This window comes from Glandiceps talaboti, chromosome 1, assembly GCF_964340395.1.
Source record: "Glandiceps talaboti chromosome 1, keGlaTala1.1, whole genome shotgun sequence".
NCBI classification, from domain to species: domain Eukaryota; kingdom Metazoa; phylum Hemichordata; class Enteropneusta; family Spengelidae; genus Glandiceps; species Glandiceps talaboti.
The window spans coordinates 20,999,916-21,124,192 of record NC_135549.1 but is presented as its reverse complement, the minus strand read 5'-3'; the positions used below and the strand labels follow the sequence as shown (position 1 = coordinate 21,124,192).

Genomic DNA, 124,277 nt, shown 5'->3' with positions numbered 1-124,277 from the left:
GTTTTAAGTTACAAGGCGATAAAGATATATGCAATGTGTGTTCCCGCATCTCAAACTCCATGTTCAGGGCATTCGATTTGGTCGGTTCAATCAGTATACTAAGTTTTGCAATACTCAGTGGTTTATGCATGTAGGTAGTTTGTATTATGAATTGAACCGCGATTGTATGGCGCCACCGTTCTTCAAATGTCCATAAGACCTTTAATAGTTGGGTTGTTGAGTTACCTGTAATTTCCAATTTTGTCGAACTTTTGCCCTATTGATCTAAGCTGTCTAATTCTTCCCGTCAATATTTGAAAGTTAGACTTAAATCGTGGCAACAAGCAACTACTTGTACATAGTGTAATGTTAGATATATCCATTAAGTAAACCAATGTTTGAACAAAATAAACAGCTTGGTTGATTCAGTGAAATTGTCAGTGCGTAATCATTACCCTTGTGTGCGAGTGTCGAGGATGGAATTTATTTCGAACAAACCGCATGTAATCGTTGCCATGACTACAAGTGACGATGTAACTACTGTGCCCATCGTGGCAATGAGTAGGTCCTTAGAACGGAAACCAAAAATATCGATTTGAAAAGACCAGTCTTCAAATCTGAACGACTTCTTTGTTTAAGTTATATTTAAAACACCAACAAACTGTGTTTTTCAGGTGAGTATCAACTGGTTGCGAGTTTTACTCACTTGACAGAGAGGGCGCTGTTCTTAAATAGTACCAGCGGCATAAAACAAAGTACACAGTCCAATAAAGTTGTAATTAACTGACGTTCAGGGACTAACCCTTCTATGAGCTGAAACCTAAGACCTACTGAAAGTAAAGGAAATCTAAAATGTTATGGCATAGGTATAAGATCGTTTTCTTCCGCGCAGCTTAAAGTGTCCATATGGAATGAGAAATAAGTATTTATTTTGGATTTTTATTTATAAAACAATTTTATCATGGCGTCCTACTTGAAAAAATCAATGTGAAACAACACATGCTAAGTCCTTGTTTGTAACTCAATAAATTGCAAACTACTGATAAATGTGTAAAATGATTGTTATTGTACGTACAATAACAACCTTTTTACCCCCCCCCCCCCCCCCGCATTTTGCAATGTATTGAGATAGTACAAAGACTCGGACTTGGTCTATTTTAATTTACATTCATTTTTTTCAAGTAGTAAGCCATAATACAAAATAAATATCCAATCCTCATCCACATGATCACTTTCTGTGTGTGTGTGTGTGTGTGTGTGTGTGTGTGTGTGTGTGTGTGTGTGTGCGTGGGGGTGTAGGTGTATGTGTCTTTGAGTATGTGATGTCTGTGTTCGATTTGGTTTGTATCGCTTAACTGTTGTACATAGTACGTATATTGCATCGAGATGCTATACAGAAGAGAGAAAAGAAATAAAGACAAGCGGGGGGAGGGGGGTCAGAAGATTTGAATTCGATGTTATTGCTTCATAAAAACAACCATACAATTTCCCAAACCCATCCTATACGGCTATAATGTCAACCTTTATATTATCCATACCTACAGGTTGGACCACTAAATTCTTGATAATATAACAATTGTATCTGTTTAGTCTGTTTCTTCTCGTAAACATATAACGAAATAAGCTGGGTCGAAGTGCTATTAAGGACCAGTCAGTTCGTTTTTGACAGGTTGATGGAGGGGGAGGTTGAGGGGAGGGGGGGAGGTAAAGCCGTTAGTGTCTGGGTTGAACAATGTTATTCTCAAGCCAATAATGATCCCAAAGTGATCGCAATCACATAAATGTTTGTAATATATAACTCATATCATTCAGTCGACACGACTCAAAGAAGTATTTAATGGTCAGATAATTATGTAATTAGACTTTTCTAAGCTAGGTCATCATTAAATTAATGTAATTAAATATTGTTAATGATCAGAAATTGCTGTGTTCCCTCTCTCTGCTGTAATCTGGACATCACCTACAATAAGACACATCGTGTTGTTCAGCCCCATCAGGCTTCTTAACCAGTGCTGGCTGATAGCGAGGGGCCAATGTCTGTATCTTACAGACTCGATACCACCATGACTGTTTTTTTTTATGTAAAATCTTGGAAGAGAAACTTAAAGTTACTGTAATAAGACAAAGGGGCCCTTACATATTGTTAATATGTAAGTATTTCTATCACAAATAATATGAGAAAATACTCCATAATAAATTGAAGACAAATCTGGCTACAAGTCATTACAAAACAATTTCGATTTAAACCAGTTTAAAGTGAATGATCACTCGTCGACGTATGCCAGTATTGCTCCTCGGAGGGGTGGAGATGCGTCGGAGTTCTCAGAGTGTGTTTTCCCGAGCTGCTACTGCACCAGTCGTTCTAGATCTTGTCCAAAGTTCATAGACCGTTAGTGGACTTCATCCTCGCCCGGGGATAAAGAAACAGGGTGATAATTAGACGAGAAAATATTTATAATTAGTTTTCAGAACAACAGCAACCATTAACTACTATCATTGTCTGTCTGTCTGTCGGTTTGGTTGTTTGGAAATTCGTCTGGAAACTTCCCCTTTTAACACTTTCCCGAATAAATTTGCTCACTTTGTTTTCTATTTATCCCTGTCAATCACAATGTAATAGTGTAATGAATAGTGTACACGTGTTTTCTTTAAATCACCGAAAGTAACACCTCGCGACAACAACTTCATGGTGGCATAGAGGGCGCCCCAGGGTAAAGCTCATGTCAAAGTTACCAAACTTTTCTTTCAGCCAACCCTATTTCCTACTGTCTGCAAAAATACATACTAAAAAGAAAGTAAAATAACCAGAAAGACTTGACGGCTTGAATATACCAATGATGTATACAAAACATAGCTGTCAAACACAGTGAATGATGAGATGGTAAAACGCCGAACCCACTGAGACATAATGACATGGGGGCATCACTGACACTGCGTGCCGGGGGCAACGATTTCTGAACCACTCGATCGTCATCCGACCGTGCACTAACAACATTTCTCTCGGCAAGGGTATATATTCAAAATATTGGTATTGTGACGGAGTTAATGAACAGATTGTGCGTAACTATGGCAACAATATACATACATGTAATCAATCAATGTATTGACGTCTAAAAAAAAAGATGTAGGAAAGACCTGCACCAGGACTGCTGCATACCAATACTTTCTGTACTGTACAATGTTTCAAATACACGTCTCTACACTTAGCAGTGTACAGAAAACAAATTCCACTGCCTTATCATGCTAGATCGCCACTTACATGTTGTTGTTTTTATAGTTAGATCAATCAAAAACCCTCCATCCCTCCACCAACACTGTTGATGGAGAGGGTCTATGGATCAACAGACAACATTAAAACAGATACACGCTATCCCTGGAGCAGATAAGGGACCGGTCAGTTTCTCCAGCCGGGGGGGGGGGCGACGGTGGATTCTTAAATCGGGCCAGCAAAAACTCACTGACCCCCCCCCCCGTCTGTAAAACAAAAAACAGGCTGACCCCCCCATCACTTAATTCTAAAACATGATGACCCCCGCCCCTCATATATAATATTCACGACAGGTATTTTTTGATCGTGACTCAGTGTGGACTGCTTGACTGTCTTGCATCTACTTTATAAGATCCCGGGTTAGCACTATCATAATTACAATAATTGACTACACAGGGTAAATATATTCCAAAAGGAGTTTAATAGCATCTTGACAGTGAAAGGTAGGAGGAAAGCTTGAGAAGGGAATATGTAATCTCTTACGGGGGTCCTAGCGACCATTCTATTATGAATGGTCATATGTGCTTTTAGTCTGTAAGGTACGCCGTGACGGTGCGCCCTCAAACATCGGCCAACCCCTAAGAGGTGTGAGAGGAGGCCGGTGAGGGCGAAACGTCACGACGTATCTTACAGTCTAATGTGCTTTCTGACTGAAAGTCTTTCCACACACATCACATTTCCATGGCTTTTCACCTGTGTGGATTCGTTTATGCTTAGTCACATTAGATTTCACACTGAAGGCTATTCCACACACTTCACATTTATATGGTTTTTCACCAGTGTGGATTCGTCTATGGATAGTCATATTAGATTTTATACTGAAAGTCTTTCCACACACGTCACATTTGTATATTTTTTCACCTGTGTGGGTTCTTGTATGTTTTGTCAAACTGATCATAGTTTGTTGCTGACTGAAAGCTTTTCCACACACATCACATTTGTATGGCACTTCACCTGTATGGATTTTTCTGTGTAAGGCCATATTTCCTTGCAGGCTGAAAGTCTTTCCACACACTTCACATTTGTATGGCTTTTCCCCAGTGTGGATTCTTGTATGAGTAGTCATATATTCTTTTGCATGGAAAGCCTTTCCACGCACATCACATTTGTATGGCTTCTCACCTGTGTGGATTCTTGTGTGTAATTTCATACATTTTTTCCAAATGAAAGTCTTTCCACACACATCACATTTGTATGGTTTTTAAATGACTAGTGACGTGAAACTTGACATTTATATTTTACATAATACAAACGCTTTTATATTTATTGTTGTCACAAAAGTACAAACAGCTATCCTCACTAGTGATACCAATGTAATGACAATATATATTGACACATCGTAAAAGAGCAAAGGAGCTAGACACGCCCAGAAGAGTACACAATTCGGTTTGAAATACGAGTATATTAGACTAGCATTCACAGTGAGGCAGCGTATACTGGTATACGTAGTTAGTTAGTGCTTTAATGACTAACTCTGAATTAAATAGCGTAACTTTTTAGCGTACCCTTTTTGAACTTTAGTTTCTACAGTCACAGCCAGCAGCTGCTACAGTAAACGGCGATTTTGCTATAGTCGACGTCCGATCGCAACAACGCTCTCCATGCCTATCCCACAGAGCTACTGTTTTCTACCACAGACTACATCGAACACTTCGTCGGACTGCATCGAAGAAAGTGTGGGTAGGGGCCTATTGTAAGGTACGTTACTTCCACACTCAAGACCCCTAAAAATTAGTGGTCTGAGTTCCACATTACTAACAGATTAATTATGATAGTTAGATTGTCATGACTACAGTAGACGACCAGATTAACAAAATGTGAGTATTCGTGCCCGGTTAAATTGTGATTGTGATCATGTGAGACGGCGACATCTGTTTTTCGTTTGATAATTTATTCAATTCATATTGAACTGGGTATTGCATTTGCCGCACGTAAGTGCAGAAATATTGATTATATTTATACGATGTTGATCAATGTGTGCTAATATACCTAGTACGTAGTTATGATTTTGGATGTCACAGATCGAACCTAGTCCTGCTTGCAGACGGTGTACGCGTTTCGCTCAGCACCAAGGACGACGTACCCCCATCAAAATTTACTGAATTCATATAGATTTTGGATATTACTTTTGTCGCACGTACGTAAGTGCAGAAAGATTGATTATATTTATACGATGTTGATCAATGTGTGAATATACCTAGTACAAAATGTACGTAGTTATGATTTTAGATTGGAATGTTGTAACGGTCCGGTCCTGCTTGCTGACGGTGCACGCGTTTCGCGCAGCACGACTTACCTACCACCAACTGCAAGAAGGACGACATTACATGTAAAAGAACCATGTTCATACAGTAACTACTAGTATGCACAAGTTATGTTGATGCTGACGTAACACAAACATTTGTATGGCTTCGATGCCTTTATCAAAACTTTAGATCAGCCACTATTGTGAATGGATGAACTGAGACGATGTATGTTGAACTTGTGTAACTGGAACCTTATTTATTTCGATTTATGAAAACCCCGCGTTCAGTCGAACGGCCTCACCCCCCTCTGCCCCAAAGCCAACGTCAGAAGCCAACGTCACTCGCCGGTCAAAACACAAGTCACACAAACCAAATCATGGATGAATTTACAAAGTGTTCTTTGTTTTATTTCCATGACGCTCAAAAACTGCATGACCTATTGTCGGAGACATCAAAGCTCACTTCAGAAATGTTCTCATAAATATCAGTACATTTTTGTAATATCTAATGTAAACATATGTTGTTCATATCTATCGACACACAATCGTATATCCTTTATACCAATATTTGTTGTAATCCAAGTTCTTGTAATCTCTAGCCTTTAGCATTGACACAAAGCCATCACAGGAGTGACTTCTCTTACTATCCACCATTCCCCATCCTCTACCTAAACACTATTCTCCCCTACGAATTAATTGACGACGTCATAAAGATGAAGATAACGCTAGTAGTGTATAATCGGAATACGGTCGTCACGGACAATTTTGGTATAGAAGGTCCTCATAGTGATAAGTCTGTGTTCTTATAATCTTAGACCACAAAAAGATTTCTTTTACTGTCTGAGCTATCCTAGACATTAACGTAACTCTTGAAATGTGTGTAACTCTTGAAATGTGTGTAACTGAAAGATTTAGTAGTCTCAGGTGTAGTCTTGTTCGAGCTTTCTTTCGATACTATAAGCGAACGAAGTTCGCAGTGAGGGCTTGCCCGAACAGTCTAGCAAATGTCATTTTCAGACCGGACATGCCATTGAGATTACATTGAGCGGTGGGTTGGGCCATGTATGAATATATATACTTTAATATATTCAATCTCTGCATGCAGGTGTTGACAAACACATTTACGTCATTACTATGTCTTATCAGTTTATGGTAATTGTGTTTGAAGAGTGTGTAGACATTTTTAGTTATCGCATTGGTGGTTATTTTTACAGGCCCCTCCGTAAGATGAATATGCATGAACAATTAGCTATTGTCCTCTGTTTGTGCTTGTTGCTAATACGGTTCTCTGATTGGCAGTTATTTATATCCTGATAACATTTGCTAGACCTCGGATGTTCCATCCTCGATAGCAATGTTTGGTCGTGTGTCGTATTGTATCGGAAGAACATCCGAGGTCTAGCAGATAGACTATACATACTCATGATGCTATAGCCTTGATAGAATGTCTTGTCTATCTCTCTGTCGGTCTGCCTATCTGTTAGCGACTTAAAGTCACAAACCACTGGCAAGACTATTTTGATATTCTGTAGGGCTGTTGATTTCAGTCTCTAGTTAGGGTAATGTTCAAGAAAAAATGTATATATCTGCCTAGCAACAATAAAATATAACTTTCCCCTACGGAAAGTAAAAACTTTCAACCAGATTTAAACTGAATGCCTTCCATAAGGAATGCAATTTCATGATTTATGCAAGAAATTTAGCTCTATATCTGTGATTTGATTTTCAGGTCCCAATGAAAGTTAGTTGTCAAAAATGTTGTTCAAATGCCCGCCTCGTATTCTCAGCACAGGAAAGCTTGCCATCCTTGACTTCACTCGGCTTTCCGAAGTTTCGTGATCCCATACGTATGCGGGATATGCACACCCGTTTCCACGGCAAATGATATATGAAATACAAACCCACATAACATATAATTATGCATCAGAAAGTTTACATACTTCATGGTAAGCATTGTAACAGTTTAACAACTTTAATACAATGAAGTGATACAGTATTATTGCCCTACTTCGTCACTGGATAAAGTGTATACATTCCTGTTTCGACTGACAGATGTACCATCTACTCCAAATCTTATAAGTTTCTGCTTCCAACTTTCATCAACTTTGTCACATATAGTTTTTGTCGCACTAACACCTCCATCGGCATGTGTGTGTTGAACTTCCTTCCGTCCCACTAAATTCACCGCGTGTTTACAAGTTGGTTTGTCTACTCGTTGCATGTAGACTATTTCACACTCCTGCATAGCTCTATCAGTGTCACCGTCAATCAAAATAGAAATATATTTAGCTTCGTTTTTTAAATCGTTAGCTAAGTCATTCCCGATTTGTCCAGTAATCGTTCCGATCATATTTGCGAGTTTTGGATTAATAACTACGGGAAAATTGTCAAGATTTTGTTGAGTGGCGCGCCCTCACTGTACACTAATTATATAGAAGTCAATGTATAGGTCACCAGTATTGATATAGAAATATCAATTTTTATGTAGGCAGTGAACAACAGTGTTGAATTGAAGGCCAACAACTTTCTTCGTAGGCTTGGTCTATTTTCGGTATAAATGAAATCGGAAAAGAACACGGTAAAAAAGGAGACGGTTCGAGATCAATATAATACTTCCTAAACTTCTAATAAAAAATCTAAAAAGATATGATTTCTCTTTATTCATCTGCACATGAGTGTGAGAAATTTCAAAATGATATGTCCATATTTGATGAAATTGAAACTATGATAAATATTTCACTTGGTTGTGAACTCCACACCCATTGTAAACCTATTGAAGGAAAAAATGCTATTTTGTTATCACCGTAGGCAAAAAAAAAGAATTGTTTTCTGGTGAATTTGCATCACTTAAATACCCTGCCCCGATCTCCCTTTTCTCATGTTTGTCCAGCCAATGCAGACTGCTGATTCAAGGGAAAACACAAAATAACTCTCCCTACATTAATTGCTACTTCAGGGAAGACAACTGCAGAACTAATCATGAACAATTACCAAAATAATTCGCGTCGTCACACCACTTTAGGCATTTCCTGACCAGGAACAACAACTTTCTTTTGTGTGGCCACCTCGCCTAATTACAGAAAATATGCCAATAACTTATTAAAACTAAAAGCTATATCGGTAATATTTTCAGGACAGATGTGCTTTGGTACCGCAAATGTATGTACCAAGTTATAATGAATTTGAAGCGTGCATTCTTGAGATATGGCCTAATTTAATAATTACCGAAAACCATTAACTACGTAAATTGCTCATTAATATTCACGGGATGTGTACCCAAATCTACCAGTTCTTGCCATTACCCTATGGAACACGTGTGCCAAATTTTGTTTGAATTGAGCCAACCATTTTGGAGAAAACGATGACACAGGCAGACAGACAGAATTTTCACCCAATATAAAGTATCTCCTTCCTTATGGAAGGAAAAAATGGTCCAGTTGAAGCTAGGGCCATTGAAAATAAAGTTATGATCTTGTGACCTTACATTCAGAAAATGTATGCTTTACCATAATCTACACCAATAGACATTGATTAATATATTATACAATTTGTTTATTCTTTCAGTGATACTCTGTAATCTTGGTGAAAAGAGGACTTATGTACATTGGTGATCAACTGGTATAAAAGATGTACTTCAGCTAAAAACAAGGTGAAGCAACAGTAGAAGCAGTACTGGTATACAGCTTGATATACAAAATACTTACTATACAAGCGAGGACTTTATCAAGATAACAAGAACACAAGTGTATCACATCAAACAATGTTATTGGCACAGGCAATATAAATGTAGCTATCAAAAATCCCAAAGAGGTGACCAAGTCATAGAAGTATGTGTTAAGACTTTCAGTAAGAAAGAACATATGGCCACAGATAAACAAATCCACATATGTAGTAAGACTTTCAATGGACAGGAAGTATGCCAAAACATAGAAGAAATCACACAAGCCATACAATTGGGAAGTGCGTGGAAAGACGTTCACAAATGAACGGACAGATGACCAGTCATAAAAGAATCCCAACAGGTAAAATTATGTACAAATGTGACGTATGTGGAAAGACTTTCAGTTTGAAAGACACTTTTACCAAGCATCAAAGAATCCACACAGGTGAAAAGCCATACAAATGTGATGTGTGTGGAAAGACTTTCAGTCAGAAAGGAAGCATGACCAGGCATAAAAGAATCCACACAGGTGAAAAGCCATACAAATGTGATGTGTGTGGAAAGACTTTCAGCATTAAAGGAAGTATGAGGATACACAGGAGACTCCACACAGGTGAAAAGCCATACAAATGTGACATATGTGGAAAGGGTTTCCGTGTACAAGCACATATGACCATACATAGAAGACTCCACACAGGTGAAAAACCGTACCAATGTGAAGTGTGTGGAAAGAGATTCAGTGTAAAAGTAAATATGACCATACATAGAAGACTCCACACTGGTGAAAAACTGTACAAATGTGACGTGTGTGGAAAGAGATTTAGCCAACAATGGAATGTAACCAACCATAGAAGAACCCACACAGGTGAAAAGCCATGGAAATGTGATGTGTGTGGAAAGACTTTTAGTTTGAAAGACACTTTGAACAAGCATCAAAGAATCCACACAGGTGAAAAGCCATACCAATGTGACATATGTGGAAAAACCTTTGCTACAAAAGGAAGTATGAGAACACATAACAGAATCCACACAGGTGAAAAACCTTACCAATGTGGCGTGTGTGGAAAGGCTTTCCGTATTAAAGGAAATATGGCCAGCCACAGAAGAATCCACACAGGTGAAAAGCCATACCAATGTGACGTGTGTGGAAAGACTTTCAGTCAGAAAGGAAATCTGACCGTACATAAAAGAATCCACACAGGTGAAAGGCCATACAAATGTGATGTGTGTGGAAAGAAATTTAGTCACCAAGGGGTTTTAACCATACACACAAGGATCCATACAGGTCACAAGCCATACAAATGTGAAGTATGTGGAAAGAGTTTCAATTCGACAGAATGTATGAAATTACATAGAAGAATCCACACAGGTGAAAAATCATACAAATGTGGTGTCTGTGGAAAGGCTTTCCGTATGAAAGGAAGTATGAGGATACATAGAAGAATCCACACAGGTGAAAAACCATATAAATGTGATGTCTGTGGAAAGGCTTTCCGTGAAAAAGTATTTATGACTACTCATACAAGAATCCACACCGGGGAAAAGCCATACAAATGTGAAGTGTGTGGAAAGACTTTCAGCCGGCAAGGAAAAATGGCCTTACACAGGAGAATCCATACAGGTGAAAAGCCATACAAATGTGACGTGTGTGGTAAGACTTTCCGTTCGGTAAGTTGTATGACTGTACATAGAAGAATCCACACAGGTGAAAAACCATACAAATGTGAAGTGTGTGGTAAGACTTTCAATCAGACAGTAAGTATAACCAACCATCAAAGAACCCACACAGGTGAAAAGCCATACAAATGTGATGTGTGTGGAAAGTCTTTCAGTGTGAAAGGAAATATGACTAACCATAAACGAATCCACACTGGTGAAAAACCATACAAATGTGAAGTGTGCGGTAAGGCTTTCAGTGAGAATGGAAGTTTGACAAAACATACAAGAACCCACACAGGTGAAAAGCCATATGAATGTGATATGTGTGGAAAGACTTTCAATGATAAAGGAAGTATGACCAAACATAGACGAATCCACACAGGTGAAAAGCCATATAAATGTGAAGTGTGTGGAAAAGCATTTAGAACACAAGAAAATCTGACCATACATAGAAGAATCCACACAGGCGAAAAAATATACAAATGTGACGTGTGTGGGAAGACTTTCAGTACAAAATCTAATATGACTATACATAGACGAATCCACACTGGTGAAAAGCCATATAAATGTGAAGTGTGTGGAATAGCCTTCAGTAATAAATCTAATGTGACTGAGCATAAACGAATCCACACAGGGGAAAAGCCATACAAATGTGATGTGTGTGGGAAGAGATTTAGCCAACAAGGGGGTGTAACCAGACATACGAGAATCCACACAGGTGAAAAGCCATGGAAATGTGATGTGTGTGGAAAGACTTTCAGTCAGAAAGCACATATGACCATTCATAATAGAATCCACACTGATGAATAGCTATACAAATGTGAAGTGTGTGGAATAGCTTTCAGTATGAAATCTAATGTGGCTATACATAAATGAATCCACACAGGGGAAAAGCCATACACATGTGAGATGTGTGGGAAGAGATTTAGCCAAAACGGGAGTGTAATCATACATATAAGAATCCACATAGGTGATAAACACATACATATGTGAAGTGTGGGGTATGAAGCAAATTCTAATTATGAAAGGAAGCATGATTAATACCACCAACTTGCATACTATTTTACAGTCATTAACATTGTGTGTTGCAGATTTAACAATGTTTGATTTAATCAAATAATAGTATCACTGTGTTATCATAGGAATGTTGTAGTTTTATCAAATTAGAAATGAAAATTTAAGATTGTATAAATAAGCATATGATGTTTCATATCACAGACATTTTGCAGTGAGTAGTGTTTGTTTGGCTGTGAAGTATTGTTTATATTAGGCCTAAGAAAAAAATGTGTGGTTCTGATTATGCTCAATTTTAGAATAGGTGGGGTAGGTAGATTTTTTATATTTAAATTATATATATATATTTTTAGCACAACTGAACTGAGGTTCAGTAGTGCTATAGGGATCGCCCGGCGTCCGTCTGTCTCTGTGTGTGTGTGGATGTGTGTGTGTGTGTGTAAACAACTTAAAGTCAAAAACCGCTGAACCGATTGCCATGATATTTGGTGGGTCCATTACCTTGGGTGTCTAGTTGGGAAATTGTTCAAATCAAAATGATCGCATGACAGGTGTGTGATTTGGGTCAAAAAATGTGATTTTTGGTCAAAAACCTTAAACTCAGAAACTACTTGGCGGATTGGTGCGAAATTTGGTGGGAACATTCTTAAGGGGGTGTAAAGTAAGATTTGTTCATGACATGTTGATTCCATCAGTAATATGCAAATTAGGGCTAAAAATGTGTCTTTTTGATTAAAAATCTGTAATTCCAAAACTACTGAGCAGATTGGGCTGAAATTTAATGGGAATGCATCTAGGGAAGTATGGACGAAGAAATATTAAGCATACAATGATTCCATGAGTGATATGCAAATTAGGTGTACAAATGTTCATTTTTGGTCAAAAACTTATATCTCAAAAAGTACTTGGTCAGTGAGTCTGAAACTTGGTGAGATGTTTCTGAAAGTGTTATTCTGCAGATTTTCTTCAAAACATTTTGACAAAATTAACCCTAGCAACCATGACCACGCCCTTAGCAACAACCAAATGGCAGTATATTTTGGTCAAATAACAACGTCATCTGGTAGGCAAGTGAGCAAACATTCAAAAAATGTAATGCAAATACCCTAGCAACCATGACCACGCCCATAACAACAGCCAAACGGTCGTGTATTTCACAAAGGTAACAACAGGGTTTAATAGACTTGACTAAACGTTCAAAAAATGTATGCAAATGTGCCTAGCAACAAGAGCACGCCCATAGCAACAGCCAAATGATCACATATATTGCGAAGATAACAATGGCGATTACTAGACAATTGAATAAACATTCAAAAAAATGTATGTAAATATGCCTAGCAACAAGACCACGCCCATAGTAACAGCCAAATGATCACGTATATTGCAAAGATAATATCAGGAATTCATACACAAGTGAACAAAAGCATACACAAATATATGCAAATATATCTAACAACATGATCACGCCCATAGCAACAGCCAAATGATAGCATATATCGTAAAGATAGCAACATGGTTGGATAGGCAACTGGATAGTCATTCAGCAAATGAAAACTATTGTTAGCATGAACTAACATATGGATAAACATTTTTAAAAATTGTACAGTTGTGCTACAATGCCATTGGTGGTATTTTTTTCATATGTGTCTAGTTCGGGTAATTATATGTTTTCCGTTGTTTTCCAAATGCTTCTGTGTTATTATAACTTTTTGGTTTCTTCTCATTAGATGTACAGACATTACAGATAGGAAGAATAGTTTTAGATTTATATTGTCTTTATAAGTTGATGTCAGTTTCCGCATCCACTATTTCTTTCAAGACTTCAGAATAACCGTGATTTTATTTTTTTTCTCGAATACGTCAAAAAAATGTTTAGGGTCGGTTGTGAAAACTAGGTGAGGTCGGGTAACCGGAACCAAACAATTTTTTGGGGCCATATAGGTAATATTAAAAAAAAATACACACAAGTATTACTTTTGGTGGTCACATAACTTTTTACAGAATTGTGTTGATGTGCAAAATCAATATATTACTGTATAACTGAAAAAAAGTTTAATACATAGAGATTCCATTCAAGTGTCTAACTCCATATGATTAATACACAGAGATTCCATTCAAGTGTCTAACCCCATATGATCACATATATGACAAGCTTTTTTTCGAGACAGTGACTGTTTACCTTGACCTTGACCTTGGACTATCAAAGTTAAGGCAGACATGTGCAGTTGTAGCATTTCATATTTAAAACTAATACAGAACAAAACAAATGTATACATGCATTACGTCTGGTGCTCACATCACGTTTTACTAAATGGTGACATTATTTGTAGTGAACAATATCGATTTACTGTGTAACTCAAAAACCTCAATACACAGAGACTGCATTCAAATGTCTACCAGATATTATCCGGTGTTAGCTATCTTTTAAGATTTTGACCTTGACTTTGGCCTTCAGGATTGAATTATCAAAATCAAGCCATTTGTTGCATGTCATTATCATAGAAACTTTGTAGCATTTGTTTGTTGTTGCCAATTTCTTTTCATTCATTCCAACATTGACAGTCACACATAGAAGTAAGGTATTTGAGGACCTGTTTTGTTATACATATAAAAATATCCATTAATTTCCAATCATATTTATCTTATTAGTATCATTTCGTTAAAGGTGCAGGGTTTTTTTTGTGTGCATTTTGCATTTCTTTCCTTATTTTAATAAAATTTGCTTTCAATACAACTATGTTCCAAGTGGTTTTGTGCGAAGTGATAACCTGCATGAGTGATTGCTAAATAGTGGCTGAATAAACATTGGAAGACCACTATAGTAACTGAGATAAGGGCGGCCCTTTTTATTTTTCTGTTTCTCATCTCACGACCTACCCTAATTTGCAGCTCCTACATCAGAAAAAAACAACTTTTTTTTTAAATTTCCGACCGACCCCTGAGTTCAACACAGCAAGATTGTAATATAAGGTTCGAACGAACATCAAACTTTCCTCATGGCGTCTTAGACCAGCTCAGTGTTCTGCCGAGGCCGTGACATTGCCCCCCTAAAATTACAAGACGCAATAATTTTCCCACCTTGCGTCGCTTTGGCACATTCATTTTACGGCAGACATCAAAGTTATCTAAGTCCAGAGTCAGGTCCTGACGTCAATCCCACAAGAAGTATGCTGACTCCATAAGGGAAAGTTTTGTTGAAGTTTTGTCATATAAGCTACAGTGACAACGCACAGTTCTATTGTTATGAATTAAAAACAAAACATTTAATTAAAAAGTCAGTTTCATTAAATTACTCAGTTGTTCATCCACGGATTTGTTCTCTGAATAATTAAAACTGGGTGATTTAATTAAATATGCAAATGATTTTACAAGTAAATAATAAACGAGATAAACGAGATCTGTAGATAAGAATATATTGCGTGTTGCTGTATATCAACGCAGTAAAATAGAATGGTGTGAATATTTTTTTGTAGATGTACCTATTACAAAACATCGTCTTTGTCATTTTGAATATATTTTCCTATCCTATACCGTATATAGGTCTGGACATACGCACTCCGATAACTCCAGTACATCTGCGTTTCTATATATATATATATATATATATATATATATATATATATATAGTTTTGGTAGTACTGGAACTCTTTCTTGGGTGTAACTCGGAGTTTCACGCATATTGCGATCATCAGACACTCATCAGAGTGTCTGATGATCGCAATATGCGTGAAACTCCGAGTTACACCCAAGAAAGAGTTCCAGTACTACCAAAACTATTACGCTCTGCCACTGCGGTATAGAGCACTGTCTTATAGCAGATTGATACTCACCGAGTTATATATATATATATATATATATATATATGTATATATATATATATGTATATATATATATATATATATATATATATATATATATATATATAATGTGTGCGTGTGTGTTACTAGTTAACACATCAAGTCATAGCTCTTTGGCACCGCACCGTCCCGTCACGCCCGTCTCTCTTTACACACACACACACACACCGCATACACTGACGCTCACTCTCCCTCCCCCTTCGTTTGTTTGTCTGTCTGTCTATCTGTCTGTCTGTCTCTGTCTCTTTTATGGGCCGAATATTACACGTGTGTCTACATCTGCCCTACTACACATGGACAAGTACTATCTCTCAGATTGTTACTTTCCCGAGTAAAATGTCACGAATGTTGCTGCTACAAATTTTTCAATAAACTCTATACTAGCTAGGGCAAATATACCGTCATTATATTAAGTCTGTTGACAAGGAAAACAACAATCTAAGAAATACTACATGTCCCTTTACCATATTACAGGGTTTGCCAAATAGAAATAACAAGTACACGTGAAATTTAATCTTTAAATAAAGAGATTTTACTTTGCATTATGCATCGACTTCATTTTTCCAAGAGACTCTGAAAAGAAAACTCAATAAATGAAATAAGTAAAGTCAGATGTTGTGAATTCACCAATATTTATTCTATGATAGTTGCTGTGTTTGATAGCTCTATTTAATACCCGGCTGCATTGACATCTATCACCGTTGAACAACATCCTTCGAAATGAATGCCACCCTCTACAGTTCACCTTTGTATTGACATCTGCGAAAAAAACGACTCGACGCAGCTTTGCCAACCGATGTTGCATTCTGCATTCTAGAAACTAAGTGCCATGCATAGAAATGACGTGGTTGTTTCCATTTCAGCAAAAGTTAGTATCAAGGACATTAAAATGACTACCATCTTTAATCTCCATGCTCCATGAAAATGACACTTCGACAAAGGAAAACAACAAAACTGATAAATTCACCAAAAATGCCATCTTATTTTATACATGAAATTTTTTTTTAAGTTAAAATATACAGAACATGACTAGAAAGTAAGTTTTTTTTTAAATGAAGGCAAGAGTGAAACTGGTGAAAGCACTACTAGTAAAATGAATGAATAAATAAACAAGGTATATTTAATATGGATAACCCTTATATTTTCTGGTGTTAATATTTTGCTGTCAATGCCAATGTTTAGACTAGTTTTGTCACAGAATGACCTGGCGTTTTTGTGACATGTTTTCATACATGCTGGTAGGAGGCACTAAATCTGTAATGATATCAAGTTCATTCGGGTTCATGAGCATGTGTTTGTGCCCAGTTACATGAATAACCTTCTACCTCCAGCAGGGCTTGAATTTAACATCTATATTGGTAGTCAGATGTAGACATTGGCAAGTGAAATGCTACATTTTTTATTAATTTCTATTGGTCAAAAAGACCACCGTCATGTAAAGTTGGTAGTCTAGATAAGATGTTTGGTAGTCTATGTACATATGACTACTGCTAATTTGGTGGTCTAGATACAAGGTTTAGTAGTCTATGTGTCATGGACTACTACTAATTTGGTGGTCTAGATACAATGTTTAGTAATCTATGCACCCTCGACTACTGCTAATTTCAAGCCCTGCTCAAGGATCACTAGGAGTAGACATTTTAGGTTAGTATATGTGTTTATGTATATATGCATACATTTACATACACTTTTAGAATTAGAGCACCTTTTGAGGTTCTTTGAAAACTAACCAAAATTGTTGAACATGTTCAACAAATTGTTCAACAAATGTGATATAAAACTATACACCATCCGTCATGTAAATGCAAAGCCACCCACCCCTACTTGAGGCGGAAGCAAGGAAAACCTGCTGCAAGATACTAAACGTATGAACTCTGCAGAGGGCTAATGTTTTGTATTAAACAGTGAGCTCACTATATCAACGCAAACTGATAGGCAGCACACATTGCACACAATTCTGACAAAAATGAAAACCTTTAATAGTCTGGCAGTATCATTGTCTAGTGCTGGACTTTTTATGATTGTCAGTAGTTTATAACAACCAATAAGTTATAAGATGATAGTTATAGGATGTATGGAGAGTTTTGTTTTGTCAAAATATGAAATGGGGAACAGGATTTGTGTTATGAACACAGGTGCTTTTGTAGTAAAACTTTAAAACTAATAAGACAGTATGTGCCTCAGTGATCAACTCCTTTGAAAATCAAAATTCTTGAAATCTCTCTAATCTTTTCCATATGAAAGTTTATTCTACTCCGACTTCTGAAAAAAGTAAAGAAATTTCAGGGTTCACAGTCTCGTTCTCAAGAAAATCAATAATCTTTTATTTTCTGACTTTCACATTATTCAGCAGCCATATTGGATTCTAAATGGTTCAATTTTTTATAAAATTTTGACCACTTTTTCATTAATCTATACTGTGATCCCCGATTTTTTTTTTTTTAGCTGAAAATTGGTTTGAGTTTTCTTGAGCATTAAACAGTGAATGTTTAAGAATGTTAATTTTTGAGGCGCAAACTATGTTAATTCAATTTGATTTTGGTCTAAATTATCACTTTTGTAACTGTTGCAATGTTCACAATTCTTTCCTGAAATATAATTTTTTGGTTTTTTGGATTTGGAATATCTATGACAGTTCTCTCTCACATGCACATTATAACAATTTGTTGGGTTATGGTGAAGGCAAAATATACTTCTTTTCCAGTACTGTACAAATGATACGAAAAGAAAGAAACAAAACCACTGTACATGGACAACACAATTTTTTGTATGTTTCTCATGACCAGGTCAACCACAATTTTTTTCATTTTAGAAAGAAATTAAATTTTTGTTTTTATAAATTTAATTTTGTCAAAAATATTTTCTTTTGACTAGCCAAAACATTTCTCAAAAATAGTGATAATAAGGGTATCATCACCACATTTTATGACAACAAAATCAAGACATGAGAAAAGTCAACTTTTTGTCTTTTCTCAAACGACAAACTGATCCTTTTTTGTATTATGATCACACAATGAGAAACAACTAAAAAAAGTGCCACCCAACAGAAATGACACTGCAAAAACAAATCCTCCTTTTCAGTGTACAACATAACATTCACCGAGTATTTCACTATCTTTAAATTATTTCAAATACTGTACATTAAATTACATTACATTAATAATTGCCAAAATCTTTTTAAAAAAATCATTTAAGTAAAAATTAAGATTTGCTATTAGTAATAGCCATGCCTAAACAACAATATTCAAATAATACTTTTCCAGAACAATAATCCAAAATCCATCGATACTTCCAAGTTAACTGTTTACCCTGAAAAACGAAAGCATAAGGCAAAAAAAAAAAAATTGTTTCTGGTCAGTGTGCACGCATCACTTAAATACCCCCACATCGGTCTTTTTTTTTTCATGTTTGTCCAGCCCATGCACTCTGCAGATCTGAGGAGAAACACAAATATAACCTTCCCTATTTCAGTGAAGACAACTGCAGCAGAACCACTCAGGAACAAGCAAATGACATCTGCCCCACATACACACTTGCTCTAAAGTACTACATAAAAAGAACAGTAACTGTCATAAATAGTAGATTTAGTGACAGGTTTGATGAGAGAGAAAAAAAAATTGTGTCACTTTAGACAAAATGTCCTGACCAGAAACAATTTTTTTTGCCTAACTATATTACATAAGAGAGTGATAACGTTATTTGAACGCTTAAATGAAAATGCTTCTATAAAAACATGATTTTTTTTTTTAGTCTTCTACAATCAAGCTTTGGTAAACGCACTGTAAATTTAAATATGCCTGTTCCTTTAGAATTTGCTTGCCCATAAAATCCTGAAATCTGTTCAAAGAAAACAAAATCGATATCTACATGCTGATTCATGCAGCCAAGACCAAGGTAATCAGAAGGACTACATTTTTGTATTTAAGCGTACTCAATTCTTAAAAAAAAAGGACTTATTTCATTTGAAATAGGAATGTGGGGTATTCTTAATCATGTTATCTTTGAATCTAAATTTCTTTCTATTTCAAAAAGTTTCTCAAACCTTTTGCATTTTTTTTTTATAAATGTAAATTATTCCCAGAGGTATATTCTTCCTCAAGGCCTGAATAATTGCCCTACATGGGAAGGTCAAAGGTCATGTCTGGTCAAAAGTTAATGATCAGGTCAAAGTTCATCATACTTAAACACCACCGATTCTGCCTAGCTAACAACAACATGGAAGCCATACTTCTGTTGCACATCACAAATTTTGCACTACACATTATTTTTTGGAAGCATTCATTATTTCAGAAGTATTCATAGTCAAGGTATCTCACTCTATATCTAGAACATGTTAATCTAAACAGAAATATGAAAGTTTTTTGTCACTTTCTCCTTGAATTCCGGACTTAATAATTCAAGATTTCACATAGGTTTTGATGGAGTGTGTGTGTGTGTGAGAGTGACATTTGAAATAGAAAAAATGTAATATGTATTTTACATAGAATATAAATAACAATTTCATGGCTGTTTATACATCAACTAAAAACTAAAAGGAAACCATTTTCTCTAAACCCCGGAAGAAACTACTTTCCCTATTCCTGACACATTAAATAAAATTCAATAAATATAGCAAGTTACATTATAAAGTAAATGCTGATGAGCATAAATTACACTGGGTTATGATCTCTGGCATGAAAATAGACAACAAAGAAATATCTTCAAGTTATGAACTTTTTCTACAGGTACAAATATGACCGACTGTGAGGAATATTTTTTACACCCCTTTTAATAATTCTACAGAATATGAATGTACAGACAAGGGGATTAATATATTTAGATTGTATATATATCTGAACTTTTTAAACATTGTGAAAATCTTGATTGCTCTCAATTTCATAAATACACTTTGTTATTTCATTTTTAACTTCATAGTTATATTTTGTTTTTGATTTCAACACTTTGGTGCAATTGGTCGAGGAAATCAAATTGCTACTTTTGCCGTTGGTTATGGTTCGAAGTATAGTGGATTGTCAGTGGAGACTGCTATGTTGTAGCTTCTTCTGAGCCAGCCTGTTACCGTTCATCATTTGATTGCCACCACTGACGTACAAACCAAATTTATTGTTATTTTTGGCCTGTGCAAGTCCACTTTTCAGTGCTCTTTGTGGGAATGGATTGAAAGTTTTAGGTTTGCTAACACTGTTAGACTGCTGTTGTTGGTTCTGTTGCAGTACAGGCTCTGTTTTACTGTTGGACCTTTGTCTTTTCTTTTTACCGTTGAGGGAGTATGCTGCGATTTGTTCTTCTACTGACTGTACAGGCAGAATTGTTGTCTCATCAGGGTTGTGTGTTTCTGTCGGTGAAAACGTCGCCGCATTTTGCGATTTGTGTGCACTCAGTGTGGTTGCCTGAGTTGCCATTTCTAACAATGTCATCGGTTTGTCCCTTTTTTGCTCCTGTTGTGTTTGTTGCTGTGGCAACTGTCGTATATACTTGTGTCCATTTTCTACCTCATATTGTTGTTGTTGTTGTTGACTATCCTGATGGTTGCGATGGCGATGTTGTTTATTTTGAGAATGTCGAGACTGTTGTGTTTTCTGTATGGGAACTGTTTCTTCTTCATCTCTGTCTGTTCTTTCATTCTCTATACTTTCCTGTATTGAATTCTGTTTCTGTTCTTGTCTTTGAAGTGACTGTTGTGTTTGTATTTTGTTGGACGATTCTTCCGGTCTAGGTTTAGGATTGTCATTTGTCAGCTTGGCAGCTATTGCGGTCATGTCAAATTTAAAACGAGATCTATTTTGTTTCTTGTGTGTACTGTGTTGTGGCAGTGACTGTCCTTCGCTGTCATTTGTTTTGTGTCCTTCAGGTAATTCCCTGTCACATTCCATGTCGCTATTTGATGAATTACAATCCTCAATATCGACTAAAAGTCCTAAAGTGGGTTCAATATGTTCATTTCTAGTTTCCATGGTGATGCCTTCCGTTGAATCGCTAACCTCTGTTGTAACGTTCCGTTGATGGTCATCATCAGAATCTCTGTTTTCATCCGACTTAACTTCGTTTTCAGATTCAGATTTTGTAGGAATCTGAGATGAACTTTGTGACACTGAATCTGTATCTTGACTTGTTGGCAAATTGTTATTTCCCTCCAAATCACTGCCACCATCACTTTCACCCCCATTTTCTGCAATCATACCATTTGTATCATTTAACACACCATCTTCATCATCACCACTATTACTATTTCTTGTTTCCCTGGCAACAGATGCTTCATTTTGTGGAGAAGAATTACCTCCTCGTGATGATCCCAGTGATGTCAATACTGTTGTCTTGGCAACGTGAGCATTGACATGTGCTCTAATTCTAAGATGATTGAGGGCTGTTGCTTGATTCTGATTGGTTGAAATTATCCGTGGTCCTGTAGACACTCGTTTATTCTTAGTACCAAGACCTGGTGAGAGATATCAGTGAACATAATGAGATAAGATTTCAACAACAATGCAGACATTTCACATTTTATAAAACTATTCTCACTCTTACAGATTACAAGTACAAGCATACTATGAAGGGTAGGTTTTACATCAATGTTTTTAAACATTATGATTTCCATTAATCTAAATGTACCGATTGCAAATTGGATTGAAAGGGGGGGGGAGAGAAAGAGACAGACGTAGAGACAGACAGAAAAAGATTGAGAGTCGAGAGACAGACAGAAAGAGACAGACAGAAAGAGACAGAGTGGAGCCAGATAGACAGAGAGAGTCAAGCGAGACACAGAGACATTCATACATACATACATACATACATACATACATACATACATACATACATAGACATACAGACATACAGACACAGAAAGACTGATTGTTGAGAGACAGACGGAGAGACAAAGACAGAGACTGAGACAGATAGAGAGAGACTGAAAGTTCAAAGAGGGAGAATATTCACCTTGATTGAAGAATATACGAAAGTATAACATAATTGCAAAATCCAGTCTGTAGGAAGAGCTATTGTAGTCAAGTACACGTACATTGTATCTGGTATATTTTGATATACATGTAAAACTATCTGTCAACACTTAAATAAAATAAACAGCATACGCTAACACTGTCTAACAATCTACATGGCTAGCTAGATATTGACAATATTCAAGATTACCTTTCTTGCCAACAAACAGATGGTTCATAACTGGAGGCTTCTCAATGTGTGGCGTTATATTCTTTCTGACAAGTTTCTTAGGACCATCTGTGAATAAAACATTGACACCTATCAATCATTATCTGATACATTCAAACTTTACAGCCTACAATTCTCCTTGCTGGGTATTCAAACTACAAAAGCCATAGTTATTGTAAAATTTGGTTATTTTACAATGACTGAAATTTTCATTTTGTGTACTTCCTGGAGTATGAAATCATTGAGTGAGAAAATTAAGAAATCATGTGATCATATGCAAATGTGTACAGGTATAGATATATTTAAAAGGACTTATAGGTAGTACATAAAAATACGATCTTTTTCAATTTAATTCTTATTAAACCTTTAACAGCGATGATCAAGATTTAACATATTTCTACACAGGGTAACGACTTTCAAAAGACAGACAATACCATTTTTTTAAAAAAAATTTACTTGAATTTCAACTTTTATATCAATTTGTATAAAGTAAGGGTTATACTAATGAAACTGACCTAAAATCTGCTGTGATAGGCAAAAACAGACAAACAAATCATACTGCATGCACATTCTTTTCTAGCAGTAAATATGAGATCCAGCTCAAATAAAAAAATGGACGCATACCGGATGTACTGGGAGAATCTGGCCCAGCAGCAGCAGCAGCAGCACCACCACCACCACCACTAGCAGCACCAGCACCAGCAGCAGACTTGACAGAGGAGCCATATACTACATGGGCTTGTTGCTGTCGTTGTTGTATTTTCCAGTACTGTCTCTTCAATGCATAGACATCCATTGACATTCTCTCCAACATGGCAGACGACACTTTCTGACTCCAATTCAGGTCTGAACTTGCAGAGAATGCACCGGGACTGACATTGGCCATGTCGTTACTGTCAGAACTTTCACCTGTAAAATAACAAAGAGACAGCAAATGAGATTGGGGTTGTCTGCAAACATGACACTCTACCGAGTTACAGTATCCAGAATGAAATGTGTCCATACTAATTTATATCATACTTTCCAACACATACCCACACAATATCATAGAAGTATTAAACCCCTGATGATGCTGACAAGACATCAGTGAAACTTTGAGATTGCTTCCAAAAATTTTTTTTTTTCAAATCCATGTATCAAGCAACTGGGGAAAATCAGGTAAAATTTACACTGGTTTCCATACCTTGTATCGTAAGTTTGGTTGGAACCCTGGTACAAAACTCAATATTTACCAAAAGTACTGTCCTACACAAACAGTTTACTAGTAAAGTTATATGCTAAGTTACCATACTTCTAGTAAGGACTTGGTCATGTGTTTTTTTTACTCAGTGAGTAGAAATGCTCATATGCAAGAAATTGTTATTTTAGGCATCAGGGAAAAAATATCAATTTATCCCTGATGTAGTTGATTGTAATAACAAACAAAAACAAATTGCTAAACCATATCTTACCGTTCTCAATTCTTTTCTGTGGAGATGGTGGCATACCAGCAAAGACACCAAAACAATTGATTGCTTGCAAGTCATCTTCATCGATGTCAATCTCTTCATCACTTGTAGTTGACATACTGGTGCTTCGTCTTATCTTATCTGGACTCTTCCCAGATTTTTCCATGGCTCCGATGGGTGTAAATGGTGTAATACTGTACATGTACTTTTCCCGGATTTCATCCAGGTGAGGGAAGGGAAAAGGAGCCATGTTGTAAATAGTCTGGAACAGAGAAAGCAAAGCAAAATCAATGGAATATATATTATATAGACATGAAAGGCTAAACGTTAATGACTTGCCTTGCTTCTCACCTGCTGAGGAATAGAAAGGTACGCACCATGATGTCACAGGGAACCTTCCAGTTGACACGTTAGCTCAGCTGGCTAGAGCACTCTGACTCGTATTCAGGGGACGTGGGTTCAACTCCTGCACATGTCACTTTTCTTTCCTCAGTTTCATTTCATTTATACATGTATATATACATACACACAAATATCATACAAAGAGTTTGAACAATGTTCATGAAAATGAACACAACAAAGTTTCTTTTATAGACAAAATAATAAAATGCACATATTTAGCACTATCTTTTGAAGTGTTTTAGCAAAGATTTAGTACAGCTATAGTACATGATTGGTGCATTAGTATCACGTGACATTACCTGTATAAGTTCGTCACCATCAACAAGTACATTACGTAACATCTCATTGGTCAGGAACCCCATAGTTGTGTAGAAATCATCAGCTGATCTAGATTGCTCAATACGACTGCAAAGTGAAAAGACAGCAAAATATCATGATTTGTACATTATAAGTGTCACTGTTGTCAGATAAGCCATTTTTTGTCTCGTGGCAGATCTCACGAGATCCCGCGTGAGCCATTGCACCCATAGCAACCACTTGCGGGTGGTCAAGCTGAAAGAATTGCATGCTTAGCAACACTATTGTTCTCAACATCATCACACATGGCCATGGTGAAAGCTTGACCACGATCACATGTTTGACAACCATTGTTGCTAGGCATATTTGCATATCTTGTGAGATCTGCAACGAGACATAAAATCCCTTTTTCTTGAGTATTAGTTGATCATCTGACAGTAATATCACCAAAGTGACAATAGATTGACCTCCTTGACAGAGAATAAAATAAAATGTAATTACAAACTATTCAAGAAAGTCAACACTAGTCCATCATACAGTATTTTAAAGGCCAATGATTCAATCCCACATTCTTGCATTAGTGTAATCTTATCAGTGGAGTCATAAGGATTACATACGTAGAATAACTCTTTTGTGAAGGATAAACTTTATCTTTGTTAGAGAAGTCTTTCATGCCTATTTTGTAATAGAACAGAGCCTTTAACTGGTATCGTTGAAATATAGTTAACCTGTTCCAATGTTCATTTTTAGTACTGTTTTTGCTACATATGTGCTTGACATCTATAGGCATGATTACCAGTTATGTTTTTCTAATGTTTTTTTTTTATTCATTTCAAAATCTTACAAGCTGGGTTCCAAAGCTCTATTTCTGTCCCATCGCTGATCAAGATAATAAGAGATAATAAAAATATTTAGTTCATACTACGCTATTTAAATCAAATTCACCAACAAATTCATAAATCTCATTTGAAGTTGTTGGTATACTTTCATAGTGATTCTGGTTTGCTCTCTATCTCACTGGATCAAACCAAATCAGGAATCAGATTTAGTAAATAATCAGTCATTCTTTAAAGTGGCACAAGCTGAGTTTATAAACTTTTGTTTTTACTCCCACATGGTTTACAAAAAATACTTGCATAAACAATTACACTGAAAATCATATAAAATATTAAATGTTGTTGCGTACCTCCCTGCAGCATTAAAATACATTTTGTAGTGCTGTTGGCATAATTGATGGCATGATAGGGATTTTCTCATTCTTTCACTCAATGTATTATTATAAGTCATGGCATTGAGCTGTTTAAAATACATTTGTATCATTATGCCTGAATGTCCAGTTTGAATTCAGTCAATTGCAAGTGATGGGTAAGTATATTTCTCAGTATGTAAAATACTACAAGTACTTTGTAATATGCAACAAAATACCCCCCCCCCCCCCCTCCCCCATGTAAATTCAGCTTATGCCCCTTTAACGTAACACAGCAAACTGACAAAGTGAAAGAGTCATAATTGTAGAGCAGTACATGTACGGTAAGATACCATACCATGAATGCCATACTAATGAGTCAGCAGGTGGTGTCAGCATTGGTTGAGGTATCGTGAAAGTAATGAGTATTGATGTAGAAAGGTACACGTATGACTGTGGCTATGACTTTATCTAATTAGTACAAGTACTGTACCAGCTAACTCTCAAGTATGGTTGCCATGGTATCTGACCTGCACTGAAAGACAATCTGACAGCATTTTGAGACCAAATCACTTCGTCAAATAGAATGTTAGTATTGGTTGTTTGCAACACAATGACAGTAAAATCAATCTCAATCTGATTTAATTCCAATGTAGTGGACACATCGCAATTTCTTTTTGGCTGTTATGTTTACTGTTGTTTGTTCTTTTGTGAGCACTTGTTACATACATCTCACACAATACCACAGGTTTTCCTGAGCCACATGTGCTGAGTAAATTCACTCAACCAATGAAAACGCGTAACGCACCAAAATATATATGTATGGGTACAGTACTTCAGAATGCTATGTTCAAAAAGCATGAGCACAGAGCACAGACAACCATGCTATCGTTATTGTTTGGTGGTTCTCTTTGTTTTCAATTTCAAACGTTGAGTGTCATATTGTAAGGTGGATTCTGGTTGGCTATTTGTAAGTACGAGATTGGATTCGAAAAAACCTATGGTATTGTGTGAGATGCATGTAACGAGCATTCACAAATGAAATAATGACAGTAAATGCAACAGCTGAAAAGAAATCGCAATGTGTACATTACATTGGATATTAATCAGATTGCATCAATCTCTGCTAAAAACAATGATAGCACACATAAACACAAACAGCACGCCAAACTATATGAGGCCTTGTACAAGGAACACTTCAAACCTTGGTACAACTTTAGGTTCATCTGTTGCCTCACTATCATTTTCTACACTCTGTGTTTTATCGTTGGACTCATTTTCCTGACATTGACTTTTATTGTCAACAATTCCAGGTATTCTGAGATCCAGTCAGGGAGCAGTCAGGGGAAAATAAACAACAAAATCAATAGCATGCATGTGTTGTCACATGTAAACATGATTCCAATGTTGGCAATGCCAGAGTCAAAACATGAGGCCTGGGGCTTAGAAAGATTATGGGCCGTGTCTTGACCAAATGACTGTACAGTCATATTCACATAATGTGTCATGAACTTATGAGTTGGGATTAGGGGTGGGAATGGGGAAAGGGTGCCACTTCATAATGTTTTGTTGTAGTATACATGTATACGAGCATGTATATAATATGTATTTTCAATCCAGATGTATTTTGGGGACAAAAGTTTACATATCCTAATTAATTATTTGTGATGACAAATTTGTTCCGAGGAGATCTAAAATCAAATCAATCATTAATGTAATATATGTATCCACAATGCAGGCAAAAATCATAGACTGTCATCATATCTTGCGTATCTGCAGTATTAATACCCAGCAACTACTTTTACTACATCATTGAAAATCCTTTCATATTCTGATAAAGTTATGCATTTATAAAACGCATGGACATCCAGAAAATGACAAAAAAAATAATAATATCAGTTTTGTTGTCACTAATTCACTTGCAGCTACATGTGTATGCACTTATGAAAGGTTTCTTGTGAAAAAGAGTAGAATTAGATGGAGCTAAAATATCAATGACACAGCTCAGCAAAGTTAAGGAGTGTGGTAGACACAGACAGATTCTGATACTGTATATTTCGGAGAATCATTTGCCAATTTGCTGGTCAGTACCCAGCCTGATGTTATTAGGCAGAGATGGTACAGACATCAACCCTGGCATTTGATTTTGCATACCAATGAGGTGTTAAGGCCAACCAAGTGTTAACAACAGGCTAACCCAATGTTAGCACTGAGATATTCCAGTGTTGTTATTGCCACTGTGACTGAGCTTGCCTGGTGTTAACACTGAACTAGCCTGGTGTTGGTACTGAGTTAGTTTGGTGCTGGCACTGCGCTAGCCTGGAGTCATTACTGAGCTAGCCTGGTGTCAGCACTGAGCTAACCTGGTGTTAACACTGAGCTTGCCTGGTGTTGGCACTAAGCTAGCACAGAAAAAGCCACTGAGCTAGCATGGTACAAATGTATTGGCACTCAGCTAACCTGGTGTTGGCACTGAGCTAGCCTGGTGTTAAAACTGAGCTATCCTAGTGTTGGCACTGAGCTAGCGTGGGGCTGGCAGTGAGCTAGCTTGGTGTTGACACTGAGCTAGCCTGGGGTTGGCACTTAGCTAGCCTGGTTTTAACACTGATCTAGTCTGGTGTTGGCACTGAGCTAACCTCATCAAAAAGCAATCCTTGAAATGTATTGCACAATAAATCTAATAAACATGTCTAAGAATACTTACTTCCCTAGCTTGGCCCAGATAGCCAGAGCTGTCCGTAGTAACACCTCACTGCCTTCAAGAAATACTGAGTCCCAAACTCGTAGAACAGTTTGTTTTGGAAGACAAGTGGCAAAGAGAGTTAGGAACCATTGCATAGTGAAGACATTGGTCAATGGCGGCTCATAATGACCTGATAGGGGAAACAACATATAAGACGATCTGTGACAACAATAGGAGGTTTATTGAGTGACAAAAACACAACATGTATGAGTGGATGCTAAGTTTCCTATTGAACTGATAAGAGTAAATATCCACCTTAGAAATTACAACTATCGGTGCATGTATCAGGTTGACTAAAATGTAAGTTTCTCCATGGTGAACACATTCAAAAGTTGACACCTGTGTAAACTGTAAAAACAACTCATTTGCATTTACGCATATCCTGAATCTATAAATATATTTCTTAGCATTACTGGCAACACTTACAATAACATCATCTGACACGCGATGTACATGTATAGTATGTGAAGGACATGTCAGACTGAATGATTTAAACAGCGCCACCTAGTGTTAGCTTGATGGAAATTAGTGACTTACCATTTGCATCATCGTTGGCTGCTTTCTGTAAATTGGCCAGGTGTCTGGAAAGATCTGGTAATTTGATATGCAGCAGTTGACGGAACACAGCCATATCAACGGATAATGCTCGTAAATTGTTGGCAAAATAGCTATCAGGAAGCACATGATCTATGAGGTAAATCATCACCTGCGGAAAAAAATATTTCATGACTTGTAAATCTCAGATAGTGTGTATAAAGTCACACATATTTCATGTTTGGTATGTATCATGTGATTTATGTATCTAAGCTAGTCTCATAACCAGTACACACAGAGTGGGGAAAACTCATCAATATACACTGTTCCTTTCCTTCTTCATTCTTGAATGGCAGGAGAATGTAGTAAAAATACCAAGGTAGTGAAACACTATATAATTTATAAAGCTGTCCTTTCTCTATTAGATGACGCCCGGAGATAACGTTTTGCCGAGGGTAAAAATTCTCAGACATTTTACTAACTCGAAGGCTTCCCATCGGTACTGTGATGAACAGGACAAGAAATTGTGCAAGACTTCCCATCTTTGGTACAAGTACTTTGACATGGCACATTGTAATGCAACTCTCTATAGCAGCCACTGTTTTGTTCAGATAACATTCCCAGACATTTCACTGCTGGAGCTTCCAACTTAAAAGCTAAATGAAATTTACAAGAAACTATAATTAGATCTTGTAAGATTTCCCCCTTTGTATTAGAAATTTGATAGTATTTATCTCCAGACATTAGCAATAAATTAGAGCTACATCTCCAGACATTTTTATACTCACGGGGCTTCCTGGACTCAATGTGGATGTTATGCGACCCCCCCCCCCCTCCCTCCCTCCCCCTCTCTGTCTGTCTGTCTGTCTGTCTGTCTGTCTGTCTGTCTGTCTGTCTGTCTCTCTCTCTCTCTCTCTCTCTCTCTCTCTCTCTCTCTCTCTCTCTCTCTCTCTCACACACAATTCTGTACAGTATTTGATGATGTATATTTCCCTATACCAGTGTTTTTTTAATAGGTAAAATTTACCTATACCCTCAAGACATTTTACCGAGACTTCTCACTTGAAGTAGTATATATGCTAATCTAGTGCTATCCTTCATTGAAAGAATTCTCTTTTGAGACGATTTGATACCACAAAATCCAGATTATGTCATAATAATAATCCTGTTAATTCAGCTACTCATTAAATTAATCACCCACAGAGTCTTTAGAATTGGAATTCTGCTTCTCATCCTTGCATTTCAACCACAACAAAATCAATGTATTTATTTTTCTGAGCTTTATCTTTATAAATCAAGAAACTTAAAAATGATTGGCAAAGAAGAAAATTAATTAGAATGTTTGACTCACTCACACTTTGCAATTCAACTGGCAAAAATTGCAAATTAATTTCCATAAATCAAGTAATTTAACCACAAACAAAATTGTACTTTGTAATTATTAAAATCTGGCAGAATTGATGGGATTATTACAGTACATACATGAAACTACATGGTAGGTAAATTTTAGATTCAAGTAATTTTCCCCTCTACTCCCATCCAACGACTGTAAACTCTTTGATACATATCTCCCTACATTTTGTACACCTGCGTTTTATAAAAGGTAAAATCTACCCAGATTCCTAGACATCTTGCCAAGACTTCAGGAAACTTAACATTTTGAAAAGTCTGCAAATTCTAAATGATCTGGACTTTTGAACCTTATAACCCTTCTTTGTAGAGATCTTCCCATGGCAATACAGTGTGGGTGTAGGATTATTTACCTGGTGTAATTTTTACTGTCTCCATGGAGATTAAGAATTTACAAATATGTACATAGTGAGAATGATGTCAATTTCTACTTGATTGCCATGGTTACCGGTGTAATTCTGGAGAGATTAAAGTCTAATAATTATTCTAACTTGAGTTAATATGCTACTGACATACACTTATCTACACTGGCCATTTTGCTGTGAGACTCTCAAAATAATTTGAAGTCCACAAGTAATAAAGTAATTCACTATATTTCACTAATCAATCAATCAATCAATCGATCGATCCATCGATCCATCGATCGATCGGTCGGTCGATCGATCCATCCATCCATCCATCCATCCATCCATCCATCCATCCATCCATCCATCCATCCATCCATCCATCCATCCATCCATCCATCCATCCATCCATCCATCCATCCATCAATCAATCAATCAATCAATCAATCAATCAATCAATCAATCAATCAATCAATCAATCAATATTAAAGTGGTGATATGGATGAGGATTGGGTATTTATTTTGAATTTTTCATTTATATTATAAAACAATTTTTTCATGGTGTCCTACTTGGAAAGTCAATGTGAAACAACATACACCAAGTCCTTTGTCACTCCAATTCAGACCCATTGTGACCCAAAATTAATACCCCATTTAAGACCATACAGGTTTATAGAGTATAAAAAACAGGCATTTCATAGAGTGCTACACTGGATGTCTTTCAACTACACAACAATTTGAAAATATCAGTCTGACCTAAAAAAACTGAAAATTGTTATTTGAAATAATTGGTGAGAGTTTGTGGTTGAAAGAAGGGAGAGACATGTAAATATTTCTGTAGTTCAAAAATTAAGAAACTGTTTTTGAATTTTTCTTCTGCACTTTTTAATATTTCAATATGGTGGTTTCACATACAGTTGTGTACACTGGTATAGAGTCTGATATATATTCTTGACCTGTGTGTTTGTTGTGATGCCCTACGACTCAACATACAAGATGGAAGGCACTTTTTTGAAAGCTTAAATTTGTCTTGTTACATTAGAATCAAAAACTGTAGTCAAGCGCTAAATTAGTACACGTGAATTGAATTGTGATAGATGTGTGATTAAGATCAGTAACAGAATACATAGTGAATGAAAGGATAGCAATATACAATACATTGTACTATTCTTGTATTGTATCATCAGCAAAACATAGCTGTGCATCAAAATGTATGCAAGAAATGATGACAGAATAAGGTGTGTGTGTGTGTGTGTGTGTGTGTGTGTGTGTGTGTGTGAGTGTGTATGTGTACGCATGTATGTATGTATGTATGTATGTATGTATGTATGTGTGTATGTGTGTATGTATGTGTGTGTGAGTGAGTGTGTATGTGTGTATATGTGTGTGCATGTATGTATGTATGTATGTATGTATGTATGTATGTATGTGTGTGTGTATGTATGTATGTGTATGTATGTATGTATGTATGTATGTGTGTGTATGTGTATGTGTATGTGTGTGTATGTGTGTGTGTGTGGGGACTGATGGTTATGTGTTATCTGACTTTTCCCCTTCAAAAAGAGACAAAATTAATGTGCATTTTCCTCTTCTTCCCTTCAGAGTTGGTATATTTTTATTGAATATTTTTTGAACATTTCAAATTGATGATAATTTTTTTTTTTTAAATTTATGTCAGCATGATAAGTTTAACCAGCAATGCCATGATACCTATACATGTACATTGTAAAACATGTCTGTCCAAATTAACTTGTCAAAATCTGGGGGACACTTTATGGTGACTATTACATTACCATAAAGTCTGGTATTAATACATTGTGTGAACCATGCCAATGTATTTGTAATCATATTGTGAGTGCATTGTATTAGTTCCATTTTGTAAATTTGTGTTATTTTTGTATTTGGTTATTTAATCTTTTCCTGTATATCACAAAGCAACATAAATGTGAAAGAATGCTATAACATGTTGAAACAGTGCACTCTTAATAATAATGCTGAGAAATCCATGTGTTTAAAAAAACTGCTGGTTATAAATTAGATTCCTAAAGAGAGACGAGGGTTGGGGGGGGGGGGGGGAGAGTTTATGTGTAGGTCTTCTTTTCCTTATCACTTTGGAGGAAAACAGCTTCCTGGGATGCTGCCACACACTTTAATTTCAGTCATACAATGATTTGATTCACATGAGAATTAACGCAATGTTCCGTACACAGACACAACTATAAAGTGACCATATGGATAACAAAGGGGTATCTATTTTGGATTTTTCATTCATAAAACATTACCATGTTTACCTATTTGACACCTAAATCTGAAACAGCATTGATAAAATCAATGTTTGTAATTCAATATATTGCAAAATGCTAAAAATGTGTGGGAAAATGTTGTTATTGTACATGTATGTACAATAATAACAAACATTTTACACACTTTGTAATTTTTCAAAATTTATTGATTCAGAATTAGAAACAAAAGCTTGGTATACATGATTGTTGTTTCACGTTATTTTTTAAAAGTAGAAAAATACACTAAAAGTTGTTTTATCAATTAAAAATCCAAAATAAATACCAAAGTCTCTTCCATTTATATGGCCACTTTAAAGCTACACAACAATGTAGCTGCAACTGGTACATTTTTTTTACAACTGTTTCGTTAGATATAATGACGTTATACTTATAATATTGTACACCCTGAACTGAATCATCTGACGATAAACATATACCTGTACACGTAATACGGTAAAACAAATCCAATCACATTGATTTTTAGGTCCACACCCTAAAATCAGCACCCGAAATGTGACTCCAATTTAAACCTGTTATTACAGACAAAATTGACCTAATTAACATGTACAATATCAAATTAATAAAAATTGTACATTTTAACATTTTTCAGTGAATATATTGTTGATCATAAAAATAGTATTCCAGTTACAGCTAGTGCACCTTTAATATGCACCTCTTTATATAAAATTTCAAAGGTTACATGACAGTATTAATATTATACATAATATTTCTATATGCATTTTCTCTGATGACTGAAGCTGACTTGTTTACCTTTTAGTTTGCTATTTCCATATCTGAAATGTCAAATGTCAAAATATGCACTTAAACCATTAGAGTTAAATACTATAACTCAAACACACAGTTGCACTGGGACCGTTTCGGTATCAATGTTAACAGTCTCTCTGGTCATAAGTAATTCATGATCTGCAAATTTTACGTGCATGTGATATTTATCCTTTTTATCTTGTGGCAAAATAATGAACCATATCAGCCAACGCAGTGACCGAGTTGATTCCAATGATATCCAGTTCCATCTTTAATCGGATTCATACAGACCACTCAGCACATATACATGTACTTTATCGACATAGCCATTTTTAATGAAATTTTTTGGATGAAAAATATGGTGAAATGCCTATTTATATGTACAACTTGAGCACAACTGGACCACATCATACTGTGGAGCTGTATAAATGTACTTAATATACATAGTACTTCATATTATTAAACGGATAATACAGTGAAATGCCTTTTACCGAAACAGTGCGGCACCTTTGTACCAGGTTTGAATGGAAGCAATTTATTGCAATTGTATGTCTGAAGAACTTTGCATTTCTTGAACTTTGGCAAACAGAAACTTAAGTATTTTTGAATGTGATTCCTGAAATAGTCACCTTTGTGCATGGTTTGAATGATATTAATTTCTATTATATGCTAGGAATGCACAGACAAAGAAACAGACAGATGGACAATCAGACAGACAGACAGACAGACAGACAGACAGACAGACAGACAGACAGACACAGACAGACAGACAGACAAGGCAGGCAAACAAGCAGCGGAATGGCTGGACATAAGCTTCCCTACAGTCTTTGCTATGGGATACCCACTGAAAGCTATTAATGATTCAGATTTCATATAGACTTTAGTTTTGCTATTAAGATCAATATCAAGCATATCTCAGCAATAACTCATGGTTACTTCTTAAAAGTATACATAGTATTAAGTGCTGATAAACATACACATAGAATAGATAACAGTATTTAGTCATCTCATCAGACCTGTTCCACATATTGAAATCCATCAACAGTACATAAAATTGGTTTCAGTGGAAGTAAAGTTAAGCATGACAATATCTCCTGAAATGTATGATCTTTGTGCTAAGTTTGAATAAATGGTAAACTTCAATATGCCTCCTAAAATAACCTTTGTAACAGGTTTGAACTAATGGTAACCTTATAAGCATGCCTCCTAAAATAACATTTGTGCCAAGTTTGAAATAAGCAAAACTAAACTATGTCTCCTACATAACCTTTGTGCCAGGTCTGAACTACCAGTAAACTTTAATATGCCAGTGCATTCTGAAATATGTCACCTTTATGCTAGATTTGAAATTCATGTAAAGCTAAATCCTGACTATGTTTCCTGAAATACATGATGTATATAAAATGACATAGAAATGACAAAGATAATCTTGCTATCTTCCCAAGAGCTGTATATAACAATTTCACTTCTTAAATTTCATATTATTCTTTATCAATGTGAACAAATTGACTCATAGAGATGACGGATTGATGATAGTGATCATTTTCTTTTACAACATCTCTGCATGAGCATGTACAGTAATACAGGGTCGGTACATTAGTTATACATATAGCCATACTAAATTTTGCATGAACTCTACAGGGGAATTGCTTTGCATTTTTCACTAACATACCTCGACATCTAATATGGTGTAGGTGCATATAGGTGCTGACATGGGAAACACAGCTTCCTGGACGTCTGCGTTTTGGCAGACATTAGATTCTGAATGGCACCAATGGTTTAATATTTATTCAAAGCACAGTCTGAAAGTATGCTGAGATAGATTAATAACAAATCACAATGCATCAAACTGAAGTGAACATCCCCTGAAGAAAGAAGAAACGTTGATTCGTTCGACCTTTGACTTTACGTTATGTACTTACATGCCACCCCTATCCATCTTTGTGAAGTAATGCACAACATGACCGTAATGCACAACATGAACACACACATAGCAGAGTCTGAGCTTTATTTATTGAATGACAGCACCTGGGGCGCAAGGGCACATTACAGTAAAATGCAGAGTTGCGTTTTGGTGGCGATGGACTGGGGAATCAATATGGATATACCGTATGAGCGATTCAGCTTCATCTAGTGAACAGCAATAACAGGAATGAGGTATGCAATGGGGGATAGAAGTGGGCGTACTACAATAGTTAGTTGAGGGAGATGTGCTGCAGTAAAACTCCTAATTTCATATTTGGTAATACCACAACTCTGGTTAGAAGAATTGTTTTCGACAGAATAACTGGGGGTGGGGGTGTGGGGGAGACACTTAATATCAACACAATATACAATGCTGTGTTGTGTTTATTGAACTTCAGTAACTGAGACTCAGTGAGATAAGTAAATCCAGGTGCAAATTTACACTTTTGGCATCGTCATGATGTACATGTATCTATACTTATCATCCAACACAAACAATAAAATTACACTCTCTCTACAGAACATATACATGTACAGAATAGAAGATTTTGATAAGGTTTACTCTGTAGATGAACAGGATGAATTTAGTACATCTACATGTACTTACATGTATGATAGATGGGGAGGGGGATTTACTCACATAGTAAGGGTATATACATGTATGTACGTGGTAATATTAATCCCCTTTTTCAACTGAAGTGGACTTTTAACGTTCCTTGATTTTTTTACGCATTGGATAGTGGTTTGACACCTTCTTTGAAAGACACCATATTTTGGGAGATGTAGTTTCAAAGTTGCCAATTTTAAAATTTTATGTGCCAAATTTTTCAAAAATATGCTTTCCAGGTTGCCAATTTTTAAATTTTTCCGATGCATTGATCCAGCATAACTGTTACCTATAAGACACCCTTAATAAAAACAACACCATCCATTAGAAATGGAAGAATTTTAGATCCAGCATCAAAGCAAAAAAAAAAACTGGACGTCCATCCATTAAGCATCATACGTGACAGGAATACTAAAGTGAATCATCTCACATAATATTTCAAGTTTTCATTAGCGTTGGTTTTTACAGAATGTCAAAGATTCTCCGACTGAACCTTACTCTCATCAATCCTAAGTCAGGATAAAAATGATACATCGTATATATGTCTGAGATATCAAATATTACAAAATAACGAATTTGAAAATAGTAACTTTAAACCTGGGGCTTTCAGATTCTCTAGACATCTCTTGAGGTTCATATATATGCAAATGGATTCTTCCTTATCTGTTCTGTGAGACTGTATAGTTTTTGCGATAGGTTCTAAATATAGATTACTTGCTTTCAGGCAATGACTGGTTGGCTGGACAAAATACAAAAACCCTAAAATAGCTGATAACTGTAATATGTGCGAATTTTCACAGATCTTTAAACCGCCCCTTTCTGATTGATGGAATTTTCAGGAAAATGTAGTCTGTTGATCTGTATTTCAAATCTTTTTTGGAATATGTGAAAATCATACCAATGTACATTTTTGAATACATGTAGTTCTCTAAAATCATGATCGACTGTTTCTGTTTTGAAGAGACTGTTTTCTTTTTTTAGCATGTGTTAACAGTTTTGTTCTACTTACATGTACAGCACCAGACTTACTAGACATGTACATACATTATTTACTATTTTGTTGTGGAAAGTTTGATTTCATACTGGGCAGGTTCAACTGCTTTGGTAAAAGGTATACATGTACGAAGTAACCATTCAGCCACTTGCGTTAGATCCAAGAGCTGCCTAATAGAATATCAATTTAGATCAAATCTGGGTTCTTGAAATGCTGATGACACAGACAACGCAACAGACTAATAGACGGACAACAGAGATAGACAGAGACCAAGAGACAGAAAGAAAGAGACAGACAGACAGAAACATGCAGAGAGAGACAGAGGCACAAGCACAGATAGAGATACAGACAGACAGGCAGACAGACTGATGGATGAAAAGAAACCAATAATGCCTATAGCTTCCCTTGTGGGCTAAAATATAATGTTAAGTTATTGTTCATTGGTAAATTATGCTCCATTTTTTGAAGTAGATTGATTAATTAAATTGATAATTATAATATGGAACCACTTGTACGAGGAAAGTATGTTGATATTAACTATTAAACAAGCAATTCCACAAAATGACCACTTGAATACTATAGCAACAGAATTCACAGAGAAGAGACTGTTTCCATCATACATGTACATTTGTATGTATTCTGAAAGTTCAGAAAAACTGAGCTCTCATAGAGGTACTGACCATACATACCCTAAGCAGATTTAAGACTGTACAGTAACTGAAAACATGAATTGGATGAAAGCAGTGTGTGTGTGATGTTGAATGATTAACAAGGTTCAGCAGATAGCAGTCTTAGATATGACAATCTGTGTGGGTGGTTTTTATACACTCACCTGTACATTTTTTGTACTTCTGTTGGAGAAAGTAATAAAAATATAACATCTTATTTCTGAGACAAATTCATCCAGCAAATAACTTGAAATTTGAGAGACATTTTTAGTTCATAGCTAAGCTCCTGTTTATTATGAAAGGTATTATGACGCAACTATCCACTGGCCCTATAATCCTTTGGCATTTCGAAATATATTGTCGTGATCATAGTCTTATTACACACACAGTATTAAGTTTAATAATTCTCTTACAGTAGCTATGTGTTTAGTGTGTGTGTGTGTGTGTGTGTGTGTGTGTGTGTGTGTGTGTGTGTGTGTGTATGTGTGTGAGTTTGTGTATGTGTGTGTGTATGTGTGTGTGTATGTGTGTGTGTGTGTGTATGTGTGTGTATGTACATGTATGTATGTATGTATGTATGTATGTATGTATGTATGTATGTATGTACCAGTATGTAAACTATGTAATAACTATGTATTTTTAATTTCACAATGTCATTTATGTTCCAGGTGACCCTATGCATGGAAACAGTGTAACCAAATCTCATTTTATGTGTGTAATAATTTTAAGTACATGTAGCTACACAGCATGTGAATCAATAATGCTGATGGAATTCAGTAAGCCCTGTTGACATTCAATCTGATGATTTGAAGTATTCTGTATTTACTTAATATAATGTTATAGTCAGCATAAATACACACATTATGGTGGTTACTAAGGAAAAAAATCTTTGCAAATATTTGTAATTTATTGAAATACTTATGATTATTGAAATATAAATGTGTGCTATTTCTTTGGGGAAAGATGTGGGAATCCCTGCTTTCTGTTTTTGATCAATACATAAATGTGTTTCTGCTTGTCAACTCCTGCTAATCTATTCTTTGAAAGGACTGTGGCACATCATGTAGACATACCCCACAGTAAATCTTCTATTGTGCAAAATATGTCACAAATATGACCAAACAATTTATAGCTTTAACCATCCGTGGTATTATACTTGGAGTGAATATTACCACAACATTCTGCCTGGCTCAGATTTTGTTTTAAATAAAATATCCCTGGTTTGAATGTTGGTCTTGATGATGGAACGTTACAAGATATAGTTCCATGAAATTATATATTAATTGTACTTTTCTGATATTCATGAATTTTGAAATAGCAGAATTGGGCAGCAATTTGGTTTAGGTGTAAAATAATCTTTAAAATGTACATTAATTTATCATGGTAATGTCAAAATCATGGTTTGCAATTGACTGTATGTATATCAATCAGTTGCCATAGCAATGGAGTGTCTGTTTCCATATATACGAAATTGGTATTTCTTATGATGAAATATTTGCAAATCCCAAATTATTTCAGATGTTGAACTTACAACAACACTTCTGAAGGCATCAGCATCAACTTTTGGGTTTAAAACATGAAACTTTTTAGAATTTCTAAATAAAGACGGGTTGGATGAAATGTGTAGTAGGTTAAGGCAAAAACACTTTTTAAAGTTTTTATTAATATTTTTTGATAGAAAATATTATTTCTCTAGTAGTAGCAACTCAATTTCAAAACACGATCAAAAGGAAGCCATGATCATTGATGTATTTGACTATCTGAGTAGCATGCATTGTTTTCACAAGGGTTTGATATTGCTACTTGAAGAAATGTCATATCGGAAATGAATCAATCTCCGGTTTTGCCACATTACCTGAACATGTCGGTCAGTAAAGCTATGTACTGAGATTTTGAAATAGAATAGAGATTAGTACTTGAACAGTTTTTAAGTGTTTTACACACACACACTACTGTATGCAATATCATTTGATGATGTCACTGTTGTCATGACAACAGATTACACAGATGGCCAAGATAACCCCCGAGTTCTCTGCTAAATTACTCTAATCTGAATAGCTACAAATTGCTTGATGTCGGAAACAAGTCCATTTCACAGAGTAGATGACAAGGAGAAAAACATCTTTTTTGACATACATGTGTGTGTTTGCACATCGTAATTTTTTTTTTTTTTTTTTTTTTTTTTTTTTTACAAAATCCATGTGTCATTTTCCAATGTTGTATTTATGGTGTCATCATCAACTTAATGTTCAGTATTCCATTTTTGCTGAAAAGAGCATTGTGAAGAAAATGATATGATAAAACCCCATAATGCGCGAATAGAAGTGTGGTATTTGCACAAAGACTTGCTGTGTTCTCTGTGGCAGAACTGTCATGAGCATAGCAAGTAAAAGTGCAACAGAAAACACTGCAAGCATGAGTGCAAATACCCGAGTACCCACACTGGCAATCACATGGCATGGGCTTCTGTTATTATTACATACCCTGAAACAAAAAGTTTCCATAAAAATGTCTGTATGTGATCACATCCTCATTTGCATCCATTTGCATGCATGTATGCAATAATGATTTTGGTATTGCACGGCAGTGCAAATACCACTAGTACATGTATGCATGTGTACCGGTTTAAGTAATCTGTGGTACATGTACATATGGATTACTTCTCATTATCAATTTATTTTTCTTAAATTTGGTATGATTTGCAAAAGAGAGGCAAAGATAATCACTACCCAACCACAATTTATCAGTAAATTGGTGAAAATTACACAAAATTAGGAAACTTAAACACTAAATTGTGTAATCACAACGTGTACATGTAGCTTTGAAGAAAATAATCAGGATTTTCTAGAAACTTCTTCAAGTCAGCATTTCAATAAAAAAAACAAAAAAAAAGTATAATTGAAGTTATGCACTCAATTGTGGTTGTCAATATGTATGACCACATTTCACACTGGAGTAGTCAGTTTTTATTTCACAGATCTTCCTGATTCACCGATAAATATAAATTTCAGTGAAAACAGAATGTGACGAGAATACGTAATCTGTAAATTCTAATCTCGTGAGATAGAACTACATTACTTGGCTTGTGAAAATGTTATTTTTTGGTGGGGAAATTAGAGTAATGTGGATGTCAGCTGTTGAAATTTTTTGTGTATAATTTGCAAGGAGGTAGAGAGTGATTGGTTGGTTTTTTTTTTACATGATGGCGTGACATAACATTTTAAGAGAATGTAATATTATATGAAATTTTATCAGGAAAGTATGTATCACCAACTAATTGTGCACTAGTGATGATTAATAGGACCATTTTTCAGTGAAATCTGATATTATAAGATTTTCTTCAAAAATTTACAATTTGGAAAAAAATAATTGCATTTTTGTGAAGTGGGGGGGGGGGAGGGGGTTTCAAAGAGACTTGGCTATAGTAATTGTAGAAAATGCACACGTACACAATATAAAATCAATTATTTTTTTTAACTTTGAGCAATTTATGCTCATCAGTACACACATGATGCATGTTAAAACTTACAGGTAAATTAGATTTTGTATTTGCAAGATGATTTGTGTTAAAATCAAAACTGTGTTTACCAGTCTGATTAACCTTTAGCTGAAACCATTTTGAGACTATTGTTTCAATAGGTGTTTAGCACCTAACATTATTTATCTCCCAGAATGCCTTGTCCAAGGGTACAACAGATCTACCGATACCTGAAGCCATTTTTTTTGAAAATTTTATAACTCTATTTTTAGAGAGGTCGTACATACAGTGCAGGGTTGGTGACAATGATTTTTCAGGGTCCCTAATCATAAAGAAATGCAGCTATAGATTAAGGCAACCTCATTTTTGTTCTCTTTTAACATGTACTTTACAAGAGAAGTTTAGTCACCAAGCTAAGAATCAGAAATCAGAAATTTACTTTTCAGATGAAAGATTTAGGCTTGAAATATTGGCTGTTCAAAAAAAAAAATATTTTTTCTAGTTCATTTCTAATCTACATGTACTACATTTACCGGTATATGCACCAATATTCAGTTATAATACAAAAGAAATCAGATGGGCCTAAAATTAACACAAAACTGACTAAAATACTATTTGCATCCGATGTAGGTCACCAAGAGATTAAACATTGCAAATAATCACACAGTTCCGGAAGGTATTAAATACACAAAATCACAAAACACAAACTATATTACACTAGATTAAGCATATAATATTTGGTGTGACAGCAGGCTGGGAACTCTCAACATTCTTTATATGGAAAAATTCACTCACCTCAACTAAGTCGATTATCTTTTGACGTGTAAACACAAAAAATTGCAAACCTGGCCGATTTCAATACTGTTGCTATGGAAACCTTTGTCGCCACTTCATTCATATCAGAACAGTATGGTATACAGCAACTGATAATCGTCAGGACTCAAGGAAAGGATTTCGATTTGACGGTAGTTTTCAATCAATGCATACTAAACTCTGACACATCTGTCTGTCAGAACTAGGACTTCCTTTCTGACGGATGAAGTGACAAATAGCTCTGTAGGGAATCAATCCATGATCTCTTGGATACATAGGTATTTTCCTTCCAAGAGTGTATTGGAATTTGTATCAACTAAAAATGAAAACGTGGCCAAAAAAAAGGAGAATAGAATCCAACAATTTACCAGATGTGAACAGTCAGTTACGTTTTCTGTAGTTTAACATGTTATACCCGAGAGATGATTCAATCATTTTATGACACAAATAATTAACTTAATTGAAAGCTTCTGATTCTGATAACTCTACTTTAAATATTTCCTCTACACAGCCAAATTTTTCGTTGCTTAGGAAGTTAAAAATGTTATTCCCCAAAGATGATTAAATCATTTTCCGGTTTACAATAACACTAATAATCAAATTTTCGAATTTCAAATTTTACTCTAATCTCTGCACTCAGCAAATTTTATATTTTCATCGTCCTGCCATTACTCTTTAGTTATGTCACTATTCTTTTGTCACTGACTGGATACATATATACATGAACATGTAATTTGAATATAGCACTTTGCACTGGTTACTGTTCACGATATGGCTCTGTTTGATACAACCATGTGGGTTAAAGAAACTGTACATGCTGCATTGAACATACATTTAGCATATTGAATGAATATAGTTTCTTCCTACATTTTGTCTAAACAAAATGAACTGATGTGCAAACATCAAATATAGACGTCAAAACACTGGCACCCGCATGTCTGTCTCTTGTTGCAGGACATTTGAAATGGTTTATTTCATTCAAACTAAATGTAGCAAGAATTTGCAATCTTTTTATTTCAAAGTGTAGAATACAAAATGTAAGCAGTTTTTTTTATGGGTTTCTGTGTGGTTGTATGAAACAGAACCAGTGAACAGCATTGCAAGTAGTTACCATCTACTTACAATCGGTTTAAACATCCAGTTCTGCCACATATTTTAAATTTGCGTCTTCAAAATTTGTAATGACTTACAAGAACAAACTCCAGACAATGCTGCTTTTTAGTAGCTTGATGTACTCTACCACTCTACCCAAAAGAAAACCTGTGCGAGGTCGAAACATTGGTAATAAAGTTTAACACAGACAAAAGGACTTGTCTTGTCACAAATGCAATCTGTATAAAAAGTAGATTTCTATAATTTTTTATTTCCTCTGGATTTGGTTGAAGTTATAGTTCTGAGAGTGCTTGTCTCTGCTAAAAACACGTACATGTACGTTCTGAGGAGAATCAAAGCATTCCAACCTTTCGTATCAATTGATACAAAGTAATCAAGGCTGAGAAATTTAGAAAAAAAAGTAATTGTTAAATCCCCTGAGTGCAATAAGTGTTGAAAGTATATCGAGACTTCAAACCTACCCTTGTTTGTGCTATCCATGTTTGATCTCAATCATCCAATTCAACTACTTTTAAATTTGTGTTCCTTCAGGCAACACAGAGTGAGTACAGCAAAAACACACAAAAGGACACGTGAAATGAAAGCAAATGTAACGATCGATTTGGTTTAATATTCAGTCAACAGAAAGAACATTTGGACACTACTACAAGTCCATTCTAATGTTCCATCTCAGCATTCTCAGCTATATAGTATTACTGCAGTAAATACCCCCCTCCACCCTCCCATTTCACATCTCTTCCTCCCATAATTACATGATATTAACGAACATTTTGACACTACCAGTCCATTCTAATGTTCCATCTCAACTTTTTCATCCATATACATGTATAAAATATTAAACAGTAAACCCCCCACCCCCATTCCTCATCTCCCCACACCTCCAACCATATTTATGATATTAAATGTAACTTGTCATATTTTTTAATGAAGTTTTATTCTATTTTTTATCTTTATTCTCAGACAGTACTATTTCTGGCATGATCGCTTCGTGTTGCCATGATACACATAATACTGTCTACTTATGTATAAAGTTGTACACTTTCAAACAGAAAATATTAGATTGATTTCCTGGACATTTTCTGTTATGACAACGTACACTGAAATCAATATTACCATAATTGTTATTAATACTGTTGAGTCCTCAAAATATGAGTAAAAACATTCCAAATCACCATTATTTACCCTAATTTTCCATGAAGTTCAATATAATTTTATATTCCGCAAGACTTCTCCTCATGCATTCATACATTTGTACATGTAGCCACGAAATAGTCAAGATAACATATATTAAGGATTTTGTTGCCTTGGGTTTTGTTACGACCATAGTGACAAGGGCCCTTATGTATTTCATATTCTTCTTTGGTGAATACATAAAACTACTTAAGAAAATACTATACAAATTTAACTACATTTTTACCACTAGTAGATTTTGCAATTTTACATCATTCTCTAGCCAATCAGAATTCGCTTTCCATGGCATCATTCCCTAGCCAATCAGAATAACCCTTTCAAAAGGTACCATATCTTTTGTTATTTCATTTACAGTACGTACAGATGAAATCATAATCTATATTAGCTAGCTTGGGGTTGTCCTGTGATCTGTTCTTCTTAAACTACATTTTTGTCCACGCAAAATATCTATTTAATAACATGGTGCCGAGTATTATTGTTTGCAAGTACCGTAATTCCTCGGGTAAGCGCCCTGGGCTGTTTCAAGCCCCCAAAACCCCAAAGTTGGGGTTGGGCGGATTCCTGCGTACCCTATTTTCGCTGTGACCAAAACAATGCCTCATACATACATGTACTATGAGTGTTGCAAATGTGCAGTCTAAATACACTGATCAAAAGTTCTGACAATTCTGACTCGCCCGTCCGGAACTAGGAGAATAGATGTCTTGAAACAGAATACACATGTGCCTTGTCCCTTGAAACAGCAAAACCAAGAGCGGTCCCTTTGATGTAATCTCTGCATTTATTAACATTGATAAAACGAACAACTACACAATATAAAAAAAACAGCCACACAAAATGACTACATGTACGCAATATGTGGTAATAAAATGACATTGTTACAAAACATTGTAACAGCAGTTCATTTGATGGTTTTTCATTTGAAGAAAAAAAAGAGTAAAATCTATCTGTAATCATTTATTAACATTGATAAAACGAACAACTACACAATTTAAAAAAAAACAGCTACACAAAATGACTACATGTACGCAATATACGGTAATAAAATGACATTGTAACAAAACATTGTAACAGCGGTTCATTTGATGATTTTTCATTTGAAGAAAAAAAAAGAGTAAAATCTATCTGTAATCTTGAATATTGATATTGGGTAATTTGGGATGTTTATGTAACACACCATTTAGTTTCAAAATTAAAAATATTGTTCTTAATCTGGTTTCTCTTGTTTTTTTATGTTTTAGGGTTTGTGTTTGCAAGCATATGTATATGTGTGTGTATGTGTGTGTGTATGTATGTATGTATGTATGTATGTATGTATGTGTGTGTGTATGTATGTATGTATGTATGTATGTGTGTGGGTGTGTGTGGGAGTAGTGTGTATCTTGTCTGTTTCAGTGAACTCATCTTGTTTATACTAAATGTATCTATTGAGGAAGCAGGAAGTGTGGATGAAATGACTGCTAAACCCACAATTAAAGCCTGAGGCAATCTCTAACTAACATAGTAATATACCACATTTTAATAGCTTATGTCAATCCGGTATATTAGATGTTTGGATGAAACTAATACATTGAAAGGTGGTAGAGTTCATACTTGTAATTCCCATATACATGTAGTATCGTTAACAACAACTACATATACATCCTTTTTTCTAATCAATTCTGACATATTAAATAATGTATATATTATTAAAAATGTAGCTTAATGAAATTGACCAGAGCCTATCTGATCTAAGACAAAGATGATCTCACGAAAGAAAAGTCTAGATAAAAATAATATAATCTCATCTAAGTTAGCATTTTTGAAGTAACACCAAAGATGTTTGAGAGAAAGTTACAAGTAATATCTGTAGTAGAACAAAGACAGCAGCAATATCTGTTGTCATCATCTTCCTTGTATACACTACACAGTGTGATGACTATGTTCACCTCTCTGACACACCACCTCATTTAATAAACACAGCAAGTACTGAAACCCACCTAATTTACATTTTGACTGTGCGGCATAGACAACATCATGATTTAGGTACATGTATATAGCATGGTAATTCACTCACTGATTCTACAGATAATCACTAATTAGGGGGCGATACTATGTACATGTAGTTATCTTCATGACAGCACACGGCTGAGCACTTTCTGTTATTTTGGAATTCAACCAAGTGAAGTACTTTGATAGAGCCTTTGGGCAATCTAAACATTTTCAAAATACAGACAGTTTCAGTCCATGATTTGAATTACAATCCCTTTCTGATCTGAGTATTTACACACAATTTAAATAGTCTACCATAATTCTTCCTATATTCTGTGTATGTGTGCAAGCATACATATGTGCATGTATGTATGTATGTATGTATGTATGTATGTATGTATGTATGTATGTATGTATGTATGTATGTATGTATGTATGTGTGCATGTATGTATGTATGTATGTATGTATGTATGTATGTATGTATGTGTGTGTGTGTGTGTGTGTGTGTGCGTGCGTGCGTGCGTGCGTACGTATGTATGCATGCATGCATGTATGTATGTATGTATGTATGTATGTATGCATGTATGTGTATGTATGTACATGTATGTATGTACATGTATGTATGTATGTATGTATGTATGTATGTATGTATGTATGTATCATTATGTATGTATGTATGCATGGATGCATATACGTATGTACATACGTATATTATATGATCACTGTATGTACATAACTCTCCACATTGTACAAGCGTGTCACTACTTTTACTAAAACAAGCTGTCACTACAAATTTTGTCACGTATCTTGATAAGGTTACTAACTTTCCATTTCAGTATTGACCTTTCTTCTCCATTAATGACAGAAGGGACAATGTAACTTGATTTTTATTACCACTATTCATGAGAGATCAGCAATTCTGTCCTTCTATCCTGATCCAATGGATTAGGTGAATGTCATCTAAATGAGTGATATTCCACTTTAGTCTAGTAAATAGTTCATGTCTTTGCACACCAAATAACTTAGTCTAATTGTACTGGCAAAGCTGCAATAATGTAAAATCAAATCATATCATCTTTGCTGGGTTTTTTTAACAAAAGGAATGTTTCTTTGATTTAAAAGGTGGGAAAATTGTCTGTTACACATTTTTATCATAGTACTTTATTACCTTACATATGTACATCATTGTATGGAAAGCATGGTATAGTACATGTATATACTGTAATACTAGATATTTTCTCTACTAGGAAATGTTACGATTTTACAGTCTTCTGCTAGTTCTCAAAATTTAATTTTTTTTACTAATTACCACACTGGCACATTGTTTTCATGTATACAAGAAAGTATTTTAGTCACTTTTTATTTTTGCGTTTTTGTGTCCTTGTGAAATTAGCAAAAATAATCTTTTATAAAACGAAAATGTTCAAGTTTACAACATTTCAACGTACAATACATGTAATGTGTACATGTATGTAGCTCCTGAAGAGATCTGTTTTGATCAATACTGGTATTTTTTTGTGTATCAAAAAAGGAATTTCAATAACAAGGGAAAGTTTACTGTCTGAATTTACAAATTAACACTGAAGAAAAAAACCCCAACCAAACCCACCCCCCTCTCTCTCTCTCTCTCTCTCTATAGTGTTGTGGGTTATATATAAGAAAATGAAATTCATCTTCAATCACTTTAGGACAAGACTTAAAAAATAAAAAATAAAACAAAAAATAAAATAAAAAATAAAATAAAAAATCACACTTAGACTTACTCAAGTTATCATATTCCTCTAACCTTTTTTCAAGTAAAACCAATATGCAGTATATATATATTGTATGTGTGTTTTTATATGTACTTGCATGTTTTGGTGTATTGACACTGGTGGAATCATTGCTAAACTCATGAAATATAAGTTTCTAATTGACCAGAAAATGAAACGATTTTAAGGGAACATATGGAAATATAAAGCCTACATGTACATGTGTAGGTATTAAAATTCAATTCTCAATACCTGCAATAGCTTTTTACCTCATGCTAGAGGGTCAAAATAGAACAAGATGGTTGACTTATTTTTTCAAGCATGCCAATAGTTATGCATGTGAAGCATGTAGAGCGGAAGGTATGGTGTCAACCAAGAAATCGATGGTTTGTTATTTTTATTATGCACCTACATGTGTACAGTAGGCAGTAATATTTTATTTCACTTTAGGTACTGAGAATTGTGTTAATATCATGCAAAAAAAACCTGATAAAAATGGCCCCCAGGGAAAGAATAAGTAGTAGTTGATAAAATTCTATAAATGACAATGGGGTCACAGAACCTCCTGATGTGTAAGTGCAAGTGCGGCATATTCAGAGTACATTGTATTTGCCATGTTCTCATATAGGCCATAGTCTGGTACTTTCATGAACATTAGTGAATGGCAGTGCAGCAGAAAATACCGCAAGTGTGCAACTCCCCTCTACACACATATATATATAATGTCCACACTGGCACTCGCAGGTAATAAAAAAAGGTTCTATGATTATCGAATAATTATATATCTATCCAAAAACAGCAACATTTCTTAACAAAATATGATCATTTGAATAACAGGTACACAGTAATGTATTCAGCATTGCACTGCAGTGCAAATAACCAATAGTATATGAACATGTATTTGTGTATGTGTGTGTGTGTGTGTGTGTGTGTGTGTGTCAAAGTAAGTAATGACTGGTACATGTATATACATGTATGCAATGATTCAGCTCACAGAGAATATGACCACAATTATTGAAGCGCCATGTTCATAGGAATGCCATCTTAACATAACAACAACCACTGACAATATTTACACAATATTCATAACCTACATCCAGATATGACATTATTAAATGCGTCCTTCCCAGACGATAGCTTTAATGTCCCTTGAAACATGAAAACAATCCATGCATAACCATGTCGGATAGCAACATGTCAAATTAGTGAAACAGTAACTAGTTAAATGAATTACGATCAGTGTTTGTCAAAGTCATCCAAGCATGTATGCCAATTTAATATTCCCAAACACACAGCTTGGAATTCAGTAATATCAATCAAATCATGATTTTATTTCATTATCATCTCAGATACCCCCCCCCCCCCCACCATACCTGTGATCTGTGATTTGTTACATTATATATTTTTGTTTTATTTCCCTTTCCTGGGTACAAGCTGCATAGTATTTCAAGTGTCTAGTTTAGCATCAGGTAATGATATACTGTGACATGTCATATGACACATTCAATTATCATCACTCACAATCATTTTTGCCATGGAATTTGCCAGAGGGAGGTGAAAATATACCACATTGCAAGAAAGCTAGGAACAAGCTAGTATTTATCATTTTTGATATACATATTAAGTAAAGTATTCCCAAAATGTTTTTTAGAACTTTAAAACAATTTTGTTTTGGAAGTTAGGGAGAGGAGGAGGGAGGGATGGAGGCGCGCCACTCTAACTCCCGTAGTCTCTTTTCTGGGCTGCATGAGCATGATAGGTATGTTAGATGATGACACTACGGGCAAAGTACATGTATACACCCACAGATGTTTTGCAATCTGCATGTACATATTATATACTTCAAAGAGCTTTTCTGTGTTTATTCCCTTTAGCTTCACTGCCTCTCTATCAACTCCTGATATATAATATGTGTTCTTGTACAAACTGTTGGACTATCTAATACACTTCTTTTTCATTTCTATAATGCATAATGTAGACACAAAATTGCAATAACTGTCTCAACAGACAACTGAGTACTAAACTTTTGTGGCAACTTTCAGAATTCCACTTATAAATCAGTGGCCAATGGCTACACATTGTACTAGATGTGTAGGATGAATAAACCTATCACTAAATCTGCCTGCAAACAGAAACATCAATTTATCTGTATTTGCTTCTAAACTTTGGTATTTTGATAGTTATGTTGGTTCTTGGCATTTTGATTAAAAAGCAGATGTTGGAGAAGTTTACATTTATTTTCTATTGTTGACTTTTAAGTCTACTGATTACTTTATTTATTAATAGTTGCATACTTTCACATTTTGCTGTTCACTCTATAGGTCTGCTCTTTGCAGTTTTTCATTTAACTGTCAGATTGCGTAAAGCCATCCACAAGTCTTTCGCAGTGGTGACTGAAGTGCCCCTCTGTCACTGCTGTAGGGGTCTACATCATGTATTATCACTTCACTGTATTGGACTGAACTAGAGAAAACTGTAAAAGTAACACGATCATTCAAAAGTAAATCAGTCACTAATAACAAAGACATGTCTCTCACAAAGAGACAGCGAATAAAACAGATTCATAGCTTTACTCTATACATATTTTACCAGGGTGACTCAATACCTTCAAATGTGCAGGTGTATGTATTGAAAATCTTTGTTTCATATGTTTATTGCCCTGAAGATATAAATTCAAAATTACTTTTCTAGATTCTAATACAAAACGTAGAGTGCACCTGGGAATATTTTAAACCCCTTTTGTATGATAAATATGACTTTTAACCCCTCGGTACATTCTTCAACAAATTTGTTGCAGACATTTTTTTTTCACAAAGATTATAATTCAAAACTTCAATCAAGATATATGAAATGATTACAGAAAACTGATAAATGACTTTATATCTGACATGTACAGGGATAATCTAAAACATTGCGTGGCATCTCTTCAAAATAAGATTTAATAACAGTTCTATTATGCCTTAAAAAATATATTGTTGTCATGTTACACTAATTTGAGTTTTATTGAGTGTCTGTAGGATTGTTTCATTTTATTGTGTATACTAACATATGTACATACACCCACACAAACTTTACTCTATTCCCAGAAATACTGTTCCAGATCCGGACGTATAAGTATATTATTCCATGCATGTTCATCAAGGTGCAAAGTGAGGCTCTGATGCATCAGCATAGTCTGGGATGTAAAGGTTATCAAAATAAGTGTAATTACAGGGAATGCATTAGGTTGATAACGCAGTTCAATCACCTCCGAAAAAATTAACTACCTTCATTGATGCACGGCAGTATCATTGATAACTGCAAAGTATTACTACACGAAATTACTTCGTGAGGTTTCTGTCATGCTTTTGTGGATGAAGGTTTCTGCCTGCAGGCTCAGTCTCTCTTAACTGACCATGTTTGCTATCCAGTCAATGTACATACATACGAATGTGGATGAGTGAATCAACCATGCAATGAACGTACATTTGTACTGCAAAGACAAACTAGGCAGTACTAGAACTAAGAGATACCAATACCAATAGAACCCCTACAACAAACCTGATTCATAACAATGACCACAGTTGGTACAATTTTCTGTATCATCATGATTTGAAAGCAATAACATATTCATCTTCTCCAATACTACATGGATGTTGATTTATAACATGATATTTAGTAACTATTTCTGATCAGTTAAATCAATTAATATCATGGCAATAGTGTGGCTACAGTATGTTGGGTAGGTTTTGGAGATAGGTTTAAAAGTTGTTTGTAATATTGTAGTCGACATATTGAATGGGTCAATCAGATTATAATTTGTGAGTTTCTAATATGTCAATTGGCAAGTTGGCTCAGACTCATAGACCCTCCCACCAACTATGGTTGTTTTAAGTTCACAGATGTACAAACTCATTCAATATGGTAATTGACAGGTTGGCTGAAGTTTACAGAATGGCATACATATTGATCTAATATGGTAATTGACTTGTTGGCTAGCATTTCCAGATGGAGAACAATCTTCTGATATGATAACTGAGTGGTTTGATAATGTTAATACAGATGTAAAGTATGTTTTAATATGATAATTCTCAGTACAAGTACCTTCAATAGCATTTTTATCTCACACTGGAGGGTCAAAATAGAACAAGAAAGTTGACTTATTCTCACACGTGCCTATAGAAATGCATGTGAAGTGTGTAGAGTGGAGGTTATTGTGACCACCAAGAAATCGATTATTCCTTATTTTCATGATGTGCCTAGGCAGTAATACATGTATTCTATTTCAGGAACCAGGAATTGACTGGTTGGATGATATTTACATGCATGTGATTGTATCAATATTGACATGGTTGGCTACTAGGTTTCCAAATTACCTTTAATGCATCATCTTCTTTCCTTTCCATTACTTCTAGTATAAGAGCAGCTAAGACATTGAAACCCTGGCAGTAACCCACAGATTTATTCCATCTAGCATATGCCAGTAGGACTCTCTTTAGTACTACCCTGTCTTCCTCAGCTTCTTGTCCACAGAATCCACTGCAGCCAGTTCGGTGAAGATCCTGAGAACAGAATACAAGCATAGTCATCAATATGTTAACTGTTCAAGACTTGAACCTACATGTAATTTGTACCTTGTTCTACTAATGTTGTTTGAATGGGTACATGTACCTGATAGGATGCGATGATCATTGGATGGATTTAATGATGTACAAATGTATGCTTACTAGCTGCAAGGATAGTACGCTCGTCTGGGAGAGAAGAGATTAAACATTTTACCATTAATAGTTTTAAACAATCTGAAAAGATTATTTACACAGTCAAATTTGGCAAAGTGAGATATAAAAACACAATTACACATTTTGCTTCTGAATCACTGTGAAGCTTAAATTGTTTCAATTTCATGATGATTCTTTTGTTCCCTTTAATTCTTCTCTCTCTATTCAGTTTGAAACTAAGAGTCTCTAGAAACGCTAGCTTAGGTGTAAAACTAGGCAGAAACTATTATTGTAATAACAATTTTTGTATTCAAATACTACAGCTATAAAAAAATGTTCAATACTACATTTGTATCCCACTGTGTAACCCAATACAATATTGTTAATTTTTATATAGTACTTTCCAATGCTGTGTTCAAAGCACTTTACAATTGTTACCTGGGCAGGGACCTATAGTAGCACAATGGTTGTTTATTTTTCCTCAACTTCATTTGGAAGTATACAATACATTGTTGCCTTTGTGAGCACACAGGACTAAAGCATTCACATTGCAAACGTTGTCCTACTAGGTCCCCGTGTATACAGCTGGGTTGACTGGGGCACAACTGTTGTTTAAATCCTGCCTGGGGTTTTAGCCATTCAGAAACAAGTGGCAGTAGTAGTGGCAAGGCTTGAACCTAAAAAAACTGCATATTCCAAGCCGCATATTCCAAGCCAGCCATACTTAACCACTCAACTACATGTATCAAGACTGAGCAACCATGTATGAACTAAACATTCACAATTACCTTGACAATCTGTACTCCTAATTTATCATCATCTGGGTTACTTCTTTCATTAAATGCCAACTTCACTGTCTTATCCCAGTCAACTTGAATACTTCGGATATGGTTGTCAGCCAGACATAACCAGATTTGACGCCGGAAGAAGTCTGGGATTCCACGGGGAAGACGTACCACAGCTTTCAAAGCATCATACCACTGAATAGGAAAAACACAAATCCATGTCAAATAACATGAATATCTTTAAGTAACACTACATTGTACAAATGTATTTATAGATACATGTGCATGGCTGTAAAATTACAGGGAGTTTTGAAATAGTCAATTACATTGTACTTATTTTGTAAGATTTGAGTGAAACTTTACATGGTGGGAATTGGTGGGGGGGGGGGGGGTTGAAAATAGGAGCAGTTTTTATCTGGATGTTGCATAACATACATGTAAAATACATGACTGTATAACATCAAAGCATGTTTCAGTTTGGTGAAACAAATTTTAAACCATCTATTCATACAGATAAATGTACCTCTAAGACATGAACACTCTACATTTGTATATTGTCTTCTTTCACTTTATATTAACACAAGCATGAAGAATTCACTAAAAAATGTCTTTAGGAAGTTTTATGAATACTTAACATCTATCTTTGAGTAATTTAAGACCATACATGTCACATTGATGTAATAGTACTGAATCAGCAATCTAGTATAATGGCACAGTAAGCAGCCGGGTAAGCAGCATGAATAAACTCCAGCATCCATTTAAAAACTTATTCAATCACATAAATAAATTGTTTTCTACAAATGCAATTTTGCACAGTAAGCAGCCGGATAAGCAGCATGATCAAACTCCAGCACTCATTCAAAAACTTATTCAATCACATAAATAAATTGTTTTCAACAAATGCAATTTTGCACAGTATTTTTAAAGGGCAGTATTAAAAGTTTTAGACTTCACACGGCTGGGTTCACTTTAGGTGGTGATTTGTATTCAGTTCATGCATACACTGTATATTTCAAGCCTATCAGCTGGACAGCACTGATCTCGGTGTATGATTACCATTCTATATTATATGAAGTTCACTGCTCCAGTTGAACTCACTCTGATAAATGTTTGATTAAGAAAATCCAATTAACAACAGCACCTGACTCACAACAGAAGGGACAATGTTGGACACAGATATCATGTAGATGTATGCATACATTTGAATCTTCTGCATATTCAATTATTAATATTTTAATGAGGAATGTGCCATTGGAAATAAAATTTTCAAAATTTTGTTGTTACTATTTAAGAAAACTCAATCACTTTCTCTATCCCCAAAGGTCATTGTACAAATTTTTGAACTGGAGATGAAAGTGACGTCAAAATTAAGCCATTTTAGAATCCAATATGGCTGCTAATTACGATGTTAACTTTATGGGAAAATAAAAGATTCTCGATTGGTTTGAAAACAAGACAGTGTACCACAAATTTCTTGAATTATTTCAAAAGGAACAGAAGTATGCTTCCATATGGCAAAGTTTGGAGGGATTTGAAGAAAATTTGAAGATTCTCAGTGAAATTTGTCCTTGAAATACATTCTATTTTAACGATCTAACTTTCATTGATTTTGACAAGGTTTTGAAATCGCATGCATGTTAAGGTTTAAGTGTACATATTAAATATTTTACGTGTACAGTATAAATTTAAATATAGAGTTTTCACAACAAGCATAAATTCAAACTGAAATCAGTTTGTTCAATATGAAGCTGAAATCTTCATGGAAATAAGAACACCATGGTTTTGTGTTAAAATGCTCTTAAAATGAGTTGTTAAAGGAATGAGAAACACATCTGTTATTTTGCTTGGCTTTCCGAGATAGGAAATCGTAAATTGCCGAGTGGATATCAGTAGTGAATGCATTCAAAAACCAACATCACGAACTGTCTACCCTTTTACTGAAATTACTAAGTGCCCATTCAAGTATTCAGAAACCACTTAAATTAAGTGGTAGCACAGATGATCCTAGCTAAATTCACCTAAAGGTGGTCTTATAACTTATAAGACATGCTATAGTCTGGACAGCAAAGAACAGAGATTCCCTATCAATACCTAGATTGAACACTTACATGTAGCAATTCTGCAATGTACATGTATGTACCATCTGGGCAGGAGGAATCAAAAAGTTTCCCCCGAGTTACTTAATTTACAATTTACATACATGTGTACATAGCAATTCTACTATCTGGGCAGGAGGAATAGCAACTCTAACATCTGGGAAGGCAGAATCACAGTTTCTATAGTGATGCCTTATTTTCACACACAGCAATTTTACTATCTGGGTAGAAGGAATTAAAGTTTCCCTCTAGTTACCCCATCTATATACACATCAACTCTACCACATGGGAAGGAAAATCACAATTTGGAAAGTAATACCTCAAATGACAAGATTACATTTGATGTTATTAAAAAAATTACTCCAACCTTTATGAATTGAGTAACAAAATATGCTACAATTCAGTGAAAGATGTACCAGTAATCACTGTAGATGCTTCCAACAAATCAGTACATATGACTATACTTGAGACATAAAATATCTTTCAGTCTGAATAAGCAAGGATGCATCTCATATTTCTTGGTCTTAAATTACATTTCGATATTATTCTCTCTACAAGCCAATTATAATGATATACCCGACTTCCTTTATTGTCTACAAATGCACCTGCACTTAATGAATGTACATCATTATTTCTATCAATAAGAGGAGGTAAATGGACTTTCATCGAAGATCATTATTTTTTATCTCCGAGGTAACACCTGAGTGGTAAACTATAATGCTGTGCAGTAAATGTACTTTTGAGCTGATCCTGAAACATGGATTTGATTCTCATTATCATCTTGTTATATTGCATATTATTTCACATGTAACTAAAATCCATCTATAATTACTTTGTAAATTGAAGACTACCAAACAACCTTGACAATTTAATCTCACAATTAATGGTAGATATCTTGGCCAGAAATTTAAAGTTCGATTGTAAATTGATATATGTGTATGATTATCAAAATAACTTTGGCATTCATTTTTTACAACTTAGTATTTATTGATAGGGCAAAACCTTACAGCAGATTTAAAACTTTCTTTAATGTACATGTACATGTATATAGATAAAATGCAGTGTCAGTATAAACCGGAGTTGTAATCATCAATTTTTGGTTTACAACCTGAATAGTTATAACTAGAAGAATGCTTTTTCATAATTTCTGTTCTTCTTAAAGTTATCCTCATGTTACAGCATGTATAATCACCGACAAGTGGATGTACATATAGTGATCTAGCCCTGAGACTTCAATGTGGCTAACTTTCTTGACAACTGACCACCACTATACCGAGTCAGATAGCCTAGTCTAGGTTTAATAAAAAAAACCATGAACATCTCACAACAAGTTTACAATTTGGTGAGAAACAAGTAATTCAGTTTGCACTTTATTCACGACACTTTATTATCATCATCATTATTATTATCATTACTTCATTCATCTTAAAAATGAAATTTTGTTTGCATTGACATTGACACAAATAAATAAATCAGTAGACAATAAGACCTTGCACACTTGGCAGTGATCACGTTATTGATTAGTTGTATTGAACATGCAAAACTATACTGAAACCTGTATGGGGTACTCTGAGGTGATGGCTGCTTGGAAGACATAAACTGTACACGTCCATACACACTGTGACACATCAAGCCAATATATAAAATACAGTGCCATCAACAGTTTGATCTATTTCTTTAAGGTGTGCAAATGATTGAAATATGGCAAAAAGTTACAGAATATCTGGTAAGGCTGAAATAAGTACACAGTAAATATGTACAATTATAGTACCTTGGGGAAAAGTTCATTTTAAAATCGGAGTAGAATAAACTGTTTTCATGATATTGTGTTGTTTTTTTAATTCACACACACACACACACACACACACACACACACACACACACACACAGAAATTGCCTTCAAGATGAGAAACAGAAGATACCACATACCTGTTGATAGCCATTCTTGCCTGGTAGAGGTTCCACACTGAAACGCATCCTTGTATCTATTCCTACAATAAAAAAACACATCTGTATTAAAGGAAAGGTCCAACCAATCGTTAGTATAACTTTTAATAGTGAATTACTGACATTGTTCAACTTTTCCTATGGAAAAATAAGAACAAACTTTGTATACATTTTTGTCCATGTACATTTTTTTTTTGTATTTTCATGAAAGTGTCATCTCATGTCCATCTATGGTAATGATGCTCAGCGTGAGGCCTATGAACGTAACAAGAGACAAGACAGGGAGAGATTTTGGTATTAATCAATGATGTCATTTCCGACAAGGTTTTCCCACAGTGCCTTGCAGAAATCCCAAAAATGGCAGAAAACATGGAAGTGCAGTAAGGCTTGTTTACAAGATTTATACAATTAAGTTGAATAAGTTACCAAGGTGAAATTTTATCACCAAAAATCAAATGTCAGTTGATAGCAGTGATCAATATATGTGCAGAAATATGTTTGACTTGATTTTCCCTTTCATGTTTGTTGTACTTATGTTTGGATGAAACTGTATTCCACATAACCCCCCCCCCCTCCCCCAATCAACCATTGGGTCTACCTATCCTAAATAATGTATGCTAAATTTTAAAAAGGAAACTTAAAAGCAAAAATTTAAACTTAAACATATTTACTACCACTCTAATGTGAACATTATACACAACATTTAAAGTCTTAACGTTTGGGTAGAAAAAGTGTCCCTAAAATGTAATTTTTGGTCAAAATGTATTATATTTTGAGCATACGATAAAATGACATTTAATGTAGAATTCTACAGATAAAGTTCCAAACATTGTAACAATAGAATTATGTCTGAATACAGATCAGTGTAAACGAAAAATTAATAAGTCACTCAGTGTCACTGTAATTTAACACTTATTTCAATAAATCTACTGATTTTATTGAAACCCAGTCAGTTTGTCCATCCAGTAAACTAAACTGTGAATTATTAATAACCAACATAGTAAATTATTTAAATTTAAGCAGTGTCAATATTAATACATCTACACTAATTAAAATCAGTCACAATCAAATATAAACATGAAATTGACCAGGGTTTCTGGTGAAGATCAAATCTGTTAAAGGTTCAAAGCAGTAGTATTGACATATGTTTGTGAAAAACTGTTGTTTGCCATGGTTGTAGAAAAATTTGCTAACGAAAAAGAAAATGGTTCCATGTAATCCTTATGGATCCACTAATATAGGAGATCACTAATTAAGGCAATGATCTGGGAATGAAACATAGCCCTTTAAAGACAAATATTCCACATGGGAAAGAAAACCAAACAGAATTAGGCCAAAAAAAAGAGAAGTGTTTCTGGTCAGGACATTTTGTCTAAAGTGTTGCATCGACACAATCTTTTTTTTTATTTTATTTTTTTTATTATCAACAAACCTGTCACTAAATCTACTATTTATGACAGTTACTGTTCTTTTTATTTAGTACTTTAGAGCAAGTGTGTATGTGGGACAGATGTTATTTGCTTGTTCATGATCATGTACATGTACAATGTAGTTTTCTTTACTGAAGTAAGGAAGGTTATTTTTCTGTTTCCTCCCCTCATCTGCAAACTGCATAGGCTGTACAAACACGAAAAAAAAAAGACTGATGCAAGGGTATTTAAGTGATGTGCACGCTGACCACAAACAATTCTCTCTTTTTTTTGGCCTTATAGTTGGCTGGGGAAAACTGAGGTGAAACCAACTAAACATGAATGTCTTCTTTTGAATGCTATCCATCCATAATCTGATACAAATGTACTAGTATGCTGGCATTTCATCATAAAAATCACCAATCCCTGCACTGTCAATATTATTATGATTTCAACCCTCTAGTAAATGTCAAAAGATTAGAACAGGGTTCAAGATGGAACAACACCTTCCATCACAGCATGTTTTCAGCAGACAAAATGTCTTATATATTAACAGAACACATTCAAATACATGTATGTACACGTAAAGCGTAGGCACTAGACAGTGACCATAGCTTAAAATAATTACATGTCACAGACAAAGATTTCAAATTAAAAAACAAATACTTCTCGTCTACGGAAGTTGGTAGAGATCATGATATACAATGTAGACGAGTGAAAAATCTAAAAAGAAAATGTCTAAAACTAGACTCCTACCGATATGTTGCTATGGAAACTAACTATTCAAATCGAGCCTCTCCACACAATAAATTTGAATCTCCTTCTGATAAAAAGGTTTTGGGGGAACAAATTCTGTCTAATGTACTTTTCATTACATGTGCATACATCAGATTTAATACTGTCTTGAGGGTCCATGACGTCAACACCATGTAAAAACGCTTCATATAGATTCTTGTGCATGCTCTATTGATATGAATATTGAGTTTGTATTACTACCTCCAACAATCCATAAGTTTACATAATGGAAGTGTAACTCATGTACAAATACTTAGATTCTTTAATGGTGGAAAACTCGTTGAAATCGATACGATTCTAGAATAATTGAGAGTTGATAGTGAGTGCTTTAATCTGAACCCGATAACTACCTGACTGACGTCCATTCAAAATATGTGAAAGTAACGACACTGTTCAACATTCCTTCCTCACTACAAGTGACACATTTTTTTCAGTATATTTATATTGGATGTTACTACCAAACAAAAAAATGTAACATATAGTTTTCAAGGTACACAATTATGTTTTAATATTGTCTTTTAAACCACATCATTATTTACAACTTTTTTAAAATTTGGTTTCAAAATTTTCTATTGAAGAATATAAATTATGCTAATTATTATTCTGACAGCATACACATGTTTGGATATTACAAGAATCAGTTCTTTGATAGAATGGTAAGACCAATATTTGGATAGAAATATTGAATTCACAACCTAGTTGTTGTACATGTACATCATTCTGAACAACCTGTGTCTACATCATCAGTTCATAAGTTGTACATAACTTAAACCTGTGTCTACATCATCAGTTCATGGGTTGTACATAACTTAAACCTGTGCCTACATCATCAGTTCATGGGTTGTACATGTACATCACTCAAACCTGTGTCTACATCACCAGTTCAGGGGTTATACATGTACATCACTCAAACATGTGTCTACATCATCAGTTCATTGGTTGTACATCACTCAAACCTGTATCTACATCATCAGTTCATGGGTTGTACATGTACATCACTCAAACCTGTGTCTACATCATCAGTTCATGGGTTGTACATGTACGTCACTCAAACCTGTGTCTACATCATCAGTTCATGGGTTGTACATCACTCAAACCTGTGTCTACATCATCAGTTCATGGGTTGTACATAACTCAAACCTGTGTCTACATCATCAGTTCATGGGTTGTACATAACTTAAACCTGTGCCTACATCATCAGTTCATGGGTTGTACATGTACATCACTCAAACCTGTGTCTACATCACCAGTTCAGGGGTTATACATGTACATCACTCAAACATGTGTCTACATCATCAGTTCATTGGTTGTACATCACTCAAACCTGTATCTACATCATCAGTTCATGGGTTGTACATGTACATCACTCAAACCTGTGTCTACATCATCAGTTCATGGGTTGTACATGTACGTCACTCAAACCTGTGTCTACATCATCAGTTCATGGGTTGTACATCACTCAAACCTGTGTCTACATCATCAGTTCATGGGTTGTACATAACTCAAACCTGTGTCTACATCATCAGTTCTTGCATTCTACATCATTCAAACCTGTGCCTACATATCATCATCAGTTCTTGACTTCTAAATCACTGCAACCCTTGTCTACATCATCATCTCTAATGGGTTTGATATCAAAACTGCTATCTATACATGTATCATCAGTCGCCATTCAGTTCTACGAAAAAGATCACTCAAATATGTGTCTACATCATCAGTTCTTGAGTTCTACATCACTGAAATATGTATCTACATCATCAATTCTTGAGTTCTACATCATCAGTTCAAAATATTTGTCATCAGTTCTTGACTATTACGTCCAACCAACCAAAATCTACACTATCAGAAAATTGAAACTACACTGTATATAAACATTACTATCACACATGGTACATACATGTTATCATATCATTAACTACATTTGTCTTTCATCAGTCTCAAAATATTTGGGACATACTAGATTTGTCAAGAATTGACAACTAGGACATAGTTACTGTCGCCGACACACGTTTTACCGACAGCCAGGGTTTCCTTCATTGATCTGTCAAATACTTGTGAATAAAATCAACTATAGAATATGGATTTTAATGTGCTGTCAGCTCTCAGAAACACAAACATGGTGTATCTGACATTATCAAACTTCCTCGAGACGTGACCTTCCAGGCAAATCAAGGAATCTGTTTTCATCATTGACAAACGGACTTCGCTAAAAATACACATTTACCAACTCCCACAGGTACACTATATATAGGGTTTATATTAAAATATTCACATAAAAGTTTGGACTCGTGGCAATAAAACTCTCATTGCTATGCTAGCGAGGAAGTCATACATGCATAATGCTGTGAAATATCACAGGCAGAGGTTGATTTAACACAAGTTTATGTATTGACAGCGGTCCTTTGTGAAATCATGGTGGGTAGAAGGGGAATCAACTTACAAATTGGCACAACTGATTTGAATGAAGTTGGTGCATATTCACGACTGATTTGAAAGAAGTTGGTGCAAATATACAGGAAAACTATCTCCTACCACACACACCAACATAAATACATTACGCAGTGATTTTTTTTTCTTCACATTTTCTCCAAAAGAGTTAATAATTAATTACACTGAGCGTTTCATTGGCATCTATGAACAATTCATTTGCAGTTATTTTTTTTCTTCATATATTACAATTGAATATTTCACTCACTTACAGAACTGGTCTCAAATAATAAACTTGGATATATTAAAATAACATACACTCAGGTAAACATTGATTTCACATGTAAGACAAAATTTCTCCTATGCAATTGAATTTCATGGCCTCTGAAGTTAAAATTCTGAACAAAACAATACAAAGTGGATTAACACTAACAGAACGGAAAACGTGAGGACACTAACCTCCCCTGCAATAAAGATTCAGAAAATAAAACATTCAATAAGCTGCTTGTAGCTGTACCAGCAAATTCATACACAGGAAAATGTTGATGGTTCGAAATCACAAAATAGATGAAAAAAAAGGATTATTTTGAGCACAAACCGGGAACCGAGATACATCCACAATGGTTATCAGTCAGACAGTTTCTATTGTTCAGACTGCCTGCCTTTGTATTGACACTTCCATGTTATACTCATTTACATAACAATAGCCTTTCACCCATGCATAACAATAACAGTTATGCATGTGATTCTATTGTCTTCACAAAAAAACGAAAAAAAAATCACATTGAAATATTAGCATCCATGAATGGATTCAAGAATTTCACCATTCAAAGTGACGTGTATGAAGCGACATTCTTTTATTTCTTTGTGTGAAATGAAACAGACAGAGTGAATAATACCTGACAAAAACTGACTTTAGTCTTATGTTTGTGCTACTGACGACATACTAGAAATGGCAGGAAACATGTTTACTCCCCATGGACAAAAATCAATTATCAATACTTTACTGAGTTATACTACTTCTAGTGAGGAATGTTGAGCATCGTGCATGGCAGCTGTTACAGCAAACTTTCTCTTGGTAATTATGTTGATAAAAAAATCACAGATAACCGAAATTATGTTTAATACATTTATAAGGTGATGGTGTTGCCAATAGCAACATAAGTGCACTGAATGTGTTCATTAACTAGGTCCATTGTCAAAATCAGATTTCAAAACGTTTAATATATTTTTTTCCAAAAAAATAATATCTGTTTTATGAATGAGATCTGAGTGCAAGGTCCAACAGTATAAGTGGATCAACATTTTGAACAAAAATTGAATTATTAATTTGCCAGGATTTTTAGCTGTTATGACTTTAAAGGGGTACATCTACTCAGCAGTTGATAGACTTCAATGTACATGGACATGTAGAATGACCAGCCACACACTACATGTACAGTGAGAAAACACAGTAAAACTTAGCTCTGGTAATATATGCTACAGGGTTTCCACACGTCGTCTCCCCTCCGCTATGGTTCTTCCTATCTTTAACAATGAGACTGTGAACAGATTTCATTCGCATGGCTGTTGGGAATAAGAACCACCCATACCCTTGGCAATGTTATACATAAACTCTATGAAGGTGGGTTAATTACTATGGAAATAGCTACTCTGAGGGGGTTGTCGGTGGCCGAGTGGTAAGCATATTGCCTCTTACCACCGTGACTACAGTCAGGGTTTCAACCCTCATCTGAGTTTGATTAAATTTGCCACCCTATATTAAAGTAGGAAGAATGTCATTCAGTTTCATTCTATTGGAAAACACAGGTTTTCCCTGGAGTGGACACTCCGATTTCATCCTGCACTAACACTGAACCCATGAGGGATAGTCGTCACTGTGGACTTATATAAGCACTTATACATATATGCTAAAAGAACTATCCAGTATAAATAAAAGATTATTATTCATAGTACTAGTAGTAGTACCGAACAGTAGTATGCTCATAGTTTAATCGTACATCTATTATTTTAAAGACACTGTATTCAAAATATAACTTTAGGGACTGCATTATCTTCAACTTGTTTCACCCTTACAATGAAAATGAGGTTGAAAGCCAACATTATGTTTTGTACATTGTTTGCATCCACTTTGCAATGACTTTAATACCTAGTAATAGTATGTAAGATATAGCATTTGTGTCTTGCTATCAGCTATCGCTCAAGTGGTTTAGAAGTCTGATAGGGCTGAACAACACTTTTAACACAGTCTAGGATTTGTCTTAAAGTGGAAAACGCTTCAGGTTTGTAAACAATATTTATTCAAGTGAAAATACTTACAAAAAAACCTTGATTACACTATTCCGGCATAATGTTTATGTGAATGCATGCCTTCTATGACATTATAATTGTCCTAAACTATTCTTGTGTATGTATAATGTTAATGTCAAAGCATGTCTTCTATCACATCACATTACAGGTCGCTCAAAGCATTATTAGAACAGTTGACTACATATTTGAAATTTCCGCAATATTTTTTCATATGCATGAATATTATGTGATTGGATCCTTTATGAGTTATATCTTTATATCAGGTTGAGTTCAGTCAATTTGCAAGTGGTGACCAAGTATGCCTGAGTAAGTAGAATGCAGCAGGTACCTTTTAAATACGTAGGAAAGACTGTGCCCCAAAACACATAATTCAGGTTGTACCCCTTTAATAAACTGAAGACAATACAATGAATACAAGATAACGCAACAGAATGATCACACAAAGACGACGGCACGTTGTATCAGTCAGATCTTTCCTATCAAATATGAATATGAATACGTGGTAGTGATATCAACGGCTATTCTCAAAAGTAAGTTCTTGTAGACAAAACCCCCAGACAAAAAACACCATTATGTTCCCAAATTGACATTCTACTATGACCTACCTCGATGTCCCAGGAGATCAGTTCTGTAGCTACCAACACGTTTGTTGTGTTGTTTTAAAAAGAAAACACGTTGACTTTCTAACCTTCCTTTTTTGAAAACAACAGCATAATGAAAACATTTTGTCCTTCCTCTTTTCTTTAATCCTTTCACAAGTTTAACAAAAACAATTATACTCGAGTTTAACTGAAGATATATTTAGATTTTACAAAAATAAAAACAAATATTAAATAATATTACGCTTTGGAAGGTACACAAATCAATGTCATATTGAAATAGTTAATTTACTTAGGAATTTACCAGATTTAAAGTGGCTATATGGATGAGGAGTGGGTATTTATTTTGGAGTTATTTATTTATTATTATATTTGCATATATTTTACAGAAAAACTACACAGTACACCAATTATAGTTGTCTTTTGTTTTCAGTTTTCAAAGTAACATTCTTCAGTATTACTGTATATCCATAGAAACAAACCCACTGGAGCCTTTATTTTAAAAAAATTATTGGAAATACTAGTTTATGGCTTTTTGTCCATCCATCCATCCATCCATCCATCCATCTGTCTGTCTGTCTGTCTAGCTATCTACCTCTATCTATCTATCTATCTATCTATCTATTTATCTATCTATCTATCTATCTATCTATCTATCTATCTATCTATCCATCCATCCATCCATCCATCCATCCATCCATCTATCTATCTATCTACCTACATGAATCTCTCTCCCTATCTATCTATCTATCTATCTATCTATCTATCTATCTATCTATCTATCTATCTATCTTCATGATATAGCTATTTCTTTATTTTTATTTAGTTAGTTATTCTTTTTACAACATTTTCATTTATATTCAATGTTTTCATGACTTATTTCTGGATGGCCACAAGTCAAACCGTTGATATTAATTGAATTTACACACACCAACACTTCAGTGTAATTTGTCTTTCTCAAAATCATGAGCTACTATTTATCAGATAAAAAGGATGTTATTCATAAGTCAGTTATGTATAAAGACACAGTCCTTTGAAAGGTTTTGCATTCACATACAGAATGTCATTAAAAGGAATGCGTTGGCGGAATGAGGTGCGAAGATAGGTGATTCTCCTCTTTCAAGATTTGGTGCGAATATGTCATTGCCTGATGAAAATTTAAAGTCAAAACTCGATGTAGTACGATTCTCATGAACACCCAACTGTGTAAATATATAACTAGGATCGTGGGCGAATATAGAGACTCGTGAAGAGTTCGCAAAATTAAACCTTCACCGTGAATTAAAAAAATATCGAGCGAATGAAGGTCAACACGGAAAGGCCAACATCGTGACGTCATGCGAGTGACGTCTTCAAATTCATGTCTATTTATTTCACATGTTTCGGTTCAACTAATCAATGAATGCACGAACCTCCGGGCACGGGAAATCACGGTTTGGTTGTCATGATCGAAATGTCGTGATAAATAAAATTGTGTACTCCAACTTTTTGTCACAAATCAATAACAAAAAAAAATGCATACGCGACGCCGGGCGAAATGACAATGAATTCACTAGTCAAGTTCTAACAAAGACGAAATGAATTACCTTTCTATTATGAACAAAAGAAATCAAAGTATACACAAGCGTACCTATATCTCAATTAATCTGGTGTAAAATATTCATTTATAATATTAACAAAACGGGACTAACAATGAAATTTAAAATCGTGAAAGAAATGTACCGAGAGCTGTTATCTCACCTATCACACAGCACTATAAGTCAGTGTTTTCCGCTCAATGTGAAGAAATTTCCATCCAAATGTTACGCAAATACTGAATCTGTTCAGCTGTCAGACTCAAGGATACCAATGTCAGATACAGCTGATATTGGTGAAGTTTAGCCCGCAAGTCAGTATCGAAGCCTTCAATTACAGACGCACTTCCGTATTTTCCCGAAGTAGAGCCAGCGGCGAACAAAGAGAGAGAAACTCGTGATAGCTAGCTTGACCGTTGGGAAAAAAGAAGGGGACAGAGCAGAAGGTGGCGAGAGAGAGATACAACAGGCTAGCAGAGACGATTTAGTTAGCTAGCATAAATGAAACTTCCATCGGCTTCGTGTCCGTCACTGAGTACCGAAGTAGTGGCAGACGACTAAACACGGTCATGGGATACAACGCAGTCAGCATTTACTATGTTCATTCAATGCACGTCATCGTCACAACGCAACGGAACGGATTTCAGATGCTGCGCATTGGCAAGGATTGCCATGGCAACACTTACTGAGTGCTGAGTGACGTCGATACGTTACACAAATCAACGTTAATAAGTCCATGGGAAACTACATGTCTGAAGTACTCCCAGACCATGATGGACGTTTCGTGCGTCACGACGTTTCCTGGTTTCTATTCTATGATTCTTTTGCCTCTAATATATGCACACAGCATAAAAGATTCGTATCTGACTGACTGAAGAGGCCCCAATGCTACTAGTTCTACAGAAGAAAAAGTGTACTGTAAGCCAGAAATATTACGAGTTAAAACGCCGGCAACGTTACAAGAAAGAATGGATATTGGAAACTCTTCGGAAAAGAAGAAATGGAAAATGATTGCGGTGAGCGGTGCCCATGCCGAGAAGAAAAAAAATCTTTCAAAATTTTGATATTCGGCACGGATATAGCACGGAGACGTCGATTCCATGTTGAATGAACATCTCACCTGGCGAAGTCTTGCTGTTTTGCGCGGCTGTATGATTATGGCTTACGTGCGATGTTTATCAGTAAGTTTGCTGAAAAGTTGCTATCTCGTTGAACACGCCCGCCCGTATACTTTGAAGTTTGGATGTGCCGCCACATAGATAGACGAACGCAGTTCGAAATGACATCGAAGCGCGGATCGTTCGTGACTTGACATGATGTAGTCAGTACCGTGTGGGAAATACATGCGACGACGAGAATACGTTGGCGTAAACTAGGTTAGGCCTAAATGGTTTGCTACAGGTAAGTCATTATAAAATTGACTTTATTTCGTTTCTTTTATTTTATTGCAGTGTTTTCAATCACGTATAATTCCTGAAATCGCTGGATCCTTGCATTGCCCGGCAACGAAATAATTCGTCAATAAACTCAGAATCGACATCCGTCACATGTGTGTCATTTTTGACATCGTCTGCGATATGCGTGCGACTTTGATCTGTACTTCGCATTGTTCTTACTAGTAGTAGTAGAGTATTTGACCGGGGGGGGGGGGGGACTCAATCTGTGACATTTTTGAAGTTACAGATGTTAACATTAAATAGGAAATTTATGTTTATTCATAAAAGTAGGCCAAATCGACAGCAGCGAACTCCACGAAATCGAAAATATGACGACCAGGCGCGCGTACGTGTGTTTTGCCGAGTTTCGTCAAACAAAGGATGTTTTAGTGATATTAAATGTGTCCATGGTCAAACACGGAATTTGTCTTGTTCAGATCCTTATAGACGATGACAGGACTATATTTATACTGACTTATAGTATAGACTGTGTTGCTTCCCTTCCAAATAAATTGGGTTAGTATCCTGGGGTTTGCATTTTGCCTAACAAACGAACTTCATTCATACCATACCACCTACTGTACACACGCTTTACATACGCTAGTCTAGTTCCTATACGGGTATCGTTACGATTTACACCTCAGCTCCGTGGTTTAGTTAGAAATTACGTTGGCACCCAGACTAATAATACGCTAACTTATGCGAACAATATGACGAACACTAACGACTCTACCGTAAACCACCAATTTACGATCGGCGATATTTCACCCATTTCCTAATTAGCAATATGTGATTCATGGTAGATTCTGTTACAGAGTGTGATTGACAATGCCTACAGCTTTCACGGATTGTTGTTTTCTTGCATTTGCCGTGAATCGTGACAGGCCGATTTAATTCTTTGCGAACCGTATCAAAACCTGTCACTGCCTCTAATCACTAGTGTAATATACGAGTGCTGACGTAAGTACTCTAGATCTCACTGATGTGATGCCGTTTAATTTTGTTTGGATCTGTTGTGGTTTGTCAATTTTATTAAAACCGGCTAATATTATCAAATAGCAGCACGATCTCTCGCAATCTGATTAAAATCTGATGTGGTGAAAGCGGCTAGATACCTCGATTTCCATCGTTTTGTGTCGTTTGTTTTGTTCCGGGTGATTGCCGTGGGAATGCAACGGTCACCCGGAACAAAACAAACTACACAAAACGATGGAAATAGAGGTAAATAAAGACACCTAGCCGCTTTAAGTTTAACTACATCAGATTTTAATCAGATTGTGAGAGATCGTGACAATGAAAGGATATACTCGTATATACACGTTTTTCAAGCAAATCATTTGTTAATTCGACTCTTGGTGGCGCTGTATAGTTGATGCGTACACGGATCACTGAGTTGACCTGCGAGGGGATTTTTTTTAAAAAAAGCAATGTAACATTCTTTGAACTCTCAATCGCTATTACGTCCACAGCTCTGATTACAGCAGTACGTAATCCGAATACTGCTGTATTGTGTTCAATCAAGCATCACTTGGAAATATTCAAAATTGTCAAATTTTTACAAGATGTAGAAAGTTTGTATATTGTAGCATAATTGACTTGACAATTAATTAAAATGTCATGTTGTGATTTTTACGGTAGAGAGGTAAAGCATAAATTTTGCAAATGTCAGATTCTAAATTGCTTACATATCCTAGCTGCACAATGCGCCCACTTAGACGAATTACCATGTTTTATGGCACTATTTTCGATAGTTCAAGGATGGATTTGAAAAGGTTGGAAGAGTTGATTGCATCACAATTGTCCGGCTCTTATAAGCTTAAACATCATAAAGTTGCATCTATTATATGTATCAAGTCCATTAAAACACATATGAAAAACCCCCCTCTCCAGCCATATCTCTCTCTCTCTCTCTCTCTCTCTCTCTCTCTCTCTCTCTCTCTCTCTCTCTCTCTCTCTCTCTCTCTCTCTCTCTCTCTCTCTCTCTCTCTCTCTCTCTCTCTCTCTCTCTCTCTCTCTCTCTCTCTCTCTCTCTCTCTCTCTCTCTCTCTCTCTCTCTCTCTCTCTCTCTCTCTCTCTCTCCTTCCTCCTTAACCTCCTATCTCCCAATTTATCTCCCCTTCATGTCCCTCCTTAACTTTCTCCTTATAAACACTTATAAACACACACACACACACACACACACACATACCTACCTACCTTGTCAGTAACCAACTTTATATCGAATACAGGTATGTCTATATGTTCATTTTATGTTCCTCTATCTATTCATTTTATGTTCCTTACGTTTCTCAGTTATCAATGGATCATAAAATTGTCTTGAATTGTCTGAACAATAATACTGACATAATTTCATTTTCACTAAACACAAACAACACTGCTAGTTCTTCATCTCAATTAAACAATTCACACATAATAATATAACTGTACAATCTATATCCTAAAAAAAGTCTCTTGATGTATGAACTGCCTGGCGTAGTTGGATGCTGGGGCTTCTGCTTTCTTTCTTGTGTGACTCCTGTCAATAGAGGGTGCCATACAACCACATGTTGATCAGTGTGGGATAGTTGTGTGGTCGCTGTATGCACAAAGTGGGGGTGATGACAGATATTGATTTTTCAACATTCAACATTACAGGAATAAAGGTGGGCAGGTGTTTACACAATTACTTGTAAAAACAAAACCATTTGTTGGATTTCTAAAGATCTTTACAGGACAGTCTTTATAAATCTGCTGACCGAAATTAGGGGTGAAAGTGCTGAGGATGTATATTCACCATCCACTGTCTATCATGATAGACCTGTATCAGTTTCATTCAAAACCATAGAACTTTTCAGATCCCTCTCTCTGTTGGTTTGCACTGGAAATACTCCCCTAAAAATACTAGTTTTAATCAGTTTCATGACCAAAGCAATACACATTATATTCACATTTTGAACATCTCCACGATCGTTGAAATAATATTCATTTTCAAAATGTCGTTCTTTTCCCTGCTTTTAATATGAACAGTAAATAAAAATGTATTTACTGGCCCGTGGGTTGTACATATGTAGAATTTTGATACAGAATACAATGGTTGTAAATGGTAGTGTACATTTTGTATGTACAGTTTTATTAGTACAAGTAGTAATAAGAATTAAAGAGAAAAGAGACAGACAAACTAACAGCTCACTGGTTGTACCGTGACTTTAAAGTGGGTGAGGATTTGGGTAATTATTTGGGATTTTTAATATATAAAATGCTTTTATAGTGGCTTAGAATTCCTTCTTGAAAAATCAATGTGAAAAAACATTGATCAAGTCTGCTTTTATAACTAAATGCATTGCAAAATGCTTTAAAACAATGTGTAAAAAGTTTGTTATTGTACATACAATAACAAACATTTTACACATTTATTAATTTTTTGCAATTTATTGAGTTACAAAAAAGGACTTGGCATATGTTTTTCAAGTTTGAAGCTATCATAAAATTGTTTAATTCTAAATGATAAATCCAAAATAAAGACCCAATCCTCATTCACTTAAAAGTATATGTGATGTGTATTATCACATTGTGATTATGTGATTATAACATTCATGCAGTGTTGTAGCAAACACAAAAGCTGTCACTAGAGGGAGCTATACTTATACAAAATTCATGTTTATAGGTTAGGCCAAAAAAAAAAAAAAATCTGGTTCTGGTCAGGGTAAACTTTCTAAAATGGTGCGACGACGCGCGTTTTTTTTTTTTTTCGTAATTTTTTTTTTTTTTTTGCAAATTAGTAAATACACATTTTTGACACTTTACATGCTCTCGGAAGATGTCATACAACTCTGGAAGTTGGCACTGTTGTATGGCAAGTTTTGTACGATGCGGATCAATCATCCATCAGGGCATCACTAGTCACATTTACAAATTTATCTTATCGCCCAGTGATTTGCAGTTATAATCCCATCCAAGATAATAATGAGTCTTGCCTTGCAACCACTGTATAGTGTCATTGTGCAACTTGTAACGTTAAATAATGAGAAATAGGTCTGTCCAACGGACGTAGAGGAGGCAGTGTTTTCTTTCGAGCACCGTCCATCATCAGTCTGATACGCAGTCTGTATACGCTACGATGTTCGACACGTCTTTCCATCTCATCGCAGCTGGAAAGACGTGTCGAACATCGTAGCGCATACATCCAGAGCTAACTGCTTACGCTACAGGAAAATCTTTGTATTCAGAAGGCAGAACGAAACGATCACCAGAACTAAGAACACCTCGAAAGTCAGCTGAATTGATATCAACATTTCGATTGCTCACGATGTACTCAAACTTCAGACATTTTCGAAACATGTGAGCGGTTTACCACCCAGCACAGTGAACACACTATTTCCCGTGATTCCCATCAACCACGCTCATCGTACATATTACGTACACATATCGTACGGGGGGTTATGGGTATGCAACAGTACGAGAAGAAAAGGGTACCCGTTACCAAATAGAAGTGCGCCATCACACGAGTTAAATTTTTCCGCTAGCCTTGCATACAGTGTTGATCGACGGGGAATTGTAAATAAGGAACGGGAAAGCAAAAATTATCGGAAAAAAAAGGATCGACGCGGGGGTATTCAGGGCACGCGCGCGCTGACCAGAACCAAACATATTTTTTTTTTTGGCCTTACATATGTATTCTGACATTTTGATATTCATTAATTCTGCGATAGAAAACTGAAAAACTGCCACTGACCATGATTTGGAAATAATATATGTATCTATTTTTTTTAATTGTTTAAAATCTATAGGTGTGAAAAGTTTTACAACCGTATCTTTTGGAAAACATAAAAGAAATGTATGTATACCACCTTTGTCCTGACAGTGCATTTTACATAAACATGTACACCTGTAGGGTTATATCGACACTTGATTGGTAACATAGTTTTTGAGTTGCGGGTAAATACATTGTATTTCATTTTTTTACCACAAGCATGGCTGAAATGTGGTCATTGACCCTGTCAATAGTAGATATACAGATGGCAGCCCTGAGTCACACATTTATTGTGATTCAAATATTGTCCTTGATTTTGGAAGCGTTTTGGATGATCTTTTAAAAAGTACCTGCATAATTCAACTATGATATGGAAACTGCAAGGTCAACTCAGAGACAGCCATTATGGCAATTGTGTTGAGACTGTTATAGATTTAGAAACACTTGGTCTAAGACATACATGTGTATATTGATGTTGTTTACCTACGCACTTTCAGAACTCACATACATGTGATAGACTATGACATTAGGGTTAGGGATTGTTAGAATACAAGACTGGGAAAACAGAATGTCTTTGCAGTGACATGGACATAATGTATCCAACACAAAATGTTAGCTGTTCCTACATGTACATGTACATACTTTGCCAAAGTCTATTCCATTGATATATTTCGCCAAACAGGAATAGTTATTAAAATCCTTATCATTTATGAACAAATCTGCCTGTAGGTAACACTTTTATTATTTACATTTTTAACACTATGGTTTTACAAGCGAATATGACATGGCCCCCATTGACTGCAGCGCTACTTTGGAAAGTTGGACCGGAAGTAGTGTGAGGGTAACGTTTTTACAAGAGTACTGTATACGAGCTTGGTGGAATGCCCAGCTTGAACTCCTGATGACCTCAAGGGCATCACTCTCCCATTTTGACTACACTATATTGCTATTTTTGTGTAATCTTAAAGGGCCATGTTACAGTCCTGGGGTTACTGCATTAGTGTTATCTTAATAAAGATTACATGTACATGAGATCATTCTTTTGTTCGGGATAATTTTTTTCAATATCTCTGTCAGACAAGTGTTACATGTAGACTTAATCCTAGTCTGAACTAGGCCTTTAACTACATGTACATGTACATGTACATATCAACTATGACTCCAACATTAGGGTACACACACTATGTATAAACAGTGATGTATGTTCTGCATAGATGATCTGCACTCTGTTTTTTGTTCTCACTTGCTTTTCTTTTGTAAGCTTAAAATCTACCTGTGTTCTTCTCTCACTGTTCTTAGTATGGTACTTGAGGTTCCAAAAAAAATCCTGGTATGAACAAGGTATGAATATATACATGTATGAAGAAAATTACACCTCTATATAATAGTAACCATGGTTTCCAAACCTAACCAAAACATTGTGTGTGTACAAATAAACTTTGTTTTTGTTCGTCTTCAAACTCCATGAAATCAGTATACAAAAATGTACCAGCAAGGCATACAGTACATGTATGTACATATAGACTGTCCACCCACACCGCTTTCCATATCACCCACATATCTTTTTATTTCAAATAGAAAAACATATTTAAGTCATTTTATCAATAAAAAAGTCCACCAAAAAAACCTATTCTCATTTACATGAACCAAGTTTTGGGTTGTTTCCTTGTCTGCATAGAGTACAAAAAACAATGTAGCTTGTTGAAGTTCTTATTTCCATGGAAACAAGTCAGTTACATCAGTTAATAGCTTTAATTGTCTCTAACTGTATCGGTTCAAAACCAATTTAAACTGAATTGATTCAGTTATTTAAAATCAGTTTCAAAACTGCTTACTGTCTCCATAAAAAAATTGAGAAATGGATTTGAATCAATAAACTGGTTTCAAACTGATGATTTACTTAGAATCAGTATAACACCCTCCCCTCCCCCCCCCCCCCTCTCCCAAGGTGGTTTTGAACCAATTCAACTAAATCAGATTAAAACTGATTTAATGACAAGAGAACTGACTTTTATTTGATTTCAACCCAATTTTACTATTCCACGTGGAGACAGGGAGAACAGAGAACAACCCAACACTTGGTTCATCTGGATGAGGATGGATATTTGTTTGGACTTTTAGTTGATAAAATGACTTTACTATGTTTTTGCTATTAAAAAAAAATAATTCCAAAAAAACACACCCTGTTACACCCTTAAATTTCCAACAAGTCAACAATCATATTGTAGCTAGAATACATGTACTAGGGGACTACTTTTTTTGTACTTACTGCGTTTTTGTGACACTGCTTGTAGTATTGCTGTTAGGATATCTTGGTTTTTCTGCATCTTAGCCATCCGCCGCTCTCTCCGTTTCAACTGTTTGACAATACGTGTGGAAAACATCAGGGATTCTCGATGTAGATCTTTCCTCATCTCTCGCAGCTTCTCAACACCTACAGATGGCATAACAATAAAACAATGCAATTAGTTTAATACTGAATTACTCTTAAGTTCAACCCTAGGAATGCCAAACAAGTGTATATACTAGCATGACATGCAGGACACTAAGGTCATACAAGTCTTGTTTACTATCTCAAAACACTGCAACTACAAACACATGTATTAACCCTTAGAATGCCACACTAGTGTATACACTATCATGGCAGTGATGACACTTGAGAGTCTTCCATGTCTAGCCACTATTCCAACACACTATGACTATATTCGTACATGTACTTAGAATGCCACGTTAGTGGTAACTGTATATATTATCATGGCAGCATACATGTACATGTACAATGTACGTGTTTCAAGTCTTATCACTACCAAAATATTCTTATAATTCCCAAACTTTTGTTGTGAGTACACTCCCTCCAGCTTGGTAAAAACAGCCTTTCCTCATTATAACTTTGACAATTTCCACACTCTAGAATTGATGTTTGTGTCAGGATAAAGCCATTGCTTGTGGTATGATAAACTAATATGGTGCCCTATGATAAAGGTACAAAATGTATGACTGATAGTTATATTGTACAATGTACATTTTATGTTTTGATCAGATCACCTGGTCGCAGTTGTTTTTATTGAAGTGGTGCAATTTATCCTACTATCATTCTGTATCCTGACATTTACACATATGCCACATATTTTTATTACAACAATAACAAGGGATTGTCATCTGTTCAATTCATCATCTAACTCCTTTGTAATTTTAGCACAGAAAAAAATAATGTCAACATCCAAACAACCATCCATCCATCCATCCATCCATCCATCCATCCATCCATCCATACATACATCCATCCATCCATCCATACATACATACATCCATGCATACATACATCCATCCATCCATCCATCCATACATACATACATACATCCATCCATCCATCCATCCATCCATACATACATACATCCATCCAAACAACCATCCATCCATCCATCCATCCATCCATCCATCCATACATACATCCATCCATCCATCCATCCATACATACATACATACATACATACATACATACATTTTTTGTACATATTCATAACATACAATACAACTTCACACTTCTGACAAATAGTTTTCCACCTGTTTACTCTACACTGTATGTATACATGTATTTCAAATGCATTAATATACAGAACAAAACATAACATTTCAAAATTTAAATTGTTATTCTTACAATGTTTCCAATATCCAAACTGTGACTACATTAAAACAAACACATCAGCTGTATACTTCATAAAGGGGACGATTATCTTGATATACACTAATACATTTTCTGGTACATAAATGCCACTTAGTTTTAATAGGTGTATCAATTTATACACTGACTAAATTCTCCATTAATATGTGGTACAAGAACTACATTAAATATGTAGCATGTTATTACATGTATAGCGCAATCATACAATGGAAATGGAATAGTTAATTCTAGGTAGGACAAACATCAAACATTCTAATTGCCAAACACGTATGAAAATAGTTGTGTGTATCATTTTCAGTATCAAATGTCATTTTTCTCATGTAAAAATCAACATCAAATTAATTACTTTGTTATTATTGTATGGATATATTTCACAAAATGTCATACAGGATTGCACATTGTATCTATCAAACTCGTTTATAAATATGAATGTTTTAAAAATGACCCAAAAAAAGCACAGGTGGTCATCTGTTTACAAGCTAAATTTAAGTATGTTATATTTACAGTTTTAAGTTAAATTAACATACACTGCAGTCATGTACAATGTACATATATGTACATGTATGTTGCCCTTGTACCTCCTCCATCCTTCCTGAGGTTGAGGCCTTCACACACTCACACAAACTCATGCATACACACACACACACACACACACACACACACACACACACACACGCACTAAAATAACACGCAAAATCAGATAGAACGTTGCAATGTACAAGGTATACCATATATGGTCATAGGGAATGTATATTGAAAGATTTACACAAGGCTTTGGTGACAGGTGAACAAACACATACACACATACACACACACGTGACAAAGTAAAAACGAGACTAATTTATCATATGCAGTTATTTCGTTGCCTTTTGTAGGATTTATGGCAGAAAACATTTTTCAAAATCAATATTCTACAGATGTTGTCTGCTCATCACGTCAGCTTTTGTCATATGTCACCAGAATTTACAATGGGAAGGGAAATGGAACCTAAATATAAACAAGCGAGCCAGCAGTCGAAAGAACTCTCCTGGTTTTTAAAAAAAGATTTTGCTATATAAATTTAAATGGTGCAGAAAATGGACAAGGTGAACCTCAAATATTACATTAGTTGAGCGTTTTCTAGAAACAGTTGAACTATGCTACAAAGTAAATAACCATAGTAGTTGTCATTCTGCATCGATTCTAATGAAACTTGCAATACATCTTCCTTTAATATGCTAAAGAACTGATTAGGTTTTGGTAAATATCTATGAATAGTAATGAGATCATTTGCATATAGTAAACACTTGTTAACCTCTCTGTCATGTTGATGTCAATCTAAGGATACTGCATCCAGGGTACTAACCCAATCAAATGTCAGACTATATACAGGTACTTCCCGAGGTTAGAAAGTTAACAGCTGTTAAATGGATGCGGATACAATATTCTATACATAGATTCTTGATTTATCATATCAAGAACACTCCACAACATGTCACCAAAACTATTTTATGAAGCCTATGGTGCATCTAATGTCAGGTGAAATCTGGGTCAATTAACTCTTCGCTTCTCACCACAGAGCTTCCCTCTGAAATTAGGCTTAAGTACAATGCACATACAATGTATACATAATATATGTACAAGGGTGTACATTTTGTCCCTTCGACAAAAAAAAGAAATGAAACATTCTACCCAAAAGGGCTGGGAATTACACATAAGTATAGCCAATATGACTTGGGAAATACCTCTTCCCCCCCCCCCCCCCCCCCCCAACAAAAAAGTCAAATTCAAAATGTACATATACATGAGGTACCACATAAACTACCTGTACTTTAGATCACATGGTAGTCTTCAACCAATAGCATTCTCTGTAACATCAGTATTATATTGAAGTTGTATTAGTCAAAGGCTGTCATTGTGTCAATATTAATCTAAGACTTATTGATACAAGTGATTGGGTATTTATTTTTATTTATGAAATGAACATTCTCACCATCAATCAAGAATCACTCTGCTGATTACACTATACAATATGTGTAATGTTTGTACTTTCAAACATGAGTTGCCACGTCAATTTACACTGAAATTGACTACACAAAGTATATATTAGAAATTTCGTATAATAATTTTGATGTTACCAGTAAAGACCTGATTTACAATAGCTTCTACCATAGCAAAACAACCCAAAAGTGTCATATCAGTGACATTTTTGGGGGTGGGGGGTGGGGATGTGTGTGTATTTACACATAATGTTTACTACTGTTTGTAGATACTTTACATCTAGAAATGTCAGTATGAAAACTTTCATTTTTTATTCAGAATGACATCATGTATTTATTTGGTACATGTACACGTAGCATTTTCTTCAAAATTATTTTTTTCAAATTTTGAAGATATTCCCATTTATAATAAATGTTTGACATACATGCACAGTACCAGTATATTTATTAGTAACTCTGTTGAGACCGTATTTTGTTCATACATGTACATATACATAATACATGTCTCTGACTTAATACTAATAATAGCTAAGATCTAGGAGTTTCTGGGAATTTTCATGACATGGGGTCTAAATGTTTGTGAGTTCCAAGGAGTCATACACTTATAGATACAACTGATGTGTAGACTACAATTCAATCACTAATGGATAAAAAGGTCTTTGTCTTGGACAGCCACAGCCATAACCATTTAACATTACTTGACCTGAAGAGGATTACAAATTTTTAAACAGTATACAGGTTGATTATTGTAATGACTTATATTCTCTAGGGGTTGCCCACAAAAAATAGGTTTGCTTTCAGGACTTTAACAGATTTACTGGGAGTGGTTTAAATTTCCCCGTTGTAAGGTACATGACAACTGAAGTTTTAGAGACATGATTTACTCAACTAGAATCTAGCCATTGACTTTAGAGATCTAGCAGTGATTATTATCAAAGATTAGCGAAATCCAATTTTTTTATATACAAATGTAGCTAGATTTGCATAGATCTAAAAGTGCAGGGCAGTAGTAATTGATCCAAATTCAACAAAGAAAGTCATTATAAAAATACAAGGCAATCGGTCCAGCTGTTTTTGAGTTTAAGTCGTTCACAGACAAACAGACAGACAGACAGACAGATGGACAGATGACGGCCAGACACTGCACCATAGCACTACTGGACCATATCAGTTCAGTTGTGCTCAAAAACCCGGATTTCCCTAGACTATGAAAAAAATTCAAAGGATTGCCTCTAGATTAATAGAAATACAAACTTTAGCAATTTTAATTGTGTATATAGTAATTGCGTACTAGAAATCATTCACGACTGTATTCAAATTTCAACAATACATTTTAAAATACAATTAAAACTTTAAATGACTTCCCACTGACAATCAAAATTGAACCAAAAAAAATGGGAAAATTCATTTCAATTTAATGGTGGCATGATTATCATCATTTTTATTTCCTGACAAAAAAATGACAGATGAAAAAAAAATTGTATGATACATGTATGTTTCGAGATGTGACAAGAGACATTGTATAATAGTAATACCACAATAGCTATATGCAATATGTGCATAAGTCGTGTGACATGTTGTCAAATTTTCTATTCATAGGATGATTCTCGCAAATGAGATACATTGTTCTGCTAATAATAGCCAAATTTTGAAAACTCGCCTATGGATATTATGCAAAATAAGTGAAACATACCCTGGATACAGTTACTGGTACCAACATTATATAATTTTGAATGATGCCTTCAGATTTTAAAAGTGAATACATACAAATGTATGTACACTTTGTAACAATGAAAGGTAAATATTTCACCACTAAAATGTAGTTTATAAAATTACCTTTCCAGAATTTCTGACATTAGACCATTGTTTACACCTCTTTATGCTGTACATTAATTAAAATATGCAAATGAATCAGCCTTCCACTTTTGTTTTGTCAATCTTATTAAAATTCGATGTAGATTTCGACTAATCGTTCATTGTTATTATATTTTATTTTATTTAATGTAAGGTCGCTTTGATTGGCTATTGGCACAGGCATAGGCTTGAGTTCAGATGTAGAGGAGGAGGCTATCAAGTCGAAAACGTAAACATGCAACACGAAGGTCAATTGAAGCAAAAATACCGAGGTAAAATAACAAGAAATGATTAGCTGACATCTACTAGTACTGGTACATCAGATTTTAATCAGATTGTTTCTCTCTCTCACCTCCCTCCCTCCCTCCCTCCCTCTCCCTCCCTCCCCCCCCCCCTCTCTCTCTCTCAGACAACCAGGGACACTCCCACCCCCACCCCCACCCCCATCCCCCCTAGCTTCCATCCCTTGGCAATGAAATGTACATTTCACTTGAAACAGGCAAAAAAAAGATGCAGAATTCCTAACATTACATAAAATGTAAATGAACTATATATGATTTTAAATTCACTAGATACATAAATGCACTACGTTTTGTTTACGCATTATACGTTTTGTATTGACTTCTTATCAAATTTCTGACTCATGCACATAACCATATTTTTGCCATGGCAACAGCTTCCTAGGGAACGAACAGATGTCTCACAGGGAAATACATGTAATCAAATAACATTAATCTGTTTGAAATGGAATATCATGATATCTAGTCAGCGTACGCCTACATTCTTTGATAAAATTCCTTCATGAACAAGATACACCACAGGTACCATATCAAATAACTATGGTGATAGGACTTTTGATGATGAAACAATATCAAGTTCTGTTGTAAACATAAAACAGCTACACTGTACGTCTTGTAGCTTTATCTCAGAGTTCTCCCAACAACTTATTTTCCTCTCATTGTCTCAAAAGATTGACCATTGCCAACCCCAGTATATCTGAATATACATAGATACATGTAGTACATGTACATGCACATGTACATGCATACATGGATATACTAGGTTGGCTGGACATTTGTAACGTAGGAAAATGATACCTTTATTGTTCTGGGTATTTACTGGTTCAGCAAGGAAAAATATTGATGAATACATTACAATATGAATATTGCCCAAACAAAGTGTATGGTTGGGAGATGGGTATTACAATCAACACAGTTACTAATATAAACATCAAATTATTACTACATTGCAGAGACGAGAAGGGATGATTCTGCAGTCACTTTGATATTTTACCATAGCTATCACATTTAGACATAGCCACACTGTGGGTACATGTACATGTATGTTTAGACATAGCCACACTGTGGGTACATGTACATGTATGTTTAAACTTGAGTTCAGAACAGTCAGAAAGTCAGCTATGGTTGCCATGGTTTCAGTTAACCAATACCTGTATGTGTCTAGGAGTATGCAAATCACATATGTCAACACAATAATAAACTGTTTAATAGGATCACACAACCAAAATATCAAATAAACAGACTGGCTCAAAACATTTACAAGTTTTCTATTCAAGTTGATACTTCAACAATGATGTACCTACATGTATATTTAATATATGTACACATGGACATGACATCCACAGAGTGCATTGCTTTGTACCACAATAATGAGTATTTTTAAATGTCATGTGTCATACATGTACATACATTGTATACATGTACACGTAAGTTTAATTATCGCATTACTCATAAATTTCCAAACTCATTTGACAAGTAAGCATTATACTAATTATAGCCAAACATGATTTGAATGAACAGGTTATAAAGGGTAGTGCATGTACATGTAGTACAAATTGTATATTCCAGTGAATTGCTGATTTAAATCCCAGATTCTTGCATACATGTATATGTAAGCGTTATCTCGTTAGTGGGGTCATATCCCGTAGGATCATTCCTTTGTTCAGGACTAGTCTCAGTTTCCCAGATTCTCACTGCTGGGGAACTCTTCCACGAAACCAAACAGACAAGAGTCTGTGCACTTTCAGGCAATAAGTTTTCAAATACTCACCTAAATTTTAATCCTAATTCGACATGGGCCTCAAATTCATGTACACGTATGTGTACAAATTGATAACATCTTGACAAAATTATAAAACTTACAATCAGTAAATGTTTAAGACCTACATGTACATTTAGTGCAACTCTGCACCTCATGTCAGCAACAGCCACTAGCTGCATAGTCTGGACGTCAACATGGTATCAAATCATCTCTTAAAGAGAGATCTTAAATTCGATGAAGGATATTGCTCATCCACTAACCCACACAAACTCACTGATCTCCCATTACATGTACTTCAATTGATACATGTACATGTATATGCAGTACATGAAGACATACATGTACATTTACTCCATAAGCAATAGCCAAGAAACTCTCCTACATGTGTATTACCAGGTATGCAATAACTAGGATTTACAGGTACATGTAATCAAGAAATCATCAAGTGACATTATTTATACAGACTTACATGGCTTCCATTGCAGTACATCGTTACATGTCATGCTGATCATTACTAAGCAAATAAATCATGTGACCTGTAAAGTGATAAAGTGATACCTGTCTAGAGATATTGAATCAGGTACAGTATATGAAATTTGCACATGCCATGGAAATAAAGGCTGAGGACCCCCCCCCCCCCCCTTTCAAAAAAAAAGAAAAAAAGAAAGTTGTTACCACTCCAAGAAATACATTTCCATAAACTATGATTTCAGAGAAACAACAAGTTTATCTTGTACCTTTATGTTTTATACCGAAAGGAATAAACACTCTGGAATCATGTTTGCATCCTGGGTTGAATTCATATTCTCGTGTACATTTACACAAGTTCAATGTAAAAAACATTTTAGGACTGCAATGTTAACCCACTTCCATTTCAGAATTTCTTAAAATTAACACTGTGACAGTAATTTTCATATCATTATAACCTTTTGTTATGCAAATTTCACAAGACTCTATCAATAATACAACTGACGCATACATACACCTGTACACACCCACGAGCAGACATTTCAGAATCATATTCTACAATGAAAAGGTCATTAAAAGGTTCACACCGAACAAACAGCATCACGATGATAAAAATAAAAATACCATATTTTGTAGCAATACATGTACCACTGTACCAGTAATATAAATTCACCTGTTGGTTGCATACATGTATCTAGATCAATGATTTTATTTTCCATTTGATAAATGGAATTCTCAAATTTTTATCATCCAAATCTCCAACAAGATACATTTTTAAGGCCTGGATATGGATTTTACACGCTGCAGATCATTATGCATGTACATGTAAGTGGTACACGTATCCCTGGTTACGTAGAAGACAAGGAAAATATTTCATGCACTCTACACATGTACAATGTATGTCCATACACATATAATGCTGAAAAACAATTACTTTTTTGTTTTCAGAAACACACCACAGATGAAAATACCAATTCCTGATTGCTGGTCAGTAGATAGTATTGAGACAAACTGGTATCGCATGCTTTCAAGAAATGATACCTTTATGTTTGTGTGCAGTATGAATTGCAACAGGCATGTACATTTGTACACATACATGTAGTGTTGCAGTACTTTTGACCTAAACTCTGAAGCCTTCCTTGTGAAAATTGAATTTGAAGCCATCCAGGCGACACATGAACTCTGCGGTCATCCTTGTGAAGACTAAACTCTAGAGAACATGCATGTATAATCCCAGTGACAAAGCCATCTGTGATACCTGAAGCCTGAAGCCATTCCTGAGACACCTGAACTATGAAGCCATCCAGGTAAAACCTAAACTCTAACTTAGTCAAGGCCATCCTTTGGAAACCTGAACTTTGAAGTCATCCTTGTGACACTTGAACTATTCAACTCAGAAGCCATCCTTGAGAAACGTGAACTTTGAAGCCATCTGGGACACCTTGTATAAGCCATCAGGACTCTTTGAAGCAACAATATTTCTGGGAGAAGAAAGCCAAAAAGAAATCATGCTGGCTTTTGAGCATGTCTAGTTTGTGTTTACAAAGCTGGCTGTTATAAGATGAAATAAGTTGTGGTCCAACCGAATTTTTTTAAGCTAACATGTACATGTACTTTCATGGTAACAAAGATTTTCAGATTTCCAGTTGAGTACCCTACAATGTAACATACATGTAACAACATACATATTTTAGAATTGTTTAAACTATATGCTACAACAAACATCATGCACAAAACACTAGTTGACTTGTACAAATCAATTATAAATATACTTAGTGCTGACATACATGTGTACTTACAATATCAAATAATATTAATTTCTGAAAATTATTTTGGAGGGGTAGATTGAGCTGTTACATGTATGCCATCTATTGTTGCTGTTTGTTTTCATTCTTTGTCTGTTCTTGGGTTGTTTGTTTGTTTCCTTATTGCACATGAACATCTGTTTCACACCAGCGTATGTGTGGGTGTATACCTGTATTATACATGTATATTGATATACATCATGTTTTAGCAATCATACATGTACAACCAATTTTATGACCTTGGCTAATATCAGGATTTGTCCCACTACTGCTGTGCACCATCTTTTTCAAAATGTCATAGGGCATATTTTTCAAAGTATCTTGGCTAACACTGTAACAGACAGCTATGACAGTAGGAATCAACTGACAATCTTGCTCATACACTAAATTATCATCATTTGCGACAGGTTAGATGAAATTCATATTTTTGGTGAAAGTAGTCAATGAGTTAAAAAATGTACAGTTGGTCATAATTGGATAAAATACATTCAGTGAATATATTTTTGTCATGAAATATTTGAATATGACATTACTTTACACTGTTACTTGTAATACAACATGTATTTGTGCATCAATGTAGCATTAAAGAGGAATTCACATTCTGTAAATTCATACTTGTAATGACATCTGGTGCATTAGTTTACATGTACATGTATATACATTACAAGTACATTGTATTTCACTCACTTTAAACTATTTGTAATGTTCCAAGTTCATGTCAGTGACCTTGATACCGTCAAAACAGATATTGATGTGCTAGGGTACATTTTTTGTACATTGTGTTTTTTAAGGAGATAATTGACTTCAATAGTAAGTATATACTGAACATTCAATACAAACACATCGATTTGTACATACACTTTACATGTACATTTAAGTCTACCACATGTTTTGTTATAATTAATATGACTTTACATGATTAGGTTTCAATCTCAACAACAACCTGTCCAAGTGCTAGTTTCCTTTCTAGTTTTCACAGCACAAAATGCTTGTCGTTAAATGTTTCAATCCCTGGTTCTTGCATTAGTGTTCTCTTTAAATGTCTTACCAGTGGAGTCAAAATGGCTGATAGGATTGCTCTGTGCCAACCTTTCCTGTATAAGTTCAATAACTCTGCTAGAGAATTATTTTTCATACCTAAATTTTAACCCTAATCTGAACTCACAATATTCTGCCATGAGAGACATCAACCTATTACAGTATTTAGTAAAGCCTGCAAAATTAATATATCCTGATTACTAAACCTTTTATAATCAAATATAATGTAGGTTGAAATTTTTGTAATTTTCTTATATTTTGGGCAAGACTTCATGTGTTATTCTATCAAAATGTTTGATTTCCATGACATTTTAAACAAAAATTCTCAAATATTCAAAACTGTATGGTGTAGAGTCAGCAATATGTACACATTTTTGTAACATGTTTTTTTGTGTTTTTCTGCCACCAAAAATATGTAACAACATCCCTTTTTTTATATACATGCTATGCAAATGTGAACAATAGCCATTCCAGTCAGACTAACAAGAAAGCCCTGCTGGCTAAATCAAGTGGTTAACTGCAACTCAGCAGAGTAATTAAAAACAGGAAACATTCAGATGAAAAGGCTAACATTGAACGATGATAGGTTAAAAGGTTTAAATTAATGCGAATTAAAATAATAGTCGAGGAGGCCATATCTATCAGCTACATGTAACATGTTAACTACATACTGTGTATATACCCCTTGAAATCACATGTACTGTTTCCCAATAATTCATGAATGTGCATGATTGAATTGTACATTTGAACACCAAATAAAAGCACCCAAGTTATTATATTTCATATTAAAATCATTAAATTACTGATTAAGTATTTAAAAAAAGGCCTGGCCCACAAATATGTATTTTGTATTATATTTTACAATGCAATACATCATTCGATTTCATGTCATATTGAATTAATAAACACTGAGTCATATCTGAAATATTAATGGACTCATATTTCTGACACCATTTATTACAAATCATATTTCAAATTTCTGAATGTTTTTACATCCTGTATAAATTGACAATCACACGTTGAAAAAATGTATACAAATTGCCCCATAGAAAGGTTAGAAGTGTCCTTTCTCACCACATGCTACACACAGCATCTGCACTAATTGCATAATTAATATTTTAAGCATTGTACAGAATTTTAGTTTTCTGGTTCTAGCAAGTGTGTATATAGCAAAACATTAACAATGACTCGGTTGTTAAACTTAATAAGAAATAAAAGCATATGGTGTGGTGAATATATAGATTTTTTTTTTTACAAATCTTTTTTCACTTCATATGTACATTACACAATTTCTACACATTGACTTTATAAATTTATGAATAGTGGAATCTGATTACATCATATTGATTTAATAGTTATTAATATATTTAATAATTTTATACTAATTTTCTATTGTGGCATATGTACATGTACATGTGTGTGTATTGTAATTACATCATGCATGCAAATATGCTGGTACTAGTAGCTACTAGTAAAACTTTCATAATATAGGAATATTTTTCTCCTAATTTCCAAAAACCGTGTGGTTTATTTCCAAGAATACATGAAGTATTCATTCTGAACTGAGACTTTATATGCATGGGAAATTAGAATTTATAAATGCAAATAATTCTAACCCAGTACACATTATATTTAATTAATTTAATTTCAACAATGACCAGGGGGAAAAAAGCTTACAGTGTTCAAGGAGTGTGTTGTGTGTAGCATGTGTGTGCTTTAATGTACCTGAGTGCAAAAGATGCAGCTAGTGTACGGTCAAGAAATCAAGTTTATTTGAACAGAATTCAACATTGCTGTTGCTGTATTTTTACCACAATATTAATCATTTTAATACGATGTGTCAATCAATTGTCTAGTCATTTGCAAAGTGCCATTAGTTATACATTAACATTAATTATAAAAATACAGTTTACACTGTATGTTGCCAAATTTCGAAGTATCTTCGTAGTAATATACTAACTTCGTAGTAATATACTAACTTCGTCCTGTTTGTCAAGGCTATGTCGAGAAACCTGTTGCACTTTCCTCGATCGATCCCCCCACCTACCTGTCATGTCAGTTGGATTAGTAAAACTAATTAAAACAGATGTAGTACATTCACAAGCGAGCTTCTTGCATATGTTAAGAAAATCGATCTGTAATATTTGTTTATATGAAATCCATACGGATACATGACAGTTCGTGTCTATGACATCTGTTGATTGTATCCCGTTTTAATAGCATCACGCGTACATATACGTACATACCGAGAAATGTTACAATGACATGTACTTACTCAACGTGTTTAGGTATGCACGATGCAACCTGGTGGAGTGACGTGTCGCTAACTGGTCTTGTATCGTATCACTCCGACTGCTGCTAAGGTGAACAGCATCTGAATTACTTGAGCATTCAGTGAAACCATCGCTATCAAAACTATCTGATCGTGGCCCATGATATCTATCGTAAATTTCACATAACAAGCCATCTACTATCGAACTACGATTCCGGGTTCGGTTCCTGGCAGCTGTGCGACTAGCCCAAAGTTCCCCCACTGTACCTTCCGCACCATAGTTATTGGCTACCACAGGCAACCCGCTATCATCTCCCGAGCTCGCCCGTCGAAACGGAACGAAAATTTCATCCTCTAAATCCACTGTCTCCTCATTGAAAGTTTCCGACGTTGTCTCATCCCGACCGGTCGCCATCTTGCCATGTCGGCTTGTTTATACTAATTTACATAATTTATGCTAATATGCCCAATATCGATGATGAGTTGGCGACTCGACTACCACATTCTATGATTCAACACGTGTCTACTTTGCCGAGACTATGTATGTCATTCCAATGTCTTCGATGCTTTCTGTAGCATATTAAGTTGGTTTTATACCCTTCGTCACAACATTGAATAATAGCAAAGTAGCATTTATATATTATCTCGACTTAACGAGTGGCTGTATATACTAGTAAACATTAATTTTCAACATTCTAATGTTAGATGTCACTCAAAAAAACGATCCTGGACATACCGAGCCTAATAAGTTTGCGAGTTTGGCAATAGATTGTAATACTTACAAGTGAAGGAAAAATGCTTTGAGCTCACTTTAATAAGTTTTGTTTTCACATACATCGGGTAACGATGGCAGTCTTAATCAAGACTTACTCATGTCGGAGAGGAAATTTAATGATCACTTCATGGTCATCATCCACCCACCCACGCACCAAACTACCAACCTACCTACCCACCCACCCACCCAACCAACCACCCATCTATCCATCCATACATCCATCTATCTACAAATGCATGAGGAACGAGCGATAAAGTTCGAATCAATAAAAGCAATCCCACGTTTCGAATCAAAATTCTTTTATAGGATATCAATGGCACGACATATCTATCTATCTATCTATCTATCTATCTATCTATCTATCTATCTATCTATCTATCTATCTATCACCATCCAGTCAGTCATGTCTATATATCCAATGTCTTGCAGCCAACAAGTCTTCTTTACAAGGGCGCCATCTCATGGTGGATATTGAAAATGGATAAACGCAGTGGCAAGCAAACACGTGCATTGGATGTATTATAGCAGTACACCCCCTTCTCTTTGTTCGCGGCTATGCCTTCTTTGTCGATTTGTATTTCGTTTATTTATTTTTCTTTATCTTATTTATAATGTATGTATGTATGTATGTATGTATGTATGTATGTATGTATGTATGTATGTATGTGTCCGTCCAACATCTATACATATCCACCCACCCATGTGTTGTTAGTTTCATGTGTTCAGATCTACAAGAGAACTTCTACTGAAAGAGATTATTGTTGGTGGCGCTCTGGTAATTTACACTCTTCGTGGTATGTCTAGATCTCAGAGATGTTGTCAAAATTGTGTATGTAATTTTTACTACATTACTACACATAAACATGATAAAGCGTTTGACATTTGGCAGTCGCCCGAACCAACACTGACAACTAACCAATAAAATAAAGTGGATGAAGGTAATACATGTATGAATCAATTTGACATTTGTTGATAAATGTCGATGCACATTGGTGTATAAAACACTGGATATCGATATTAAACTGATGGGATATAAACCGGAAGTATGTGATATGATAACCTTAGTAAGGAAAGCAATCGAGCTGTGGAGAATACTCAACTACCAATTACACTGTTCAATGTCCGCTGAAGTACCCATGGCAACTCTATGTCATTTTTCATTTTGTGCCATGATTTGAAAATTCTACGTTTCTTTGCTATTCATGTTCTGCTGTGTTAAAGAACGGCTTATGATTATCCAAATATGACAAACTTCCGGTACTGTAAATAATGATATATTAGTTTGTCGATTGGTCAAGTGTGGTGTAAAGAATCCGCTGTCGAAGTTCAGATTTAATCGGGATGCATATCGTGGAAAAATGCGGGACATCGAAGTCTGCTTAGAAACACCCCAGACAGCCCCGTACTGGCAGTCACGATGCCGAGTTAATCTTTACACCCCGTGTCTGCCAGTGGGACTCGGAGTACACAGCAATACTGGGTAAGAGCACGGTAATGCGTTTATCATTCACAGCTTATTTGCATCACTCATAAAAATGGTCACTTTTTGCATTCTTTGTTATAATGTGATAGCGCTAAGATTATACATTTACTCGGTAAACGACCGCTCCTGAGGTTTAATTTGGTTGAAATCAGGAGCGAAATATTCTTCCCCCCCCCCTCTTTCAGACCATCAGAATTTTCATGGCCCCCCTCTTTGAACCCTTAATTTTTTTGATGCCCCCCAATTCCCCCCCCCCCCGCCATAAATTCTGACTCGAGTCTTATAAGCAAAACTCTTCACATTTCCTTCTTCGAACACGGTGACTACATTTGTTGCTTATGATATACGAATCGTTCAAGGTGTTGCCGAAAATTGACAATTATTACATTTTACTCTGAACATTAATCTTCGTTTAGCTGAGGAAACATGTCGAAGGCGACGCTGAATGAAAAAACAAAACTGTTTGGAAATTATTTATTACGTGTCAATCTCCACTAGCTGTAACTGATGGAATATTATTTTTTTAATCATACATACAATTATATATTCAATGAAAATTGCTAAGATACCAATAATTTCACATTGTAGACGTTCATTAGAAGTCGTAAGGAGTAATGTGATTGGCTGAAATGAGGATTGTATTAAAGGTGCTGATTTTAGGGTGCGGACCAGTAATCAATTTTATTGGATATTTTGCACCATAGTATGTGTACAGCCAAACAAATACGTTTACCCACATGTGATTTAGTACTGTACAGGGTGTATGATATTCATCGTCGTAAACCACAGCCTCTTTTACAACATCGTCCAAGACACACCACTGAGAGGACATATTTCGTTGCTTCTCAGCAGAAATGTGTGCTCCGGCTTGCGAGAATGATGACACCCCTGGGCCATTGCTGATGCAGCTTTGAATGAGGAGACAACTTTGGAAAGTTCAAGTGGTCATATGGATGAGGATTGGTCACCAAAATGGTAGAAAGCCTCGAACTTACATCACTCCAGGATAGACGCACAGCAAACAGGCTAATTTTTCTATACAGGGTGGTTGAGGGCCTAGTACCAGCAATTCAACCAGCGGACTATCTTAAACCCGTAAGACCCAAAAGATCTATAGAAGCTAGGAAATTTGCGGACTGTATCTCATCTAACATTGTTGAACAAAGAGTTACTAACAACTCAAAGTGCTTTGAAATTGACAATTGTAAAACTGCTCAATACAAACAGTCATTCTTTGTAAAAAAAAAAAAAACACTAGTAGACTGGAACCATCTGGACAATAGTACTGTGTGCGCTAAATCTTGTGGCGCCTTTAAAATGGCAGTCACTGTCAAAAACCATTCTGACTAAATACTCTCCCCCGGTGTGTTATTCCTTACCCAGGACCTACACCGTAACTATACAGATACAGATACTTGAAAAATCAGTGTGAAACAACATTGACTAAAGTCCTAGTTTGTAACTCAATACATTGCACAAAGCTAAACAATGTCAAAATGTTCATTTGTTATTGTACGTACAATAAGAAACATTTTACACATGTATTATGCTTTTTTTTCAATTTATTGAGTTACAAAAAAGGACTTAAAATATGTTTATTTCACATTGATTGTTCAAGTAGCAAAATTAAAAATCCAAAATGAATACCTCAAATTCTCATCACATATGAATGTTGAGTGTTGAATTTTGGAAAATTTGGTTATTTTTCTAGCATCACACTTGCAAGCCCATTGTCATGATGTAAAACAACAATGATGCAGTCATTTCACTTATTTCATAGAGTGGCGGCTGTCATTTCATTTGTTTTACAGTGCAGTGGGTGTCATTCAACTAACTGAATGCAGAAAAGGTTGTCATTCCACTGTTTACATACTGGAAATGCTGTCATTCCAGTTCCAAAGCATTGAAAATGCTGTCATTCCACTTATTTTTATAGACTGGTGGCTGTCATTCCACTTGTTTTACAGTGCAGTGGGTGTCATTCAACTAACTGAAAGTCGCGCCATTCCACTGTTTACATACTGGAAATGCTGTCATTCCAGTTCCAAAGCATTGAAAATGCTGTCATTCCACTTATTTTATAGACTGGCGGCTGTCATTCCACTTGTTTTACAGTGCAGTGGGTGTCATTCAACTAACTGAATGCAGACAAGGGTGGCATTCCACTGTTTACCCATTGTAAATGCTGTCATTCCACTTATTTTATAGAGTGGCAGCTGTCATTCCACTGGTTTTACAGTGCAGAGGGTGTCCTTCAACTAACTTAATGTAGAAAAGGGCGTCATCCCACTGTTTACATACTGGATCTGCTGTCATTCGTTTTCCGTCATTCGGGTTGACATTCGTTTTAGGGTCACCCCTTAAATTTGAATAAAGTAAAGGTCGAACATTGACCCGCTCCACTCTGTCGACTGGTAGAAGTGGGGTACATACCATTCTAATTCAGCAGGCTTTGGTTCAGATTTGATTGCTGGAGACTGGTAGGTTGTGTACGTCGCATACAATTTTCGATATCTGATGAGATTTGCTGTATTATAGGCTCGTCTAAGCTCTATCACATAGAAATCTTAGTACATAGAAAATTGATAGATCAAATGAAGTTGTGTCGTGTGGGTGGGGCTATTTAGTAGCAAACAATAACCAAGTCGGCCGTGTTTACTGCACTATGACGTGTACACCTATAGCAGCTTAGTGTAGGCGAACAACCACATATATCTGTACATCTATTGTATCTATTTTAAACTTTTCATAGCGGAATTTGGTTATCAATATTTTTATTTTCCGTGCTATGATCGCTATCATCTGAAAGTTAATTGTCTTTAACCTCTCCTACAGAGCAAAGTGCAAAGCAGACTAAACAGAGGAAGTGTGTACGTTTACTGTTCGTCAACAACTTCAGTGTGCAGTAGTAAAAATGTTCCGTGTAGATTTGTTAACGCTAATGATAGTGGTGGTGACCATTTTGACATGTGTCTGGTTGTTGAAATATTTCGATAAGAACGCAACGCATGGACCAAGCATACCTGGACCATGGGGATTACCAATCATAGGTCATGTCCTGTCATTGGGAGACAATCCACACTTGTCACTGACCAAGATGGCTAAAAGGTATGGTCCAATTGTTCAGATTCGTATTGGACGAAGACCGGTTATAGTTCTTACTGGGTTGTCGACGTTGAAACAAGCGTTTATCAGGCAGGGAACTGAGTTCGCGGGGAGACCTGATTTTAAATCATTTCAACGTGTATCTCGTGGGTTGAGTATTGCCTTCAATTCATACAGCCAAAGCTGGAAGATTCATAAAAAGATTGCAACTACAGCTTTGAAAACTTGTATGAGTGGAAAATTACTTGAAGGTCTAGAGAAGCAGATCCAAAACGAGGCTATGTTGTTGGTAAACGTTCTGACCACTCCCAATAGTCTACAGGGACACGGTATAGATCCAAGGCATCCAGTACGTCTGGCGGTTACGAACATTATCAGTGTTATTTTATTTGGTAAAAAGTATGCCCATGAAGATAAGGAATTGCAGCATATATTGGATTTAGCCGAAAGACTTCTGGAAGCCTTTGGAACTGGTAACCCAACCGATATCATGCCATGGACAGCAATATTTCCAAGTGTAAGACGAATGCGGGACACATCTTTCGAGGTACTTGATGATCTCTACGATTGGTTGGAGGTAAAGAAACGAGAACACAGTGAGAGTTTTGACCCAGACAATATACGAGACGTAACTGATAAAGCTATTCATGTCAGCCGTCAAATGAATCCAGAAGACTTGTCGAAACATGACTTAACTTATTCGAGAGTCATGACAGTTGTAAATGACATTTTTGGCGCCGGTTTTGATTCAAGTGCCGCTACGATGATGTGGTTTATACTGTACATGGTGAAACATCAAGAAATTCAACAAAGAATCCGCGACGAATTAGATCAAGTGGTAGGAAGTGATCGGTTGCCGTGTTTGGCAGATAAACCTAATCTCCCGTTCACGGTCGCGTGCGTACATGAGACTTTACGTATTTCAACAATAGCACCACTGGCTGTCCCACATACTACATCCTGTGATACAACATTAAATGGTTATTTCATCCCCAAGGATACATTGGTTTTTCCGAATCTGTGGGGAACCAATTATGACGAAGATGTCTTCCCAAATCCAACCGAATTCAACCCTGAAAGGTTTATGACCGATGATGGCACTTCATTGGACAAAGCACAAGTTGAAGATTATGTCCCATTCTCCGTTGGTCGACGTCGTTGCCTCGGTGAAGAAGTTGCCCATCTGCAACTATTCCTTTTTATTGCCACCATACTGCATCAATGTACACTTGATAAACCTGATGGCCAAACTTTGTCTTTTGAGTGTATATATTCGCTGAATCTTACCCCAAAGCCATTCGAGATAATAGCACACAAACGGTTCAGCCAATAGATACAAGTTGTAAACATAATGTGTCTAGGAAAGTGAGCATGAATGTTTAAATCTAACATCCCAACTTATAATTGAGTTCTATGGTCTGTTCTTGTAAAATATGGGTTTTCGTAACGTTTTTAGAAACCATATATCATAAAACTATGTAAAAATTTAAATTTTCATGATATAATCTTGGCCCAAAGTCGAAAACCTTGCACTTTCGTCCACCTAATTGTTTGACGTGTATTCTTTGTATCTGTGAGGACTACTAATTAGAGATCTGCTTGATACAATTTTACATTTATTTGAGGGTTTTAATATATTCAAGATGGTCGCCAATATGGCTGCTTTTACAACGAGTATTTATACATTAACAGGGCATAATAAAGATGTCACTACAATTAGCACAGAACAAGCCTTAAAATATTACTGAAACTGTTTTTGCACGGGAGAGTTGACTTCTCAGACAGAGCCGGGTCAGAAGCCTCAGACAGAGGTCAGAGGCCTCTGTCACAGAGCTCAGATACTACATCAGACCCTAGATGATTTCGCCCAAATGATTCATTTTACAGTCTGAACCGATCGCAATCTTGATGGTCTTTCATTCTTAGTGAAAATGTAGTCAGATATTAAACATATCTCTGTATGAAGTGCACATACAGATATGTAATGCCGAAAATGGCGGACAATTCAAGGTTACGCTAATACTGAAACAAATAAACGAGAAACGACCTGTCAGGCATTCTCTAAGTTTGAAATTTAGACTTAAGCAGGAATTTCAACCATACTTTACTACTGTAGATAGCACTCCGTGCAACATTACTTACTTAGTTGTATTCAGTACTTCTCTCCTTTATCTTTTCTTGTTATTACACAGTCCCTCTATAACTGTGCTGTATATGATGCAGACATAAGCTTGATATCATGTAATGATTTCATTACTGGATTACTTTGCAGGGTAACAAATAAAACATTACAGAATTCAACGATGGCCCTGCCATGTAGACATTAATATTGGAAAACACAGAAGATAGCCCTGTCATGCAGAAACTAACCTTTCAGATCAAGGACAATTTAGAACGAGTGTACCTAAGATTGCCAATAGGGCAATGAGTTAGGGCACTGTTGAATTTATGTGAAATCTTAAGATAAGAGACAGACAGAAAAAGCAAAAAATTAAGGGGGCATTGAAACAAGCTGGTCATTCATAGACATGCTACATCAAGAGCTTAGATGCCCTTAAATATTTTTACCAGTGAAAGAAATACTGTAGATTGTATGATCTGCTGAAAATTTCTTTATCAATGTTTTGCATGAACATTTATTATAGATATCTACAGAAGTCAAATTACATAGAATTTTGATTGGCATAATGAATGGAATTTCATCTCATCACAACACCAATTAGAAAGTATCTGCACAAGATTACAGTCTTATACTGTTTTTCTCTATAGCACTGTTTTGATGCAAATTTTGAATCAATAACAAACATATGTATTTCGACAAGGCTGATTGTAAATTGCAAGGGAGTACAAGGGAAAACTTGTGCACAAAGTAAGCTATGAAAAGATTCCAAAAACTACTGAAATGATGTGATGTGTGAACATGACCCATCCCATCAGATATAGGCTAACAAAGAACAGTATTGCTAATAAAGTAACACAAACCTCTTTTAATGCTGAGAAAGCTATGAGCTTATTTTGGTACAGTTGAGACCATGTTCACCAACTCAACACACAACTATTAAACACAAACAGCATTCACCACATCCAACAATTTAGAAAAAATATATAGATGAGTTTTAAAACAAAGTATGAGTCAGTGTTTCAAATGAACAGCATGCATTTATTTGAACGCAGGAAAACATAATGTAGTGAAAGACTTGTCACTCTTGTAAGCAAAAATACAAAAAGCATAGTGTAAAGCATGACTGGGTTGCATTGACTGTCAAAATAAAGGCTTTGGTTTCAAAGTGCAGAATTTGTGGAAGATGACTTGAGTCCTACAAAGAATAATAAACATACAAGCAGCATTGACAGCTTTACAGCGTAACCGACCACAGGGGGCTTGGACTCAACTAGTGATCTAATCATTCAAACAAACAAACAGCATATGAAGTTGAAAATTATAGGATGTAGTAACAATGTAAATAAAGGTACCTATCTAAAGAAATTGACAGTCATATTGCCATCACACTATATATATAAGAGCTGAGGAGTGGTACTGGTTCCTACCTGTAGACCTGTAAACTTATAGGTGGGGACCAGGACTACTCCTCTGTTCTTATAAAGTTATATGTAGTGTGATGGCAATATGACTGTCAATTTCTATGGATGAATACCTTTATTTACGTTATTTCATCCCATAATTTTTACCTTCATATGTTGTTTGTTTGTTTGTTTGTTTGTTTGTTTGTTTGTTTCAACGATTAGATCACTCATTGAGCCCAAGCCCCTGTGAACAGACTAAAAAATTGCAGAGAATGTAAGCATTAACTGCATGTCTAAGATCTGCAGGATTCACCTAGTTATATGAGAGTACAAGTATTTGCTTCTATTTGCATCCATTTATGCAGGATTCAATTGTAAGATAGGTCAGTTTTTTTAATTTTTGCAATGAAAATGACTAACCAGAAAGAACTTTTCTTCTCTTGGCTGTACCATCCAAGATTCAAAACGCTAACATTTCAAAAAACTATCTTTTTAAAAATAAAAACCATTTTCTCATCCCAAAGTCTACATGCCTCACAAGATTTCTTCCACGTTTGCGAACTTTCAACTACACCAGTTGCATAATCCTCGCTGTCGTCCGACATGATGGTAAGACCGAACACTCTTTTTTGAATGTATCACTGCAAGTCAAACTCTAGTAGGGAATTAGTAGACGTGGTCACAAGTAAATGTAATATGCATAGATATAGCGCACTACTTTGCTCTGAGCAAATATTCGTCCGCTCTGAGGTAGGCTGAGGGCGCAGTCTCAGCTCTGATCGATAAAGTCACGATTACTACAAAATCTTTTGTAGTAACCGTGATAAAGTCAATTTTATCAGGAATATTTCGAACGTTCGTGTACATATTAATACATGGACGTTTTAACTCGTACATGATGAAAAGGTCATCAGGAATCGGATAGCTTTAAACGTTACGAAATGATTGATTTGGACAATATCTTTTAAGTAACCTCTCAGGGTCTGATGTAGGGTCTAAGCTCTGAAGGCTCTACGACCTCTGTGACAGAGGGCCCTCTGTCTGAGAAGTCAACTCTACAGTTTTTGCACTGTATTTTGTTATGAATATACATTGGCAAAAATGTTTCTGTCTGTCTGTCTGTGTGTGTGTGTGTGTGTGTGTGTATGCATGCATATGTATGTATGTATGTATGTATGTATGCATGTGGTGATTTGTATGTATGTATGTATGTATGTATGTATGTATGTATGTATGTATGTATGTATGTATGTATGTATGTATGTATGTATGTCTCTGTGTGGGTGGGTGTGTGTGTGTGCGTGCGTGCGCTATAGCCTAATTACCAAAAACAATTATGAAAATTAATCAGGTCTAGCCATTACCCCAAACATTATTCGTACCAAATTTCATTATGATTGAACCAACCGTTTTTAAGAAAATGATGACACAGACAGACAGACAGACAGACAGACACACACACACAGACGGACATACACACACACACACACACACACACACACACACACACACACACACACACACACACACACACCCTTTTAATACCTCCCGTACCTATACGGGAGGTAAAAATGGGCCAGTAGTGTCAGTAACATTGGTATAGTGGCATTACTGTTGCGGATATATATAGTAAACTCACTGGTACGTGTATGTTAGAGAATGTAAGGTTCCCATACCTACTACATGTATTATGTATAATACAAACTGGGATCTGATGAGATGTGGTGATTTGTATTGTCGATACCATAATAGTGTACGAAATAGAAAGCATACAATGCGTAAATTCATACTGAAGGTGGAACAATTTGGATTAACTTCTTTAAGTTTATAAACTATCTATATACCATTACGGAACTTTTAACTTTTGCCCCAAAGTGCATAATGTGATGAATATTCGCCATTGATTGTGAAATACCCAAGTATTTACATGACATATGTTCTGTAACTAGTGGTAGGTAATACATTGTATATGTATATGTAAAGTTATGTTGGAGCGTCACTCCAGGTGAAGTAATATTTACAAAATCGGGACATGAAACAATTACACAGTTCCAACAAGGCCATGCCACTATAGATTCAAGTTTTTTCTTCCATAAAATCGAAAACGGGGTGACCCGCCATACCAAATTTTGAAAACAGGATGACCCCAGCTACCGATTTCGAAAACAGCGTGACACCCCCCCCCCTACTAATCCACCCCCAGGCCGAAGAAACTGACGGGTCCCTTAGACACCAAAATGACTAGGTAGTCCCAGCACGTTGTAACACTATCTCGACAGCCTCTCGTGGAATTCCAGGAAGGTCTGCAAGACAAAGAGTCTTCAATCCTTGAGTTTTTCTGTCTTCTACAACGAATGTTCCCCATGAATCAGGCTTCAACCAAGACAGGAAGACATTGGACCCTGGGTTGACAGAGAAAACAATACAATGATATGCGTCAATAGTTAATAGTTAATGAAGGTATGAGGAGATGAATGAATGAATGAATGAATGAATGAATGAATGAATGAATGAATGAATGAATGAATGAATGAATGAATGAATGAACGAACGAACGAACGAAATAATTAAATTAGCAAGTTGGTAGATGAGTGAATGAATGAATGAACGAACGAGAGAATGAGTGGGTGAGTGGGTGAGTGCGTGAGTGAGTGAGTGAGTGAATGAATCAATGAATGGCAGCATGAATGCGTGAGTGAATGAATGAATGAATGAATGAATGAATGAATGAATGAACAAATAAATAAACGCGTGAGTACGTGAATGAATGAACGAATGAATGGTTGAAAGAATTAATGAACGATCAAGTCACGTGAATGAACCAACAGACAAACAAACGACCAGATGGATATTATTTAATAAATTATTTGGCAACTCACATACAATAATGAAGAATGACGTCATACTATTCATGCTTTAACGAGGATTGACATCACACTACTCATACCATAATGAGGGGTCACGTGATACTAATCACACCATAACATGGGATGATGTAATACTATGCATACCATAATTAGGAATGACATCATACTACGCATACCAGAAAAGAGGATGACATCATACTACTCCCAGAACGACCGATGACGTCATACTACCCATACCATAAAGAGGAATGTATGGTGAGAAAATAATTCTAACCATGCCTCTTAAAAATGAAATGTACTTGTAAAACGGAAACATATTTCTTGTTCGATGAGAGAAATGACATAGCTATTATTTGCATATTTCTTCATACAGGGCAATTTGATGACGTCATCGATGCTTACCACTCTATTTTTGGATAATCTAGATTTCATGTCGAATAATATTTGCTGTAAAATAAAATTAAATATTATCAAACTTTAATAACCTGAAGATACATGATAGGTATTTTCGGATACATAGTACAACTGATGAAATGACTACCATCTTCACAGTGATCCTCTGAATAGTACACATAGTGCTTGTTGCCATAAGGGCTATACCTATAGACCAATTATAGGGGAGTCAGCCTGAGCATACAGTTTCGATAATGTGGTATATCAAGTTCAGTGAAGTTTCTGTTGAGATATATACAATAAAGATAGCAGAGATGGACCTCTCACTATGCGAGTGTTCCATTTATTTAAGTCTGTGTGGTCACGGTAAAGTTGAACATTTGAATGTTTTAACATGGTACAATTAAATAGGTATCCCATTATTTATTAATAGTAGTTGGTTTACATGCGCCTAGTGTTTACAACATTAAACAAATACAGAGCAGACAAATTGGAAGTACAGCCCCTCTGAACTCTACATCGTATAACGTAGTGGATACTGGCGTTTTATAAATTCACTGATTGACTGATACTGATTTGTGTGATATCTTAATAATGTTTATCTTAACAGAAAATTTCGTAGACTCTCTCACTGAACTGACATCATAGCTCATTTAAACTGCATGTTCATCCTGAATCCCCTGTAATTGTATATATGATCATGACTTTTAACATTTCCATTCATTGACACAATCTAGATGCTGGGCCTACACTCAAAACATCGTTTTTCATTTTAATTGCAACTTGTAATTTGGTCAAGTCACCATTTGTTTGTTTATGACAGTGAGTTAGGGGCAAGAATCGGAACCAGCCTTGGTTGTAAAATTGTTACCTGTGGAAACGGTGGATGCGAGATATATATACACGTCAAGTTAACAGAATCCATGTATTTGGCGATGATATTTGCCATGTACGGCGATAGCTCCCTCATGGTCTGTAGATTCTTCTTTATTTCAGGATAACAGTGCTTACCATTAAAATGTGAACACCTGTGTGTGATAAATAGTATAATAAATTATTGGTTTGAGTGTTAACCTTAAGAGAATGTTCATATAAATTAGTTGAGAGGGGTCGGTGTTTTTCAGAAGTCGTGTGTGAAAAACGATTGACCCTCCCGCGAAACCTTGTACACTGAATTATCACTGACCCACCCTTCCTCTGTCATTGGAATGCATATGCAAAAATAGTGACCCCCCCCCCACATCACTGGGAGGCAAAATGGTGCCCCTCCCCTCAAAAGACACCGCCCCACCCCTGTAATTTATGTCCTGTTCCTTAGTACTATTAAACATTTGCAAGAATATGTGACTCTGGTTTTATTTTTGTAACATAATTTCAGAATAAGCTTGGACGGGACTGGAGTTAAAGGAACTGTATAATGTATTACTAGTAATTTATTTTTTAGAATTTTCATTTAGAAATAATCATAATTGCTAAAAATCGTAAAAATTGTTGAATTTATTCATGTATATTTTGGTACAAAAATATTTATTGGACACAGTAAGTAGCCTTTCAGATTTTTCTTGATTTTGGTTTCAAACCGGACACGTGAACATTATAACAACCCTTGCCCTAAAAAGGTTTTGGCAAACACTACTTCGTTATTTCCTGCTGTTTTGTTGCAATTTTTCTCGTGATGTGTCTGTTGTTGTTTTTGGCTGTGCAATTACTAACCTTTCGCCAGATTTATTTCGCCAATGAACGGCAATAAACGACTGTCCGTCACAAATATGTCTTTGGATATCGTCAACAGTATTTCTTATATACGATGCCCTGATAAGTTTTTGCGTCGCTAGTTTTTGAAGTTCAGCAACATCAGGAATTTTGACTTTCACCTCATGAGGTCGCAGGACTGCCAAGCATCTTCGTGACCTGAATGACGACTGTAAGCGTTCTTCGTACTGTGCCTCTGAATTAGGAATAGTTAATGAACTAGGTAAAAAGATATTAATGGTTCTTCCAAAAAAATCACGATAACTATCGTAAGTTGCGATAAACTCATCACGTGGAATAATTTGTTTTTGTGTAAGAAAATAATTATTCACGATAATATCATCGGATGTCAATTCTTTGCCGCAAATGTTCTTGTATTCGCTCAATGAGATGACTGGTAACAGTAGGCGGAGTTGATCTTCGTCAAAGGTAGAATTAAATGGCACTAATTTATCTTTTTCAGTATCTCTGTGATGCGTTTTCATAGGAACTATAACAAGTGTTCTATTGAAGTGTAGTGCAAGGGTTATTGCTTTTCTCAATTCAATCATCCACCGTCCAGGTCCGTTCTTTTGGTAATCTAACAATGGTAACAAATACATCGTCTGATTGTTCATGACGTCATCAGTTATGGTGGCGCCATTCTGTGCTTCGATAGCGTGTGGAGTATTTTCGGCTGCACCCTAGGATAGGAGGAGAATATAAAGTACACTCTGTAAATTACAACCAGGGGTAACGGCGTGATGGACTCGTTTTTCTCAAAGGGGAAGAAAGACGAGGCTGATATTTCTCGGACTCATTTTTCTCAAAGGGGAAGAAAGACGAGGCTGATATTTCTCGGAAATCAATTTTTAGTATCTCTATGAAATGCGTTTTCATAGGAACTACAACAAGTGTTCGACTGAAGTGCCGTGCAAGAGTTGCTGCTTTCCTCAATTTAGGCATCAACCATCCTGTTCTGTAACATATAAGTATTATTTTTTGGAAGAATAATACAATACTCGTAAAAATGTAAGAAATAGATTTGTGAAAAGTGGCAAATCTGTATGAGACGAAAAAACCAAAGACTACTGACAAAAATCAAAACAGAGTAATTACAAATCAGCATCAACAATGTTTTTGTGCAACATAAATTACTACATGGTATATACTACACTTTTTGTCATAAAACCTTAGCATTTGGGTGTTTGCGACACACACAATCCTTGTTCGAAACACACAATCCTGGTCATAAGACCTTAGCATTTGCCGTTTTGTGCAACAATTTACTCTGAAACAGGACACATCAAAAGATGCGTCAGTTCCAGGCGACAAAACAAACACTCCAGTCGAACCCACACCAACCTGTGTCTGCATCAACTCTCATTGACGGAACCCTTGATGTCTTCTGTTTTAGAGTAAATTGTTGCAGAAAACAACCAAAGTACCCCCTTTTTACTATTCCACGGAGTCCGACCTAGATGGCCGACGAGATGCGAAACATCCACTGGACCGCGACCAAGAAAACAGGTCGTAAATTGTGATATTGCGATTCTGAAGAGTCACTTTCACGGTAGTCATGCTCGCAGACGGTACGCGTTTCGCTCAAGGGACGACTTATTCCGTATGCAAGCAGGATTACTATCACGGCAGAGTACCATCTAATTTGGATAAAGAATCATTGACGTTTGAGCGTATCATACACCACTTTTTAAAAATTTGATGTAGACACTGGACGTACTACTCTACGAAAAGACACAGCGAGAGAGTGGTGAAAAAGGAGACACGAGAAACATCAGTGAAAAGCGGGATGGTCACCGAAAACACTGGACATCGCTTAGACGTCTACTGACTGCTCGAGCGCTCTCTTCGACGTTGAAAGCAGCATCTTCTGATGTTCATAAATGCTTAGCATTTGAGAGTTAATGTCAACAATTTACTCTGTTCGACAGACCAGAAGTTAGTGTGTCTTAGACACCACACGAAATTGTAACAGTTTGTAAAGCAGGATGCTTTGAAGAAGTCACCTCCGACTAACGCATATTTTGATGTGTTCTGTGTTAGAGTAAATTGTAGCATAAAACGTCAAATGCTTATCTCTTATGACCAGGATTCAGTGTGTCTCAAACAAGAATTGTGTGTGTCTCAAACACCCAAATGCTAAGGTTTTATGACAAAATGTGTATACTATGGTCACTTATCCCTATCAAATGCATGCTGGGGAAACTAAAGTCTTATGTCCCCATGTGCAATCTCGCATACAACTCTGTAACACACCAGGATCGTTCTTGGTCCGCAAATTAGGAATTACCTCTCACTGAGATTGGAATTTCGGTTTGCCAGAAACCCATCTCACATCCAAGTCCCCAAGTATAGTGAAGACTGGCATCTCTAATTCGTATTTATACTTTTACAGAACATTGAAATCATATTCCAACATTATTAAAGACATCACGTTATATGAAACTTGCTGACGGTTCAATCGTACTTGGTACAAAATAGCACATGCGTATCAAATACAAGCATACAATCTAGGCTAACTTTTTCCATATTGAACAAACTCATACACTCACTTGTGCGAAGTGACCATGCCCAATGTTTGGCATATATATATATATATATATATATATATATATATATATATATATATATATATATATATATATATATATATATATATATATATATATATATATATATATATATATATATATATATATATATATACACACAGACAGTCAGACTGAGTACAAACATTTACTTTTCCACCTATTGTCTTATAATTGTATATACAGTGGTCCATACAGGAAATAGTCAATTGATCATGAAATATGTCCGAAACAGGATTCCAAATAACTCTGAAATGATGATAACGTTTTGACAGGAATGAAGAACACGCTGTTAATTTTATGATTGTTCATACCTCACTTGATCATTTTTGAGCAAGAGTGTGATAACTAAGTGCAAACTGAATTCTTTCGTGAATTTTCGAAAGCATATGACCTTGGAGTTAACATAAGACTACTTATCTGGGCGGAAAAGTTCATGCCATTAATCTCGTATCATATGCACTGACCCTAATATTCCCAGGGTGTTACTCAAGGTACAGTAATATGAAATTGATACGTTTAATATTACAATACTTCTGACGTCAATATTGTCGGAACTAAGTTCACCTGTTTGTAAACATCAGTCTGAGACCACATCGTTACATGCATGTTGAAATGCGTGAATCATAATTTTATAATGAGGAATTTAAAGGTTCGGTTTTTACAGATAATAAGACACATGAAATTTGGGTTCCTTTTAATTCATGCATTTGTCAAATATTGGACATTATCATCGCAGTAAACCTTACAAAAGCTGCTCATACTGTCACATCACCTTCTGTACCAGCCACCAAACATGTCAACAGCAACATCACACGACACTCAACTTACATCACACTGGAACTCAAACAGACTGTACATTCAGGTACCCCTGCATGATATATACTACTACAAATAGATTACTACAAATAATAAAACAAGTATGAACGTACGGTTTCCATTTCAATTCACGGTGTACTGAATATTGATCATCATCAATGTAACCATTGAACAAACACTGCTCGTTCTGATCACCTTCTGTACAGCCACTAATCGTAAACATGTAGCCATATGGATTAGAATTGCAATGGGTATTTAGTTTGGAATTTTGAATTACAAAACAACTTTAGTATGTTTTTTCTACTTGAAAAAAGAGAAATAACATATACCAAGTCCTTATTTGTAAAACAAAAACAATAAGTTTGTTATTGTAGGTACGATAACAAATATTGCACACATTATAGACATGGTTTGGAAGGTAGTATTACCTACCTATTACGGTCTGAACACTAGCTCTATAGCTATAGCTATACTAAGTGATGTACCCCTTAATTGGAAAACTAATTTTATATGTAACTATGAAATTTGAAGCTTGCATACTTAGGATATTGCCTGATTATCGAAAATTCATTAATTGTGCAAATGTGCCATTAAAATCATAAGATACATCAACTGGTTTTAAGGTGCACATGCACTTCTTTACCATCAGTGCATGTACTAAATTAGCTAAAATTTAAAGTTTGCATTCTAAAGATATGAGCCTAATTATCAAAAATGAAATTCAATATTTATGCAAACATATTTCATAGCACAGGTGCGCATTATTATGGTTGATATATGGACCAAATTATATAACATTTGAAGCTTGCATTCTTAAGAGACCGAAAATCATTAATCATGTACATTACTCAACAAAACTAAAAACTTGTGCCAACAGGTTTTATATGATATGTGTGCTTTAGGGACCGGTCAGTTTCTTCGGCCTGGGGGGGGGGGCGGTGGATTGGTAGGGGGGGTCACCCTGTTTTTGAAATTGGCAGTAGGGGGGGTCATGCTGTTTTGAAAATTGTGGATAGGGGGGGTCAATGTGTTTTAGATTGTGATGGAAGAAAAAAATCCTTTCTACAATGGCATATAGCCTTGTCTGAAATGTGGTACATGTCAATATTTGTTCTTGTCCCTGTTTCTTACATGAATTCTTTAACATTACTTATTAGTTCAAACCTAACTATACATATTCATATACATGTACCGGTATTACCTACCTACCACACTAGTTACAGAAAATGTCATGTAAATGCTTGGCTGCTTCACAATCAATGCTTCGCTTATATTGCAGTTTGGGGCAAAAGTGAACTTGAAGGTTTCGCAATGGTAATTTTCATAGATAGTTTATAAATGAAGTTAATCTAAATTGTTCTACTCGTCATGCTATTGACACTACAAATCACCACATCTCATCAGATTCCAGTTACTATTATACACTAGGTATGACCACCTAAAGTTCTCTAACATACCGGTGACTTTATTATACATGCAATATTAATGCCCCTATATACTAATGTTAGTGACGTGTGATATGAGAAACTCATTTAAAAACGTTTTACGTTAGCTTTTCGAAGCTTGGAAATATTACCTCAAAGGTTATGAATAACCTAAACATTGCCTTAGTATCTCAAGCAAAAAACTCCAGATCTGCCAGGGGGAAAACCCCAAGGACTCCCTCACCCCCAGAGGTCACTCATACATTCAACCAACAATCAGATGCACCAACAACCTTTTTACTGTCATAATGGTATTAAACTTTTCTTAAATATTTTCACCCTATTCTAATTTGATATGATATTGTCTTTTCAAGATCTGAAACGTTTGCCAAGATAGTCTAAAATTGCCTTAAACTCCAAATCTCCCCTACCAATGATACTACCATTATAGATGTGCTGACCTTTACTACATGTATATAATGATGCCATTTCAACTTTTTAAGAACATATTTCAACCCTTAGTGTAAGTTATAAAGAATAGTTTCTGATACTTTCTGTCTTGTAAAGCATGGATTAAGTTATTGCTTGAAAGGGTCTGAATAGCCTAAATATTGGCTTTAAGAGTAACAATCCTCCAGGGTTTCTAGAGGGAGACCCCCCTCAGACCCCCCACATGAGGTGGACATATCCCAGTCTCAAGCTCTTCCCCTCTTACTGTCAAGATGCTATCAAAGTATATTTCAAAAGTATTTCAACCCTATGTAGTTGTTTTTTACATGTTGGTGTTGTCTTGTAAAGCTTGGAAATTATTGTCTGAAAGGGTCTGAATAGTCTCAAAATTGACTTTTCAGAGTTAAAAACCTCCAGGGTTTCTAGGGGGAGACCCTTTAGGACCCCCCCCCCACATGAGGTGTACACATCCTAGTCTCAAGATCTTCCCCCTACCTCTTACTGTCAAGATCCTATCAAACTATATTTCAAAAATATTTCAACCTTATGTAGTTGCATTTTACATGTTGGTGCTGTCTTGTAAAGCTTGGAAATTATTTTCTGAAAATGTCTGAATAGTCTCAAAATTGACTTTTCAGAGTTAAAAACCTCCAGGGTTTCTAGGGGGAGACCCCCTAGGACCCCTCCCCCCCCCCCACATGAGGTGTACACATCCTAGTCTCAAGATCTTCCCCCTACCTCTTACTGTCAAGATCCTATCAAACTATATTTCAAAAATATTTCAACCTTATGTAGTTGCATTTTACATGTTGGTGCTGTCTTGTAAAGCTTGGAAATTATTTTCTGAAAATGTCTGAATAGTCTCAAAATTGACTTTTCAGAGTTAAAAACCTCCTGGGCTTCTAGGGGGAGACCCCCATAAGAGATATACATATTCCCTTCTCAAGCTTTCCTACCTTTCACTGCCAAGATGCTATTAAACTCGAATATATTTACCCTGTGTAGTCAATAATTATAAATATGATAGTGCTAACCCAGGATCTTATAAAGTAGATGCAAGAGTCAAGCAGTCCTTACTGAGTCACGATAAAAAAATACCTGTCATGCGAATATTATATATGGGGGGGGGGGGTCATCATGTTTTAGAATTAAGTGATAGGGGGGGGGGGGTCAGCCTGTTTTTAGTTTTACAGATAGGGGGGTCAGTGACTTTTTGTCGGCCCGATTTAAGAATCCACCGCCCCCCCCCCCCCCAGGCTGGAGAAACTGACCGGTCCCTTATATTGGTTGATGTGTGTGACAATTATATGGAATTTGAAATGTGCATTCTTAAGACAAAGCTGAGTCACTGCATAGACCCTCCACCCAGGAGGCGGAGGGTCTATGGTCACTGAAAACCATTAAGTACTCAATATTACTCATTAAAAGCAAAACAACTGTATATTATAGGATATGAGTTTTGTTATGGTTGATGTATGTGTCAAAGTATATGGAATTTGAAGTGTATATTTAAGATAAAGCTTAATGACTGAAAACCATTAATTATTCAAATTACTCATTAAAAAGTAAAAACAACTATGCCAACAGGCTTTACATGTGAAACCTTGGCAACACTCAACTGGTACTCAAACCGTGGTGTAAAAGGCACAGCCAAGCCCGATGAACCCTAAGTAAAGGCCATAGCTATAAATATATAAAAAAAATTCTTTTAACCTATTTTATCACGAGCGGATTATCCTTACCGGAGACATCTAGTCGCCCTGAAGTATTTGCTAAGGTAATGATACTGACCTTTCCTTTTATTGCTTGAAACCTGTTCACCTCTAAGTCCACATTTGCTTTAATTTCTGATTGGCTGATTTCTACTACAGCATGACCACCTTGTACATAGATGGTTAGTGACGCGAGATACTAAAACCGCGAGAACATTTCTCCAGTGAAGTTTCCATCACACTTTTAGACACAACCGATGAAACAATGCGTTGGTGTATAACAATAGGTGGAAGAGCCATATTGCTGGTGTTAACGAACCATGAGGTCGGTGGAGTTTTCGATCGGGCCGACGAAAAGTCACTGATCCCCCCCCCCCCCTCCATGTAAAACCAAAAAACAGGCTGATCCGTATCACTCAATCGTAAAACATAGTCACCCCCATATATCATATTTACATGCCAGGTATTTGATCGTGACTCACAGTGGACTGTTTGACTAAATACTCAGTTAAATGATAGCATCATACTAAATCATCGATTACACGGTAAATATTCAAAAAGGAGTTTAAGAGCATCTTGACAGTAACAGGTAGGGGGAAAGCTTTGTATTGGGAATATGTACACCTCTCATTGGGGTGAGGTGGGCACTAGAAGATCTGGAGGTGTATTGACACTTAAAAGCCAATTTTTAGGCTGTTCAGACCGTTTTGGCCAATAATTTCCAAGCTTTAAAAGACAGTCCCAACATGTAATTATAGCAACTACATAGGGTTGAAATTTTTGTTTATAAAGCTTAATAGCATCTTGACAGTAAAAGGTAGGGGAAAGAGCTTGAGATGGGGATATGTCAATTTCTGAGGGGGGTGTCCTAGGGGGTTCTCCTCCTAGAAGCTTTGAGGATTTTACTTTTAAAGCCACTTTTTAAGGCTATTCAGTGACCCTTTCAGACAATATTTCCAAGGTTTACAAGACAGCACCAACATGTACAAAGCAACTACATAGTGAAACAAAGTTAAATGACATCTTGACAGTAAGAGGTAAGGGAAGAGTTTTAGACTGGGATATGTCCACCTCTTGTGAAGGGTCCTGGGGGGTCTCCCCCTAAGAGCTCTGGAAGTTTTGTTATTCTTACAAACTTGTAAAGCCAACCTTTAGGCTATTCAGTGCCATTCAGACAATAACTTTCAAGCTTTCAAGTATCAGAAATGAAACTATTCTTTACATATATGGTTGAAATATGTTCTTAAAAAGTTATCGATATTATTATAGTAAAGGTCAGTGCATCTGATGGTTGTACCATTGGCAGGGGGAGGGTTGTCATTACTATTGCAGATATAGTAAAGTCACTGGTATGTTTGAGAACTTTAGTTGCTCATACCTAGGATGTATAATAAATACTGGAATCTGATGAGATGTAGTGATTTATAGTGTCGAAAACGTGTAGTGTCCGACATATGAAGCATACAATGTGTATCAATCCCTTCATAATGAAAAGTAGAACAATTTAGATTAACTTTTTAAAAATAAACTACGAAGGAAAATTACCATTACGAAACTTTCAACTTTTGCCCCAAAGTGCAATGTATGTGAAGCATATTTGCCATCGATTGCGAAATACCCGAGTATTTAGATGACATGTTCTGTAACTGGTGTGGTAGTTTGAGTGTCACTCCAGATGAGAATATAGGTAGGAAACTGACCGCTCCCTAACATCATTATGCCAGTAATGCAATCCTACTTAGCGTGTACTTCAGGTAATGGACACTCACCTCTTCCCATGCCCCCAAATCGTCGTCTTCCTTTCCCTTCAACAGCACTTCATCCTCTGCCAAATATGACAATGTTAATAGATACACAGCTAGAACTAAAGTTGCCGATAGAAAGAGAACAATTCCACGACGTGGTCGGACCTTCATAACTACAGACTTCAAATCCTTATATTTATAATCAAACGTAGACCTGCCACTGAGCCCGATTCCACTACGGACTAAGGTTGTCTTAATCACAAGAACACGTGATGTATTCAAATATACGAGTTATTATTTTCAGTTATGATGATGATTACGATGATTAGCATCCACCCTAGATGATTGACACGTTACTGCGACTAACCAATCAGCAAGCATGAATACATTAAGAATTAATATCAACACAATGAAAGTTGGTCCAAATGTTCGGACCCGACCTAGCATACACCATACTATCATCCCATGGACAGACATGGACTGATCTGCACTTCACCGTTGGAATTGTATAGGCATATGTACCAACAGGTTTTAAATTCTGAAATATACATACTAACAAAGAAGTGTCTCATGTTGCGATATCAAATATCTTAAATTTCTACCATAACTACCCTTAACGGCCTTCACTGAATGCCCATATTTCCAAAATTGATACGTTATCGGTAATTTTTTGATATATTATCGGTTAAAAAGTATTACTACATTATCGGTAATTTTTTTGCTACACTATCGGGAACAGAAATTACTACATTATTGGTCAATGGTAGTCAATTGATACATTATGTTAATTTGGATAAATTATCGGTACAGGTTGATACATTATCGGTTTTTTAAAACTACAATACCAGTTGTAACACCTACATTGTCTACTGATCTAGTCGCAACTATTTGACAGATCCAGTCGAAGTAATATGTTTATATATGAGTATTGATATATGAAAGAACATGGCGTATGTCATAAATTGTTTACTTTACAAATTAAATATTACTAGAAAATCAAACAGTTCTGATATGAAATGTAACTATTATTTGCCGTACAATCGTTGTCGTTTGGTTAGAGATCGTTTAGGGCGTAAAGTGTATTTTGAGACAACTGTCATTTTTATTATCGAGGCGATAAAATAGTTCACACACGGTGATAGACGCAGTGTCTCGGTAAAAAAGACTTTTCACTCCCTGCATTGACGATATTGACAAGAATTAGAATCCATTGAAGACGTTCACGCCAAAAACAAAGGGGCGCGCGCGGCGGAGAACGCAACTAAAAGGAAGAACCGGCAAACAAGGGGAGGCCATTGCAAACAGAGGGGGCGGTGCGCAGCTCAAAAACCATTCGTGGAAAACACTTCATATCGTATGCCTGTGACAGCTGCAGCTACAAGGGCCTTTCCGGAATCCCTGTACTGAGAGGTGAAATTAAAGTTTCAAAGTATAACGAAATGTGAATGGCTAATGAATGGGGAGTCTACCCTTTAGTTTGAAATGATAAACCCTGGCTCTATGTTTATGTTGAAATCAAGTGATGTTCTGATGACTGTTGGAATCCCGGAGTTGGAATACCATCCACAAATATTTCGAAACTTATTTTTGTCGACATATCAAACTGAACCACATGAGCTTGGAATTGACCATACTTGTTTACACATAATTGTTTTTTGTTTCCTTTTTTTACCAAGTATTTGTGTTTTGTTAATTGTTTACTTTTTTGCTTTTAAAATAAATAACTATTCCTTAGAAGGTGCCATGTAATAAAGTAATGATTTCAAAAGCAGGTGTTTTGTTGTTATTTATATCTGTTTATGTGTAAAATGTTGCTGATTCACATGTAAACTATCGATTGCTTGTGTTCATCTTGGCATCAAGTACCTTACAAATGTTGATAACATATGTTAAGTCAGTAGGACAAAGGTGACGTTGCAATTAACTCGTGCAATATATCTTTATGCAAATTAATTCAATTCCGACGCCGAGTAGTATAGTAGTAGCTTGAATAGGTTTTCTTCCACGACCATATCTTTACCGGAAGTAAAGTTTGATGTTGATTTCAGTCACTGCCAAAACATACGCATGTCTATATGTCAGTATGAATTTCTCCATCGAAAAAAATGAAATGCGCGATATATATATATATATATATATTTTTTTTTTTTTTTTTTTTTTTCAGTCCACGTCTTTTAAAATATATAATTGTTTAACAGATGATAATCTGAATTAATCTAAACCGTTGGAAAATGTTACAAATACGCTTAGTAATGTTGGGTAACTTATATATAATCTCCCGGTAAATCGAATGAGTGCTACGTCATCGAGGACGAATGATTCCCCCTAATGTCTTATATATATAGACCCATTTTTTCCTATTATAATGAAAATGTTAAACTAAAATATTCTCAAACGATATTCATTAGTGGTCTGAGATTAGATGCACATTGATCATTCACGACTATTTATTTGAAGGAAGTAAGCTTTTAGGTGTCAAGATATTGAGGGTGCATCTAATGAATAATTATGTCTGCCAAAACCCATGATACATGGTGTTATACTGAAAGAGCAATAGAGGAGAATGCGACTTTCAATTTCCTGTTTTTCGGCAAACGAGCGAAAATTACGTGCTGTGAAATCACAAAATGACTCTCCCGAACTGAACATTTATGAAAATACCTTTATTTTCTAGAGCGGAATTCCCCTTTAAAACGAAAATAGAATCATTGACAATTATGACACGAAAGAACCTACACAATTATGAAAGAAAATGTATATTTCTAAAATCTTAATACTATATTGTAATGGGTTTCGACAAACGTTTTTTCCCCCCGATATAGTATTCATTTCCTTTGGACGTTCCAAACAATTAATAAAATTACACGAATGAAATCGTATTCATTAGAGCTGTCAGCAGCTTTTCTACCATTGTCATTGATCTATCCTAAAGTATTTCAAATGTGCCACGCAGTTTTTGTCCAAATGGGATTTGTAAATATTCTAACTACAGAAGCGAAGCAGTTTTTTCTTGAGGTTTTTCTTTTAAAATATTGATTATAAAGAAGGTATCAATGACATCCATACACATTTGTTTATTAACTGACTCAAAAGATAAATTGTACATTCCAGGATCCGATTATGCAGCCCTTGAGATTGTCCTACCGATTGCTCTTCTGTTGACTACGCTCGTCATAGGCTACGTGCTAACGATGTCCCTCTATGACGTCATAAAATCCCATGGTCTAGGTGGGACCGGAAATACCCGAAAACTCTCGAAGTAAATCCGAAGGGAACTAACTGACTGAAAAAGGGTCATTTTAAGGTGTTTGCAGACGCTTTTTTAAAGTTTGAAAACCAGCATACGTTTCACAAACATGTCGTCTAGCAAAATAGCAATAGTGATTGTGAGCATTTTGAATCACCTTTAATTTATTTCTTTTAATGTGACCTTGTATTTTTACATCCAAAGTGCCCTACTTCTACTAATGTAAACACCGTTTGGGTAGTTGTATCAATACAAGACGACTTCTACCATTCGCCTGGTACGTACCAACATGTAAAGCAAAGCTGTTGTAAATCATTTGGAAACAAGTCTGAAGGACTGAATATCAAGTGGCTATTTAGGCATTTGAAATGTTAAACACATTATCGTCAAACAATTAACAAGTTCACGTTTCTTTTACGTCTGGGACTGAACATGGCATTTTTATTATTTTCTTTATACCACGTCACTAGAGTACTCCGGATTCTCTCAAAGTATTTCTAAGTCATGGTGTGGGCCCTTTGAGTCAAATCATACACATCTGCTTACATTAAACTATTAAACTCATTCTTCCAGTTACAACAGCGAAAATTACAAATCGTAAATACCTATAATAAGGGGAGAACCATTTGATTTCTGGGGGAGGGGGATTTTGTCGGTAGGTGAAGGAGAAAAAAATAATTTGATCCCGTAATGGCTTGATAAAAAGAAAAATTCCAACTGACAAAACTAAAAAAAAATTATTGTGATGTCATGAATTCGTAATTACTGTGTTTGGGTTCAGACATGACACTGCTTATACATTTCGCCAAACACCCAGTTAGAGAAATTAATATGGGTCACATGGGTGTCAAGACAATAGGCACACTAATATCGTATGTCTGGACATGTCATTCAAGTTAAAGTTTAGTATCCTTTCTTTCTTCTCCATGACGCTCATAATTATGCATGACCAATTGTTATCTTAAAAGCACATCTCATATGCGTGACTTATTGTGACAGATTCAAAAACTTGGATTTTGACCGCGGACTTGTGAGCATCAGTCGACTTTTGGCCCTGGCTTTGGAGGGTGGCCGAATTCAGGGCTTTGATAAATAAAGTCTATGGTTCCATACATCGTCTCGTATGCGGTTTATCATTTTACTACAAGTCTTGCTAATCTTAAAGATTTGATAGTGATGTCCAACAAAATTGGTAATCGAGAAGAAAAATTGTATTGCTTCTGCATATGGGAAAATCATTTGATGCAGGACTGACAATAGAAAAAAATATTTGCTGTCACAGTGATGGGGAAAAAATTGCTGCCATACCCACTTCCTCCCCCCCCCCGAAATCAAATGGTTCTCCCCTAACGTCATTATTTTGTATTCTGATCACCCTAGACTAGTATATCACCATCCTGGAATGAAATATTAGCTCACAAGTGATTGTGATATGGGTAATACGGGCAAGTGGATCTGAGCGAGGTTTAACTTATCGCTAAATATTGCCAGCTGTAACCATTTTGAACAATGATACATTGAAGAATTGAAAGTATTTACTATCGCTAGATGTTATTTGTTTGACCTTTGACCTTTACTTTTTGTATATTCCTGAGCTCTCGAATTAAATCTCATAAATTCTGTGTCGATCCTTTCACTAGTGCTCTATTGGTAAACGTAGCAACAGCGCCAGCTCCTGTGGGTCGTGGTATTACATACATGTGTTTGCGAGACATGGAGACTCAGTAAATCATCATTCACCTTGCTTCTATATAAAGATAAAGGGTAGATTTAATGTGAGGAATCGAAAGTGCTCGAGTTCGAGGATTGTCACGTACGTGAGTCGTTGGACATACTCGGGTTGCCATTTCTTTGACAAGCATATCTCAAAGAAAAAACTCGTGAAGAAAAATAAAGTCGGGAAGAAAAAAAAAGATTTCGGTTAATTTTGAAATTTCCAAAAAGGTTAAAGACAGAACTGCCCTATATAAAGAGGATTATGGCTAATCTATGCAAATGCGGGAAATTCAAACTGCTGTACAGAGCACTAGCTTCTGGGTCTTGTTTTCAGCATTTTTTCTGTGCCCCGAGAAACACACTGGTCATGTATCATGTACAAATTGTTTGTGAATGTAGTAGGATGGTAACTTGATACACAAATTCGTTGAAAATCGGTCTGTTCGTTTCATAGAATGAAAAAACCTTTCCAAATGAGACAAATTCCCCTGCAAACAGCTGCTTAGATTGTGTGTCATTCAGGATTATTCAAATATGCGGCATTTGCATGTGAAAAACCCAGATATAGGGAATGTTTATACTTTGGTGATTACTTGCCAGTGAGTCATCACAAGTTCTCCACCTCCAAACATACAGTCAGTCATATGCAAAATAGGGTCCCAGGCGCCGGTAGTTGTCTGTTTAAGAAAAAAACATTAAGTAATCAGAAATTAATTAATTAGTAATTAATAATTTTAATCATTAATTATTCATTAATTATTTTCTACAAATTTCAAAACAAATTATATAAAAAGCTTTAAAAAACTTTTTTTTAAAAATATATTTTGAAAAAAAATCTGGTTTGACGAAAAATAAATCAAATAAGTCCTGTAAATGAATAAATAACGATTTTTTTAATTATATAATGTTAACATTGAATAAAAATGTGGATTCCATCGAATCACTACACGTAAACCGTTAAAATTAGTTTGTAACTACGAACAACATCAAATACTGTAGCTAAAATAAAGTAATACTTTTGGCTTGAACGGCTTGCCATACTAGATTGCATGTTCCCTATTCCAGACCATCTATATATTTCTTTTAAGTACTCATCACTGAATTGTTTACACCAAAGAGTGTTTGTGTGTATTCAATACGATAAACCAGGCGCCATATGTAAATTGTAGGCTGCATGAAGTCATGTCAACTATCGCTGCGCACGCATCCATCCTGTTTTGTTACCGACAGGTAAGTTCAATTCGGAACACTCTTATAAAATTCATTTGAGTCACAAATTTGAGGGTAGATTATCCATTTAAATAATTTCAAGTGGATTTTGTGATAAACGAAAACTTCAAACTGGACCTGGGATTCTATATCACCACACTTTTTTGCGCCGAAATGAGATAACTCAGTTCTACTCTTCCCACATATGTAACACTTTGTGTGTGTGTTCATCCCTGGTCTTAGTACAGGCTGGACTGATCATGCCAAAACATGTCTAATGCAATTACATTTGACTGACGACCGAAATCACCATATTTGCAGCTCGAGACCTCATACATCTATCTGTCGTTATACTATTATATTTACTCTCCCATCCCCATCGCCCACCCCACCCCACCCCCACCCCCGGCAGGCAATCCCCATGCCTAACTGTTCTAGACTAAATCGATGTTTTTTGTGTTATTGTGCAACGTAAAGGTAATACGTACACGTAAGCATTCCAGGCGACACATCCTGCATATATTAGAGAGGTTTAGATGCGCGTATTTACGTGTGTTCTATACGTGTAGCGTCATAGTCACGTGATTCGAAGCAGCTCAGGCGTTCTGTATCAAACGACGCTACGTCAGAATGGCGGTCTACACGTAACTATAAATACGTGTTAAGTTTTTGTCATTTTCTTCTATTAAATGTCGTATTTTTAATATCAAAGTTCGGAAGCAAACTTTAAACTAATTGTTTGGTTTTTGGTTTGGGTAGTTCCAGGAAAAATGGCAAAAATACGGACAAATTTAGGAATCAAAGGCATTGTGTCTGGCCTTCTGGACAGAAGATGTCAACGCGCGCGTTCACATTCCACTGCACTGTTTGTGTTTAGAACGCATAACTAAACACAATTTTGTACGTGTCATTACTTGTACGCCTGCACTATCATGCTCCCGTAGGCGTACGCGTTCTAACGTGTATCTAAACCTCTCTATTATATCGCTTTCGCGTATAGTCACGGTACAAATTACAGACCAAGCGAAGGCGACACTTATAGCATTAGCATGAAGTTCAAATGTATGGGCTAGTTCACTTTGCTATTGGGCACGACAGAATCACACTCAAAAACCAGCCACATTACTCAAACTGTTCTTCAACTTGCTTACTATGAGATTTACCGTTACCCAATAGAAACCATGTGTTACGTCTGGGCAAAATTTGCTGTCGTTGTCTAGGCTATGTGACCACCATTAAACTGTAAAAAGTAAAGTAGTCCGAGTAATTCGCTATAGCATATATGGTGAACGTGTCATGGTTGAAGAAATCAAAAGCAATAGATATTTGATCGTGTTTTTACCTTCAACGAGGGAAGTTAATGTTATAGTTTTCTCTGTCAATTTTCGTGTCCGTCTGTCTGCCAGCCAGTCAGTCAGTCTATCCATCTGTCTGTGGACATGTTATCTTTAAAAGAATACATTAATTCATATAAAAGTGTGATACACGCCATTGTATCGCAAGAACTTATTAGGTTTTTGCAAACATGTGGGTATTACTAGGTAGTTTGCATAAATAATAGTTTTGGTTGTTAGACAAATTCTTAAAATAAATTTCAGATATATAACTTGGCACATCCAGTAATGATAACATAACATATTTAACTATTGCATCAATACAGTGCATAATTAATGAGATTTACCAATTAATTGACATCTCATCAACAGTTGCTCTGATTTTCATCTACGTGAGAGATATATTGACATCAGCATTACGCATATGTCCTTAACATATGACGTGTAGAATTTGCTTATGACAGGAGAATTTCCATGATTAATAATATTTATTGCATGTATACCGTTGTTGCTCCGAGGTGTCATAAATGGTGTTTCAGACCAACGATATTTGAATTAAAAACTGTCCAATTCAAAGCAAACCAGTCATAGAAAACACGTTTTTCAAAAAATACTCGTGGCTCTGTTTTACTATGATAGCGAGATGAATAGAGGGATTTGTCAATTTTCAAGGGTCACTTGTTAGTGACTGTGTTTGTATGCACCATATGTTACATGATATTGCAATGACTAAAGGGTAATGCGTTGAAATCATTGATTGACGTATAACGACTATAACAGACAACATAACACAGTATGCCTAATGACCCGACCCATTAACACTATATTTAATATTTGTGTGCATACCCTCAGGCGTTTCAATGTCCTTTTTACTAACAGTCTATGTAGGATTCATAAGACTGGTTTGTTTCAATTCTGTAACTAGACATAAGGGGCCGGGCATTTTTAGCCGACAAGGGGGGGGGGGTTTGGAGTTGAACATAGGTTTTTTCCTTCCGTAAGAAAGGAGATACTTTAGGGGAGAAAAGTCTGTGTGTGTGTGTGTCTGTCTGTCTGTCTGTCTGTGCCATCGTTTCCTCCAAAACGACTGACTCAATTCAAACGAAATTCAGCAAACGTGTTCCGTAGGGTAATGGCAAGAACTGATTAGGTTTTGGTAAACATATTAATGAGCAATTTACGTAATTGTTTTCGGTAAGTTAGGCTATATCTCAAGAATGCACCCTTCATGTTACAGCTGTAGCACGCGCGCAGTGAATGGTTAATACCCCAATCCATCAAATCCTGCTTTGGTACAGAGTCTGCTGACAACAGAGTTGAATTGGTTATGCCCTGTGATTCTCGAAGAAAACCACACATCTTTGGTTGATTTCTTTAATGTGTAGAGATAAAACGCACCACCTGGGCGATCGATGTAATGAGAAAATGACAAACAGGTCACCATTGCATGATTATACTGTATCAATTGGATTCACAATAGGCTAAACATTTTCACTTGCATGTATAAATAAAGATATTTGTATATCTGTTCAAACGTATGTTTTAAAAAACGCTTATGGTGCGAGACTAGTCGAAAAATTAGGCCGTTTTTGTACTGAATAGTTACTGATTAATTAAAATAAAACATTTTACCGTTTGTGACCGAATCGTATGAATGTGATTTCTGTCATAAAGCACCCCACTCATGCGTCCCTAGACGCAGTACTGTAGCGGTTTCGCTACGTCGCTCTCGGTAATAGCCTACAACCGCTACAGATCCCCGTGTGTAAGCTCCAATCTAAAATGTATTCAGGATCCTCAACACTTTTTAAAACCGTTTTTGGTAGACCACATCCCTCACCTCTTTCAAAGTCGAGCATATCCATGTCACTGACTATAACTGTGTCGTTTTCTATCGGATTAATGCTTCCTCAGTGTTATTTTCAAGTGGATATCGTACTGTATTCTCGACGTTTCAGCTAACGTTTAAATTCTGCATACATCTTGACTAATACTGCGCATGCTCCATGCACTAACACGACATCGTAATTTACTGCCGAATAGGACTCCCTTGTCGTGGTATTTGTTGCCGTTTTGAACATAAAAATGAACTGATTCGAGTATTTACGTACAGTAAATCTTGGTATTGAAGCTAGGGAGTTGACTATTTTTATGATCATTGACAAAATTGTAGCTTTGTTTGGTTTGGTTTGCAAACCCTGCAAGAGAAAAACTACAAGGAAAAATGGTGAGTCACAACAACATAAAATATGAAATAGAATTAAAAGCATTGTAAACAAAAACAAAGCTAAAATTATTCCAGCTAATGCGTCCCCAGAAAGTACAATTTTGTAATGTCTATGACAATGTGGTTTGTCAAAAGATTAAATCTCAGATACGACAATTTACGTTCACCCACCATTTAGTATTGTACCAACTCATAGTAGGTTACAATGCAGCGACTTCTGTTTTCCACATTTTCATAAGCTCTTCTTGTCTTTCGTTTAATGAAACGGTTTTTCAGACCACCCTGGTTACATTTGCTGACACCTTCAGTATACTCCAAATAACGACGCCCACTACTACCGCATATTTTCAACGATATTTGAAAATTTTCCCGCCTAATATTACGGTGTTCCTGACCACCTCTCAAAGCAAAGTTGAGCCCAAATAAGTAAACCATGGTGTCCAAAAGTGTCGGACCATTTTGCATTCCTAAACGGTTTTTCTTCCAAAGAATATCCTCAAGCTTCTTCAAAAGGAGTAACCTGAGCATCATTCTGAAAGTTGCTCCTGAGTAGATTTTCTATCTCTGTGTCGGATTTGACGACACCGAGTCGATTTTCTTCAGTAACCTCATTTTTTACTTCAGTAGGGAAAATTTCTAAAAAGTGGTCAGCATCAAATTCAATTTCGCCTTCGCTATTATTAGTAATATCCTTAAAAGTATTCTGAGTCAAAACGATGGCGTCATCGCCATCGCTGCTCTCTATGGTGGCTGGATAGGAAATGGAACAAATGTTGAACAGTTGTTCCTTATATATCATGTTTTGCAATTCAAATTAGGAACATATGCATTTCAACCAATCAAATGGCTTCGAAAACATTTCTATGGCCGCTTTCACCAGGTGATATGCAAATATATCGATTTTGCCAGGTGATTTGAAACAAAAGAAAAATGACTGATTGGTTCTGTAAAACCTAACGGTATCGACCACTGCGCGTTTTATAGGTATGCTCAAGAGTGATGGGGAGCATAGTTCGTTGACCGTCATATGGTTTTTGAACGTGGGATTTAAGTCAGATAACCACCGCACCCTCGGTGTATCTGGAATCGAATCGCCGAGGTCTTCGACCTCCGCGATGATATCGATTCCAGAAACACCTTGGTTTTGGTGGTTATCTACTACGTCGTAACGATTGTGTTCTTTTTGTTTGACCTGCAGGTGATTTCAGCTATACAGTCAGCATTATGGCATTGAGGAAACTGAAATATTGGTGGAACAATGTACAGTGCCTTATCATCACAGTAATTATACTATCTTCAATTTGGTTATTATATTTCCACATCGGCACCTTTAGTACAGCACGTTTGGTGTGGGTTACACAACCTCCCTTCACTCACAAAGCTGTAGAAGGACACAATGAGAAAACCAATTCAAGATATGGTGGGTTTGGAGCCGTAATGCTAGCGACAACAGTCAGCAACCTTACAGTCAACCTAGTACAGAATGACCAGACGTTCATGGACAACAATAGAACTGAACGGTTGCTGTCAATTACTCCATTACTCTGACTCCGACTTTATTCCACACCCAGACGTTTCGATATTTTTTCTGACATACCCCGACTGATTCCTTTGAAATATGATAATTTTGTTATACGCCGGCCAAAATTTGTATTTGAGGACGATATTCAAGCCTTTGAGTCGATACGCCAAAACACCGAAGTCATACTGCCTCCAACGTCAGAACAACTTCAGGGAGAAATTCACATTGTTCCAAACGGTACATTCAGATTACCTTATGACTGTGGTTACAAAAGTAATGCCACTTTTGTCCGACAGAAGAGGAAATCAGACATACATGTCGGAATATTGTGTCCATTAATTATACCAGATGGGTTCGCCTACCAACATTTCTTTGACGGAACCATGCCAAAACTGATCCAAGCTTATGATATACTACGAAACCCATCGGTAAAGCTTTTCCTGCAGAAACCCCGTGACAGCATTATATATCAACTCTTAGGAAAACTGAATATTTCCCTGGATCGAGTTCTTTGGTATGAATCCAACAAACTTTATTCTGCTGATCACATAGTTTTCACATGCAATACACCACCAATACATCCAATTCTATGGGCAGGAGTGCGATCTGTAATGGGAGTAAAAACATTCCGAAGTGTTGAAGTTAATCGTGTCCTTCTTATTACCAGAGAACAAGGTGCAGGTAATGCTGGGAGAAGAATGTCAAACAGAGCAGAAGTCATCAAAGCACTTCAACATAGATATGGTGACCGACTCTTTGTTCCTCAGCAATTGCAAGGCTTTAATAAAGTGGACCAGGCTGTTGAATGTTATGGACAAGTCAGTACCATTATAGCAGTGCATGGGGGCGCACTTTATAATATGCTTTTCGCACCACCGAATATAAAAATTGTCGAGATACAACCTCACTGGGGAGAAGGTAGATCGGGTTTCAATATATTTTGGATTCAAGCTGAACTGTCAGGATTACAGTATTGGAGGATGCACGAAAAAACTAGTGGATTTGGTGTTGACTTTAATGTAAATATTACAAGATTACTAAGAATCCTTCATGATGTAGATAACGTAAATATCGCAAGCAATAATGACAGGCCGTAAGGATAATAAAACAAGAAATTCACACTGTAGTGTAATCGGCGTATTTCATATGTATTATCAAAAAAATTCATTGTGGTATAACTTCTTGAATTTCTTTCGATATGTGTTGGAATGTCGCTTTTTGTAGGTGTTTTTTAATACTCGTCTGTCTGTCTGTCTGTCTGTCTGTCTGTCTGTCTGTCTGTCTGTCTGTCTGTCTGTCTGTCTGTCTGTTTGTTTGTTTGTTTGTTTGTGTGCTTGTCTGCTTGCTTGTCTGCTTGCTTGTCTGCTTCTTTGTTTACATTTCAGTCCTTTCTAAGAAGTAGCTGGCAAAACTAAAGCCCCGGTAAATTCTCCGAGACTTTATATGTTTCACACAAGGTCGCTGACTCTTTTTGCCGCATGTCACCAAAAGACTCCGAGACTTCCGTGTCTTAAATTTGAGTATATATATATATATATATATATATATATATATATATATATATATATATATATATATATATATATATATATATATATATATATATATATATAT

The 124,277-nt window shown here is 35.8% G+C and overlaps 3 protein-coding genes across 3 annotated transcripts; 2 read left to right on the top strand and 1 right to left on the bottom strand.

Annotated features, from left to right (window-relative positions):
- The first annotated feature begins 9,408 nt into the window (after window positions 1–9,408).
- On the top strand, window positions 9,409–11,622 carry LOC144434253 (uncharacterized). Its single transcript, XM_078122709.1, has 2 exons — window positions 9,409–11,092; window positions 11,177–11,622. Exons 1-2 carry the CDS (start codon window positions 9,409–9,411, stop codon window positions 11,620–11,622), a joined length of 2,130 nt encoding a protein of 709 aa, XP_077978835.1.
- A 4,615-nt stretch (window positions 11,623–16,237) lies between these two features.
- Window positions 16,238–89,186, bottom strand: LOC144437225 (TBC1 domain family member 30-like). Its single transcript, XM_078126126.1, has 12 exons — window positions 88,774–89,186; window positions 75,881–76,045; window positions 58,315–58,376; window positions 54,293–54,484; window positions 53,163–53,348; window positions 29,458–29,626; window positions 28,882–29,050; window positions 24,994–25,099; window positions 24,296–24,554; window positions 23,469–23,753; window positions 22,827–22,913; window positions 16,238–22,119 (listed from the first exon to the last, which is right to left on the bottom strand). The coding sequence occupies exons 1-12, from the start codon at window positions 89,183–89,185 to the stop codon at window positions 20,696–20,698; spliced, it is 3,516 nt and encodes a 1,171-aa protein (XP_077982252.1). The 5' UTR covers window position 89,186; the 3' UTR covers window positions 16,238–20,695.
- Window positions 89,187–93,410: 4,224 nt separating this feature from the next.
- LOC144440900 (cytochrome P450 1A1-like) lies at window positions 93,411–95,806 on the top strand. Its single transcript, XM_078130350.1, has 2 exons — window positions 93,411–93,508; window positions 93,864–95,806. Exon 2 carries the CDS (start codon window positions 93,943–93,945, stop codon window positions 95,464–95,466), a length of 1,524 nt encoding a protein of 507 aa, XP_077986476.1. The 5' UTR covers window positions 93,411–93,508; window positions 93,864–93,942; the 3' UTR covers window positions 95,467–95,806.
- Window positions 95,807–124,277: the final 28,471 nt, after the last annotated feature.

Excerpts from the sequence above, each read along its gene's own strand:
- LOC144434253 (XM_078122709.1), top strand. The coding sequence starts at position 9,409 with ATGCCAAAACATAGAAGAAATCACACAAGCCATACAATTGGGAAGTGC. Across the intron at positions 11,093-11,176 it reads GAATGGAAGTTTGACAAAAC|ATAGACGAATCCACACAGGT; the intron begins ATACAAGAACCC and ends GTATGACCAAAC.
- LOC144437225 (XM_078126126.1), bottom strand. The coding sequence starts at position 89,185 with ATGGCGACCGGTCGGGATGAGACAACGTCGGAAACTTTCAATGAGGAG. Across the intron at positions 58,377-75,880 it reads AGCAGTGTCACAAAAACGCA|GAATAGATACAAGGATGCGT; the intron begins GTAAGTACAAAA and ends TTTTTATTGTAG. Across the intron at positions 53,349-54,292 it reads TAGGAGTACAGATTGTCAAG|GATCTTCACCGAACTGGCTG; the intron begins GTAATTGTGAAT and ends TTCTGTTCTCAG.
- LOC144440900 (XM_078130350.1), top strand. The coding sequence starts at position 93,943 with ATGTTCCGTGTAGATTTGTTAACGCTAATGATAGTGGTGGTGACCATT.